The 144,179-nt window shown below is 35.9% G+C and overlaps 1 protein-coding gene across 1 annotated transcript; it reads left to right on the top strand.

Annotated features, from left to right (window-relative positions):
* Positions 1–29,947: 29,947 nt before the first annotated feature.
* On the top strand, positions 29,948–142,779 carry SAMTOR (S-adenosylmethionine sensor upstream of mTORC1). Its single transcript, XM_081038117.1, has 5 exons — positions 29,948–30,594; positions 45,978–46,119; positions 64,322–64,492; positions 124,100–124,214; positions 139,588–142,779. Exons 1-5 carry the CDS (start codon positions 30,435–30,437, stop codon positions 140,215–140,217), a joined length of 1,218 nt encoding a protein of 405 aa, XP_080894243.1. The 5' UTR covers positions 29,948–30,434; the 3' UTR covers positions 140,218–142,779.
* Positions 142,780–144,179: the final 1,400 nt, after the last annotated feature.

Below are 144,179 nucleotides of genomic sequence, written 5' to 3'. Positions count from 1 at the left end.
ATCCTATCAGACAAGAAAAAGAAATACAAGGCATCCAAACTGGAAAGGAAGAAGTAAAACTGTCATTATTTGTAGATGACATGATACTATAGCTAGATAACCCAAAAGATTCCACAAAAAAACTATTAGAACTCATAAATAAATTCAGTAATATAGCACAAAATTAATATTCAGAAATCATTTGTATTTTTACACACCAATAATGAACTGTCAGAAAGAAAAGAAAAATTAAGAAAACAATCCCATTTACAATTACATCAAAAAATTACCTAGGGGTAAATTTAACCAAGAAGGTAAAACACCTCTACTCAGAAAACTATAAGACACTGAAGAAAGAAATTGAAGAAGATACAAATAAATGGAAGCATATACTGTTCTCATGGATATGCAGAATTAACATGGTAAAATGTCCGTGGTATCCAAAGCAATCTAGAGATTCAACACATCCTTATCAAAATACCAATAGCATTATTCACAGAACTAGAAGAAATAATCTTAAAATTTATATAGAACCACAAAACACCCTGGATTGCCAAAGCAATCTTGAGAAAGAAGAGCAAAATTGAAGGTATCACACTACCTGATATCAAATTATACTACAAAGCTATAGTAATCAAAACAGCATGGTACTGGCACAGAAATAGACACATAGGTCAATGGAAGAAATAGAGAGCCCAGAAAACACCCATGCCTATATGGTTATTTAATCTATGCCAAAGAAGGCAGGAACACACTGTGGGGTAAATGCAGTCTCTTCAATAAATGGTGTTGTGAAAACTGGGCAGACACATTAAAAAAAATGAAAGTGTGCCACTTTCTTCCTCCATATATTATACAAGAATAAACTCAAAATGGGTTAAAGACTTAAGTGTAAGACCTGAAATGATAAAACTTCTAGAAAAAAATCATAGGCAGTAAATTCTCAGACATTGTTCTTAATGATATTTTTTTCTGATCTATCTCCTTGGGCAAGGGGAACAAAAGAAAAAATGAACAATGGAACTACATCAAACTAAAACAGTTTTCCACAGCAAAGGAAATGAAAGGACAGCCTGTTGAATGGGAGAAGATATTCACCAACGATACACCTGATAAGAGGTTAATATCCAAAATTTATAAAGAACTCATACAACTCAATACCAAACAACACCTTTTAAAAAGTGGGCATAGGATGTGAACAGATATTTCTCCAAAGAGGACATATACATGACCAACAGACATATAAAACAATGTTCAATGCCACTAATCATCAGAGCAATGCAAATCAAAACCACAATGAAATATCACCTCTCACTTATCAGAATGTCTATCATCAATAAATTAAGAATCAACAATGTTTGCGAGGATGTGGATAGAAAGGGATCTTCACACAACATGAAGTTGCAAATTGGTGCAGCCACTATGGAAAACGGCTGAAAGCTTCCTCAAAAAATTTGAAAATAGGAATTCCACTTTTGAGTATTTACCTGAAGAAATCTAAAACACTAATTCAAAAAGATATATGAACCCCTATATTCATTGTAATACTCTTTACAATAGCCACGATACGGAAGCAACCCAAGTTCCCATCATGAGATGATTGGATAAAGATGATGTGGTACATATATACACTGTTATATTACTCTGTCATAAAAAAGAATGAAAATTTACTATTTGCAACAACATGGATGGACCTAGAGAGTACTATGCTAAGTAAAATAAGTCAGACTGAGAAAAACAAATATATGATCTCACTTATGTGTGAAATCTATATAACCAAATAAACAAACTAAAGGCAAACACTCATAGATGAAGAGACCAAATTGATGGTTGCCAGAGGGGAGGAGATTTGGGGAGCTGGGTGAAAAAGGTGAAGGGATTAAGAAATACAAATGGGTAGTTACAAAATAATCATGGAGATGTAAAGTACAGCATAGATAATACAGTCAATAATGTTGCAACAACTACCATGTTTCCCTGGACAATCAGCTCTAATGTATCTTTTGGAACAAAAATTAATGTAAGATCCAGTCTTATTTTACTGTAAAACCAGGTCTATAATAGAATATAATAGTATAGTATAGTATAGTATAGTATAGTATAGTATAGTATAGTATAGTATAGTATAGAATAGTATAGTATAGTATAGTATAATATAATATAAATATAATACCACGTCTTATATTAATTGTTGCTCGAAAAGATGCACTGGAGCTGGTTGTCTGGCTAGGTCTCATTTTCAGGGAAATACAGTATGTGTAGTGCCAGGTGGCTATTGGACTAATCAGGGGATCACTGCATAAATCTTATGGCTGTCTCACCCATATGCTGTGCACATGAACTAATATATAATAATATTGAATGTCAACTGTAACTGGAAAAAAAATGAAAATAAAAAGGGTTTAAAAATTAAAGAAAATATTCACAGCATGTTAGGCCATGGTAGAGTCTTTGAATTTCATTCTAAGTGCAATATAATTCTATTAAGTGTTTTTAAGCAGTGAAATGGCATGATGCAATTTATATATTTTAAAATTACTCCTTTTTTCCAAATGTAAAATAGATTAGAGCATGGACAAATGTGGAAGTTTGGAGATTAGTTAGGAAGCTTGGGCAGAAGTTCAGGTGAGAGATGATAGAGACAATAAATGAGAGAAGTTACAGTGGAGATGGAGAATAGTGAGCAACTCTAAATATATCTGGAAAGCAACGTGATGACTTGGTGAGGTATTGAATATGAGTGAGAGGGAAGAATTAATAATGACCTCCAGGTTTCTGACTTACAAGAATGGGAGTATTGAAGAAATGTCTACTTAGATGTGGGAGAATTGGTCAACTCCAATATTTAAAGTTTGGATAGAAAAGGAACCTGGGAGAATGACAAGGAGTAACCACAGAGCAAGGGGAAAACAAGAGCATGAGCAATACCAGAATGTAAGAATCTCTCTAAAGGAGTAGAGTATTTCAAGAAGAAAGAGGTGATCAAATATATTCAATGGTGCTAAGTGGCTAAGATAAGGTCAGAAAAGGATATGGCAAAATGAAGGTTGTTGGTGATATTGATTAAAGCACTTTCAGTGCAATTGTTGGAATAAAATTCAGATTAGAGAGGACTGAAGAGGAACGAGAATGGAAGCAATTGAGGAAGCAGAAGTAGACAACATTTTCAAAAAGTTTAATTTTGAAGGAAACTAAGAAAATGGAATGAAGGTGGAGAAAATTATTAGATCAAAATGAGATACCAGAGCATATTTGTATTAGGTTGATGCAAAAGTAATTGCGGTTTTTGCAATTATTAACCTTTTAAACCGCAATTACTTTTGCACCAACATAATACATCAATGGGAATACTCTAGTATAGACAGGGATTGATGGGTCAGGAAAAGGAGTATAAATAAAGAAGTCTGAGGAAGGAGGATGGTAATTGAGCGTGTCCTAAGAGAGTTCTGGCCAATGGAGACTAAAATGGGGGAGGGGAGAGAGTATAGTAGAGGATTGCAGTGTAATAAAAGCTAAACAAAGTTATAAATAAAGACAGAAAGATCAATGAATACTTGAGTATCTAAAAAGGAAGCATACTTGGAAAAGGAAGAGTATAATCCTATGGAAACATAAGGTTGAGGGAATGTTGTGTTGTCTTCTGAGCAGGATGTAACAGAGAGTACAGGCAGTGAAGAGATGACACTTGAAGCTTGGACATTTATATAATTTATGAAATGATCCCCCTGATTAGTCTAGTACCCACCTGGAACTATACATAGTTACTGCAACATTATTGAGTATATTCTCTATGCTGACCTTTATATCCCTGTGACTATTTTGTAACTACCAATTTGTATTTGTCTTTCATCTTTTCAACCCACCTCTCCAACCTTCCCTCCACTCTGGCAACCATAAGTTTGTTCTCTGCATCTATGAGTCTGTTTCTGTTTAGTTTCTTAATTCATTTTGTTCTTTGGATTCCACATATAAGTGAGATCATATGATATTTGTCTTTCTCACTTTGACTTATTTCATTTAGCATAATACCTTTTAGGTCCACCCATGTTGTCAAAAATGATAAGATTTCTTTTTTTTTAAGACTGAGTAATATTTTATTTCATAGGCTTTTATTATCCAATTGTCGATTGATGGGCACATGGGTAGCTTCCATATTTTGGCTATTGTAAATAGTGCTGCAATGAACATAGGGGTGCATGTATCCTTTTGAATAAGTGTTTTGGATTTCTTTAGAAAAATACCCAGAAGTGGAATGCTGGGTCATAAAGTAGCTCTATTTTCAATTCCTTGAGGAACCATTGTGCCTGGACCAATTTACAATTCCACTAACAGTGAATGAGGGTTCTCTTTTTCCCTGCCTCACCAACACTTGTTATTTGTTGATTTATTGATAACAGCCATGCTGACAGAAGTGAGGTGGTATCTCATTGTGGTATTAATTTACATTACTCTGATGATTAGTGATGTCAAACTTCTATTTGTCTATTAGCCATCTGTATGTCCTCCTAGAAGATGTGTCTATTTAGGTCTTCTGCATATATTTTTAACTAAATTATTATTAGTAGTATTATTGTGATTGAGCTGTATGAGTTCTTTATAAATTTTGGATATTAACTTCTTAATGAACACATCATTGGTGTATATCTTCTGCCATTCAGTAGGTTGTCTTTTTGTTTTGTTGATGGTTTCCTTTGCTGTACAAAAACATTTAAGTTTGAAGTAATCCCATTTTTAATTTTTCTTTTGATTCCCTTACCCAAGGAGATATATCGTGTATATAGATATAGATATAAATATATAGATTAGATATAGATAGATATAGTATAGATATAGATATAGATATAGATTAGATGATATAGATATAGATATATAGATATAGATATAGATATAGATATAGATATAGATATATGACATAGATATAGGTATAGATCTAAGAGCAATGTCAGAATGTTTACTGCCCATGTGTTCTTCTAGGAGTTCTATGATTTTGGGTCTTATATTTAAGTCATTAATCCATTTTGAATTTATTTTTACATATGGTGCAAGCAGGTGATCCAGTTGCATTTTTTGCATATATCTCTCCAGTTTTCCCAACACCATTTATTGAGTACACTGTATTTACCCCATTGTAAATTCTTGCCTCCATTGTCATAGATTAAAACATAGATTAAAAATGGGTTTATTTCTAGGTACTTAATTCTGTTACATTAATCCATGTGTCTGTTTTTATGTCAGTACCATGCTGTTTTGTTTACTATAGCCTTGTAAGATAGTTTATATCAGGTAGTGTTATACTTCAGGCTTTGTTTTTCTTTCTCAAGATTGCTTTGGTTATTCAAAGTCTTTTGTGGTTTCATATAAATTTTAGAATTATGTGTTCCAGTTCTGTGCAAAATGCCATTGGAATTTTGATAGGGATTGAATTAATCTATAGATTAATGCACATTTTAACAATGTTAATTCTTCTTATCAATGAGCACGGTGTATGTTTCCATATATATGTGTCTTCTTCAATTTCTTTTTTCAATGTTTTATAATTTTCTGAGTACAGCTCTTTTACCTTCTAGGTTAAACTTCTGAAGTATTTTACTTATTTATTATTTCTTTATTTATTTTTGATGCAATTGTAAATGGGATTGTTTTCTTAATTTCTCTTTTTGATAGTTTGTTATTGGTGTATAAAAATACAACCAATTTCTGAATATTAATTTTGTATCCAGGTAATTTACTGAATTCATTTATCAGTTCTAATAGTTTCTTGGCGAAATCTGTGGGGTTCTCTGTATGTAGTACTATGTCATCTTCAAATAATGACAGTTTTACTTCCTCTTTACCAATTTGGATGACTTTTATTTATTTTACTTGTCTGATTGCTGTGGCTAGGACTTCCAAAACTATGTTGCATAAAAGTGGTGAATATGAACATCCTTGCCTTTTTTCTGACCCTAAAAAGAATGCTTTTAGCGTTTCCCAATTGAGAATGATGTTAGCTGTGGGTTTGTCACATGTGACTTTTATTATGATAAGGTATGTTCCCTCTATTCCCACTTTACTAAGAGTTTTTATCATAAGTGGAAGCTAGATTTTGTCAACATGATCATGAATTTCATTTTTCATTTTGTTTATGTGGTGTAACACATTAATTGATTTGCAGGTATTGAACCAACCTTGCATCCCAGAAATAAATCCTACTTGATCATGGTGTATGATTTTTTAATATATTGCTAAATTTAGTTCGCTAATATTCTGTTGAGGATTTTTGCATCTATGTTCATCAAGAATATTGGTCTATAATTTTCTTTTTTTGTAATGTCTTTGTCTGGTTTGGGAATCAAGGTCATGGTGGCTTCATAGAATTCATTGATCCTTCTCTCCTCTTAAAAATTTGGAATAATTTGAGAAGAATAAGTATTAATTCTTCTTTGAATGTTTGATAAAATTCATCTGTGAAGCCATCTGGTCCAGGACTTTTCCTTGTTGGGAGTTTTTTTTATTATTACTAATTTGATTTCATTAGTAGCAATTGGTCAGTTCAGATTTTCTGTTTCTTCTTGATTCAGTTTTTGAAAATTGCATGTTTCTAGGAATTTCCATTTCTTCCAAATTATCCAATTTGTTAGTGTAAATTGTTTGTAGTATTTTCCTCATATTCTTTTGTATTTTTGAAATGTCAGTTTTTATTTCTTCTATTTTATTTCTAATGTTATTCATTTGAACCCTCTCTCTTTTTCACTTGGTAAGTCTGCTTAAAAGTTTACCAATTTTGTTTATCTTTTCAAAGAACCAGCTCTTGATTTTGTATTTTTTTACACTATATTTTGTTTACTTTCATTCTGATTTTTATCACTTCCTTTTTTCTACTTTGTGCTTTTTTTCTAGTTTCTGTACATGTTTAGTAGGATTACTTGCTTTTTGTTTGTTTGTTTCTTGAAGTTAGCCTGTATTGCTATGAATTTCCCTCTTAGGACTGTTTTTGTTGTGTCTCATAGATTTTGGGGTCATTGTGTTTTCATTTTTATTTTTCTCGAGGTCTCTTTTGAGTTCTTCCTTAATCTCATTGTTGACCCATTTATTATTTAGTAGCATGTTATCGAGCTTTCATACGTTTGTGTGTATTTCAGTTTACATCTTGTAAATAATTTGTAGTTTCATACCATTGTGGTCATAGAAGATGCTTGGTATGATTTCAATTTTCAAACTTTATTGAGATTTTTTCCTGTGTCCTAACATTCCATACGTATTTGAAAATAATGTATGGTCAGCTACTCTGGGATGAAATGCTCTAAAAATATCAGTTAATTCCATTTGGTCTACTGTATAATTTAAGACTGTTGTTTACTTGTTGACTTTCTGTCTGGATATATCCATTGGTGTCAATAACAAATTAAAATCTTCTACGATGACTGTTACCGTCAGGTCTCCTTTTATGTTAAGCAAAATTTGCCTTATATATTTAGGTGTTCCTGTGTTGGGTGCATAAATTTTAAAAGTGTTATATATTCTTGTTGGATCAATCCCTTTGTTATTATGTGATATCCTTATTTGTCTATCAGAGACTTTGTTTTAAAGTCTATTGTGTCTGATATAAGTATGATGACCCCAGATTTTTCTTTTTATTTCCATTTGTATGAACTATTTTTTCCATCCCTTTACTTTCAGTGTGTGTGTATATTGTGCTCTGAACTGAGTTTCTTGTAGACAGAATATGTATAGGTCTTGTAATCTTATTCATTCAGCTGTCCATGTCTTTTGTCATTAAATTTAGTGAGGTGATATTGGTAAATAAAATTATTAGGTTTTAAGTGTACAATTTGATAAATACATCACCAATATATTGCACTGTGTGTTCACCATCCAAAGTCAAATCTTCTGTCACCATATATTTGAGCCCCTCTACCATCTTCAACATTTCCCCTCCCACTTTACACTCTTGTAACAACTAAACTGATGTCTGTGTCTGAGTTCTTGGTTGTTTGTTTGACTTATTGTTTTTCATTCTTTTTTTTAATTTATTGGGGTGACAATTGTTAATGAAATTACATAATTTCAGGTGTACAATTCTGTATTACATCATCTATAAATCCCATTGTGTGTTCACCACCCAGAGTCACTTCTCCTTCCATCACCATATATTTGATCCCCCTTACCCTCATCTCCCTCCTCCCACCCCCTTACCCTCTGGCAACCACTAAACTATTGTCTGTGTCTATGAGTTTTTGTTTCTCATTTGTTTGTCTTGTTCTTTTGTTGTTTTTGGTTTATATACCACATATCAGTGAAATCATCAGTGAAACCACATATCTGCTATTTCTGTCTGACTTATTTCGCTTAGCATTATACTCTCAAGATCCATCCATGTTGTCACAAATGGTCCTATATCATCTTTCCTTAATGCCGAATAGTATTCCATTGTGTATATATACCACAACTTCTTTATCCATTCATCTGTTGAAGGACATTTTGGTTGTTTCCATGTCTTGGCCACCATAAACAAAGCTGCAATGAACATTGGAGCACACGTGTCTTTATGTATAAATGATTTCAAATTCTTTGGGTAGATACCCAGGAGAGGGATTGCTGGGTCATATGGTAATTCTATTTGTAATTTTTTGAGGAACCTCCACACTGCCTTCCATAGCGGCTGCACCAGTCTGCATTCCCAACAACAGTGTATGAGGGTTCCTTTTTCTCCACAGCCTCTCCAACACTTGTTACATTTGTCTTGATGATAGCCATGCTGACTGGGGTGAAGTGATATCTCATTGTGGTTTTTATTTGCATTTCTCTGATGATTAGTGATGTTGAGCATTTTTTCATATGTCTATTTGCCATTTGTAAGTCCTCTTTGGAGAAATGTCTCTTCAGGTCCTCTGCCCATTTTTCAATTGGGTTGTTTGTTTTTTTGTTGTTGAGTTTCATGAGTTCCTTGTATATTTTGGATATTAGACCCTTTATAGGAGGAACTGTTTGCGAAAATCTTCGCCCATTCAGTCGGTTGCCCCTTTATTTTGTCAATGGTTTCTTTTGCTGTGCAGAAACTTTTAAGTTTCATATAGTCCCATTTGTTTATTTTAGCTTTTACTTCCATTGCCTTTGGAGTGTTTGACTTATTTTTTGTTGCTTTCAGTTTTATATTCCACACATGAGTGAAATCATATGGTTCTTGATTTTTTCTGCCTGTCTTATTTTTGCTTAGCATGATAATCTCAAGATCCATCCATGTTGTTGCAAATGTCAGTATTTCATCTTTTCTCATGGCTGAATAATATTCCATTGTACTATTATGTAATATCCTTTTTTGTCTCTGTTAGATCCTTGTTCCTATTTGATTTGTTGCCTCTTTATTTTGTTGATGATTTCCTTTGCTGTGCAAAAGCTTCTTAGTTTATTTAGTCCCATTCATTTCTTTATGCTCTTAATTCCCTTGCCTTTAAGGTCAAATTCATAAAGTACTCTGTAAGGCCAAGTTCCTTAAGTTTAGTATATATATTTTTTGTCTATGCTGTTTATTCTTTTAGGTCTTATACTTAAGTCTTTGATAAATTTTGAGTTAAATTTGGTATGGTGACAAACAGCAGTCTAGTTTCTTTCTTTTGTGAATGGCTTTCCAATTTAACCAGCACCATTTATTGAACAACCTTTCTCCGTTATATGCTTTTGGCTCCTTTGTTGAAAATTATTTGCCCAAATACGTGGGTTTATTTTTGTGTTCTCATTTCTGTTGTATGAGTCTATGTGTCTGTTTTTCTTCCAATATATCGCTGTTTTAATTATTGTCACTTTTAGTATAATTTGAAGTCAGGCAATGTGATACCTCTGGCCTTGTTTTTTCCTTTCTCAGGTTTGCTTTGGCACTTTAAGGTCTTTTGTAATGCCATACACATCTGATTATATTTGTTCTATTTCTTTAAAAAAATACCACTGGGAGAGAGCTGGTCAAAATCGTGGAGTAGATATTCTGTTCTTACCTGCTCTCATAACCACATCAAAATTACAACTAAACTACAGAACAACCATCATTGAGAATTCTCGTAAGTCTAGCTGAACCATGTCAAGATGGTTCAGAAGAAACCATCTCAAGAATGGTAGGAGGGGCAGAGACATGGTTGGCTTATCCCACACCTGTGTGTGATTCATTAAAAATAGGAAGGGATACCTCAGCTTCAGAGATCCCCCCCCCCCAGAGGAGTGAGGGATCCCAGCCCCACATCAGGCTTCCCAGACCAGGGTTTTAGTTCTGGGGAGAGAAATCTAAATAACTTCTGGCTGTGTAAAACAGTGGAGATTGTGGCAGAGTGAGACAAGTGTGGCCCATGCACAAACTTACCTGCTGATGGACTCACTTGCTCTAAGCTGCAGCACTGGGGCAGCAGCTGGAAAGTCATCAGGGACATATGTGGCGGAATTGAGTTGTATGGCTTCAGGAAGAGGGTTGGAGAGACAGCTTTCTCCCAGACATGTTTGCTGGTGGAGGCCATTGTTTCCTTGTTGAGCCCTCCCCACTCTAGGCATTCAGAAAAAGGTGGCTGCCCACTCTAGGCATTCAGAAAAAGGTGGCTGGGGGATGAGTCTCCATTAACCTGGCTAACACCGTTCATTTGCCCTGATATACTGAGTTTTCACACACACACCCCAACTTTCAAGCCTACCCATGCCACTTCCCATTGCTTTTCCATATAAATGGGCTTCCTCGCTCATGCTGTGGTTTTTCCTAAAATCTCTCAAAGGTTCGCAAAGGCCAAAAAAAGTAGCATCTGGCTTCCACATGTCCCAGAACTTAGAAGCACTAAACCCAACATTAATGACAGTTGGCCTTGGTACACAGGTGGTTTTTTGAGGTACCTTAAAGCCCAGCACAAATAGCAGTCATCTGTGGATTTCTTTGTGGCTCGTGCCAGGTGGCCCCAGGCAGGGCACAGGCTGTGACTAAACTTGGTCTGCAATGCAGCCCCACCCAGGAGGCCTAGGGGCTGGCATGCCTAGTGGCCAGCTTCAGATTCCACTAGAGCATCACCTCATTGCCTCTGGGAACAACACACACAAAGGGTGCACTGGGAAGGCGGTAGAGCCCTGCTAAAGCAAAACCTGTCCTGTAGGGTCAGCCTCTGCACAACATCTCCTCCACTGTAATCATGGCCAGTCCTCACAACCACTCAGGCAGAGAATCAATCCCTTGCACAGTGTGTGAACAGCAACCAAGGCTCAACTGCAATAAGAGGGCACACAAAACCCATACAAGGGGCAAACCTGGAGCACCCAACTCAGGAGAAGACTGTGCCACTGAGCTCCACAGCACACCTACGACATAAGTCAAGCTCTACCTAATACATATAAACAAACACATGGAGGCAGCCAAAATGGGGAGACAAAGAAACATGTCCCAAATAAAAGAACAGAACAAAGCTCCAGAAAAAGAACTAAACAAAATGGAGACAAGCAATTTACCAGACACAGGGTTCAAACACGGGTTATAAGAATGCTCAATGAACTCAGGAAGAACTTCAACAAAGAGATAGGAAACATAAAAATGAAGATAGAAAACAAATAAGAACCATTCAGAAACAAAATATACAATAACTGAAATGAAGAATATATTAGATGAAATCAACAGTAGATTTGATAAAGCATGAGATCAAATCAGCAATTTAGAAGTTAAGGTAGCAGAATACACCAAAACAGAACAGCAAAAAGAATCCAAAAACCTAAGAACAGTTTCAGAGGCCTTTGGAACAACATCAAGCATACCAACATTTACATCACAGGGGTACAAGAAGGAGAGAGAGCAAGGAATTGAGAAACTATTTAAAGAAATAATGACAGAAAACTTCCATAACCTGGTAAATGAAATAGACATAGAAAACTAGGAAGTGCAGAGAGTCCTAAACATGAAGAACTCCAAGTGGCACACACTGAGATATATCATGATTAAAATGTCAAAGGTTAAAGATGAAGAAAGACTTTCAAAAGCAGCAAGAAAAAAGAAGTTTGTTACCTACAATGGAGATCTCATAATACTATGATATGATTATCAACAGAAACTTTGCAAGCCAGAAGGCATTACAAACATATTCAAAGTGATGAAAAGCAATGACCTACAACCAACCAAGATTACTCTACCCAACAAAGTTGTCATTGAGAATCAAAGGGCAGATAGTTTCCCAGACAGAAAGAATCTAAAAGAGTTCATCAAAACCAAAGGAGAATTTCAAGGACTGTTGAAGGGATTTCTTTAAGACAATAAAATAATCAAAAGTATGAATAATAAAATGGCAATAAGTACATATCTATCAAAAATTACTTTCAATATAAATGGAGTAGATGCTCCAATCAAAAGTCATAGGATAGCTGAATGGATAAGAAAACCAAGACCCTAACATATGCTGCCTATGAGAGACTCACTTCAGATTGAAAGACATATAAGCATAAAGCAAAGGGATGGAAAAAAGATAATTCATGAAAATGGAAAAAAAAAAAAACAACCTGAGAGATCAATACTTATACCAGACAAAATAGACTTTAAAACACAGGCTATACCAGGAGACAAAAAAGGACCCAATAATCCCACTTCAGTATATTTATCTGAAGAAACCCAAAACACTGCTTTGAGGAGATGTGCCTCCATGTTTATTGGAGCATTGTTTACAATGGCCAAGATGTGGAGGCAGCCTGGGGTGTCTGTGAATGGGTGAGTGAATAAAGAGTAGGTGGTAAATATATACAATGGAATATTGCTCATCCAGGGAAGGAAATTGATTTTTTGCCATCTGTGGTGGCATGGACGGACATGGAAGGTATTGTCCTGAGTGGTATATGACAGTCAGACAGAGAATGACAGATACAATGTGATTTCTCTTATATGTGGAATCTAAAGAACAAAGTAAATAAACAAACAAACTCATAGTTACATAAAACATTTTGATGGTTCACATTGGAGGGGGATTGGGGAGGTGGATGAAAAAGGGGAAGGGATTAAGAATGACAAATTGGTTGTTACAAAGTTGTCATGAGGATATAGGGTATTGCATAAGGAATATAGTCCATAGTATGGTATTAACTATGTATGGTGTCAGATGGGTACTAGATTTATTGGGGTGATAGGAGGGGGGTTGAGGGGTAGGGTGAAAAAGTGAAGGCATTAAGAACCACAAATTGGTAGTTACAAAACAGTCATGGGGATGTAAAGTAAAGAATAGGGAATATAGTCAATAATATGGTAATAACTCTGTATAGGGTCAGGTGAGTACTAGACTAGTCAGGGAATCACTACTTAAATTCTATAAATGTCTGACCAATATTCTGTGCACCAGAAATTAATATAAAATAATATCGAATGTCAAAAAAATTCCACTTGGGGAGGGGAAAAAAATGGCGGCGTGAGGTGAGCCTCTGTAACGCTCCCCTGCAATTTACAACGAATCGGACAACAATAAGTCCACAAAGGACTCCTTGCACAGTGTGTGGACAAAACCCCAAAAAACAGTTTCCAGGCTCTCGGCCTCACATAGAAAGGTGCTGGCTCGGGTAGTAAATGGCCATCAACTGTGATCAGATGCCAGCAGCTGTGGCTAGTTGGCCGTCAGCTGTAACCCGTAAGCCATTGACCACTAATACAACAGCTGTGGCTATGCTAGCAGAGAGGGAATGGGGGCTAGCAAGAAGATGGTGGCTGGCAAGCGCGGACTGCTGTTAGGCAGATTATGTAGATCCTGCTTCCTGTGTCTCCAGCCCAGCCGCCAGCGAGAATATATTGGTTTGACTCCCCTATCTATGGCTCCGTGGGTGTTCCTTTTTGGCCTTACCGTGTCCTGCGTTCTTGGGCGGGGAGTGGGAGCTGAGACCCTGCACGACAAATGGCGCAGCGAGCAGGGTACCCTGCGCGACACTTGGCGTAGTCGGCAGGATACGGTGCTGGCCAAAGCTTTCCGAAGGGCAGTGGAGCAGTTTGTGCGTATGAAAGCTCAGTCTGAGGAAGACCAGGAGGAGCAGCTGCCGGAGAGCTCGATTCCCGTGGAGGGGTGGAAAGATGTGGATGATTCCCCAACCAGCAGAGGCCGGAGAAAGCGGAGAAAGCGAAGGTTGTTGCCGCCCTGTGGGCTGGGAACTGCTTGCTGAGGCAGCCCGGATGCAGGACTTTTAGTCCCAGGAGGAAATGCTTGTTGAGTCCTCTTTGGGAGATGAGGGTGAGGTCAAGGTCATCCATCACCCCCAGGACAGCCCTGGCGAATGACTATGGACTATGGGGAATTGCCTTCTATCCCTAATTTAATGGACGCTTGACTGTTTGGGAACATACCATCATGTAGTGGGACTGGTTGATGTTTGCTTTTGTGTCTTGACTGGCCGCCATTGATAATATGTAAGCACCTTGATGTGAGCCGCTGTTGTTCCAGCACGGTACCCCGAGAGGCACAGAGAGAGAGTGGCAGTGCCCTGAGAGCCCTGGCTGTGTCCAGGAAGTCTGGCTGTGTCCAGAGAGAGTGGCAGTGCCCTGAGGCCCTGGCTGTGTCCAGGAAGTCTGGCTGTGCCCAGAGAGGAGAGTGGCAGTGCCCTGAGAGCCCTGGCTGTGTCCAGGCAGTCTGGCTGTGTCCAGAGAGAATGGCAGTGCCCTGAGAGCCCTGGCTGTGTCCTGGCAGTCTGGCTGTGCCCAGAGAGAGTGGCAGTGCCCTGAGAGCCCTGGCTGTGTCCAGGAAGTCTGGCTGTGTCCAGAGAGAGTGGCAATGCCCTGAGAGGCCCTGGCTGAGTCCAGGAAGTCTGGCTGTGTCCAGAGAGAGTGGCAGTGCCCTGAGAAACTCTGGCTGTGCCCGGGGAGACAGGTCGTACCCTAAGAAGCCCAGGAAGTCTGGCTGTGCCCAGAAGTACTGGGGTGGTGCCCTGAGAAATCCTGGCTGTGCCCGGGGAGACTGGTGGTACCCTAAGAAGCCCAGGAAGTCTGGCTGTGCCCAGAAGTACTGGGGTGGTGCCCTGAGAAACCCTGGCTGTGCCCGGGGAGACTGGTGGTACCTTAAGAAGCCCAGGAAGTCTGGCTGTGCCCAGAAGTACTGGTGGTGCCCTGAGAAACCCTGGCTGTGCCCAGAGAGCCTGGCTGTGTCCAGGATATTGCATTCACCTCCAGGCTCCTTGCACAGGACCCCTCGCAGAAGACGCTTGTCGCGTAGATTGTGAGGCGAGACCCTGTAGGGGTGGAGTGTGTGGACAAAACCCCAAAAAACAGTTTCCAGGCTCTCGGCCTCACATAGAAAGGTGCTGGCTCGGGTAGTAAATGGCCATCAACTGTGATCAGATGCCAGCAGCTGTGGCTAGTTGGCCGTCAGCTGTAACCCGTAAGCCATTGACCACTAATACAACAGCTGTGGCTATGCTAGCAGAGAGGGAATGGGGGCTAGCAAGAAGATGGTGGCTGGCAAGCGCGGACTGCTGTTAGGCAGATTATGTAGATCCTGCTTCCTGTGTCTCCAGCCCAGCCGCCAGCGAGAATATATTGGTTTGACTCCCCTATCTATGGCTCCGTGGGTGTTCCTTTTTGGCCTTACCGTGTCCTGCGTTCTTGGGCGGGGAGTGGGAGCTGAGACCCTGCACGACAAATGGCGCAGTGAGCAGGGTACCCCGCGTGACACACAGCAGACAGGCAAGACAAAGAGGCCCACTACTGAATTCACCTCCAGGTGGGTGAATCGCGCGAGCGGGGGAGGAGGGAGAGGAGAAGTGCGGAGACGGAGCCGCGCGGGCGCAGGACAAAGACCTAGCTCAGTGCTCGGAGCCCGCTGCTCCCAGATCTTCCGCAGCTGTGGGAGAGGGAAGGACTCGGACTGCTAGGGCTCCGCTTACGGCCCACAGGGCTAAGGGGGCAGCATATAGCACGGCTGAACCTAACGCTCCCGGCAGCAAAGACTGAGGGAAGAGGGCTGAAATCGGTAGTTTAAGCCCTCACTGCCGAGCAGAGAACGGAAGCCCTAGGCACGGAGACTAGCCGCCCCCTCCCTACCCTCCCAGAGCTCGCCCCGCCCCCACCTGTCCGGTGCTAGAAACGGAACAGTAGCAGTGTCGGATCAAAGGACAGAATATTTGCTGCTCTGAGAACTGTGGACCGCAGACACAGATTCACAGCTCAACTAGTTCCGGCAAAGGAGAGGGAGCTGTGAAAGCAGGACTGGCTGTGGTGGTGGTCGCCGCCATTGCTCTGAACCACCTTCTCACAACTCACCCCGCCCCTGGCCCCACCTACCTGGGTGGATCCCTGCAGGAGTAAACAGAACTGCTAAAACATACAGGCTCTGAATCTGGTGCAGAAAGAGCTTTGGAACTTCAAAAGCTCTTCGCATACCTATCAACCTGTTGCAGAAGCCACTCCTGTAGATGTCTAGGAAGAGAAATAGTAAATCAGTGATTGCCATGAATAACCAAGGCAACAAGATAGCTCAGAAAAAAAGTGGAAAGTCTCCAGAAAATGAACTTAGAGATATGGACATTTGTGATTTAAATGACAGAGAATTCAAGATTGCAATTCTGAAAAAACTGAACGAGATGCAAGAAAACACAGAAAGGCAGTTTAATGAACTCAGAAACACAATCACAGAACACCATGAGATTTTTTACAAAAGAGATTGAAATCTTGAAAAAGAACCAAATAGAATTTCTGGAGATTAGGAACTCAATAGAAGAAATTAACAATAAAATATCCAGCTTAGGTAGTAGAGTTGACCAGATGGAGGAAAGAATCAGTGACATCGAAGATAGGAAGCTGGAATTTACACAGGGCGAAGAAGAAAGAGACTTGAGACTTAAAAGAAATAAAAGAACTCTACAAGAACTTTCTGACTCAATCAGAGAGCAATATAAGAATAATAGGCATACCAGAAGGAGAAGAAAGAGGGAAGGGAGCAGAGAATATATTCAAACAAATCGTCGATGAGAACTTCCCAAACTTGTGGACAGAACTGGATCCTCGAATCCAAGAAGCAAATAGAACACCTAATTACCTCAATCCCAACAGGCCTTCACCAAGGCACATTGTATTGAAGCTGTCTAAAATCAATGACAAAGAAAGAATCCTCAAGGCAGCCAGGGAAAAGAAGACGGTAACTTACAAAGGAAAGCCCATTATTATCATCAGATTTTTCAGCAGAAACTCTACAAGCTAGGAGGGAATGGAACCAAATATTTAAACTATTGAAAGAGAGAAATTATGAGCCAAGAATAATATATCCAGCAAAGATATCCTTTAGATATGAAGGAGAAATAAAGACCTTTCCAGACATCCAGAAGCTGAGGGAATTTTCTAATACACGACCTGCACTACAAGAAATACTAAAGGAGGCTATTAGACCACCATCAACAGGGACAACTTGTGGCAACCGAAACATAAAACGGGGGAGCGTAAAGGCCTGAACTGGAATATGGGAATAGAGAAAGTAAGCGTACTGAAGAAACTGGAATACTCTAAATATCAAACTTTCTTTTACATAAACTCAAGGGTAACCACTCAAAAAAAATCCAGAACTGAAATATATACTCTAATAAAAGAAGAAACAGAGGAAAACATCATAGAATACCACCACACAGAAATAATAGACAACAACAAAAAGGCAAACAAACAATGGAGACACAGCCTTACCAGAAAACTAAAGACAGAATGACAGGAAATCCTCACATATAATAATCACCCTAAATGTAAATGGACTGAACTCACCAATAAAGAGACACAGAGTAGCAGATTGGATCAAAAAACTAAACCCAACCATATGCTGTCTCCAAGAGACACATCTCAGCTACAAGGACAAGCATAGACTCAAAGTGAAAGGGTGGAAATTGACACTCCAAGCAAATGGTACCCAGAGAAAATCAGGTGTAGCCATAATAATATCAGATGAAACAGACTTCAGGGTGAAAAAGATAACGAGAGACAAAGATGGACATTTCATAATGGTAAAGGTGACTATACAACAAGAAGACATAACAGTCATCAATATTTATGCCCCCAATCAGGGAGCACCGAAATATACCAAGCAACTACTAACAGAACTAAAGGGAGAAATTGACCAAAACACAATTATACTAGGGGACTTAAATACATCATTGACAGCTATGGATAGATCATACAAACAGAAGATAAATAAAGAAATAGCAGCCCTAAATGACACATTAGATGAATTGGACATAATTGACGTATATAGAGCACTTCATCCTAAAACATCAGACTATACAGTCTTTTCTAGTGTACATGGAACATTCTCAAGGATAGACCATATATTGGGACACAAAATCAGCCTCAGCAAATTTAAGAAGATGAAATCATACCAAGCATATTCTCTGATCACAAAGCTTTGAAATTGGATATCAACTGCAAAAAGAAAGCAGAAAAAAACACAAATACATGGAGATTAAACAACATACTTTTAAAGAACGACTGGGTCAAACAAGAAATTAGAGGAGAGCTCAAAAGATACATAGAAACAAATGACAATGAAAATACATCCTACCAAAATATTTGGGATGCCGCGAAAGCAGTTGTAAGAGAAAAATTTATATCATTACAGGCCTATCTCAAGAAACAAGAAAAATCCCAAATAAATAACCTCATGTTACACCTTAAAAAACTAGAAAAAGAAGAACAAGCGAAACCCAAGGTCAGCAGAAGAAAGGAAATAACAAAAATCAGAGCAGAACTAAATGAAATAGAGAACAAAAAGACAATAGAAAAAATTAATGTGACCAAAAGCTGGTTCTTTGAAAAGATTAACAAAATCGACAAACCCTTAGCTAGACTCACTAAGACAAAAAGAGGGAAGACACTAATAAGCAAAATCAGAAATGAGAAAGGGGAAGTTATCACGGATGCCACAGAAATACAAAGGATCATCCAAGAATACGATGAAAGACTATATGCCACCAAATTCAATAACTTAGAAGAAATGGACAAGTGCTTAGAAACATATAGCCTTCCTAGGCTGAACCATAAGAACTTAAAAATCCAAACAACCGATTACCAGTAAGGAAATTGCATCACTCATCCAAAACCTTCTGAAAAGCAATAATCCGGGACCAGATGGCTTCACTAGTGAATTCTACCAAACCTTCACATAGGATCTAATGCAAATCCTGCTCAAACTCTTCCAAAAAATTGAAGAAGAGACAGTACTCCCTAACTCATTTTATGAGGCCAACATTACTGTGATACCAAAACCTGGTAAGGACAACACAAAAAAAGAAAACAACCAACCAATATCTCTGATGAATACAGATGCAAAAATCCGAAACAAAATTCTAGCAAATCGAATGCAACAATGCATTAAAAAGATCATTCATCACGACTAAATGGGGTTGATCCTAGGGGCACAAGGATGGTTCAACATTCGCAAATCCATCAATGTGATACATCACATAAACAAAATAAAGAACAAAAATCATATATCAATTGATTCAGAAGAGGCATTTGACAAGATACAGCATCCATTTATGATTAAAACACTTAATAAAATAGGTATAGAAGGAAAATACCTTAACATAATAAAGGCCATATATGACAAATCCTCAGCTAATCTTATAATTAACGGTGAAGAACTGAAGCCCTTTGCTCTACATTCAGGAACATGACAGGGCTGTCCCCTATCACCTCTGCTTTTCAACATAGTATTGGAAGTCCTTGCCCAGAGCAATCAGGCAAGAGAAAGAAATAAAAGGCATCCAAATTGGGAATGAAGAAGTTAAATTATGACTCTTTGCAGATGACATGATGCTGTACATAAAAAACCCTAAAGACTCCACCAAAAAGTTATTAGAAACAATCAACGAATACAGTAATGTGGCTGGCTGAAAAATTAATGTAAAGAAGTCCATTGCATTCCTATATACTAACGAAATCTCAGAAAAAGGAATTAAAAAGAACAATTCCTTTTGCAATTGAAGCAAAAAGTATAAAATAGCTAAGAATAAACTTAACCAAGGATGTGAAAGACCTATATGCTGAAAACTACAAAACATTTTTAAAAGAAATTGAAGAAGACACAAAGAAATGGAAAGACATTCCGTGCTCATGGATTGGAAGAATCAACATTGTTAAAATGGCCATATGACCCAAAGCAATATACAGATTTAATGCAATCCCCATCAAAATCCCAATGGCATTCTTTAAAGAAATAGAACAAAAAATCATCATATTTGTTTGGAACCACAAAAGACCCCGAATAGCCAAAGCAATCTTAAGAAAAAAGAACAATACTGGAGGTACCACACTCCCTGAGTTTAGCTTGTACTACAGGGCTACAATAATCAAAACAGCCTGGTATTGGCAGGAAAAACAGACACGTAGACCAATGGAATAGAACTGAGAACCCAGAAATAAACCCCTATAAATGTGGACAGATAATTTTTGACAAAAAAGCAGAAAACATACAATGGAGAAAAGACAGCCTCTTCAATAAATGGTGCTGGAAGAATTGGATAGCCACGTGCAAAAAAAACTGGACTGCTATCTGTTACCATGTACCAAAGTTAATTCAAAATGGATCAAAGACTTAAGCATAAGACCTGAAACAATAAACTGCATAGAAGAAAACATAGGTACTAAACTTATGGACCTTGGGTTCAATGAGCATTTTATGAATTTGACTCCAATGGAAGCAAAAGCTAAAATAAATGAATGGGACTATATAAAACTTAAAAGCTTCTGCACAGCAAAAGAAACCATCGACAAAATAAAGAGGCAACCAACTGAATGGGAGAAGATTTTTGCAAACAGTGCCTCTGATAGAGGGCTAATATCCAAAGTATACAAGGAACTCATGAAACTCAACAACAAAAAAACAAACAACCCAATTGAAAAATGGACAGAGGACCTGAAGAAACATTTCTCCAAAGGGGACATACAAATGGCAAATAGACATATGAAAAAATGCTTAACATCACTAAGCATCAGAGAAATGCAAATAAAAACCCCAATGAGATATCACCTCACCCCAGTTAGAATGGCTATCATCAACAAGACATATAGTAACAAGTGTTGGAGAACCTGTGGAGAAAAAGGAACCCTCATACACTGTTGGTGGGAATGCAGATGGTGCAGCCGCTGTGGAAGGCAGTGTGGAGTTTCCTCAAAAAATTACAAATAGAATTACCATATGACCCAGCAATCCCTCTCCTGGGCATCTACCTCAGAAATCTGAAAACATTTATCCATAAAAACCCGTGTGTTCCACTGTTCATTGCAGCTTTATTTACAGTGGCCAAGACATGGAAATGACCAAAATGTCCTTCGATAGATGAATGGATAAAGAAGTTGTGGTATATATACACAATGGAATACTGTTCGGCAGTAAGAAAAGGTGAAATAGGACCATGTGTGACAACATGGATGGATCTTGAGAGTATAATGCTAAGTGAAATAAGTCAGACAGAAAAAGCAGAGAACCATATGATTTTACTGATATGTGGTATATAAAGCAAAAACAATAAAAGAACAAGACAAACAAATGAAAAACAAAAACTTATAGACACAGACAATAGTTTAGTGGTTGCCAGAGGATAAGCGGGGAGGGGGATGGTAGATCAGGGTAAAGGGGATCAAATATATGGTGGTGGAAGGAGAACTGATTGTGGGTGGTGAACACACAATGGGATTTATAGATGATGTAATACAGAATTGTACACCTGAAATCTATGTAATTTTACTAACAAATGTCACCCCAGTAAATTAAAAAAAAATCATGATTACATCAACAGATGCAGAAAAATCTTTTGACAGGATACAACATCCGTTTATGATTTAAACACTTAATAAAATGGGTGAAGAGGAAAATAACATAATAAAGGCCATAATATGACAAACCCTCAGCTAATATCATCATTAATGGTGAAAACTGAATCGTCTTGCTCTATGTTCAGGAACACAACAGGGCTGTCCCCTATCAGCACTGCTATTCAACATAGTGTTGGAATTCCTTGCCAGAGCAATCACGCAAGAGAAAGAAATTAAAGGCATCCAAATTGGGAATGAAGAAGTTAAATTGTCACTTTTTGCAGATGACGTGATTTTTTACTTAGAAAACCCCGAAGACTGCACCAAAAAGCTATTAGAAACAATAAATGAATACAGGAAAGTTGCTGGCTACAAAAACAATGTACAAAAATCCATTGCATTCCTATATACTAACCATGAGCCTTCAGGGGGAAAAAAATGAAAAAAAAATCCTTTTGTAATTGCAACAAAAAGAATAAAATACCTAAGAATAAACTTAACATAGGATGTGAAATGCCTATACAATGAAAACTATGAGATATTTTTAAATGAAGTTGAAGAAAACAGAGAAAAGGAAAGGTATTACCTGTTCTTAGATTGAAAGAATCGACACAGTTAAAATGGTCATATTACCCGAAGCAATATACAGATTTAATGCAACCCCCATCAAAATCCCTTATTTTTTAAGTAAATAGAACAAAAAAATCATGAGATTTGTATGGAATCACAAAAGGCCCCAAATAGCCAAAGCACTCCTAAAAAAACAAAAGATTAAGGCTGGAGTTACAAGCCGAAGTACTCACTGACTTCAGCTTGTACTACAAAGCAACAATTATCAAAACAACCGGGTATTGAAAGAAAAACAGACACACAGACCAATGGAATAGAATTGAAAATCCAGAAATAAATCCACATCAATATGGACAGATAATTTTTGACAAAGGAGTCAGAAACATACTACAAAGAAAAGAAAACCTCTTTTAAAAATGGTGCTGGGAAAATTGGAAAGCCACATGCAAAAGAATGAGACTAGAATGCTAAATGTCATCATATACCAAAATTAACTCAAAATGGACCAAAGACCTAAATATAAGACCTGAAAGAATAAACTGCATAGAATCAAGCATAGGTACTAATCTTATAGACCATGGGTTCAAAGAGTTTTGTGAATTTGATCTCAAAGGCAAGGGAAGTAAAAGCTAAAATAAATGAATGGGACTATATCTAACTAAAAAGTTTCCGCACAGCAAAAGAAATCACTGACAAAGAGGCAACCAAAAAAATGGGAGAAGATATTTACAAGCAATACCTCCAGTTTACAAAATATATAAGGAACTCATACAACGCAACAACAAAAGCACAAACAATCCAATTACAAAATGGGCAGAGGACATGAACAGAAACTTCTGCCAAGAAGACATAAGAGCGTACAAACCGCCAACAGATATATGAGGAAATGCGCAGCTTCACTAGCTATTAGGGAAATGCAAATCAAAACCACAATGAAATATCACCACACACCTGTTAGAATGGCTGGAGAGGCTGTGGAGAAAAAGAAACCCTCATAAGCTGTTGGTGAAAATTTAAATTGGTGCAGCCACTATGGAAGGCAGTGTGGAGGTTCCTCAAAAAATTAAGAATAGAATTACCATATGTCCCAGCAATTTCTCTCCTTCATAAATACCCCAAAAATCTGAAAATATTTATCTGCAAAGATATATGTACCCAATGTTCATTGCAGCTTTATTTACAGTGGCCAAGACATGGAAACAACCAAAGTGTCCTTCGATAGATGAATGGATAAAGATGATGTGGTATACACACAATGGAATACTACTGTACCATAAGATGAAATAGTGCCATTTGTGACAATGTGGATGGAGCTTGAGATTATCATGCTAAGTGAAATAAGTCAGAAAGAAAAAGTCGAGAACCATATGCTTTCAGTGATATGTGGGATATAAAACTGAAGACAATAAAGAAAAACAAACAAAAACTCATAGACGCAGATAATAGTTTAGAGGTTAACAGAGGGTAAGGGTGAAGGAGGGTAGGAGATGAGAGTAAAGGGGGTCAAATATATGGTGATAGAAGGCGAACTGACTTTTGGGTGGTGAGCATACAATGTGATATATAGATGATGTATTATAGAATTGTACCCATGTAATTTTACTCACCATTGTCACCCCAATAAATTTAATTTTAAAAAAGAAACAATACCTATTACATTTATTTGCTTTTGTGTTTTTTTTCAAGTTTTCAAAGCAACTTCAGCCCATGATTTTCTTTTATTCAAAAACAACTTTGTGCCGTAGGAATGGCAAGTCATCTTCATTTGGAAGCTGAGGAAATTGAGGAACCCAGTAGATAACAGATCACCAAAAGCACAGTGAAAACTAGTGAAATTATTTCCAGGTCACTTAATTTTCTTCGAAAATGTCTCTTCACTAGACACCTCTGTGAGAAAATTAGAACTCGCCCTAAGTATTCAAATAGATAAGGCATTTGTTAAAGGACATTAGGTAGCCCTCAATCTCCAGCAGGACCAGAGAGACAGACTTGCAGACTACCAACCAAATCAACATCTAAGTTAGACCCAGCAACTACTCTGCTAGGTCAGACTCCATTGCCTCTGTTTCTTGGCTTACAGGGCAAACATTGGATACTAAAACATAGAACCTCTCTCACTATGATCCTAAAAGACCCACACCAGCACAATCGCCCTCAACAGACCAAAAGATTCTCTGTTGCTTCTGCTTCATTGTTTTGTTTTTTACCAAATAGACAGTTCACTCAAGAGAACATGAATAGCACAGTCTAGGTCACTTGTTTGAGTCTGCGTTCATAATGGAGTAAATCCCCTCCCCCCCAAAAAATGGTGTTAAAAAGCCACTGAGTAACTTCAACATAGCAGGTACATCTCACAAAGCATTCTTAAAATCAACATGCGTTTTCCTTCCATCACTGTGTATTTGAAGTGACTCTGGGTGGTGAACACACAATATAATATATAGATGATGTATTATAGAAACGTACATGTAAATCTATATAATTTTACTAACCAATGTCACACCAATAAATTTAATTAATAAATAAATTTTTAAAAGGTAAAAAAAAGCATTAGTCAATATTCTCCAATTAAAAAAAAATACCAGTTTTTCAGATAGGTCCTTGTGTAGATTGAAAATCACGGCTAAATAATAACACAGTAAAAAAATGGAAGATAAAACTGTTATTCATACTATTTATTAAAACAAATTTGAAAACTGAAAAAAAAAGAAAGAAGTCAGTGTGAGTCACAGTACTACAGTAGTTTGGGGTAAAAGGGATCTTTTAAATTGCCAGTGTTTACCAAAGTTTAGATCATGACTAATCAGAAGCCCATAAAAATCAATATAGTGTGCTCCATAGCTTTAAAAACTTAAATAGAATTGAAAATGGCACCATGTGTTGCACTCAGTACGTATTGTCTGGTGAAACTTTTGTCCTAATTATGTATGTGTGTCTATATTTATATATCTACATGTATCTTATGGATATATGTCTTAAGACTTGATGGAAAATGTATTTCCTAATGTGAGTCATAGTTAAAAAAGAAAAGAAATGAAAAACAGTAGTCAAATCAAACTTCTTCATTGTACATTTAACGGAGAAAAAAATAAGGCTCAGAGAAATCAAACACCTTGCTCTGGTTATTAATACAAAGCTAGAATCAGGATGCAGAAAATCTTTCCATCTATTATGAGAACCTCGTCTATTTATTACCTAGAAGAATACTTCCCATTTTCTACGTAGATCTCTTTCTACATTAGCCTTATCGTGATAATTCAATGTATTTCACGACTTAATATATTACAAAAATATTGTAAATTTTATAGTTGCATTTGGATTAAGTGATAATTAGTTGTCACTTGCTGTATTTCATACTAGCCTTAATACCATATTGCATATTAGCTCTGGAAAGACAACTAATCTGTGTTATTTTAAAGATTTTTAAATTGACAGATATGTTAAGAATTATAGAGAAGACTAGTAACTATACACACATTTTTAAAGAAAATAATTGTATTTTCAATAAATAAAAGGAATTTGAAAGTTGTAATCAGCCATGCTGAACGAAAATATCTCTCTTGGTAGTTTTCCACTATGTTTGTTTCTATCAAAACATTAAACATATTGCCCAAAGAAAGTTTTGTAATTTGAAATAAAGTATGAAAACAAAAGCTGTTTGACAGTTTCTTATAATATGCCCAATTAATGATACATGCACATTTAAAAAATTGGAATTACTAGAAAAAAATACTTAAACTTCATGGATATTTTTATATTCATGGGTAAGAATTTTACAAATAATAAAAATTTCAAAATAATATAGTTTACTTTTCCAGATTTCATTTTAGCTGAATTTCTAAAAATTCTATTTCTAAATAGCTATGAGGCAAAGATTTGGCCAGCTTGGAATATACCTCTATCTTCAATAATGAAAAGTTTTATCAAGTCTTTTTCCACTTTTGGTGTACACCATTACATGTTTTATAAACATAAGTTTAATATTAACACTTCTGTAACAGAACATTAAAACCTAATTGTTTTTAAGAATTTGATGATAAAGAGGGTCAAAGAGGAGTAAATCATACCAAAATTCAGTGAAGAATAAAAATAAATGATCAATGCTTTAGATAATTAAAAGAACACCAATTTCTACTGTGTAGTATTCTCCTTCCTACAGGAATACTCAATAAATGTAGTAATGAAAAGTACACTTTGCAAAATGCATCCAGAATCGTTCTATTGTCTAACTCAGTGCCAATACCTACATTTTGATATGGATTTTAAAAATTTAGTTTTCATCACAAATTAATATTTTTGAACTCTCATTGAGAACAGAATGCACTTTATTTTTACATGTGGACTCATCATCATCTATGGAAATTTATTTTCTTAATAAAGAACGTAATTGCAAACAAAGAGGACAAGGTGTTTTTCTTGCCAAAAACCTTTTTCCCTATACTGAATGGTACTTTGATATAGGAACATTACTATGACACACCAAAAGTGCATGGGAAGGGAGCAAAAGTCAGTCAGATAAGGCAAAGAATGAGGATTAAAAAAATTATTTATCAGGTGTTTAGTGCAGTCATTAGAAATGCCTCTTCCTCCCAGACTGGGTTGTCCTGCTCATTGAATAGTTTTATTCCAACATTCCTTTTCCCAATAGCCATTTAAAATAATAATGAAATAATTTTTTTAAAAAATAAGATATTTACAGTAAATGAAATCGTGTTGTCATACTGGAGGTCAGGGGAAGGTACTGATGTTTTCCTTGGCATAGGATATGCTCATTAATATGACACATTAATATGACATTAATATGACATAAATCTTCTTCCTGCAATAAATTCCTCTTACTAGTAATTAAGACAATTATTTTACTTAAATGGATAATCCCATTGCCATTTCTCTGCTACCTTAACAGATAGAAGAATTTTGCCAATGTTACTAATCATACTGAAGGAAGCTTATAAATACAAAACTCCTTTTTATGCTGTAGTCTATGGCCAGTTGCCATAGTCCTCCAAAGAAAACTCAGTCTTGGTGTTTCTCAGGACCCATGTTGGCCCTTGCCCTGTTTTAATGTATGCAAATTTAGAATGAATTCCAGCTGAGCAATTTTTATTTCTGGAGTTCTTCTCAAGAAACTGTTAAACCAAAGAAAATTTAAAATATCGAGCTCTTCAATTTGCTTGAAAAATGACAACTAGGTAGTCTTAAATAAGTTATTTTTACTTGCTCTTATAGTATTAATATTTAATGTTAAATATTATGTCAACCAGAATATCCAGTTAAGAAATAGCAGAAAATCCCACATTTCTTAAAAATGGAGTACTTTAAAAAAATCTCATTAATAATTTTGTAAATTGTAATACCCATATTTGGTAAGGGTGCAGTGAAATTGATATTCACAAGTACTGCTGGAGGTGACATAAATTGCTACCATGTTTGACCCTTTGATTCAGAAATTTGTCTTTTAGGAATTTAATTTATTGAAATGCATAATTAAAAAATGGACAAACAATTGTGTATAAGGGTGTTCATCACAGCATTATTTGGAATATAGAAAACTGGAAACAACGTAAGTATATGAGAGCTAGAAAGTGGCTATTGAGATGATATGCTATTTATATAATAGATTGTCATACAGCCATCAAGAAATATCCCATTTGAAATATTGTATTTATAAGCAAAGAAAAAAAATGCTGACAGTTGTTATCTCTCAGTGGTTAGTTTCCAGGTAACTTTTACTTCCCCTCCTCAACCCCCCCCAGCTTTATTGAGACATAAATGACATGTAACATTGTGTAAGTTTAAGATGTAAAACATGTTGATTTGATCCTTTTATAAATTGCAAAGTGATTACCACCATAGTATTAGTTATCGATCATAATAGTTAACTTTTTGTGTGTGTGGTGAGATTTAAGGTCTAGTCTCTTAGCACTTTGACTCTTTTTACTCCTTTCTGTATTTTCCAATTTTCCTTCAGTTACATCTTTATTTTTAAAAAGGATATTAAAATGCATTTGCTAGTAGTAGCATGGAAGAAAGTTTTCTTAAAAGTTTGGTACAAATGAAATTTAGTGCTCTCTTTACTATGATTGTAACTTACAAATATTTGCACCTCTTTTTGCTTCCCATATATATTAAAATATGGACACAGTCAAAAGAGGTATTTCTTTTTAAACTCCCCTTTTTCAACCCAAATGAAATTTCAAGTAAGACCATTGTCATGCGGAGTGTCTGGCGGGGTCCCATCTGGGGTCTCTAGTCCCGCTCCCCACATAACGCAGGAAAAGGCGAGGCCAAAAAGGAACACCCACGGAGCCACAGGTAGAGCAGTCATATCACTATAGTCTAGCTGGTGGCTGGGTTGGAGACACAGGAAGCAGGAACCACAGGATCCGCAACCCACCGTCCCTCTCTCTGCCAAACAATCTCATTTGCTAACTGCAATTCCCCTCTCTGCAATCCGCAATCCACACTCCACCACACCATGCCACTCCAGGACACCACACCACCACACTACATCACCACTTGGCTAGCTTAGCTACAGCAGTTATATCAGTGGCTAATGGCTAACCAGTAATAGCTGATGGCCAACTAGTCACAGCTGACCATATACCACCCGAGCCAGCACCTTTCTATGTGAGGCCCAGAGCCTGGAAACTGCTCTCTGGGCTCTGTCCCCACAACCACTATATCCTTAATTTATTAAGCACTTTCGTATAATTTCTCTTCATAATTATACTTAGTTCTCTTGAAGTTTATCTGTGTTTGATCTGCCTCTTGACTGTGCTTTAGGGACACATCTTCCATCTTTTAAATTCCACCAATCTTCTCCCTTCACCTCCTCCTTCCCATTCCTCCATGTTCTGGAGAGTGTGTATACTGCTTTTTCCTTCAGGGTCTTTATTATTCAGAAGGTGGCATATAAAATAGTTACAAAATGCAAGCTTTATTCATATTTATAAAGTCATTGATCAGAAAGTTATTGCAACAATTTACAATGTCAAGTAAGCAATAACTGCAGTGCAAAGGTATGCTACAACCTAACACAGTTCGTTAAGGGCTCTCAGCCAATGAATCTCTGATACTGCAGCAGTCTCAGTACTATTTCAGAAGCTAACTGCAGTCTGCTTCTCTTTGAAGAGCAGTGTTCCATCATTCTGCTACGTAAGTCAGCAACCATATTCCCCAGGAACTTCCCGAGAAAAGTGAGTACTGTGGGAGGAACAGGTTGCCAAACCCACTTAGGCACACTCCGCCAAATTAAAAGTCGGGAGGTCACCCAAGCTAATGCGAATTAGAGCAGGACAGGATTCCTGTAATATCCGACCCACCACAAAAGCTCTTGAGGGCATCTGTTGTGGGGGCTCCATCTCTCCTTCCCTCTCTGCCACCATCTCCTATTGTTCTTCTTGGCCCTCTCCCCTACTGTCTGTGTCTTTCCTCGGCACTGGCACTATAGACATTAGCCATTGCCGGCCTGTTTGTTAAATCAGTACATGGAAACCAGACTTCTCCATGCTCCAAAGAAAGCATCCCTCAAAGTGTAAAATTCCACTGTTGCCAAGTCATCTCAAAAGCGTTTCCCATTGCTACTCAGCTAAAGGAAACCAACAAATGACAAGGTGCAGCGGAGGCTCAGGTAGAGGATCCTGCCCTCATCACGCCATAATGTAACTGGCAGGCGGTGGAAAGGATGAAAGACGTGAGAAAGCTGGCCGTCAGAGGTCCAACCTAAGGGAACTTAGACGCGCAAGCGCGTGGCGCCGAGCCCGTCTCCTGAGGCCGCCTCACGGCGCCTGCGCACAGCATCTGGGGCGGAGCGGGGAAGGGGCAGGAGCAGTGGGGTTAGCGCGCCCACCGCCGCAGCTCCCTCCGCGTGCAAGCCCCGCCCCCTCCAGCTGCTCGCCTTCCCAAACAACCGGGCGCAAACCCCAACCGGCGCTCTCCGACTATTGGCTCTCGGCCTTTTCCGTTTCCGCCCAGCCCTCGGTAGTCCACCAAGCAGCTTGTGCGCTCGGGTGAGCTCCCCCTCAGGCCGGCGCTCGGCTCTTCTACCTCCTCCCGCTGCTGCCTCCGCTGCTGCCTCCTTCCCTACTCCCTTCGTCAGGCGGGCGTCTGCGGGGGTCCGAGGGGCGGCGGCGGCGGCGGCAGCAGCAGCGATATGGAGCTTGAGACCGGCGGCCGAAGCGCTGCTCGCGGACACGGCGCTGGATCCCCGAGCATCCCGCCGCCCCGGGAGCAGGAGCGGAAGCTGGAGCAGGAGAAGCTGTCTGGGGTGGTGAAGAGCGTCCACCGGCGGCTCCGCAAGAAGTACCGGGAAGGTAAACAGCGAGCTGAGCGGGGGGAGGGGAGGCAGCATCGCCCCCAGCGCCTTGTCACCTCTCCACTCCCGCCGAGGGGCCACCATTACAACCTGGAAGAGCTGCACGTCAGCCCCTGCCGGTGACGCTCTCCCAGGCCCGACGCCCCCTGCTCGGGCGCGTCCTCCGGCGGCGCCAGGCGCGCTCCTCCCGCCCCCTTTTCGAGGGCCCTTCAGGAGAGTTCCAGGCCTGTGGAGGAACTTGAGTCCCCAGCCCCAGTGCCGAGATTATTGTCACACACACAAACACGAACACCCTCATAGAGATTGTGGAGGTCGCTCGTTGCGAGAGACGTGAAGGTAAAACACGACGGCAGGTAAATCCATCTGAGAAAGAAGGACTGAGAGAAGCCCGCGTTGCCCCCTCACTCGCTGGCGCGTGACCAGCCTGTTTGATTTGCTGCCGGGTCAGACCGCCTTCCTAGAACCTCATTCCCACGGGGTTAGCCAGGCGGTGCCCAAGCTTCCCCGCACTGGCGTTCAGGGCGGCGGAGTCCGCAGGCCTTGTGGCTGACCGGCGTCCCCGCGCCCACGGGGGAAGGGTCTCCATCCTCACCACACTTACGGTGCTCGATCTTACTGTTTGTTTAGGCGGAGGAGGAAGAGATCTGGAGCAGGTTCTCAAAATAGCTGTTAGCTTTTGAATAGCATCCTAAGGACACACATTCCCCAGAGAAGCCGGCTGTCGCTGGGAACCCTGCTGTGGAAGCTCTTAAGCAAAGGAGAAAGCCTTATAGCTTTTGCTCGGCCTAAGGAGTGTTTATAGTTGGGGTCTACAATTATCCTTGGCACTTTTAAATATAGGCTATTTTACAGAGCTATTTTATAATACACTGAATGAAAATTCCATTTTTTCATATGCTCAGGAGAAATTTCTTCTAAAGACCAAAATGAGGGATAACTCTACTTGGTCTGGATTTAGCTTAATTGCAAACTGAAAAGTGGGCAGTCTTTTAGTGTTAGTTTTATACTTACTAATCAAGTTACTTTTGATTTACACTTTTCAGTTACTCAAGATTAAAACTGTCTTTGTTCCTTTGAACATAGTTGATGTTTCATTTTTCAAACTTTAAATTCAGTTTTCTTCCCTCGGAAACTCACGCCTAGCTCTTTAAATAGCTGTTTAAATAGTCTTCTCAAAGATGGCCTGTAGTTATTGTTTAGTACGTAGCAATAGAAGAAGACTTATCAGACATAGTTAAGATATTGAAATTTGTTTCTTAAAAGAATGCTTTAAACCACAGCCCACAATTTATTCAATAGAATGAGTAGTTACCATAGCGACCATTGCATCATTCTTGATAGTCAGAGAATGCACTTACATAATGGTATTCCCTATAGATTTTCACTATATGTTGAGAGAAATGAAGAAGTAAATGGACACTTTAATTTATCATGCTGTATTGTACAAATTTAAGCAAGTACATCTTTTTAAAGAAAAAAATGAGGCATATAATTCAGTTACTATTTTTATCTTTCTAAATAATTTTATTATTTACTCATAAATTAATAGATTCCACTTAAATTAACACACTACTAATGTATCATCATGTCTTCAAGTGCTGTTTATACTTGCTTAGTTCCCACATGTTGAAACTTGTCTTTAAGCCTGAATATTAACCAAAGAAACACTTGTTTATAAGGAGAACTGGTAGCTGGAAGTTACCAGAGCTAGAATAGATATACGTCGTTCATAAGTGAATGATCTAGTGTGCTTCTAGGCAGGTAAAGTCCTGGCAGTCTGTAAACATTTGAATGAAACTGTTCTTCAGGCATTTTAGTGCCCTGAATTCCACCAATGATCTAGAATTCTCTAGGCTTTATTCCAGCTATATACAAAGCCCAGTCAGTGAACTAACAAAAGTAAAAGATCCTAATGAGCATGCCTTCCTACCTTTTTTTCTCACATGTAGGTCAAATCTTAGTTGTGATTTGACAAATATCAGTGAAAAAGCCATCTGTGAAAAAGACTGATTATGTACATAATAATTCCAAAGGAATAATTTTTAGTGTTCTCCTTTGAGATCTTAGTATTATTGTAATGCTGATGGTTGGTCCCTAGTCTGCAAACATTTTTACACGTCATTTGCAAGTCAGTTGCAGTCATAAAATAATATAAATGGTGCTTAGGTGCTGGGTCTATTTAATCAGTAATATATCTGAATTCTAATACCAATAACTGGAAACTATACTCCTTTTATAACAATATTCCTATAAGAATATGCAGTGAAAATTCCAGCTTAGAATCTTGGAATGTTAGACTAGAAGGAACCTTAGCATTTATCAGTGATTCTCAAGCATGGCTGATTAGTAGACTCCTCTTGGGTGCCTTTTAGAAAATTTCTGCATTCCATTTCAGATGTATATTTTCAACATCTGTATTATTGGGCACTGGAAATTTGTCAGCCAGATTTTGGAGTGGTGTCCTAAACTAGTTCCTTCCTTTTACACACGAGTGAGTTGAATCCCCAGAATACTAAAATAACTTGCTTGAAGTTTGAATAGTTCATCATTAGCGCTGTACATATTTTATAGGAATAATAGTTTTTTTCTTCCTAATTCCAAGCCATTAGGTGACTCCAGATGCTGGAATGGGAGGGAAAATGAGAAATAGGAAGTAGCTCTAGAACTTGTGTTAGGTAAGAGGATATAAACGGATAGGAATGATCAGCTGCGCTGAGGATGTGTGAGCTGTGGGTTTTTGGGGGAGAGATTTGGGAAGGAAATAAGTTGGGGTAGAATGAAGAAAGGCAAAACATTCACTGGATAGTAAGGACAGGAGTAAGAACTGGATCATGAGTGTATGGTTTGATAATACAGTTTTTTCTTATCTCTGGTAGTGACATTGAAAATGAAGCAGGGGGAGAAGGTGAGGGATTAGAAAGTGCAAATTAGTAGTCACAATATAGTCATGAGGATATGAAATACAGTATGGGGAATATAATCAATGATGTAAAGAGTATGTAGGGTGCCAGATGGACACTGGACTTAGGGGGATCATTTTGTAGTCTGTGTAGATGCCTGACCAATGCACTATACACCTGAAGCTAAAGTTGTATAATATTGAATGTGAACTGTAATTAAATATACCAGGGGGTGCCAAAAAATGTATACAAATGGACACTTTGGTCAACGTTGCTCAAGCAGTAGATCGCCATAATCAGAAGTGTCTGGACGCTGATGGTAACGACTTTGAGTGCCTCTTGTAACTGCAGAAGTCAAATGTGACTTTTATTCATCTTTTGTTATCGGTATGTATTACAATTTTAATACAATTTGCCTTTCTTAAAATGTGTATACATTTTTTTGGCACCCTCTGTATATGTATACAGATATTTAATTATATATATTTAGTTATACATATATGTCTATAGTCACAGGATGTGGAATACAGCATAGGGAAGATAGTCAATGGTATTGTAATAGCTATATAAGATGTCAGAAGGGTAGTAGACTGCAGGGGGTCGGGGGAGGTGTTATCACTTTGTGAGGGGTGTAAATGTCTAACTATTACATTGCTTTGTACACCTGAAACTAATAAAAAAAATGAAGCAGGACTAAAAATGAAAATAAGATTTTTCTGCTGTGGTAGAGAAAGATTTCTCTCCACCCCTACCAATCCATTTATCCAACTGATAATTTGTTGATGAGTAGTCTTGTGGTGTGGGGTAGTGGATAGACTAGTGGTAAAGACTAGCAAGTACGTTTAATGCACTCTTGTTTTACCACTTTCCCATTCTCTACTCCATTTCACTGCCTGTCCTGTGTTACCACTTAGAGATCCTTTGCCAGTTTGTATAGGGTAAAGTGAGAATTGGAGGTAAAGGTCAGTGTTCAAGGTAGTGCTGATACCTGAAGCAGTTACCAAGAGGAAATGTCTAGCAGTGGTGATGACAAGTGATGTTTCTAGTGTCAGCCATTTATAGATAAGGGACAGTCATTTATTTATGTATTTTTATTAAATGCTCGTTTTTTTAACTTTATTGGGGTGACATTGGTTAGTAAAATTATGTAGGTTTCAAGTGTTCCATTCTATAATATAATATCTACATATTGCATTGTGTATTCACCACCCAGGGTCATTTCTTCTTTCATCACCATGTTTTTGACCCCTTTTATCCTCTTCTACCAATCTCCTCTCCCCATATCCTTTGGTAACCACTAAACTGATGTCTGTGTCTGTAAGTTTTTGTTTCTTTGGCTTACTCGATGAGGCACAGTCTTTTAGATTACATTTATGTGAATGGAAATATGCTTGCAGATATAGGTGTTTTCTGTCTTTGCTATACAGAATTTTAAAAATATAATCTTCATGTAAGCCAAAAAATATTTTAAATATATCATATGAGTTGTAGACAGGTTTTAAATAAGAAACAGTTTTGCTCTCCGTATCTAATTGAGAGCTGAGGTAGAGCCATGTGTATTTTCAATTGTCTTTGTATGATTTTTTTCCGTAATCCTAGTCACATAATCCCATTACTATAATGATTGTTATTATGTTTGTCATCTTTTTCCAAATTTAAATCATGTAAAAATTCCAAGAACATATAAAGGCTGTGGTTTTTAGGAATAAAAGTATGATCTCCTTTCAATTTAGTTTTGATTTTTTAACCTGTCTGGTGAATGTCGTTGCTTTAGCAAATTTCATCAGTTTATTCAGTCTCTGAATTTATTTTATGTATCAAAACTGATTAAAACATTTCATCACATAAACCCATGCAGTTTATAAGTTAATCAGAGAGAAACAAAAATATACATTATTAACCTGTTAACAGTGGTATTCTCAAGATCATGGATTATGGGTGATCTTTATTTTTACTTTCTAGATAAAAACAAGTCACATTATTTATAGCAATGATAGTATAAAAGTAGTAAACATAAACAACACAGATTACTGATACTGAACCAGAAAATGAGAATACAGGATGGCTTGGCTCTGTAGGCTAAATCCAGAAAAAATTGTGTTACAAAGATTAACAATTGTGAGCAGCATTTTAAGACTGAACAACTAAATAGCCAAGTTTAGATGTTTAATTCTTGTTGATTATTCATCTTCTTCTTCAGTTTGAGATAAATGGTGAATTTGAAAAGTTTAGGATAAGCTGAAAAATACATTTGTAATTGATTATTCTTTAGCAAACACCTAAAATAAGACAATTGTTGGGGGAAGGGATAAACCTTTGAATTAGAGATAATTTTAATTAAACTGAAACCAAAAGGTCTAAAAATAAAGGAATGAATGTAATGTTAGTGTTTTTCCTAAAACAAAGTTTTGAAATTGTTTTTAAAATTAGGATAACAGACTGTTTATAATTGAAAATTCCTTAATTCTTTTTCCTTCAGTGGCCTTCAACACTACTTTAAAATACTGACCAAGTCCATGATCCCAAGACTTTGAACAGGTTCTTTTTGTTCTACTTTTTTTTCAAGTGAGATTTTACTCTTACTTCTTTATGTGTTTTTCCCAGTCACACTCATTCTGATCTAGAATCAAAAAGTGCTGCTTTTTGTGCTGGAATCTTTGCTCAGTCAGCAAAATCAGGAAGGTAAAGACTGTCCACAGAAAGGTTTGTTAACTTTGTCCTAGGAGAGTTTGAACTGCCATTCTAGCAGGGTAAAAAAATGAAAAGGATTTAATAATCAGTAACACTAAAAGATAAAGGGAATCGTAACTGATAAGCAGTCAAGTCAGTGAGGGCACACATTATAATAATAGCTATTTGATTTTGTTATTTTTAGTCATCTTTATAGTAAAGTATCTTTTTAGGTTTTTTTTTAACATTTCAAAAGATACAATAAAAATCAAAAGTATTGGTATAGATCCTTTGATTGTTTTGCGGAAAAAGTAACAACAAATGTAGTGGATCTTAGCCTTAATTCCACATTAGAATCATCTCTAGAACTTTGTGGAACACAGACGTTGCTTTTACATAAAAGCTTCATAGATTATACGATGGACAAAGGGGTTGAAGAACACTGAACTATATATTAGAGAAGGAATCTCAAAGAAAGGAGATCAGCTAGGAGACTGATATTAACTTGATGTAGAATTACTAGCATAAATAATAGTAATGATCATGAAAATGGAGAAAGATAAAGACTTTTTGAAGGTCAGAATGAGCTGTTTTATTGAAAGTAAAGTGTAAGAATCAGATAATGCCAAGATTTCTTGTCTGGGGAAGTATAAGTAGCCATTACCATCCAGTTTGGAAAGGTGTGTGTTGAGATGGCTACAGGGAGAAGAGAGGAGATGACCAAATTGGCTTATTCTAGGGATAGTAGTAATGATTTAGTTTGGAACCTGGGAAGTGTAGGATTGGAAGCTTTCTCTGTGGAAGTTGAACCTTTGAGAGCAGATGAACTGACCAATGGAGTGATAATAATGTATCACAAAGGACAAGTTCTTGGAAGACACCAATAGTATCCAATTTTACATTAGTAAGTGCTCCTCTTTCTACCTTCTGCTCCCATAGCACAGTCGTGCTTGCCTTGTATTTATCACTTAACCAGTTCATTTGTCTGTCTTTCCCACTAAAGTTTAGTTCCTTGAGTAGGACTCTGCCTTTCATCTTTGTATCCCTAGTACCTAATACCATGCCTCCTAGATTTAGGACACACACACACAAAGAAAGAAGCAAATATAGATATTTCCAGATAGTTGAGTCTCATCTTTCAATATTCCTAACTTTTAAATTTTAACTTTTGGATATATTTTTTTTTGTAATGAATATATGGTCATATCTTCTTAAATTGAGTATATTAGATTTATAGCCCTTTAAAAATAACCCAGATTATCATTGTGAACATCATTCTATTTGCTATAAATAAAACTGTAAATAATGGAGAATATAGATACTGTAAAGTACTTCGTCCTTAACATATATTAGATAAATATTTGTTGAATCAACTTGTTTTACTGTATGCTGTGAAGTCTATTTCTCCTCTCCTTATCTGCCACTCCCTCTTTCCTTACCTATTTGTTCCCAAGTACCAGTGTCAAAGATTTTTAAAAACAATAAAATTTTGTCAATGAAAAATGAGAACTGATAAGGATATTGCAATGTTGCAATGGTGTAATGTGTGTCTTTGTGTGTGCTGGTATTAGAAGATGGTAGTAATATTTTGTTTGTATATTTACTTATATACTCTAACTTCACAGATAAAAATTTTGCAACCCCAATATCAATCTCCTAAACTTTGGAGGTGAAATTTGTATAATACTAGTTGGAAAATCCAAACACATGCGATCCACTGATCTAAACTGTACTAATTTATTGTGCTGTAAGTGTAGATGTACTGATGCCCGTTGGCAAGGGTTATTTCAAAATAGATGGCTGCTTCCCAGCTTTTAGAGGGGCATCTGCTCATCGCTTATTCCCATTTATACAGAAATCCCTCTACTGTATAGAAATTCCTGTTCCTATTTATACAGAAATTAAGTCCCAGAAGCTTGTTCATAAATCCTTTGTTTGCACTAAACAAGCTATCTGTGTGGTCGTACACATATTGGTAAAGTTGTTTCACAAGGGAATAGCAGATGTTGATGCCATTGATTGACTTTTAGAAATTCTATTTCTTGTACAGAATGTATTCAGTTTTACATTGTGGATTAACTATTTTTTTTAATCATAAATATGTTTATAATAACAGAGTGCTCCAAACACAGAAGACACATCGTGGGCCAAATTGTGTTTATACTAAGTTTTATCCATGGAAATTTGACTCTTCCTGTTTCCCCCCGTCTCACTGTTCTGTACATTATTTCACCAGGCATTTGAGTTTACAACCTTGCCATAGACCTGAGATTTTGAGTCATGGAAGCACAGTGGATTCTTCTGGGGAGTACTGAAATAAATCACCAGTTGCCACTCCAGACCAATTAAATGAAACTTCTGGATGATTCCAGTGTGCAGCCCGAGTTGAAATTACTGCCAGAAATCTAACAAATAATACAGTTGCAGCGATTAAATAACTGCATTTGACTGACAAAGACTACTTGCTTGTCGCTAGTAGAATCAGTAGACTTCATGCAAGTGCAAAGCTTTGTTCAGATCCATGAAAGTTCATTAATTAAAAACTCATAAAAAAAAAAAAAACTCATAAAGACAGGTAAGGTGGTCTAGTAGTTAGAAACATGGACTTTGACACTTGACAGTCAGGTTAGATGTGTACTCTTGAGAAGGTGACTTAATCTCTCTGTATCTCAATTTCCTTATCTGTAAAGTAAAATATCTGCCTTAATGGGTTAGTATTACAATTAAATGAATTAATATTTGTAAAGTACTTAAAATAGCATCTGGCACATAGGAAGCATTAAGTTTGTTAAATACATAATTAAAAATAATAGAGGTGTATCTATAGTTGTACTGTCTGGACTGTAACGTTTAAGTACTATAACATCGAAGTTTGAGTGGTTCCTAGAATTTCTACCTAGACTATAGCCTCTTCAGTACTAGAATGGCTGTAACTTTTTTTTGCCTGCTTTTGCTTCTTACATTTCTAAGTTTTTATATAAAAGGTCTGACCTTTTTAGTACATTATAGTATGGGGTTTTTTGCCCTCAGAGAAATGACTAGTCATAGCTTGTTGTAAGATACAGGTTGTCACGTGATTTCTTTGTTTGAGTCTCAGGAGCTGCTTCAACACCAAACACCTTGGATGTTTTATCCCACCTTGAGGTGTGCCACTGTATTAGGTGCTCAAGAATGCTGAGAAGGCTAGCCTGTGTATGGTTTAACTATGTTTATGAGACAGCCTAGTCCTGAACACTTTGTTTTAATGTCTTGAAATAGCTGCTGAACTTGTTTCCACTTGGTAATGAGTTTCTCTGTTTAACTCCTGACCTTTAAAGATTCTTTGAACTTGAATTTCGTAATGTGGTCATCTATAGATAATGTATCTTATAGTCCGTATTTGATAATATACCTGAGTAAAATTCAGATAAATTGTTCTGAATTTCTAAAAGCTCAAGACTTGTTTGTGATACTCAAGGTAAATTTTGGTTTTTGAGTTTTTTTAAGAGAATTTGATGACTCAGATTTAATGAAATACAGTTAGTTTTTATTTTGTAACTTTTACTGGCATTTGTTTAAATTAAATTTATTGAGGTATAATTTATGTACAGTAAACTGCACCCATTTAAAGTGTATAATTCAATGAGTTTTATAGATGTATACTCCTTTGAAACTATTACCAAAATCAAGATATAGAACATTTCTACTGCCCCCCCAAATTTCCTCATGCTCGTTTGCAATCAATTCTCTCTCTCTATTCCTCATCCCACCAGTCTCTTGTTACTATAGGTTTGTCTTCATTTTTTAGAGTTTTATGTACATGGAATTATGTGATATCTTCTCTTTATGCGTTGTATGCCATTTAAGAACCACAATAATGCAATGTTAATCTTTGGTGTCATGACTCACAACTCTAAACCACCAAGAATAATGACATGCTATTATCTTAAATTGGCCTCACATTTAAACTTACTAAATTTCTTATTTTCTGTGCTTTATATCTTTCTAAAATGAAAAATAGGATAGAATTATTGAGAAAATTAGTGTTTCTAATATACTTGAAACATCAGATGGTCCTGGCATGTGAAAACATGAACTTTGGCACCCCCTATTTATTTTTCCACGTATAAATAACTCCTTATTTATTTTGTGTTACCAATAATTTTATCTTAAGTATATAGATTTTCCAAAAAGACCTGTGTGCTATTATTAAAGAACTTAATGGAGTGACTGCATTTCCAGCTACAAGTTTTTCTTTTACAGTAACATGAAGTGAAAACAAATTATAAATCATCTTAAAATAGTGAAGACTCTCTAGGAAGTTGACTTTGAACCTACTGCTTTTCTAAACATTGTGACTCTTATTTTGAGAACACAATTTTGAAGTGTTCAAATTTTACTGCATTTTTATCACTGTTATCTGTTGACAGTTATCAACTGTAGTTTGAATTTAACTCTAGTAACTGATATGATTTGTTTGTAATTTTGGTGTTTCCTGTATTTTTTGACCATGGTGAAAATACACTTTCTTCCCCATAAAGGGCTCCATGATTAACTGATACAGTTTATACAAGTTACAAATAAAAGTAGTCTTTGCCTTTCAGTTTATACTTTCTAATGGGAAAATACCGGGGCTTTAACAGACAGTATATGTGAGTAAGTGACAGAGTACTATAAGCATGGCAGATGCACACATATGGGGAAGTTGTAAGATGATCATGTGGGAGGCAGATAAACAAACCCTCTTGAGGAATATGTGAATTCAGTTATGTTTTGAAGGAAAGAAAATTGCTCTACCAGGTGACAGGAGAGAAGTTAATTCATAAAGGAAAAAATATCACCTCTAAAAAGTTTAGGGATTCCATTGGTTCACTTGAGTTTAGCCTTATAATACAGCTTTCCTTGAGGTTATTAAGAGCAAAGATGAATAACTCCTTATTTCATTGTACTTGGTTATTACAAAGACAGTTGTTATCAAAGTAATAACATATTAAACTATTCACAAAATTATTAGAAATGGAAATCTGTCTTGAATTAATGAATGTGCTATTAATGTCTTCCTAGTTATTGTTTTTTCATAGAAAGTAGCTCATATTTATTGTTTGTGAAGGTAAATTTAGAAATAATTATATTGTTATTATATCTTGATATTAGAGACACCCTTTAGAATAATTTGGTTCATTGATTTCATATTGAACTTTTGGCAACTTTAAATTGGCATCACTTGTGTTTTAAATTATTAATTAGGTTTTTTAATTAATGTCATAACAAATTCAAATATAAAGAGTATCTAATCAATAGAAGTCATGTTAAAGTAGACTTTGTTCTAGAATTTTATAAGACAATCAGATGACTTTATCTTTTAGACAAGGTAGAGCTTTAAGCTGATCTTAAAACTGTATTTGAACAAATGATGACTGATTTCTCTGAATTTATTATTTTAGTTTGGCCGTAAAATGTTTATTAACTATTTTCAAGTTAGGCTACAGGACACATATTTTAACTTTCCTTTCTAAAAATAATTTTGGAATTCTCTCTATTTGGGCAAAGTGAAATGTACACATGTACTCATACTCATTGGAGATTTTTCTCTTTCCTCACTTCTCCCTCTCTTTCTCTTTTCTTTAGTTTAAGATACATTTGTATTTTTACAGGATGCCTATAGAAAGTGAGTAAGAAAATAAATTATTAATCAGAATGATATTGAATCATCACAAATGCCAATATGTTAAAATCATCATGACGCTAATTTTTAATGATTGAGTGCTCTGATTGGTTGAAATTGAATACTTAAGCATTTCTTATTCTGTTGACTAGATCTTTGATGCAGATCTCAAGAAGTTCTTAGTTCTTAATTTGCCTTTTGATAATTAAAAGCATTATTCTTTCAAATAAGACAATCCTTTAAAACTTGGTTGATTTAATAGCTAAATGATAATAATCATCCTTAGAGTCAATTTTTAACATATGCGTGTGTGTACATGAGGTCTGCCAATTAAGTTATCGAACTTGTTGCGACAATGTTGCTAAGCTTTTTTTGCTATCAGAGGGTTTATTCATTATGAATTTGTACCAACTGTACAATTAACCAAGTTTATTTGAAAGTGCTGAAAAGGCTGCATGAAAAACTTAGACAACCTGAACTTTTCGCCAACAATTTATGGCTCTTGCTTCACAACAATGCACCAGCTCACACAGCACTGTCTGTGAGGGAGTTTTTAGCCAGTAAACAAATAACTGTATTGGAACACCCTCCCTACTCACCTGATCTGGCCCCCAATGACTTCTTTCTTTACCCAAACATAAAGGAAATATTGAAATGAAGACATTTGGATGACAGTCAGGACATCAAGGGTAATATAGCGACAGCTCTGATGGCCATTCCAGAAAAGGAATTCCAAAATTGCTCTGAAGGGTAGACTAAGCACTGGCGTCAGGGCATAGCTTCCCAAGGGGAGTACTTCAAAGGTGACCATAGTGATATGAGGTTTGTAGCACTTTTTCTAGGATAAGTTCGTGAACTTAATTGTCTGACGTCGCATGCAGTTTGACCAAGTTAGCCGAAGGGTTTTGAACATATGTACTAGACACTATTTAACATTTTTTGACTTTTAGAGCCCAAATCATAAATTATTTTGAAAATGCTTTGTTTAAAGGATAAATAGCATTTATTTCGAACACTGTGAAACGAATAACAGACTGTTGCGAAAAAAAAACAACTGAATTTTCCCATTCGATTTTTGTTTAATATAACTTTATTACTTTAAAAATACTTTAATAAAGTTTTCAAGGGTATTCTGGAAAATGGAATTTTCTCATAACTGAATGCTATATTTTTTGTTCAACTTTGATACCACAGACATTTGACATAGTGTATACCTAGTAGTCAGATTTGATACATTTTTGTCGAATAAATACGTGATTTAAAAGTTCTGGATCTAGGGGCTGCCCCGGTGGCTCAGGCTATTAGAGCTCCTCCATGCTCCTAACTCCAAAGGCTGCCGGTTCAATTCCCACAGGGGCCAGTGGTCTCTCAACCACAAGGTTGTGGTTCAAATCCTCGAGTCCCGCAAGGGACGGTGGGCAGCGCCCCCTGCAACTAAGATTGAACATGGCACCTTGAGCTGAACTGCCGCTGAGCTCCGGGATGGCTCAGTTGGTTGGAGTGCGTCCTCTTAACCACAAGGTTGCCGGTTTGACTCTCACAAGGGATGGTGGGCTGTGCCCCCTGCAACTAGAAACGGCAACTGGACCTGGAGCTGAGCTGCACCCTCCACAAATAAGACTGAAAGGACAACAACTTGAAGCTGAACGGCACCCTCCACAACTAAGATTGAAAGGACAACAGCTTGACTTGGAAAAAAAGGCTTGGAAGTACACACTGTTCACCAATAAAGTCCTGTTCCCCTTCCCCAATAAAATCTTTAAAAAAAAAGTTCTGGATCTAGAGTGCCTTACATGGAACATAGGGAACATAGCAGGTTCATAGCTCTATTATAGCATCTGCCACATTTTATTACATCTTCTTCCCTTCTGTTGATGCAGATACTTGCTCATTATTATTTTCTGTAGTGTTTGACAGAATATTTTTTCAGGAAATTTGTTGAAAGAATGAAAAGTATATACAATTGCATTGTTTAGTCTCAATCATATTATTTAAAGGTGCTACACTAACTAATCACACATCAATTTTAGTATCAGCATAATTGGAGAGAGTCTGGAGACCCTTAAATGTTAGTGAAAACATTAAATTGAAGTTGTCTGCCATCATTTTGAGTTGAATAGGCTTACAGACAAAATTGGAATCCTTCCTCAAAACTTCATTGGAAAAGATAGTAAGCCTTAAAACTCCGTAAGAAATTGGCAGTATTTAAAGAGAACTTTGTTAAGTGTGAAAAACTAGAGGTCTTCTAAAAAGCTGAAGGGCACCTGGTTTCTGTATATATAGTTGTTGCAACTAATAGCTAGTAGAATAATCCTAAAGTAAACTGCGTTTCACATTATACAATGACATAGTGATGGACGCCTGTGGTGGCCCACGTAACATACTCTTGGTCCTCAGCTGTGGTTGACAGACGCTGGGAGCCCAGAGCCACCCAACCCTGACAGAGTTCCACCTTAAATATATGCTGCTTTCTTTTCCTGCTTTCTGCCTTTCTCCAACACTATTGGAGCCCACTGAGGATATCTCCTTACTCAGTGCCTAAGTACAGACTGGAAGTACAGGTTGTTAACAACTCTTGGTTAATGGGGGATGCTAACTGATGAATGATTCAGCCTCCCATCCTACAGGTAAAAAATTATGTTGCCTGCAGCAGCAACCTCAATAATGCACCCTTGTATTAGCCTTTTGTCCTTCCTTGGTTTGTTTTCCCACTCCCTCGTTGTTGCCTAGAATTCTCTTCCACATAAACTGCTTGCACCCAGGTCCATGTCTTAAGTTCTACCTTCTGTAGAATCTAAACTAAGGAGTCTTACTGAAAGGAAATACATTAAACATAGCTTTTTCCAACCATTTTGGATCATAGAACTTTTGTTTGAATGACTCCTGTTACCAGGATATGTAGTAAATTTATGTATTTATAATATGTACGTTATATAGGGCAGTGAAACAAGTTCAAACAAAGGGCCTTTTAGAGTTGAAGACACCTATCAACAAAAGATACTATACTAAAATGATACTATACCTCAATGAACCATTTGGTATCAAATTGGATGAGTAAAGTCAGGAATAGTGTTATAAACCATCATAGGTTTATTAAAGTATCGTTAATCAAAATATTTGCTTCAAAGGCTTTACTTCTTGCAGTTCTATTTAGAGACTGATAGATAACTGCATCTGAAAGATGTTGCTAAAACTAAGGAGTTTTTCTTGGAGAATTTAGAAAAAATTTGTTTGCCTGCTTGTTTTTAGAGAGCGCCTGTCACTGCACAAATATTAGTGATTAATGAAAATTTTGTTGTATAAGAACATAACCCCCCCAAAAGAGAAAACTTTTTGTCCCTTTTGGGTTTAAAATCAGGCCAAGACTGAGACTGACACGTACTCACCAATGTGTGTGAAGACTTGTTTGTGCCCTTATTGTTCTTTCTTGATTTGGTCAGAAGGCTGTTAGTTTGGTTTTCAACTCAGTACTTATTGGACTGTGTGCTTAAAATAACCAGCAGTTTTCAAAATTTGAATAGATACGTGTTGTTATAGTTAAACTATTATAATTCAATTTTTGTTAAAAAAAAAAAACTCTTAAATACTAGAATCAGTCTCACCTGAGGAAAGAATTTGAGTATAATTATCAACTCCAAATTTGGTTATTTATGTTTATTCTGTCACCAAAAATTTGCCAGCATTTGAATATGAGGCAAGACAACTAAATCTTGTCTAAAGGCATTGACTGAAGCCACCTTGATGATTTTTGTTTGCTCTTTAACCCTTACAATTATGTTAAGGGCATTCATTTGGCCATAGCTCTTTTTATTAGAACTCACATTGATGTTTCAGATTTCATAAGTACGTGTGATGAGTGATTTATTGTCCAGCCAGACTTGTTTCCTACCAGCATGTTTTTGGTTTGCAAGCTGACAAGTTGTGTATGTTTACTTACATTTATTAGTTTTATTCAGTTTCAAAAATCCATGTGTTTAAAGGGTAAAATTTATTTGATTATCAGGTCATTATGGCTAAAATGATGCATCTATTTGCATGTGGGAGCTTTTAAAATTATGATTTTGCTTATACTCATCTTTAAATAATTTTAGATTATGCTGAAACTTTCAAGGCTCTAACATATTTTTAAGGAAAGTTAACTTAATTCATTTTTTTTCTTGTTTTTAGTGGGAGATTTTGATAAGATCTGGCGAGAACATTGTGAGGATGAGGAAACACTTTGTGAATATGCTGTTGCAATGAAAAATTTGGCAGATAATCATTGGGCAAAAACTTGTGAGGGCGAAGGTCGTATTGAATGGTGTTGTAGGTGAGTATTTTTGTAAACTAACATTTTTGGTTTTTAATGTATTGTTGACAGAAATTTATGCAATACTGTGTATAATTTATCAATATAGAAGTGCTTTAACACAGATGATATCTTTTAAACAACTTCTGCCCCTCGTGTTTCACTTTCCCTAGGTTTATTTCATCTTTTTTTAATCAAAATGTTTTTCTTTGACATAACTTTAAATTTTCTGTTTCAAATTTTTAAAAGTAAAGCCTTAAACATTACTACAATAAAATGTGAGTGTTAACATGACTCATCATTAATAAGTTACAGTATAGACATTTCTTCAGGTAAATATTCATATTTGGATTCAAGCAAAAGTGAACACTTTTCTACCATTTAAAATTTGAAAACAACTTAAAAGTTTTAAAAACCTAAATTTTGATAGGTGATTCAGGGTATTCTAGCACTATATTAACTTTGGATAAGGTTTATTTTCTCATAGTATAGATTGTAATATTAAAAACATCAGAAAATGATATACTGCTGACCAATTCTCTCAAAAGTGGTAAAATTATAAGAATGAATGTATATCGACTGAATTTTAAAATGAATTCCCAGAAGACAAAGCATTATTTTTCTGCATGGACAATAAATTTATGATAACCTTAGGTTTATACTTCACTTCAGTTATTATTTATTCAAAATGTCTATGTTAATCTCATTTAAAAATTATGTAATAGTGCCTATTTCATTCATAAAACAAATCGTCCAGAGAAAAATATATATATTTAACTTACCTTTTTTATTTACTTGTTAATAAATATTTTTTAATGATGTCTACTTTGTGCTAGCACAACATAGACACTGGGAGTACAATTAACGAAGCCGACAAAATCCTTGCTCTCATGGAGCTTATATGCTAGTGGGAGGTAGAAGCAAGAAACACTATGTAAATTAAATATCTACTAGGTTCAGAACTGGTAAGTGCCATGAGGAAAATAAAGTAAGGGAAATAAAATAGTTTTAAGTATGGTAGACAGAGAAGGCCTCATTGAAATGGTCTGTGTAAAAGACCAGAAGGAAGGGAGAAAGCAAGCCTTAACACCTCCAAGGACCTGGAGGCAGCAGCATGCTGGTTCATTTCAGAAACAGCAAGGAAGCCACCTGTGTGGCTAGAGCAGAAGGAGAGGGGGAGAGGGGTAGAAAATAAGATAATGAACAGCTAGATTTTATAGGGTCTTGTGGACCCCTTGTAAAGACAATTGGCTTTTATTCTGCGTGAGATGAGAAGTCATGGGATGCTTTTAATTTAAGTAAAGGAGTGACAGGATTTTATTACCTTTTAAAATGTGTCAAGAATTCGTTAAGAATTAATTGTGTTAAGATAGACTATAGGAAGGGCAAGTGTGTAAGTAAAAGGAAACCAGTTAGGAGGCAATAATCAAGGCACAAGAGTTATAGTGAAACAGGTTTTCTTGGAAAGTGAGGAAGGGAATGGACATGACAGTGTAGGATCAGAGCTCAAACGAGTATGACTTGAGAAGGACAGAGAGATGATAGTGGACACACAGTGGTGATTATGATGATACGTGAGAAGGGACTTGAATATGAGGTGGGTGGGGAACACTGAAAAGGTGGTATGATCAATGGATTGTAGAATCAAAGAATTGTGGAGTTGGGGAACTATAGGAAGTGGCCAGAATAATAGGAAATGGGATGTTAGAATTAAAATGTTTGGGTTTTTTTATTATTCAGTTCTAGAGAGAAAATGCTTGTAAATGTGACAGAATATGCATTTTTCCCCTCAAGCTAAGAAATATAAAATGAGGTGTACTGCTGAATGGAATATTTTCCTTGTAGCACAAAGTAATAATGTAATCCAATCAGGGAATCAGCACTATCACTATTTAAGACCATCATTCTTGGCTTTTAGCAGCGCTGCTTTTAAATTAGTATTCCAGTACATAAAGCAAATTATCAGACATTATTTCTTTAATGAACTTAGATGTTCTTCTAGGAGTATTTGCTTGTATCTTCCACTTGAATAATGAATCTGCCTCACATTTCACTCTTCTTTCTTTTTCCTTAGATATATATTTTTATCATTATTGTATCTACGTGTGTTCTGGGGAAAAAAAGAGGTCATTTTTAGGTCAAACTGCTGAAGAAGAACAGTAGCAAAATATGGTAAAAAGATTTTACTATGGGAAGTAATCCCAAGAGGAGCTTTACTTAAAAGTAGGTTGGGGAAAAGGGCTTCAAAACAGTATTGAATTTTGAAACTTGACTTACCTGTAATTCTAACTTGGGTTATATGTAATTCCTTACTCTGTTGTCAATTCTATGAGAGCATTGTCACTTTGAAAGCTAAAATGGGCTTTAAAAACGGGTTGACAAAATTTGTTTCCAGTTAGCTATACTTATAACTTATAGGTATTTGGCATGTGAGATAAGCCTTAGTGACATTACCCAGCTAAGATTTTGTTGACTGGTTAGCTTGAAGAGTTTTACATAAGATTTCTTTCAAAAAATAATAAAATTTAATTTGTAATTATGAAGTGTTAAAAACTGGAAACAAAACACAATATAAAGGTGTAGTTTTACATTTCATAAAAGAATTGGTCTTTTCTAACTCTACAAGGAGAAACATACAAACACTATTTTTTGATCCATTTGAAAGTAAATAGCAGATAGCATTTCAGCCTAACACATCTAAGAATAAGAACATTCTACATAACCACGATACCATTATCACATAGTTCATAAATTCAGATTTTTCTTATTGTCCCCAAAAGGTACTTTATAATTTGTTTTTCTAAATCCAGTCAGGGTTCATGCATTGCATTTGATGATTACATTTTTTCAGGTTTGTGTTTTTGTTCTCCATTAACATTGAGTTTTTAGAGTAATGTCAGTTGATTTGAAAAATAGCCCACATTGTGTATTTTCTGATTGTCGGTTCAAGGTTTTGAACAGCCTTGTTCAAATATTCTGTATATCCACACTAATTGTTCTTTTTGGCTTTTCGTTCTGTCAGTTACTGAGAGAGGTTTTCAAGATAAAGTTTTTCTCAATTTTTCTGTAATAATTGTTTGGCTCTTCTTTAGAAATTTCATTTTTCCATTAAAGCTGTCCATGTTTTCATCTGTTCAGTTAATCTTTTTCTCCATTAAAAAATTGTAAGTTATTGCAATGCAAAGTCCTTGTCTGCTGATTCCAGCATATGGTTTATCTCTGGGTCTGTTTCTTTTGGCTACTTTTTGCTTTGGTTATGGATCATCTTTTTATGCTTCATTTCTGTTAATTTTCTTTTAAAGATTTTTATTAAAAATATAGCTACCACATATTAATTTCAGGTATACACTGTAGTTATTCAACATTTATATACCTAAAGAAGCGATCACTGTGATAAGTACAGCAACCATTGCATCATTCTATCACAATATTACTGACCACATTCCTATGCTGTACATTATATCCCCGTGACTTAATTTTTTTCCACCTCAAAATTTGTGCCTCTTATATTTTTTCACCTATTATCCCCACTTTTAAAATTTTTGAATTATTGTTGAGTATTTTATATTCATTTCAGGTGTACAGCATAGTGGTTAGACATTTATATAATTTTAAGAAGTGATCCCCCTGACTAGTCTAGTACCACTTGGTACTATACATAGTTATTACCATATTATTAACTGTATTCCCTGTGCTTTACTTTACATCCCCTGGACTATTTTGTAACCACCAGTGTGTACTTCTTAATGCCTTCACCTTTTTCACCCTGTCCCCCAACACCGTCCCATCTATCACCCCAACAAATCCAGTACCCATCTGATACCATGCATAGTTATTACAATATTATTGACTATATTCCTTATGCTATACCATCCCCATGATTACTTTCTAACAACCAATTTGTACTTCTTTTTCACGCACCACCCCTAACCCCCCTCTAATCTGCAACCATCCAAATGTCCTCTGTATCTGAGTTTGTTTCTATTTTGTTTGTTTATTTTGTTCTTTAGATTCTGCATATAAGCAAAATCACACTGCATCTGTCTTTCTCTGTCTGACATAATTCCACAATACTCTCAAGGTCCATCCATGCCACCGCAGATGGCAAGAACCCTTCCCTGGCCGAGCAATATTCCATTGTATATATGTACCACCTCCTCTTTATCCATCAATCCATCAACAGACACCCAGGCTGCCTCCACATCTTGGCCATTGTAACCAATACTGTAAAGAACACATGGATGCACACGTCCCCTCGAAGTAGCATTTTGAGTTTCTCAGGATAATTACCCAGAGGTGGGATTACTGGGTTCTTCTTTGTCTCTTGTTATAACCTTTGTTTTAAAGTCTATTTTGTCTGATGTAAGTATTGCTACCCCAGATTTTTCTTTTTCATTTCTATTTTCCTAAAATATCCTTTTCCATCCCTTTGCTTTCAGTCTTGTGTGTTTTTATATCTAAAGTGAGTCTCTTATAGGCAGCATATGTGAGGGATTTGTTTTCTTACCATTCAGCCACCATGTCTTTTGATTGGAGCATTTAATCCATTTACATTTAAAGTAATTGTTGATAGATATGTAGTTATTATCATTTTGTTATTCATAGATTTTTTTTTTAGTGTCTTAAAGAAGTCCATCTGACATTCTTTATAATACGGGTGATGAATTCCTTTAGCTTTTACTTGTCTGGGAAGCTCTTATCTGTCCTTTGATTGTAAATGATTGCCTTGCTGAATAGAGTAATCTTGGTTGTAGGTCTTTGCTTTTCATCACTTCGAATGTTTTGTGTCAGTGCCTGCTGGCCCGCAAAGCTTTTATTGAGAAGTCAGCTGACAATCTTATGGGAGCTCCCTTGTAAATAACTAATTGCCTTTCTCTTGCTGCTTTTAGGATTCTCTCTTTGTCTTTAACCTTTGCCGTTTTAACTATGATGTGTCTTGGTGTGGGCCTGTTTGGGTTCATCTTGTTTGGGACTCTGTGCTTCCTGGGCTTTTTTGTTTATTTCCTCCACCAGGTTATGAAAGTTTTCAGTCTTTATGTCATCAAATAGGTTCTCAACCCTCGCTTTCTTTTTCTTCTGGTACCCCTATGATGTGAATGTTGGTATACTTGATGTTGTCCCAGAGGTCTCTTAAACTGTCCTCGTTTTTTTAAATTATTTTTTCTTGTCTCTGTTCTGATTGGGTGTTTTCTGCTACCTCATCTTCTAAATCACTGATTTGATCTTCTGCCTCATCAAGTCTACTGGTGATTCCTTCTAGTGCATTCTTCATTTTAGTTATTGAATTCTTCATTTCTGACTGGTTCTTTTTTGTGGTTTCTATGTTCTTTTTTTATGCTTACTATTTCTTTGTTGAAGTTTTCACTAAGTTCCTTGAACGTGCTGGTAGCCATTGTTTTGAATTCTGTATCTTGTAGGTTGCTTGCCTCCATTTTGTTTAGTTCTTTTTCTGGAATTCTCTCCCGTTATTTCATTTGCTGTATATTTCTTTGTTTCCCCATTTTGGCTGCCTCTGTGTGTTTGTTTCTATGTATTAGGTAGATCTATGACTCCCAGTCTTGGCCGGATGTCCTTTTGTAGTGTGTGCCCTATGGGGCCCAGTAGCATGGTAACCCTGGTCACCTGCTCCAGGATGCCCCAAGAGTGTCCCTTGTGTGGGTTATGTGTGCCCGCCTGTTATAATTGAGATTTGATTGCTATTGGCACATCAGTGGGTGGGATTGACCCCTTAGGCTGATAGGCTATGGGGTTTGGCCACCTCCACAGTTCATGGGCTCGGTGTACCACACGGAGATGGATTCCCCCCAGTGGACTGGTGCCTACTGAGACCATGAGACCATACATTGGGTGTGGAGATAATTGGGTGGTGCTTTGTTGTGGTCTAATGCCAACCTAAAAGTATGTTGGTTCTGGGGCCTCTTAGGAGGGTCTCTGGTCCAGGCCCAGGTCCAGGCCCAGGTCACGCACTGCCGGCTGTGACCAGCTGTGGAGTATGTGGTAGAGCTACAAAGTGATCTGCATTGGTGACTGCCTGTGCTAAACCTGGAGGCGCATGGGAGTGGCCACACTATGAACCAAGGATGGCTGCCACCAGTACTGGGTAGCTCTGTAGAAAGCCAGGACACCCTGAGGTCTGCTGGCAGTTGCTGGCTCTCATAAGGTTCAGCCGCCAATAGCGCCTCATGCAGTATGCCAGTTGGGTGAAGCGGGGTCTCGGAGTCACCAGAGTAGGACGAGTTATGTTCATCAGGTTAATGAGATTCTTGTTTGGTGTCAGTGCTGAGCCTGGAGCTACTCAACAAAAGTCTCAGAGCACTCTGAGGCCAGTTTCCACCCTCCTGGGGCCTGTACACCCCTGAGAGTTGTCCAAGAAAGAGTGCAATGCAAGTGGGGTTGACTGCTGACCAAGAAAGTGCCTGTGGCGTTAGGTGATTTGGGTGGGACGAGGTCTTAGGAAGTCACCGGCGTGGAGCATGCAGAGCTCACCAGACCAATCAAATTCAGATTTGGCAATGGGTGTTGGGGAGGGTGCAACACAGGAAAGATGGCACCCAACTGCTGGCTGCACAGGTACAGGACCCCACACTGGGAAAATGGCGACTGTCCTGCTAGTCCTTGCCTGGAAGCCACACAACTCATTATCTTCCCATATGTCCCTCATACCCCGCAAGTCACTGACCCTCTGCTAGAGCCCAGGGTGAGTGCCTGCGAGTGAGCAAGTTTGTGCTCAGGGACTTCAAGAGGACGTCTGGGTTTCCTGCAGCCTTCTTCCCAGATGGTCGGAATCGCCACTGTTTTTCAGCCAGATGTCATGAGGGCTCCTCTTCCTGGTGCCAGTACTCTGGGTTGGTGAGATTGGTGTGGGGCTGGGGTTTCTCACTCTTCCAGGGGGAACATCTGTGGCCAAGATATACTTTCCGATTCTCAGCCGCAACATGGAGGTTTGAGGCTTTATATCCTTAGGTATAAAACTTATTTCTGCTAGTTTTCAGATCGTTCTCCAGATTGATTGTTGTATAATTTAGTTGTAATTTTAATGTGTTTACAGGAGGAGGCAAGCACAGCATTTATCTACTCTGACCTCTTGGATCTCTAGCTCTGTCCGTTAATTTTTAAAACTATATATACTGGCGTTGTATTTAGAAGAGACTGGTGTAAATTTTTCCCTAGAGAGGGCATGCTTTTTTCTCTGACAAGCAGCTTGGATGAGAGTCTGAACATTTGATCCCATCAGGAATTAAGTTGTGGTGAAGGTGGTTTCAGTTCATCTCTGTGATGAAATACTTTGAGGGTGAGTGCTATTCTATGTATATTACAAGGGCCATCCTCTAGTAGGACTCTTTAACGTAAGCCTAAGGAAGAGTGCAAAGAATACTCTCTGCTTTTTAGTCCCCCCTCCAACTCTAGTGCTGTCCCCTTCCCTTTACATACTTGGAAATGTGCACTGAATGCAGGAGAATGGGGAGAACAGCATACATTTGTTTTTCTTAAAGACTCCAGTCTGTCATACCATTCTAAGCAGCCATTAAAAGCTCTGCTGGATTCTGTTTAATAAAACAGACTTTCTGTACCATGGAAGCTTGATCCTCTGCCACCCATGAACCTTTTCAACAAATGCACACGTTCCTGTGATCCTTCTCATCTGGTAGGACTCATGTCTCTGATTAGTTCTTTTAGAATTCCATGCAGCCTCAACTCTGTTGATTGCTTTTTAATATATTGTGTTTTAGATTGTAGAGTTTCTTTTCTACTTACACTATAACCAGGGGTCTATTGTGATTGTCTGTATCTTAATCCAAAACTAGCTTTGTGTCCTGTGTTTTGGATTTACCTTATTGTTATGGTGCCATTTAACTACTACTTCAAACTCACTTAATTTCTTGTGTACTGAAAGTTGGGTCTAAAGTGTTGTTGATTCAGGTCATATATGTTTTGCCAAAATACCTGTTAGGTGAAACTTCATATTGCATCACATTAGCAGGTTCTTGTCAGGTTATTCCACCACTAGAAATGCTAAATTTTGCCATTTGGTTAAGGTAGTATCTACTACCAGATCCTTCTGTTGTAAACTTACATTTTCCCTTTGCAATTAGCAAGTAACTGTAGAGTGATATGTTGGCTTATGGATCACTCCGTCTCCCAGCAATCTTCAACCAAGAGATTTACTTCTGTTTATTAAATAAATTATTTCATTTGGCGTTGCAAAATGATTTTTTAAATCATATCATTCTTTGCGTTTATTAGTTGTCATTCATCTGTAAATGAATTTTCTATATGAACAGAGAATGATTTCATGTTCTCCAGAAAGCCTGGGTAAAAATAAACATACATAAGTAAATCTTTTATCAGTTTTCACAAGGAGTTGGTATAATAGTCAATTCCAGTTTTGACAAGTATTTTTTTGTTTTTTTTGTTTTATTTTTTGGAATATCACTGTAGCCTCCTGGATTGTTATTTATTCACTTTTCCATCAATCTTTGGTTTTGGGGTTGTTTTTTTCTGCTTAAATTATCCCATACTTAGCCAGTGCGAACCCCTATGTTCTGACATCACCTTTGAGCACTTTCTTACTATAGATTAGTCTTTACTTTCTCTGCCCAAGACCTAGGATTTAAACTCTCCTCAAGGAGTCCTAGTTTCTTTTAGTGTGTATTGGCATTTAGAAATCAGGATGTAGGCACTAGATATGCTGCTGGGGTGGCCTTCCTTCTAGAATTTTTCAGTGAAGACAGAAAAGAATTATATGTAGTCTTAAACTCATAACTGATATTTTCTGTTCCAATGTAATGTTATAGGATTTTTGCCTAACTTCTTTGTTTTATATTCATATATCTTCTGTTACACTGATGGACTTAGTTCTGAATAACAGTAACACATTTATTACTTTGTCCGACAGTTCGCGTAAAATGGTTTCAAAATTTCAATATCAGTTTTACTTCTAACAATGAACTGATTGAATGAAATTTCAAAGAATTAAGATTTTTTTGCAGTTCTTTTGTCTATAGACTATATTCCACTAACAATCATAATACTGTGTTTAAAAGTTACTTGAAACAGTTCTTTTGTGTATAGTTATGTTACCAATTTACTGTACACTTGGTTTCACTTTGCTTTCAGTTATATGGGATTTTTTCCTCCAAATTTTCTTTAGGGGACTATAAAACATTTACATGGTTCAAAACTCAAAACTTTATAAAAAGGTATACTCAGAAAAAGCTCCCTTCCGTTTTTTTGTTTTTTTTTTTTTCTCCTACCAGTGTTTCTTTTGCCAGAAATAAGCAAATTCACGTACACATGTACATACACACACATACTCACCCTTTCTTATCTATACAAGTGGTACATGTTATGTACTCTATTTTGTATCTTTCTTTTTTACCTAATACTATGTCATGAGATTACTCTGTTTGGTATTGCATTAGTCAGGGTTCTCCAGAGAATTGTCTCACTTGTTTATGGAGACTCACAAGTCTCGAGATCTGCAGGGTGAGTTGACATGCTGGAGACCACTGTTTCTAAGGTGGAGTAGTTCCAGTTCTAAAATTGGCAGGATTGAGACTCAGGAAGTGGCAATGTTTCAGTTTGACTCTAAAGGCAGGAAAAAATCCAGTGGCCCAGTTCAAAGGCAGTCAGGCAGGAGGAATCTCTCATACTCCAGGAAAGGTCTGAGTTTTGTTCTATGTGGACCTTCAACTGATGGAATGAGGCCCACTCACATTACGGACAACAATCTGCTTTACCCAGTCTACCAATTTAAACGTTATCCTCATCCAGAAACATCCTCACAAAAACGCCCAGAATGACCAGATATCTAGGCATCCCATGGTTCAGTCAAGTTGACATGCAAATTAACCATCACAAGTATACAGTTATGTTCCTCATTTTGATAAGTCATTTACAAGCTCTTCCTGTTACAGATAGTGCTATAATGAATAACCTTATGAATATTCATTTGGTATTTTTGGCATTTTATCTTTGTAGATTCCTAGATGTGGAATTGCAGGGTAAAAGGGTAAATGCATATGGGATTTTGTTAAATATTGCAAATCACTCTCCATAGATGTTACATCATTTGCAACTCCATGAGAAAAAATGACGATACCTGTTTCTCCACAACCTCACCAACAGAGTATGTCACTCACCTGTTGAATTTTTGCCAATCTGATAGATGGGAATTGGTATCTCTGTGTGGTTTTAATTTACATTTCTCATGTGAATTATGTGTTTGTATGTTTGACACTTTTTTTTAATATTGGTTTGGTTGATTGTTTTTTTTTATATTGGATTGGTTTTCTTGATTGTTTTAGAGCTCTTTATATCATCTACAGATATGTGCCCTTATATCTTTGCCATAGCTGTGCCTTATTCATTTAGCGATAATTCATTTAGCGATAATAGGTGTCCCTGTTAAATAAGTTACTGACTTTTTGGCTGATACATGTATATAGTTTTACTATTAGTAAGTATTCACCAATTCCTTTTTTATTGAGCATTTTTATTAAGAATAAGTGTTGAATTTTGTTGAATGTCCTTTTAAGCATCTGTGCAAATGAATGAGTTTCATCCTTAGATTTATGAATTAGTGGATTTTCTTATATTGAATCATCCTGCATTCCTGAAATATGTACTGCTTGGTTATGTTTGATTCTGTTTGCTAAAATTTTGTTTCATATTTTTACATTGATATTTGTAAGTGATTATTGGCCTATAGTTTTTGTAGAAATTATCAAATTGAATTATTGTTGTTTTTGCTCCCTAAAATGACTTTAGAAAATTTCCCTTTGTTTCTACAGTCTGGAATATTTAAATCATTTTGGGGTTGTCTCATTTGTATTCATCGGAGTTTACTTTATAGAGTTTATTGAGTGGTGACATGGACAGGTCAAGAACACTGAAAGAATTGATTGCTTACATTCTGAGGGAAGACGCAGGTGTGCCGTGCCGCCCAAGGCCATAGGCAAGCACCAAATTTGGTGAGGAAACAGAAGCAGGAGTGAGGGGAAAGAAAAGACCAGAGACTTGTTGGGGTTTCTGGGGGACAGGCAGAGCTGGGCAGAGTAGGCAGTTTAGGATTGGCTAATTGGAATAATTCTGGTGCGCTTTGGGGCATAGGAGCTGTCTGGGTTGATCCAGCGCAGGGGAAATAATGGCTTGGTGTGGAAGAGTAAAATAAAGGCAGAGTTGGCTTGCATATGAGAGGCATGCCCCCAAGGAAGTCGTGCATTATCTTTAGGGATAAGCTGGCCTTGGGAGGGGCAGTTTATCCCCAGTGTGTAAGGCCTTTCAAGATATCAAAATATCAGAAGATATAAAAAATAAAAAACATGGTTAATGCAAGGATTATCTGGTTTTTGAAGGCGTGGTATAATTCTTCATTGGATTACTCCTGCTTTTTGGTGAAGTAATAATAACTCTTTGATAACTATCTGTATTTCATCCATCAATTTTAGATTTTGTTTAAACGTTCCATTTCCGTCAATAACCAAGAGTCAAGTTTAATAAATTTTCCTATATTCCTATGTTTAATATATATTCTTAGAAAAATAATCTGTTTCATCTGAGTGTTCAGCTTCATTTGCATAAAGTTATGCAAGTTAAAGAACCAGTTTGTGTGTTTATTTGATGGTCTTGTATTTTTCTAACTCACTAATATCTTCCTTTCTTTTGGTTTACTTTTTTCCTCCTAATCTTTTGAGGTGGATATTTCATTTATTTTTATTTTTTTATTTGTATTGATATAATATTAAAGGATTTACATTTTCCTAAGGTCACTATTTTAGTTACATTCCTTAGATTCTGACTTGTGGTGTTTTTATTATTATTATTATTATTATTTTAGAAATCCTGTGATTTCTAAAAATCACAGGAGTTATTTGACTCCAGATTTATTTAATTTAAAAAATTAGCAGGTGAAATGGATTTTTTGTCTATTTTGTTGTAGTTATGGTTTTATTGCATTGTGATTGGGTGATATTGGCTGTTATTTTTCCTATGGCTCTTACTGTGGTTTTCTTCATGAATTAATACATGTATATGGTAATTTTTTTTGAATATTCCATATGCACTTGATAAGAAGCTATATTCTCTATTTGAGAGGAAAGTTTGGTGGTTAATGATAAGATAAACCTTATTATGCACCTTACTGCTCATTCACTTGATTGAGAGTGGTGTGTTAAAGTTCCTTGTTAGTTGTATAGATTTCTCCACATATCTCACAGAGTTTCTGCTTTGTGAACATGGTTACTATGATAAATGACCCATAAGTATTTATAACTGTTACATCTTCATTGGGAATTGTGGCCTTCATCATTATAAAAGATCCTTTTCTAAAAATTCATTTAATGCTTTTTGTTTACTACTAGCCTCTTCAACATTTCCTAATCATCTCATGAAGTTCATCTTCCAGTAGGTTCTTTAAAAACAGCTTGCATACCAAAAGCTGTTTTTCTATGGTTTTGTTAAAAGATGCCCAGCTTGGCTAGATATAAAATCCTTGACTCACACTTTCTTTCCTTCAATTTATGAAAAAAATCTCTCTCAATTTGGATTTTTATGGTTGTTTCTTTGTGATTAAATTCAAGGTAAGCGTATTAGCAAGGATATTATATAGGTGATAGTAATTTCAGTGCATTACATCAGGAGGCACATATCTAATCTGAGCTGGGTCTTTTTCCACTTTCAGTTAGACTTTACTTTTTAGAGCACTTTTGTGTCACAGAAAAATTGAAGAGAAAGTGCAGATGGTTCCTGCATACACCCTGCCCTCATTCATGCAAAGTATCCCCCACTGTCAGCATCCACCCAGCCGGGACATGGTTACAATCGATGAACCCACATTGACCCGCCATTATCATCCGAAGTCCATGGTTAGGAGTCACTCTTGGCGTTATATATTCTGTGACTTTGGACAAGAGTATAATGACAAGTATCCACTATGATAGTGTCATACTGCCTTAAAAATCCTCTGGGTTCCACCTGGTCATCCTTTCTTCCCCCATACCTGGCAACCACAGACTTTTTTTTTTACTGTCTCCATAGTTCTGCCTTTTCTAGAATGTCATATAGTCAGAGTCACAGTATATATAGCCTTTTCAGATTGACATTGTTCATCTAATATGCATTTAAGGTTCCTCCATGTCTTTTCATGGACTGATAGCTCAGTTCTTTTTAGTGGTGAAAAGTATTCCGTTGTCCGGATGAACCACATCTTATTTGTCCATCAACTACTGAAGGACATCTTCGTTGCTTCCAAGTTTTGGCAATTATGAATAAAACTGCTATAAACATTCATATGCAGGTTTTTGTGTTGAAGTAAGTTTTCAACTTTTTGGGGCAAATACCAGGGAACGTGATTGCTGGATTGTACGGTAAGAATATGTTTAGTTTTGGAAACTGCCAAACTGTCTTCCCAAGTGACTATGCCATTTTGTATTCACACCAATGAATGAGTTCTTTCTGCTTCACATCTTCACCAAATTTGGTGTTTTAGTGTTCTGGAATCTGGGCATTTTAATAGTGTGTAGAAGTAGCTTATTGGTGTTTTAATTTGCATTTCCTTAATGACGTATCATGTGGAGCATCTTTTCATGTGCTTTCTTGCCATCTATATATCATTTTTGGTGAGGTGTCTGTTCAGGTCTTTTGCCTGTTTTTTAATCAGGTTGTTGTTTTTTTATTGTTGAGTTTTAAGAGTTCTTTGTATATTTTGGATAACAGTCCTTTATCATCAGCTTTGTCTTTTGCATATGTTTTCTCCCAGTCTATGGCTTGTCTTCTCATTCTCTTTGACATTGTTTTTTTGCAGAGCAGAAGTTTTCAATTTTAATGAAATCTGGGTTCTCAATTCTTTTTTCATGAACCATGCCTTTGCTGTGTTGTATCTTAAAAGTCATCACCAAATCCAAGGTCATCTAGATTTTCTCCTAGGAAATTTATAACTATCTAGGACTTACATAGTTTTGTGTTTTACATTTAGGTCTGGAATCCATTTTGAATTAATTTTTGTGAAGGGTGAAACGTCTGTGTCTAGATTCATTTTTTTTGGCATGTGAATGTCCAGTTGTTCCAGCACTATTTGTTGGAAAAATTATTTTTACTTCAGTTGAATATTTACTTCAGTTGAATATATTAATGGGGATCTTTTGGAGGTTCTGTGTTCTATTCCATTGATCTGTTTGTCTATTTCTCTAACACCAGGCTGTCTTGATTATTATGTAGCTTTATAAGTAAGTCATGAAGTCAGTGTCAGTCTTCCAACTTTGTTCTTCTTCAATATTGTGTTGGCTATTTCTGGGTTCTTTGCTCTCCATATGAATTTCAGAATCATTTTGTTGATATCCACAAAATAATTGGCTGTGATTTTGATTGGGAAGAACTGACATTGTGACAATATTGAGTCTTCCATTCCATATTCATGGAATATGTCTCCGTTTATTTAGTCCTTCTTTATTCTGTTTTTTTATTTCAAATTTGAAGTGTTCTTTCACTTTGTTCTGCAATTTCTTAATTATATAACTATAATTGAAGTGTTATGTTCCAGTTTTCTTCTCTTTTGTGTCTTTGTTTTCTGTATTTTTGAGAATTTTCATCTGCTACAAGTTTTGACGGTCTTTCTCTTCCCTTTTAATAGAAACTTGTATGGTTGCTGGATTAATTAGCATTTCCTTTATATATTTTGTCTGTTATGTTAGAGTATCTCTAGATATTGTAGGTAGGGGTTTGTGTGGCTTACTTTGTTTCTTAATTCCAAAGAACCTTGCTTGATTGCTACAAATACAGAATGGAGTTTCCTTAATAAATAATGTACTCCTTGGTCTTACTTAATGATTTTTAAAATATGTATAGATTATAACACTTCAGTAGGCTTCTTATCCTTGTTTATTCTTTCCCTTTATTACCATGTCTTCAGAGATACTATTTTTTTTTCAATGTGCCTCTTTTCTCCAGCAGAAATAAAACCTTCCTTTTGACCTTCCCATAGCTAATGCTCTGATTCACTGTTTAATCTCTTAAAATTTCCCCACTCAGAATTGGACCCTCTTTTGGTGGTGAACCTTAGCTGATGTTACGTGGGTTTTGCCACCTCTAAGACCCCCCATCAGACCTTCCTCTCCTTTAGAGTTCTCAGCTAAAGAGTCTACTTTGGGTGGCTCAAAAGCCAACGCAGTTTGCCTCAGATTTTTACTTCCCCAATTATGTGTAAAAGAAGTGCTATTGTCTGTGTCCTCATTATGCCCTAGGTGTGAACTATATGTGCTTTGTATTTGCTCTGCTTAGTGATTTGTATATTTTCTAGAAGATGTGTAGGGAGATTAGAATTTAGATGGTTGTTATTATCCTATGAGAACCTGGAATTCTAGTCCTTTAAGTATTTTGCTGTCAAGTTTCTAAGTAACTGTGAGATTGAACCATATAAAATTACAATTTTTTGTGGCTCAAGAACTGTTGAATATCAGCGGCTATATACGGTTTTTACCTAATAGAAAGGTAAGCAAGTTCTTTACTTTTGTGTTTTACACTTAGTGAAATGTTAAATGATAGAGGAATTATTTTTAGTATTAATTTCAAGGAGATAAAGACTACATTTTTAAATCAGCTTTACTGAGGTTTAATTTATATACAATAAAATGCACCCATTCTAGTGTACAGTTAGTAGGTATTGACAATTATTTACACTTATGTAACTACTGCCGCTATCAAGATGTAGAACATTTCCATAACTCTAATAAGTTCCATTCTACACCTTTGTTGTCAGACACCCGCCCTCCCCCCCCACACACACACACATTCACACACTCACACACTCCAGGTTCCACTAACCCACTTTCTGTCATTAGATTATATTTCTAAAGGCCACATTTCTAAATTAGCCTGTGGTTATTGCATGGTCTGAAGTTTGCTTCCCTCTCCAGTGTTACCTGGCTACCAGTTCACTCTATATATGTGTGTGCTGGCCTCAGAGCCTTTTCACTGGTCAGTCCATCCATCCATCCATTTTCTGCCGGCACTTTAAATTTCACATACCTTGAACTGATCTCTGCAGGATCTATTGCCGGAGACTCACGGGGATGTCCAAGAGAGGACTCACCCCCCAACAGTGATGATGGGGTTCTTATTTCCGTGCAAGAAAGTATTCAAGGGTGAGACAGATGCAGAAAAGTGAAAGTGATTTATTGAATATAAAAGTACACACTTGAGAGAAAGATGTGGGTGAACTGAGAGAACAATCACGGTCAGGGGTACTTATCCCTCCTGGGCAGGAATTGGTGTTGTACAGTTGACATGGTTCATTCATCTCCTCCCCTGGACGGGACCCTCCGTTTCCCACCTTTTCTTCCTTATTTGGCTCCTTATTTGGGAAACTGTAATGGCATCAGATGCATAATGGGCCTCGTAATAACTGCGATGCAAGTGACATCATAATGAGATTATAGCTAAAGGTCACGTCCTGGTCTTAGGAAGCAGCCTTGCTGGATGAAACACATTCTTGTTTTTCTCCAGCTGCAGGTACTGGATACAGTCACCTGTTACTTGTGTAACCAGTGAGGCACCTCATGTTGTACCCTGGAGGGGGCTGTCAGTTTCCTAGGCTACATGTCCGGCCTCACATCCATGCTGCTTTCCTCTTCCTTGCCTTTGTTCATGCTATTCTCTCTGCTAGGAAAGCATTTCTCTCCTTAACGAACATTCTTCCTTAACTGATTTATTCCTATTCATTTTTCTAAAATCAGCTTATATTACTGTATTACATGTTTGAATATGGTATTTATCAATTGTCTTTATCAATTGTATTTTCTTTATTGTTATGTAAATTGTGTCCTTCACTAGTCTGAGCTCATTGAAGGCAGCTATGCATTCTTCAATTTGTTTTCCTATCACTTATGTGCCTGGCACATGATAGGTACTTAATAAATATTTGATTAATGATGAGTTTCAACTCCTGTAAACAGAGTTAAAATTAAATCTCCATAGGATAAGTTATGTAAATCTTAAATAATTAGATACTTAACAAAAATTGAAGTTGAACTAATAGTATCCTATAAGTGTGAGGAGAAAGGGGCATTATTCCCTTAGACCATAGTTCTACTTGCAGAAATCAGTTTTAAATTAATTCCTCAATTCTTACTTTTCTTGCCATGTGTTTTTGAAACTTCACCAAGGAGTGTCTATGAAGCAAAAGTCTACCTTTGTTCAAAGTATGAGCGAGACGTAATAATGTGATTTATTTTAAAAATCTAAAAAGAGGGCCAGCCGGATTGCTCAGTTGGTTAGAGCCCGAGCTCTTAACTAGGTTGCTGGTTTGATTCCCACGTGGGCCAGTGAACTGCGCTCTCCACAACCAGATTGAAAACAATGGGCTTGAGCTTGGCACTGAGCCGCAGGTGGGCGACCGGTTGGCTCAGTGGTTAGAATGTGGTACTCATAACACCAGGGTCGCTGGTTCCATTCCCACATGGGCCAGTGAGAAACAATGGCTTGAGCTTGGAACTGAGCCGCAGGTGGGCGACCAGTTTGCTCAGTGGTTGGAGCACAGTGCTCATGACACCAAGGTCACTGGTTCGATTCCCACATGGGCCAATGAGCTGCGCCCTGCACAAGTAGATCGAAATCAAGGGCTTGACTTGGATCTAAGCTGTGCCCGCACAACTAGATTAAAAAAAACCAAAAAAACAACAAAAAAGACATCTTCCTTTACTTAAAGTAGATTTGATAAATATATCAGTTAATTGTTTAAGTGTATATCCTCCTGTCACATTGTAACATCAAGGGCCAGAACTACGTCATACTAGTCTTTTTTTTTTCATTGTTTTCATAAACCAGAAAGGATCTAAACAACAGCTGTCGGAATGTCTATCTAATACTAGCAAAGCTGGCTCAGAATTAACTGTGATGACTGTTCTTTTTGGATGCTGTCACTGAATAGCAGAGTTACCTATACTTTTCTGGAGGAACTTATGTTTCAGTTAAGAATAAAGTTCAGCAAAATATACAGGCACATCTGTACTCTGAAAAAACATACTTTTATTTATTAAACATAATCTGTGATCGTGCTTTGTCGTATGGTAATTTTAAACGTGTGGAAGTGCTACAAGGTTCTCAAACTTACCTCTATATGACATTTTCAAAATAGGAATCCATTTTGATTAATAAAGGCTAATTTATTTCCATTTTATTTTCTATTCATGCCTAGTGTTTTAAGATGCAATTTTATTTTGCCTTGTAGTGTATGCAGAGAATATTTCCAAAATGGTGGGAAGAGAAAAGCACTTGAAAAAGATGAAAAAAGAGCTATACTCGCCACTAAGACCACTCCAGCCTTAACTACGCATGAGTCTTCTAAACTTGAAGGTCATTTAACCAACCTCAGCTTTACAAACCCTGAAATTATAACTGAGTAAGTATACTTTTTGTACTTAAGTTACTAATGTTATCCTGGATAACTGTGTTAATAATATAAAATAGTGTGATGGTTTATACCAAATAGTGGGCAGCAGTACGCGTGCTCCTCTCTCTGGTAACATGTTAGGCTGAGAAGTACAGATTTGTAACACTAGCATAGAATTTTAAGGGACATCTGGAAAACTATTGGTTCTATAACATAGATTTTCTTCACTAAAAATGAGGAAGAATAGTTTATTAAATGTTATAATAATCATTTTTATGGTAATACAGAGTCAAAATAGGAAAATTCAATTAAACTATCTTTAAAGTGACTAATGAAAGATCACAAATAGAACCAGTTGCCATTACTTTATTCTTGATATGAAAATCTGCTTGCTGGTAATCAGTGTATCCATATAGACATACATTTTATTTAATAAGTACATGAATATTTTTCTAGTTTTATTGAGGTAAAATTCACATATAGCATTAGGTAAGTTTCAGGTGTATGACATAATGATTTGATATATGTATATATTGTGAAATGATTATCACAGTAAGTTTAGTTAACATCCATCACCTCACATCATTACAAATTTCTTTCCCTATATGAGAACTTTTAAGGTCCACTGTCTTAGTAACTTTCAAATAAGTAATACAGTATTGTTGATTATAACCATTGTATTATATATTACATCCTTAGAACTCATTTATCTTATAACTGAAAGTTTGTACCTTTCACTGCCTTCCTTCCACACTCCCTACTCTTTGCCTCTGGCAACCATGAGTTTGATTTCTGTTTCTTCGAGTTTGATTTTTTTTCGATTCCACACAGAAGTGAGATCATAACAATATTTGTCTTTCTCTGACTTATTTCACTTAGCATCATACCCTCTAGCTCCATCCATGTTACAAATGTAGGATTTCCTTCTTTTTAATGGCTAAATAGTATTCCATTGTGGATGAGTATATGAGTATGATAATCCAATTATTAGCAATATTACAATTATTTATACACCCTAGTCCCAGAATAGACTTGTGCTGTCAAGTTATATTTTATTAATCTCTTGAAAATGCTACACTTGAGTAATTCTAGAAAGATTCTTGATAGATACTAAAAGCTAGGCATGAAAAATAAAATAAAATTAACCTCTTAAAACATTTCCAAACCTATAGCTATCAACCTGTAGATATCCAAACGTGTAGATAGCATTACCTTTGGTCATTTTGATTTTATATTATGTTGAAAATACTATCTAGTTATAAGCAATTTCATTGAAAAATTAACATACTTTTGATTAGTTCAGTGGGAAAAGATAACACATCTTTATTTTTATTTAAAGTTTACTACAAAGCTTACAAAAGCATAATGACTTACTAAGCATTCTATATATAATTCAGGCATATTTGTAAAATGTAGACAGAGTAAGAAATTAGAGTTACTGTGCTATCACTGTCAAAAACAGGTACATATGGAAAATGTCAACCCTAGAATTTCTGTATGATTCTTTTTATAGTCTCTCTTTCATTGTTGAAATTACTTTATTTGTTGAGTCATTATCATATTTTCTTTAATTCTTTAAATTGGTTTCTTTTCAATCTTTGAATGTTTATATAATAGCTGATTTGAAGTCTTTGGGAAATCCAACATTTGAGCTCACTCAGAGTTTCTGTTTGATGCTTTTTTTCTTAAGTATGGATCACACTTTCCTGTTTTTCTTTGCATGTCTCATAATGTTTTGTTGAAAACTGTTCAATATATTTTTGATAATATATTGTAGAAAATCTTGTTTTAGATTCTTCCCCCAAGGAGGTTAGTGGTGGTGGTTTTTTAGTAATTTGCCTGGACTTATCTGTGTGATATATCTCCCTATACTTTGTACATTATTGTTATTTTCATTTTTAGGCTGATTTTCTAGGGTTTGCACCTGTGTCTACATAGCTTAGTGGTCAGTGATAGGTTAGAGGTTGTGCCTAGACACTTCTGGAGACGGTAAGGCTTCTGCCCTTTGCCAGTGGTTGTGTGTTGATTTGGGAGTGCATTTAAAATAAAATTCAGGCAGTTTTCAAGTTTGTCCCACCTTTTACTTTTCACTAGGCCTTCCTGGGTCTCCCATGCATGTTCATTTAGCCTCCCTGTCAGCCAAAGCTATGTAGGGAGCTTATCTAACCCCTCTGTGCTTCTCTCATTTCCAGGATATTTCTGTTAAATTTCTGGCTAGTCCTTCAGTTTACAGCTCAGCTCTAGGAAAACTTTAGCCTGAGGCCAACATAGCAGCTGCTGACTTTCCCTGTTGTTTTCTAACAAGTTTGCTACTTTTACAATGCTCTCTTTGGGTTTTTCACACTTTGCTCCAAATGTGTTAGCCCCTTCCAGCAGTGAGGCTGTTTTTCACAGCCAGCCCTGTCCTTGAAGTCCATCCCTAACAACCTTCAGGGGGTGGTGGTGATGAGGCCAGTTCAGGCAAGGATACCACAGACGGGTCTCCCCCCTGCCCCCACTGTCGTTGGTTTTCGTAAAGACACACTTCTCAACTTAATTGCCTTTGTTTGAACCCTGAGATGGTTGTTTTTGAGAATTGTGTTCAGTTTTATAGTTGTTTCCTGAGTAGATTTGCTAACCTCTGCCCTGCCATTTCTGCCATAGTCAAGAAATTATCTGGTTTTGTTTTCAAGAAGAAAAATTAGTTTGGTTTAAAGTAGTTAAAGGAAAATATCCAAATATAATTGTTATAGGTCAGGATTTACATAGTATTAAACATTGAAATGACTTAGCCTGGGATGATTAGGCTTGGGTTTTCTTCATTCTAAAAGCTTTGTACTCCTTCATATAGCATCAGGCCCCAACTTGTGTGTAGACTTATGCCTCCTGCTCTGCCAAATATTCTTATAGCTTTTATTCTAGTCATATGAAACTATTTAAATTCCCCTAGTGATACATGCTTATTCTCTCATTCTGGCAGTTGCAAATGCAACATATCCTTTTTCTGATAAACTATTGCTATGTTATATTAAGCTATATTTGAAGCATCTTTTCTTCCAGAATTTAACCTGAACTTCTTGAAAGAATTGATACCAATATTAAACCTTTCTATACCTTTATTATAATACGTATATTAAAATCACTCTTGTATATTTTCCTGACCACAAATGAAATAAGATCACATTATGAAAAATTTGCATGTAGAGAAGATTACAAATGTAAAAGAAAAAAATTCTTATTCAGTCCTGGTTACATTTAGAAACATTTCTTTCCAGTGTTTTTAATAGGCATTGTTTTTACATAGTAGAGACCATGTAGTACAAAGAATTTTGTAAACTGCTCTTCCATGCTATTAAAGCATTATATTTCATAATAAAAATCTGCCACTGCATACAGTGTCTAAATATAAAGTGATCCTGAATACAGAATAATACTCAGTTTTCCCAAAGAGAAACCCCTCCCTCCCTCCCTCTGTTTTAGAGAGGTAGATGAATTAGTCAAGTGTCAAATATTTGCTCTGTTTATTTATAGATATTATAATATGGGAAGATATATAGCCCTTACTATCCAAATCTGTTTGACTTCTGACTTTGGATAGCAAGTTTAGATAATAAGGGTTATCTTTATCCTCAGTCTTATCTCAAAATATCAGGGCATTTTGATTTCTGGGTTCAGATAGCAAGGGCTCACAGAGCAAAAATACCTTTTCTTTGTTTTTTCTTTTTACTTACATTTCATGAAAACCAAATTCAAAGCCAAATGTTTGTTACCACTAGAGTCATTTTTTTTGTCATATATATCTCTTTAATTGAGATGTTACACTTTGCAAATCTGTATATAATGTGATTGCTGAAAATTTTATCCCAAGCACCAATTACCACTCACTCCTCCTAAAGTTAAAATAGCTGTGTCCCAACCCTCCTACATCTTGTGTATATGTATACTTGTAATTGACACAAAATAAGTACTTAATTTGCTGCCTTTTAAAAATTATTTGCATTTTTTCAAAATATTCACCAAATAGACCGCATTCTGGGCCATAAAACACACCTTAAGAAATTTAAAAAGATAAATCATCATAGAAAGTATTCTCTCAGACCACAGTAGAATTAAAGTAGAAATCAGTAATAGAATGGGAGCTGGAAAATCCCAAAATATTTATGGATTAAACAACATTCTTGTAATTAATACATGGGTCAAACAAGAAGTCTCAAGAGAAATTTAAAACTATTTTATACTAATTGAAAATAGAAATGCATCTTATCAAAATTTATAGAATGTGGTAAAAGCAGTGCTTAGAGGGAAATGTATTGCATTGAATGCAAATACAGTAATTCCCTTTTACCTGTGCCTTCAGTTACCTATGGTCAACAGCAGTTCAAATATATTAAATGGAAAGTTCCCAGAAATAAACAATTCATAAGTTTTAAATTGCATTCTGTTCTGAGTAGCATGATGAGATCTTACTCCATCCTGCCCAGGAAGTGAATCATCCTTTTTCTAGCATCTCCACCTACACTGTATACACTACCTGCCTATCAATTACTTATTAGCTGTCTCGGTTATAAGGTCAGCTGTCGTAGTGTTAAAGTGCTTGTGTTCAAGTCTCTCTTATTTTACTTGATAATGGTCCCAAAGTGAAGACTAATAATGCTGGCAGTTTAAATATGCCAAAGAGAAGCCGTAAAGTGCTTCCTTTAGGTGAAAAGGTATGTGTATATAGGAGAAAACACTATATATAAATAAATAAGTAAATATATATTTATTCATAGTACTGAACCCTATTATTTATATGTATATAAATAAGTATATAAATAATAGGGTTCAGTACTATGCACAATTTCAGGCCTCCACTGGGTGTCTTGGAACATATCTTCTATGGATAAAGGGGGACTACTGCATTAGAAAAGAAAGATGTAAAATTGGTAATATAGGCTTCTACCTTAGGAAACTAGAAAAACAAGAGCAAGTTAGCTCCAAAATAAGCAGAGGAAAAGAAATAATCAAAATTAGAGCACAAATCAATGAAATTGAAGACAGGAAAAAATAGAGAATATCAGTGAAACTAAAAGCTTGTTCTTTGAAGAGCAAAAAAAAAAAAAAAAAAAAAAGAAATGATATACCCATGGCTAACTAAGGAAAAAAAGAGGAGAAACAGAAATTACTAATATCAGAAATAAAAGAGAGGTCATTACTACTGATCCAATGGATAGAAGTACTATGCCCACAAACTTGATCACTTTGTTTTAAATCACTTCAGGCTAATGTTAGTTTTTCCTCAATAGTACTTTATTGTTCAGAGTAACTGAGAGGGCTCAGTAATGTAGAGACCTTGGTAAGGACTCAAATATAATGTATTCTTTTTGAAGGATAACATGGTGGAAAGAATCTAGCTTTATATACATTATTCTTTTGTTGGACATTTAATTTGTTTCCTTTCTAACAGTTGTTTCATCTCAGCATTAAACATCTTCGTGGTTGAATTTTTATGTCTCTGGGATGGATTTCCAAAATGGAATTTCAGGGTTAAAGAGTTTAAATGACTTAAGGCAGTTGTACATGTTACTGAATGACTTCCCAGAAATATAATGCTAATTCCATTACCTCTAGCAGTGTAAGTGCCCATTTTGCCATAACTTAACCGGCATTGAGTTTTCTCATTTTTTTCATTCTTTATTAACGTGATCAAATACAACGGCATCGCATTGTATTAATATGCATTTCTAACAGGTATAGAAAAATGAAACAATGAAAAGGAAAATGTTAAAATAAAGAAAAATCATATGAAATCAGGAAAATACAATCTAGTCTGTGAAGTTCCAGTACTTGTCATCTTGTCATCGCTGAAACATGGCACACATGCTATCATTATATTTTCCCAAATCCGTGATAAATAGATGATTGGTCATCGGATCTTTCCTACAGAGCCTGGACTTGACCTCAAAATCCTTTTCACATAACACTTTAAGAAGCCGTTACCAATTAATCAGTCAGACAGTATGAGAGAAGAAATTCATCTGCTATTTATGTCTATTACCACAATTTTGACTAAGTTTCTTAGCAGGTAAGCCATGGTTGTGAATAGGATCGTTTTATCTTCCTTCTTTGAGACTTGTCTGTTTATGTCATTTGCTCAGTTAAGTATTGGGATCTTATCTGTTTATCAATTTGTATAAACTTTCGTATTCAGGATGTTGCTATTTATAGTCATTGGAGTAGGGCCTCAACACATTCTTCATGGGTGGAAGATAATGAAAGACTAATGAAGACTAATGAAAGATGGAAGGAAATGAAAGGAAGGACATGTTTAGGACAGTACAATCATGGTTTTATAATCATCTACTTGAGGATTAGTTAAAAAGGAAGAAGGATAAGATGGTGGCACTGAGGAAAGAAAAGACTATTAGACGGTCATTGCCAATCAAAGAGCCTTACTGTAGGGCTTATGTCGGAGCCTGCCGACGAGTCGAAAGGTCTCTGGAAGGGGGAGCGGGAATGAAAAAAGAGGCACACACATATTAAGATGCTGCAGGTCTCCAGTGGTGCAGGAGCGATGGTTTAATTTTCTTCACCAATTTATATCCTTTGGGTACATGCAGTTTAACATTCACTGGCTTATGTTATCTTACAGAGAGTACATTTTTAACTTCAAAGAAACTACAGAGTCACTACAAAACTCCCCAAAGTAACTAACATATGAAAGAGACTACCATTTGTCCTGATAGCCACCAGTTATCTGTGTCTGGGAAACCGGCCACTCCCGCCTCATTCCTTAGTAACTTGCACACATTCAAGGTTAGTGCCTTAGAAGCTGAAACAAGTTAACTATACACTAGCCAGCTCACAAGGTTTCTGAGAAACAAGAAATCATGGCTCCCCACAGGCTTACATCCACTGTACCTCAGAATGGAATTTACTGGATATATTCTTAAAAGGTTTGGGATAGGGAGCGAGGATATATGCATGATAATAGATAATGTCTAATAAAGAGGACCTAATTTGATATTATTTTATTCCCATCTTTCTACTCTCCTCACTTTTTCAATCTTCAGCTTTGTTGTCTGTATCTGTGAATCTCTGTTTTGTTTATTCATTTATTTTGTGTGTTGTTGTTTTTTTAGATTCCATGTATAAATGATCATACAATATTTGTCTTCCCTGTCCAACCCATTTCACCCAGAATAATACCCTCTTGCTCCATCCATGTTGTCACAAGTGGCAAGATTTCATTCTTGTTGCTGAATAATATTCTATTGTATATACATATGTAGGGAAGATGTTGAGGAAAATTTGCCTTCATTGGCTGATGTGAGCTTTTGTCTGTTAGTTTTTGTTCCTTTGTTTCCCCCACGAGAGACTGCATGTGGGGTTCCCTCACGTGAGAGACTGCACATGAGGTATTGATTAGCTTTTGATTCATTTTTGTTCCTCTCTTTCCCCTCATGAGAGACTGCATGTGTGGTTCCCTCACATGAGAGACTGCACTTGAGGTATTGGTTTTCTTAGGGTTAAGAAAATTTTTCTCCCTCGTCTCATTCCCAGCATGAGAGATACGGGAGGATGTTGCTTTCTGTCTGTTTTGCCCACATCAGCAAATGAGGTGGAGAAGTAACTAAGTTATATATCAGAAAGATGTGACAGGCGTGTTGCCAGGCTTAGGAAGGCCTTGGGCCGATGGTCCCAGGCAAGAACAGCAGGTGTTGTCTGTCCCTGTGAACTGGCCCTTCAGCCGGATAAGTAATATTTTTATCACAGTAACTGCCGAACCCTCCCGGAACTGGCCATTTTCCCTGAGGAGGAGGCAGGAACAAGGAGCTTAGCTGTAGTGTACATCTGAAAAAATACATAAGACATACTTCAGCTGGCAGTAAAAAAAAATTTTCGTCATTTGTCATTGGTGATTCTTCATCATTCTAACATTTTGGAAACTTCCAGCAACATGCAGCTTACAACACCAGGAGACACCCTGACTTCCCAGTTAGCATTTTGAAAACTTGTGTACCGCTTGAAGCATCGGGAGACCCCCTAACTTCCAGCAACAGCAACAGCAACAGCAACGGCAACCACAGCAGCATTCTTGGGAACTAGCAAGCAGCAGTGGGAGACTGCCTCACCTTTTTGCTGCAGACCTGGCAAGGTTTTGTTTCCAGACCTTTCCACTGTTGTTTTTCCTACGGTTTGGTGAGCTTTTGACATTTACTGTAATAGTTGCTGTCCTATAGAGTTTACCACTGCTTTTGGCTTCTCCTTGTTGATATTATTTGTGTATTTAGCCAAGTGGTTTTGATCAATAGGAAACTATGTTGAGATCTCTTAAACTTACATGTATGTATACTCCTTTGACATGACATTGTTATCAATGTACCATGTTTCCCTGAAAATATGACCTAGCCAGACCATCAGCTCTAATGTGTCTTTTGGAGCAGAAATTAATAATAAGACCTGGTCTTATTTTACTATAATATAAGACTGGCTCTAATTAACATAATATAGTATAGTATAATATAATGTAATATAATATAATTAATATAATATAATACCGGATCTTATATTAATTTTTGCTCCAAAAGATGCAGTAGAGCCGATGGTCCGGCTAGGTCTTATTTTCTGGGAAACACTGTGTATAGTTTAGCCTTAACCACCTTTACTTTCTGTCGGTAGCACATTCTTTTAAGTGCCTTTGTGTTTTGCTATTGCATATTGCTAAATAAATTGATTAGATATTGCTAAATAAATCAATTAATCCCTCTCTAGTGTGTCCCTCCCCTTTCTTTTCCCCATTCGTCATTATAACATACCTCATCTTCTTTCTGTATTTATCTATTAGTGGATATCTAGGTTGCTTTCATGTCTTGGCTATTGCTAGTAATGCTGCAGTGAACATAGGGGTACCTCTACCTTTTCAAATTGGTGTTTTTGTTTTTTTCAGATAAATACCCAAAAGTGAAATTGTTGAATCATATGGCAGCTCTATTTTTAATTTTTTGAGGACCTCCATACTGTTTTCCATAGTGGCTACACTAATTTACAATCCCACCAACAGTGCACAAGAGTTCCCTTTGCTCCACATCCTTACCACCACTTGTTATTGTTGATTTATTGATGATAGCCATTCTGATAGGTATGAGATGATATCTCATTGTGGTTTTAATTTGCATTTCCCTGATGATTAGTGATATTGAGCATCTTTTCATATTTCTCTTGCCCATCTGTATGTTCTTTTGGGAGAAATGTCTATTTAGATCCTCTACCCATTTTTTAATTGGATTCTTTGATTTTTTTGGTTTTAATTTGTATGAATTCTTTATATATTTTGGATATTAACCCCTTATTTAATATTAGTATAATTTGTGAATATCTTCTCCCATTCAGTATGTTGTATTTTTATTTTGTTGATGTTTTTTCTTCATGTTGCAAAAGCTTTTTAGTTTGATGTAGACCTATTTGTTTATTTTTTCTTGTTTCCCTTGGTCAAAGAGACATATCCAAAAAGGTTTTTCTAAGAGTGATATCAGAGAGTTTACTGCCTATGTTTTCTTCTAGGAGTTTTATAATTTCAGATCTAACATACAAGTTTTTACTACATTTTGACTTCTTCTTGTATATGGTGTGAGAAAGTGATGGTCCATTTTCTTTCTTTTTTTTTCTTTTTTGCATGTATCTGTCCAGTTTTGCCAACACCACTTATTGAAGAGACTGTCTTGACCCCATTGTATATCCTTGCCTCCTTTGTTGTAGATTAAGTGACCACTTAAGTGATTTGTTTCTGGGTTGTCTGTACTGGTCCATTGATCTAAATAGCTGTTTCCATGCCATTACCATCCTGTTGATTATTGTAGCTTTATAATATAGTTTGAAATCAGAGAGCATGATACCTCACTTTTTTCTTTCTCAAGATTGCTTTGGCAGCTCTGGGTGTTTCATGGTGCCACATAAATTTTAGAATTGCTTCTAATTCTGAGAGAAGAATGACATTAGTATGTTAATAGGGATTATATTATATCCATATATTACTTTAGGTAATAAAGACATTTTAACAATATTAACCCTTCTAATCCAGAAGAAGTTATATCCTTCCATTTATTTGTATGTTGTTCATGTTCTTCAGTGTGTTATAGTTTTCAGAGTACAGGGCTTTCACCTGTTTGGTTAAATTTATTCCTAGATATTTTATACTTTTTGATGCAATTGTAAAGGGGATTGTTTTCTTAATTTCTTGTTCTGATCCTTCATTATGGGTGTATAGACACACAACAGATTTCTGTATGTTGATTCTGTATCCTGCATCTTTACTGAAGTTATTTTTTAGTTCTAATGGTTTTTTGATGGAGTCTTTAGTGTTTTCTACAGTGTCACATTACCTGTAAATAATGAAAATTTTACTTCTTCTTTTCCAATTTGGATGCCTTTTATTTCTTGTGTGATTGCTGTGGCAATGACTTCCAGTATTGAATAGGAATGGTGATTGTCTTGTTCCTGATCTTAGAGGAAAGGCTTTCAGCTTTTCACCATTGAGTATGATATTAGCTGTGGGTTTGTCATATATGGCCTTTATGATGTTGAGATGTATTCTTTCTATACCCACTTTGTTGAGAGTTTCTACCATAAAAAGATTTTGGATTTTGTCAAATGCCTTTTCTGTATCTGTGGTTTTATCCTTTATTTTGTTAATGTGATGTATCATTGATTGATTTACAGATGTGGAACCATCCTTGCATCACTGGAATAAATCTCACTTGGTCAAGTTGTATAATCCTTTTAATGTATTATTGATTTCAGTTTGCTAATGTTTCCTTGAGAATTTTTGTATCTATGTTCATCCAGGATATTGTCCTGTAATTTTCTTCTTTTGTTATATCCTTATCTGGTTTTGATATCAGGATAATAATGGCTTCATAAAATGAGTTTGGATATGTTCCAACCTCTTCAGTTTTTTTAAGTAGTTTAAATGTTTGGAAGAATTCACCTGTGAAGCCATGTGATCCTAAACTTTTATTTGTTGGGAGTTTTTTTATTACTGCTTCAATTTTATTGCTAATTGGTCTGATTAGATTTTGTATTCCTGGTTCAGTCTTGACAGGTTATATAGTTCTAGAAATTTAACCATTTCTTTTAGATTGTTTAATGTTTTGGCATATAGTTATTCATAGTATTTAATGATTCTTTGTATTGCTATGGTGTCAGTTGTAACATTGCTTTCATTTATGATTTTAATTATTTGGGCTCTTGTTTTTCTTGTTTAGTTTGGTGAAGGTTTTATCTATTTTACTTATCTTTTCAAAGAACCAGCTCTTTTATCGATCTTTTCTATTGTTATTTTCTACTTTATTTTTTCTGTAGTCTTAACTATTTCCTTCCTTCTATTTACTTTGGGGTTTTTTTGTTCTTATTATAGGGATAGTTACGTTGTTTATTTGGGATTTTTCTTGTTTGTGAAGTAGGACTGTATAGCTGTGAACTTCCCTTTTAGAACTAACTGCTTTTGTTGCAGCCCATTAATTTTGAAATGTTTTGTTTCACTTTCATTTTTTTGTTTCAAAATAGTTTCTGATTTCCTCTTTGATTCATTCATTGTTTAGTAGCACAGTTGTTTAGTCTTAATATATTTTAGTTTTAGTAGCACGTTGTTTAGTCTTCATGTATTTTAGTTTTAGTGGCACACTGTTTAGTCTTCATGTATTTTTCCCAGCTTTCCTCCTTGTAGTTGATTTCAAATTTCATGCCATTGAGGTCAGAAAAGATGCTTGATATCATTTCGATCTTTTTAAAAAAATGTTATTGGTAATGACAGTGGGCTTTGTACATTATGATTTTAGTTTAATATGTCTGTCTACTATGTTCTTCAGAATAACTACATTGGCATTAAACAAAGATTTTAAAAACTTCTTAAACCTGAAATGGATTATTTCATTAAAATACAATTTATCAGATGTAATTTTAAAAGTTTTATAATGAAATTGATTATTTACTTTATTTTGCAGAACTCACATTTTCTACTGCACTCATTTCCCACATTCTTTCTTTGAAAAAAATTTTTAGTGAACTTTATTATGTTTTGTATTTTTAGTTAATTATTGGAGTAACATAGGTTAATAACATTATATAAGATTTATGGGTGCAATTTTATAATACAACATCTGTATTTTCCATTGTTGCCTACCACCCAAATCTCCTTCCATCACCATATATTTGACCTCCTCTATGCTCTTCCTCCTATTCCACTTTTTCCCTCTGTAACTACCATTCTTTTTTTTTCTATTTTTTAAAAATTTATTTATTTGGGGTGACAATTGTTAATGAAATTACATAATTTCAGGTGTACAATTCTGTATTACATCAACTATAAATCCCATGTGTGTTCACCACCCAGAATCAGTTCTCCTTCCATCACCATATATTTGATCCCCCTTACCCTCATCTCCCTCCCCCCACCCCCCTTACCCTATGGTAACCACTAAACTATTGTCTGTGTCTATGAGTTTTTGTTTCTCATTTGTTTGTCTTGTTTTTGGTTTATATGCCACATATCAGTGAAATCATAGGGTTCTCTGCTTTTTCTGTCTGACTTATTTTGCTTAGCATTATACTCTCAAGATCCATCCATGTTGTCACAAATGTTCCTATATCATCTTTCCTTAACGCCGAATAGTATTCCATTGTGTATATATACCACAACTTCTTTATCCATTCATCTATCGAAGGACATTTTGGTTGTTTCCATGTCTTGGTCACCGTAAACAAAGCTGTAGTGAACATTGGAGTACACGTGTCTCTATAGAGAAATGCTTTCAAATTTTTGGGGTAGATACCTAGGAGAGCGATTGCTGGGTCATATGGTAATTCTATTCGTAATTTCTTGAGGAACCGCCACACTGCCTTCCATAATGGCTGCACCAGTCTGCAGTCCCACCAACAGTGTATGAGGGTTCCTTTTTCTCCACAGCCTCTCCAACACTTGTTGCTATTTGTCTTGTTGATGATAGCCATTCTCACTGGGGTGAGGTGATATCTCATTGTGGTTTTTATTTGCATTTCTCTGATGATTAGTGATGTTGAGCATTTTTTCATATGTCTATTTGCCATTTGTAAGTCCTCTTTGGAGAAATGTCTCTTCAGGTCCTCTGCCCATTTTTCAATTGGGTTGTGTAACTACCATTCTCTTATTTCTATATATGAGTTTGTTTGCTTGTTTTGTTTGTTCATTTGTTGTTTTTTGTTTTATAGCCCACATATGAGAGAAATCATATGATTCTTGTCCTTTTCCAGCTTACCTTTTTCACTTAATATGATACTCTCTAGATCTATCCATGTTGTCACAAATGGTAGTATTTCATCTTTTATATGGCTAAATAGTATTCCATTGTATATATGTACCACATCTTCTTTATCCAGTCACCCATCAAAGGACATTTAGGTTGTTTCCATGTCTTTGCTACCATAAATAATGCTGCAGTAAACATAGGGGTATACATGTATCTTTGGGAATAAATGTTTTCAAATGTGGGGGGTAGGTACCCAGAAGAGGGGTTGCAAGGTCATATGGAATTTCTAGTCTTAATATTTTGAGGAACCTCCATACTATTCCACAGTAGCTGTAGCAGTTTACATTCCCATCAGCAGTGTACAAGGGTTCCTTTTTCTCCACATCCTCTCCAAAGTTTATTATTTCTTGCCTGATTAATAACAGCAGTTCTAACAGATAACAGGTTTCTAACAGATTTCGTTGTAATTTTGACTTGCATTTCTTTTATAATTAGTGAATTTGAGGATGTTTTCATATATTTGTTTGCCACCTGTATGTCTTTATTATTATAGTGTCTCTTCCGGCCCTCTACCCATTTTTTAATTGGACTGTTTTTGTTATTGTTGAGTTATATGCATTCTTTATATATTTTGGACATTAGCCCCATATTGTAGGTATCATATGCAAATATCTTTCCCCATTTGGTTGCTTGTCTTTTTGAATTGTTGATGGTTTCTTCAGGTGTGCAGAAGCTTTTTCGTTTGATGTAGCCCCATTCATTTATTTTTGCTTTCATTTACCTTGTCTATGGGGTCAAGTTCTCAAAAAGCCCTCTGAAACTAAGGTCCGTAGTTTAGTACACATCATTGCTCATATAATTTTTATTGTTTTATTATTCAACTGTTTAATCCATTTTAAGTTAATTTTTATTTATGGTGTTGGAAGTATAGGTTCATTTTTCTGCACATGATTTTCCAGTTTTCCGTGCACCATTTGTTGAAGAGGCTTTCCTTTCTCCATTTTTTGTTTTTTGACTCTTGTGGAAAATTAGTTGTCCGTATGTGTCTGGGTTTATTTCTGGGCTCACAGTTCTTTTCCATTGGTCTGTGAGTCTGTTTTTCCTCCAATACCATATTGCTTGGATTATTGTAGCTTTGTAGTGCAAGAAGTGTCATATCTCCAACTTTGTTCTTTTTTTCTTGGGATTGATTTGGCTATTCGTGGTCTTTTGTGGTTCCATACAAATTTGAGGATTTTTTTGTTCTATTTCTGTGAAAAATGCCACTGGGATTTTAATGGAGATTGAACTGAATCTGTAGTATATTACTTTGAATAATATTGCCGTTTTAACTTTGTTGAATCTTCCAATCCGTGAATGTGGAATGTCTTTCTATGTCTTTGTGTCTTCTTCAACTTTTTTCAACAATGTGTTGTATTTTTTTATGTATAGGTCCTTCACATCCTTGTTAAGTTCATTCCTCGGTATTTTACCCTTTTTGTTACAATTGTAAATAGGATTTTTTTCTTCCTTTGTCTATTTCATTGTTAGTATGTAGGAATGCAACTGATAGTTATACTTTGATTTTGTATCCTCCAACTCTACTGTATTTGTTTATTGTTTCTAATAGCCTTTTTGTGGAGTCTAGATTTTTCTGTATATATAATGATGTAACCTGTTAATAGTGACAGTTTTACTTCTTCATTTCCAATTTTGAGGCCTTTTATTTCTTTTTTTATTTACATTTCCTTGACTTTTAATAATTTTGTTCCTTATGTTTCTTCTTCAACAAGATGCCTATTCATATATTTTGCCATTTTTTTTTTCAATTGAGTTGTTTTGCTTTTCTTACTGATTTGTGGTTGTTTTTTAAATATGCTTGATACCATTCTTTTTTTGGTTGTGGAGATTGTAAACATCCCTGTCCCCCAGTAATTGCTTTTTTGTTTCTTTTAATGTAAAAAAAAAAAGGTTCTTTAATACACTATTAATGCAGTATTATTTTTAAATTAAAGTATATTGGGGTGACAGTGGTTAATAAAGTTACATAGGTTTCAGGTGTACAATTCTGTAATACATCATCTATATATCACATTGTGTGTTCACCACCCAGAGTCAGTTCTCCTTCCATCACCGTATATTTGATCCCGTTTACCCTCATCTACCACCCCCTCCTCTCTTACCCTCTGGTAACCACTAAACTATTGTCTGTGTCTGTGAGTTTTTGGTTTTTTTGTTTGTGTTATTCCTTTACTGTTTTCAGTTTTATATGCCACGTCAGTGAAATCATATCGTTCTCGACTTTTTCTGTCTAACTTATTTTGCTTAACGTAATCATCTCAAGATCCATCCATGTTGTTGGAAATGGCACTATTTCATCTTTTCTTATGGCAGAATAGTGTTCCATTGTGTATATATACCACATCTTTATCCAATCATCTATCGAAGGAAACTTTGATTCTTTCCATGTCTTGGCCACCGTAAATAAAGCTGCAGTGAACATCAAAGTACATGTATCTTTATGATAAATGTTTTCAGATTTTTTTGGGAAATACCCAGAAGAGGGATTGCTGGGTCATATGGTAATTCTATTCTTAGTTTTTTGAGGAACCTCCACACTGTCTTCTGCAGTGGCTGCACCAATCTGCATTTCCACCAACAGTGTATAAGGGTTCCTTTATCTCCACTGCCTCTCCAACACTTGTTACTATTTGTCTTGTTGATGATAGTCATTCTTACTAGGGTGAGGTGATATCTCATTGTGGTTTTTATTTGTGTTTCTTTGATGATTAGTGATGTTGAACATTTCTCGTATGTCTACTGGCCATCTGTATGTCCTCGTTGGAGAAATGTCTCTTCAGGTCCTCTGCCCATTTTTTAATTGGATTGTTTGTATTTTTGTTGTTGAGTTGTATGAGTTCCTTGTATATTTTGGATATTAGCCCCTTATCGGAGGCATTGCTTGCAAATATCTTCTCCCCTTTGGTTTGTTACTTCTTTATTTTGTCAATGGTTTCTTTTGCCCTGCAGAATCTTTTTAGTTTGATGTAGTTCCATTCATTTATTTTAGCTTTTACTTGACTTGCCTTTGAGGTCAAATTCATAAAATCCTATATGAACCCACGGTCCATAAGTTTTGTACTTGTTTTCTTCTATGCACTTTTTTGTTTCAGATGTTATGTTTAAGTCTTTGATCCGTTTTGAGTTAATTTTGTACATGGTGACAGATAGCAGTCCAGTTTCATTCTTTTGTACGTGGCTTTCCAATTCTCCCAATACCATTTATTAAAGAAGCTGTCTTTTCTCCATTGTATGTTTTTAGTTCTTGTCAGAAATTATCTGTCCATATTTATGTAGGTTTACTTCTGGGTTTTCAATTCTATTCCATTGGTCTGTGTGTCTGTTTTTCTGCCAATAACATACTGGTTTGATTATTGTTGCTCTGTAGTACCAGCTGAAGTCAGGGAATGTGATACCTCCAGCATTACTCTTTTTTTCTTAGGATTGTGTTGGGGGTCTTCTGTGATTCAAGGCAAATCTGATGATTTTTATGTTGCATTTCTTTTAAAAATGCCATTGGGATTTTGATGGGGATTGTATTGAACCTGTATATTGCTTTGGGTAATATGACCATTTTAACTATGTTGATTCTTTCAATCCATGAACACGAATGTCTTTCCATTTATTTGTATTTTCTTCACTTTCTTTTAAAAACGTCTTAAGTTTTCAGTGTATAGGTCTTTCACAATCTTTGCTAAGTTTATTCCTAAGTATTCTTTTTGTTGCAATTGCAAAAGAAATTTTTTTCTTCATTTTTTTCCCTGAGATTTCTTTGTTAGTATATAGTAATACAGTGGGTTTTTGTATGTTGATTTTGTAGCCTGAAACTTTACTGTATTCATTTATGGTTTCTAATAGCTTTTTTGTGGATTCTTTAGGGTTTCCTATATATAACATAATGTCATCTGCAAAAAGTGACAGTGTACCTTCTTCATTCCCAATTCGGATGCCTTTTATTTCTTTTTCTTGCCTCATTGCTCTGGCAAGGAATTCCAATACGTTCTTGAGTAATGATGTTGAGAGTGAGCATTTGTGGGGACAGAGCCAGGAGTGCAGTTTCCAGGCTCTGGGCCTCACTTGAAAAGGAGCTGGCTCAGGTAGTAAATGGCCATCAACTGTGATTGGATGGCCATCAGCTGTGGCTAGTTGACTGTCAGTGAGCCATTGGCCACTAATATAACTGCTGTGGCTACGCTAGTAGAAAATGTGGGCTAACAAGAAGACGGTGGCAGAGCTTGCAAGAGCGGATTGCAGAGAGGCGGATGCTGCCAGTGAGAATATAGTGGTATGACTCTCCTACTTACGGCTCCTTTTTGGCATCACCATATCCTGTGTTCTTATGCGGGGAGTGGGACCAGAGACTCCGTATGCCACCCTGCATGACACATGGCGCAGCGAGCAGTGTACGGTGCCAGCCAAAGCTCTCCGAAGGGCAATGGAGCAGTTTGTGCGTATGAAAGCTCAGTCTGAGGAAGACCAGGAGGAGCAGTTGCCGGAGACCTGGACCTCCATGGAAGGGTGGGAAGACGTGGACGTTTCCCCAACCAGCAGAGGCCAGAGAAAGCGAAGGTCGTTGCGGCCCTGTGGACTGGAAAGTGCTTGCTGAGGCAGCACAGATGCAGGACCTGTAGTCCCAGGAGGAAACGCTTGCTGAGTCCTCCATGGGAACTGAGGGTGAAGTCAAGGTCGTCCCTCACCCCCAGGACAGCCCTGGTGAATGACTATGGACTGTGGGGAATTGCCTTCTATCCCTAATTTAATGGACCGCTTGACTGGGAACATGCCACCAGGTAGTGAAACTGACGGATGTTTGCTTTTGTGTCTTGACTGGCCGTCATAAGAATAGATAAGCACCTAACCACCTTAGCAAGCATTAGAAGATGCAGTTGTGTTCCTGATGAACCTGGTATCTGTGGTCCAAGGTCTTCAGTGTTACCCTCTAGCCTCCCTCAGCCATTTACTCCCGTATCCTAGTCCTTGATATTTTTAAAAACTGATAATCCTTTCATAATCTCTTAATTCCATGTGTTATACTTTAAGTAAGTATATGTTTGGTTTGATGATTATAATGGTTAAAATTTTTTAAAATGGATGAAATGATAAATCTGGCATTTGCTTTGAAATACTTCTGGTGTGTGGTGGGGGTAGGGATTGGATAGGGTTATACTTAGGCGAAACAAGTTACTTACAAATTTATTGATACTGTATGGGGATTCACTATACTGTTGCTACTTAACATAGTGTTGAAATTTTTCATAATGTGGAAATGCATCTAAAAGCCCTGTTTAAAAAAAAAAAAAAAAAAAAGAATATGTGAGCACCGTGACTGAGTCACTGTTCTTCCAGCACGGTACCCTGAGAGGCCCACAGAGAGTGGCAGTGCCCTGAGAGCCCTGGCTGAGTCCAGGAAGTCTGGCTGAGCCCAGAGAGAGTGGCAGTGCCCTGGCTGTGCCTGGGGAGACTGGTGGTATCCTAAGAAGCCCAGGAAGTCTGGCTGTGCCCAGAAGTACTGGTGGTGTCCTGAGAAACCCTGGCTGTGCCCGGGGAGACTGGTGGTACCCTAAGAAGCCCAGGAAGTCTGGCTGTGCCCAGAAGTACTGGTGGTGTCCTGAGAAACCCTGGCTGTGCCCGGGGAGACTGGTGGTACCCTAAGAAGCCCAGGAAGTCTGGCTGTGCCCAGAAGTACTGGTGGTGTCCTGAGAAACCCTGGCTGTGCCCAGAGAGCCTGGCTGTGTCCAGGATATTGCGTTCACCTCCAGGCTCCTCACACAGGGCCCTTCATGGAAGATGCTTGTCGTGTAGATTGTGAAGCGAGACCCTGTAGGGGTGGAGTGTGGGGACAGAGCCAGGAGTGCAATTTCCAGACTCTTGGCCTCATGTGGAAAGGTGCTCACTCAGGTGGTAAATGGCCATCAACTGTGATTGGATGGCCATCAGCTGTAACCAGTGAGCCATTGGCCACTAATATAGCTGCCATGGCTATGCTAGCAGAAAGATGGGAGCTAGCAAGAAGATAATGGCTGAGCTAATAACCGCGGATTGCAGTTAGCATGGCGGATTGCACAGAGGCGGATGTCACCAGTCCAAATATGGTAGTGTGACTCCCCTATCTATGGCTCTGTGAGTGTTCCTGTTTGGCCTCACCATGTCCTGCGTTCTTGTCGGGGAGCGGGAGCTGAGACCCCGCCTGAGTCCCTGCAGGACAGCATTCTTGTCTTATTCCTGATGAAACACTTTGTTTTCATCATTGAGTATGATATTACCATGTTTCCCTGAAAATCAGACCTAACCGGAAAATAAGCCCTAGTATGATTTTTCAGGATGACGTCCCCTGAACATAAGACCTAATGTGTATTTTAGAGCAAAAATTAATATAACATCGGTGTTATTTTCACGGAAACATGGTACCTGAGGGTTTTTCATACATTCCCTTTCTTATGCTGAGGTCTTTTCTTCTGTACCCATTTAATTGAGGGCTTAAGTGATAAATGGATGTTGCTTCTTGTCAGATGCTTTTTCTGCATCATTTGATATGACCGTATTTTTTTAATTTTTATTTTCTTAATGTGGTGTACCACATTGATCTATTTGTTGAACCATCCTTGTGTCCCTGGGTTGAACCCCAACTGATCGTGCTGTATTGTCCTTTTAATTATTGTTACATTTGATTTGCTAATACTTTGTTTAGAAGTTTTGCATCTATCTTCATCCTAGATATTGGCCTAATTAATTTTCTTTTTTGTGTTGTCTGCCTGGTTTTCTTATCAGGGTAATGTTGGCTTCTTAAAATGAATTAGGAAATATTCCCTATTTTTCAATTTTTTGGAAGTTTGAAAAGGATAGGTAGACTTCACTAGTGATGTCATCCTTTCTTGGATTTTTGTTTTTTGGAACGTTTTTGATTACTGTATTGATTTCCTTATTACTGATCAGTCTAGTTAGGTTCTCCAGTTTTTCATAGTTCAGTCTAGACAGGTTATATATTTCTAAGAACTTGTCCCTTTTATTTAGGTTATCAAATTTTGTGGTATATAGTCTTCTGTAGTATTCTTGTATAGTCCTTTGTATTTCTGTTATATCTGTTTAATTTCTCTTTCATTTCTGATTTAATCATTTGAATCCCTTTTTTGTTTTGTGAGTCTAGCCAGAGGTTTGTCAATTTTATTTATATTTTTGAAGCACCAGCTCTTTGTTTCATTAACTTTTTCTTGTCTTTTCTCTATTTTATTTATTTTCACTCTCATTTTTATTTCTTTGTACTGACTTTGGGCTTCATTTTTTCTTTTTCTAGTTTTTAAGGTGTAGTGTTAAATTGTTTGAGATTTTTCTTGCTTCTTGAGGTAGGCCTGTAATGTTATAAACTTCCTCTTAGCATTGCTTTTGCTGCATTTCTAAAATTTTGGTATGTCACGTTGTCATTTTCATTTGTCTCTATCTTTTGAGTTCTTTTTTAAAAAATTTATTCTCTGATCCACTTGTTATGAAGTATGTTGTTTAATTTCCTAATATTTGTGATTTTCCAGCTTTCTTCTTGTAGTTCATTTCCAGTTTCATACTGTTGTGGTCAAAAACTATCCTTGGGGGACTGGCCCGGTGGCTCAGGCGGTTAGAGCTCCATGCTCCTAACACCGAAGGCTGCCGGTTCTATTCCCATATGGGCCAGTGGGCTCTCAACCACAAGGTTGCCAGTTCAATTCCTCGAGTCCCACAAGGGATGGTGGGCAGCGCCCCCTGCAACTAAAACTGAACACGGCACCTTGAGCTGAGCTGCCGCTGAGCTCCCGGATGGCTCAGTTGATTGGAGCACATCCTCTCAACCATAAGGTTGCCAGTTCGACTCCCGCAAGGGATGGTGGGCTGCGCCCCCTGCAACTAGCAACGGCAGTTGGACCTGGAGCTGAGCTGCGCCCTCCACAAATAAGACTGAAAGGACAACAACTTGAAGCTGAACCGGCACCCTCCACAACTAAGATTGAAAGGACAATAACTTGACTTGGAAATAAAAACAAAATTTCTGGAAGTACATACACACTGTTCCCCAATAAAGTCCTGGTCCCCTTAAAGTCCTGTTCCCTTTCCCCAATAAAATCTTTAAAAAAAAAAAAAGGTATCCTTGGTATGATTTCAGTCTTTTTAAATTTATTATGACTAGTTTTCTACCCAAACATATGGTCAATGCTTGAGAAAGTTCCATGTGCACTTGAGAAGAATGTATATTCTGTTGTTTTGGGATGGACAGTTCTATAATTACCACTTACGTCCATTTAGTCTAATATCACTTACGGCCAAGGTTTGCGTTACGTTTGGATTGTTTATCTATTGTTGTCAATGGGTAAACTGTTATGTTTACCCACTGCTGTCATGTTCCCTATTATAATTGTATTTTTGTGTCTGGCTCCCATTAGCTGTTAAGAATTGCTTTGTATACTTTGGTGCTTCCAGATTGGGTGCATATCAATTGATAAATGTTATGTCTTCTTGATGAATTCTCTCCTTTATCATTATAAAATGTCTATCTTTGTCTCTTACTACAGTTTCTGTCTTGAACTCTATTTTGACTGATATAAATACGGGAACATCCACTTTTCACTGAATGCCATTTCCTGCATTATCATCTTCCACCCTTTAGTTTGAGCCTGTTTGTCTTTGTAGTGGAGGTAGGTCTCCTGAAGGCAACATATAGTTGAGTCTTGTTTTTTTAATCCATCCCACTTTCAATAGGTGAGCAGTCCATTTACATTGAGGGTGGTTATTGACATATGAGGAGTTACTACAGCCATTTTATCTTTTGTTTTTCGGGTTTTGTGAGTCTCAATTGTTTCTTTTCCCTTGTGTCCATCTTCTGTTTTAATTTGGTTCTTTTTTAAGTTTTTTCCCTCTGTTTTGTCTTTTTTTTTGTTACGTGTCTCACTTCTAGATTTTTGTTTTGTTGTTACCATGAGGTTCATTTAAATAAATGTTTCATACAGTAGTGTGTTTTCTTCTGATTTTATCATATCTCCATTCACTTGTAAAAGTTCTGTCCTTTTCCACCTCCTCTTTTATGTTTTTGTTCTCACAAATTGTCTCTTTTTGTTCTTGTGGTTGATTCCAAATTGTGGAAATTATAATTTCTTCAAATATTTTTCCCCTTTAACCTTTGTGTTAAAATTTAATGTTTAATACCTTATTCTGAATTATGGTTTCTGTTTCCTGCTTCTGTCTTTCATGTCTTTGAGTTTGGTTTCTGGAGTCTTTTCATTTTCTTTCTGAGCTACCTTGTTACCTTTGTTATTCATGGTACTTGATGGGTTCTTTCTCTACCTGGGCATTTGAGATGGTGAACTCTTCTTTTTTTAGGTACTGTTTTGTTTCTAACAATTCAGCAAGTTTATAAGTAGAGGTCTTTTTTTTGTTGTTTTCTAGTAGATGATGCTACAATGCAAGTTTTTGTTTCCCTGCACTCCTGGGACTTCTGGCGTCTCATTTGGGTTGTGTTGTCTTAGCATGGAAAATGCCCTGTATTTCATGAGCAGGTAGGCATCCCCTCTGTTACCAGGTTGCCTCAATCTCAGGATGCCATTCTCTTGGTGGGATGTGGTGGGCAATGTGAGTTCCCAGCAATGCCTCCTTTAAATCAGAGATTGCCAGCTGCACGTACTTCCCAAGGTGTCTCCTCTGCCTCCACGGAGTTCTACTGCAATGGGTTGGTGGAAGGGTGGAGTGGGGAATGGAGGACGGGAGGAATATGAGCCTGCAAAACTGAGCCTGCAAGCTTTGCCTTCTTGCTAGTGCTGGTAGCTGCTAATTCACTGCTGTCTTACTGTTTCATCTCCATCCGGGTTTAGGCGCAAGTGGGACTGGTTACTGAGGCAGGAATGTTGCTGCTTCCTCTCCCACCCTCTGGGCTGCAACCTTAAACCCCCACTGCTACGGTGTCAGCTAGAGCTGGGCAGGTGCCGGGAGCTGAGGGGAGTCAGATTTGCATGTCTTCAACTTTGCCTTTCTCCTGCTAATGGTGGCTGCCAGCCCATGGCTGCCAGACTATTGTGCTGCATCCATCTTTGTCACCAGGTTTAGCCTCATAGGGCATCAGCCACTCGGATCCAAATGTTTCTACTGCCCCTCTCGCCTTCCGGGCTGCTGTGTGAGGCCTGCAGCCCATCTTCTTTCCCGCTACTGTGTCAGCTGGGCCCCTGTCCACCCTTCCCTGCTATCCTGCCTCCCTTGCTCCTTCTCATGTGCCCACTTTCCGCTGTCTTCATGCATGAATCTCTCAGACGATGTCGAAAAGGGTATTCTTTATTGAATGATAGTTGTTTCACTGGTCATAACTTAAGGGGAAAAAACAAGGGGTTTTCTCACTCCACCATGATGCTGACGTCAGTGATTTCAGTCTTCTTGAATTTATTTAGGCTTTTTTAGTGGCCTGATATGTGATCTATCCTGGAGAGTGTTCCATGTGCACTTGAAAAAACGTGCATTCTACAGTTTTTGAATGAAATGTTCTAAACGTGTTTATTATGTCCGTCTTGTCTAATGTGACATTTCGGGTCATTATTTCATTACTAATGTTCTGTCTTGATTATCCATTGATGTGAGTGAGGTGTTGAAATCCCCTACTCTTAATTGTATTATGGTGGATTTCTGCTATTATTCCCATTGACAATTGCTTTTTATACTTATGCTCCTATGTTGGGTGCATAGGTATTTATATTCTTTTCTTGGATTGACCCCTTTGTCACTATATAATGCCCTTTTAAAGTCTATTTTGTCTGATATGAGTATTGCTACTTCAGATTTCGTTTTTCTATTTGCCTGGAATATCTTTTCCATCCCATTGTTTTCAGTCTGTATGTGTCTTTCCATTTAAATTGAGCCTTTTGTATGCAGTATATAGGTGGGCCACTTTATTTAATCCATTCACCCACCCTGTGTCTTTTTATTGGAGCATTTAATGAATTTACATTTAAAGGAATTATAAGTATGTACTTACTGGCATTTTGTTCATTGGTTTTTGGTTATTTTTATAGTTGTCCTTTGTTTCTTTCTTCTCTTGATCTCTTCCCTTGTGGTTTGCTGGCTTTCTTTAGTGTTTTGTTTATGTTCCTTTCTTTTTGTTCTTTGTGGGGGGGGGGGTTGTAGATTTTTGGGTTTTGGTTACCATGAGGTTTATGTGCATCATTCTTTATCCGTAGTAATCTATTTTAAGCTGGAAGCTGTTTCAGTTTGAATATATTCTATAAGGACTACATTTTTTTCTCCCCTCTATGCTTTATGTCATTGATGTCATATTTTAGATATTTTTGCTTTGTGTATCTCGTAACTACTTATTGTAGTTTGGGTTGAGTTTGATACTGTTTTTCTTTTAACTTTCATGGTAGCTTTTTAACTGTCTGATTTTCATATTTGTGGAATATTTGGCTTTGCCTGTGAGATTTATCCCTTTTTCATATTTTCTTCTGGTTATGGCCTTTCCTTTTCTACTTAAAGAAGACCATTTAACATTTCTTGTAAAGCTGCTTAATGATGATGAACTCCTTTAGTATTTGCTTGTCTGGTAAACCCCTTATCTCTCCTTCAATTCTGAATTTAACTTTGGTGGGTAAATTATTCTAGGTCGTAGGTTCCTTTCTTTTTTCCTACCATTCCCTTTTGGCCTGTAAAGTTGCAAATGAGAAATCAGCTGATAGCCTTATAGGGTTTCCTTTGTATGTAACTTGTTTTCCTCTTGCTTCCCTCAAGATTGTCTATCCTTAACTTTTGCCATTTTAACTACAGTATGTATTAGTGTGGGTCTCTTTGGGTTCATCTTGTTTTGGACTCTCCATGCTTCCTAGACCTGGATATCTGTTTTTTTTCCCGGGTTAGGAAATTTTTCAGCCATTATTTCTTTAAATAAAGTTTCAGTTACTTTCTCTCTTCTCGTTCTGGGATCCCTATAATGTGAATGTTTGAGTGCTTGATGTTATCTTAGAGTTCCCTTAAACTATCCTGGGTTTTGTTGTTGTTTTTATGATTCCTTCTGCTGTTCTGATTGGTTGATTTCCACTAATCTTGTTTTCCAGGTCACGGGTCCATTCTTTCATGTTAGCTAATCTGCTTTTGATTCCTTGTAATGTGTTTTTCGTTTTAGTTATTATATTCTTCAGGTCTGCTTGGTTCTTTATTATACTTTCTAACTCTTTTTTGAAGTTCTCCCTAAGTTCTGCTGTCAAGTTTGATGAACATCCTTATGACTGTTTTCTTTTAATTCATTATCAGGCAAATTACTTACCTCCATTTCTTTAGTTTTTTGGGGCTTTTTTTCCTGGAGATCTTTCTTGTTCCTTCCTTTGAGAAATGTTCTTCTCTTTTCATTTTGTTTGACTTTCTGTGTTTATTTACATGAGTTAGACAAAATAGCTATCTCTTCCAGTCTTGGAAAAGAGGCCTTGTATAGAAGTGGGCTCTCTGTAGACTGTGCACTAGCTGGTTTGGGCAGGCCAGTAGGAGCCGAGCTATTGCCTCAGGCATTCAGTGCATTGGTCTACTTAGCCAGAGCAGCTCCAGGTGGGGAGGCAGGTGTGTGCAGTAATGCACTGTTGATCCTATCTGCTTACTCCCTTTGTTCCACCAAAGTAGTGTAGGCAATGTGTCCGAGAACATACTACAGTGACCTTGCAGGCAGTCTAAAGCACCTGGATAGAGCCTCTGCCCACCCTATGGAGATGGAGGGAGACAACCAATGGTGCTCACCAGCCCCTGGAACCCTGAAGAATTCCTAGAGTCCCCAGAAGATCCCACAGCTCTGCTCTTCTCTATGCAGTCTCTCTCTTGTTTGTTGTACCAAAAGTGGTCCTGTGTACAAACGACCTCTGTGAAGGCTCTGTGTGCCTTGTAGTTTGGGGAAAAGGCTTGGAGCACAACAGGTGCTTATGGCACCTGGGGCACTAGCCTGTAGGGCCCCCGAGCAGCTCTTGGCAAGGAGGCCAGGTGGGTATGATGAAACCCTGTTGTTTCTGCTTGTTCCCTTTGTTCAGAGGCAAAAGTTTCCAGGACATGTAGCTGTGAATGCACTGCAGTGATGGTGCATGTGGGCCAGAGCACCCAAGTAGAGCACCTGCCCACTTACTATAGTAGAAGGGAACATTAACCACGGCGCTCACAGGCTCCTTGGGCCTGGAAAGTTTCCACAACTCCTAGAGGTCTCCCTGGCTTCCCAGTTTCTTTGTCTTGTTTGTTGTCAGAAGCTGTTCATTCAGCATTCAGTTATCTCACTGGAGTAAATGCTACCTGTATACATGTAGTTTTGATTTTGCTCATTGGAAGAGTGAGTTCAGCATCTTATGCCACTGCCATCTTGGACTTTGCTAATTAGACATATTAATGCCAGTTTTGACAATTTTGTTTATAACAATTAAATAGTGATTTTCAATGCCATTTTTAATGTTCTCTATCTTTTTAAAAATTTTAATTAGCAGTTGATTTCTATTCAGTTTTAGCATTCTTTGTATTTTCTCAGGCTTTTCAATATTGATGCTTATCCTAATAAGTAAAGATGTTACAGGGGTAAAGGAGGAAGTTAAATGTCTTTTGAACATAATTCATTATATATAATAATGGTGTTCAATAGAGTTTTGCTTTTAGTTTGAAATGCACTCTATAATAATCAAAGTATATATACAAATATAAATTTGAACATGAAAGTAAAATTCTTCATTTATTTTACTGAAGTGTTAATAGGATGAAATTATGATTACAAATATCAGATCTGTAGTTTCAGTAATATTATCAAGCTATTAAGTCCAATTTAAAGCCATGTATATTATAATTTCTTAAAGCTATCTCTGTAGAAACAATGCATATTACTAATTACAAAGTGTAAAGATTTCTGCCATAGGGTTTTTGGGTTAAAATAATACACACACACATATATGTATATATGTATGTATATGTATATATGCATACATATGATTATGAATAAGCTAAATGCAAATAATCCATTCTTATCAGTTACTCCTTTCTAAAAAGTTAGAAAGGTTGTTCCTTTCCCAGTTTTAGCATCAGCTCAGAGAATAACCTTGGGGACATACCTAACGTTCCTGAGCCTTCTTTTCTTTAAATAATAAGCAAGTAAATAATAATAATATTAATAATACTGTGTAGTCTTCTAGGTATTAAAAAAATGGGAAGAACTATGTATAAAACTCCACCGTTCTGAGCTTTCAGATAGTGACCCAAGTACTAGATGTTGAGAATGAAAGTAGTGATGATTATATAGATTCAAAACATCATTTGGATAACAGCTCAGTCGGCAAATGGTCATGAGAAGAATCCAGGTTCTATAATCTGACAAAGGAAAATGATGACTATAAAATATTTTCTACTGAAAGAAATTTTGTCTAGAGGGATTCTTAAAGTAATTGTGCTTTTTTAATAAGATTTAAAGCATTCCAAAAAAATTATTTTTGTTAACCTCAGTATATAAGATTCTTAATGTAGTTCTGTTGAACTGTGTCCTCAACTACTAAAGATGTGCTATCTAAAACAAGTTGTTTATTATTTCAATAACTGGAATTGAATCTAATTGATCCAATTAAAAGTGTAAAGCTAATTAGACTTATGTACATACTTAGAGAAAGATAATTTAGGAAATGGAGTCTTCAGTGTCTTAACTAACAAATTACTATTTTCTAATGAATTACCTAAAAGCTAAAAGTCTTCCTGAAACAAATATCAGTTAAGTTATTCGTTGTATGGGGGTGGCAGAGGCACGTGATATTACCTATTTTATGAGTCTTAATTGTAATTTAGTAGTCATCAACAATAAATTTCTTCCAAAATCTTCTGTTACTGCAATGTTATCTTTAAAAAAAATCAGTCTTCATCTTAATTCATGTGCATTTACTTGTCCTTTTTACTTGTACAGTCCATATACTTGTACTTTCTTAATAGCAATACATTTGCTTTCTCTGTCTGTCTCTTAAATCCTGGTCCTCAGCTCTCCACTCTTCATACTCAGCACATCCTCCCATGGCAGCTTAATTTACTCCCATAGCTTTGGTACCACATTTATAATGATAATTCCAAATCCTTATCTCTAGTTCAGACCTATGACCTGACCTTCATGTATCCAGTTTTCTCCCAGACATCTCTATTTCCTCTTGTGCCTGAGACATCCTGTGTCATGAGTGAGCTAATAGTCTCTCCTATCCTACTTCTGAACCACCCAAATCTGTTCCTCTTCTGGGTGTTCCCTATTTCATTAACTGCATGTATACGCTGAAGCCAGAAACTTGAACACTTATTCTTGGCTCCTCACCCTCTCTCACTTCCCACATCTAGTTAATCACCAAATCCTACCTGAGTTCTCGGTATAGCTTCAGTCTGTCTATTTCTCTCTGTCCTTATCTCTCACCAGGACTGTTACAGTCTCCTGTTTCCAGTCTTAAACTCCCATCCATTCTTCAAGTTCAACCTGAGAATTTTTTCTACAACGCAAACATGATAATGCCAGTTCTCTTACTTAAAACTTTTCACTGCTTTCCCTTTGCCCTTGATATGTCCAAGCTCTTTAACATAACATTAAAAAATCATTTATGATTGGCGTTTGCCTCCCTTATTTCTCAGTACATTTTCTTTTTAACTCTAGTACTCAATAATATCTCTCTTCCTTTTATCTGGGTACAATTCCAGCTCATACCTGCCTGGTGTTTCTCCTTCAGCATAGAGCATTCTCTCACAACACATCATTCATGTCCCTTCACCTGGATAATTTCCTTTTTATCCTTACATAGGAACATTCAACTTTCTCAGGAAAAACTTCCTTTACTCCTAGACTTGGTATCATCAACAAGGCTACATACTCCTCCAACACAACAGCTCTCAAAGTGTGGTCCATGGATCTTTAGAAGTCTGAGGCCCTTTTGGGGAAGTCTTCAAATTCAAAGTTTTTCTGCGTTAAAACGAACATATTATTTGCTTTTTTTTTTTTCTTTTTTACTAGTACTAATGGTTCAAAAGTAGTGGTGGGTAAAATTGCCGACACCTTAATACAAATCAAGGCAGTGGAACCAAACTATATTAAGAATCTTTGTATTCTTCACCATGCACTTATAATGAAAAAATGAAGACCAGTTTTACTTACGATTGTCATTGATGAAGCACTAAAAATTAATAAATTTTATTAAACTGAAATTTTCAGTAATCGTCTTTTTAATATGTCGTGTGACGAAATGGGAAGTACACAAAAAGTACTTCTGCTGCATACTAAACCGTGATGGCATGATTATCCATCCATTTTCTGTTTAGCCAGACCTCAGATATTTGCAAAAAATGTAAAACAGTGCCACTAAATTTTTGTTTGGAAAATGTAGTTCATTTGTAAAACATGTTAATTTATGTTAGCATATAATGATTTTATTATTGCTGTTGTTTGTGAATACATTTACATTTTTTTCTCAGCTATAATTTCTGATATAGTAAATATCAATAGATACAACCCACATAAACAAAAATTCTTTGGAGTCTTCAGTAATTTTTCAGAGGGCAAAAGGATTCTGAGACCCAAAATTTTGAAAGCCCCCGCTCCAAAACCCTTGTTCTGTTTATGATTTATCTTTTCTTTTAGACCACATTGTAAACTCTGTGAAGATAAGGTCCACATCTGCCTTGTGAGTGACTCAGCTCCTAACATAGTGCCAACACATACTAGGTACCCAATAAATACTTGTTAAATTAATGAATTGAACAGCATTTGTTGATGATTATTATCTTGCATACTGTTGGAAATGTGAGTCTGTAGCTAAGAAACAAGTTCAAAAATCAGAAAAAAGATATAAAAGTCTCATCTGCATTTGGGGGTTAATTTAATTTGATTGGTGGAACTACATGATGTCAACCAGATATACAGAATATTACCAAAATCCGTCTGAAGAAAGATGGCAGAGTAGAAAAGGAAAAGGAAAGAGAGAAACCTTAATTATGGAACTTTAGGGAATGCTTACGTATAACAGGAATGAAAAGGAAGCCACAGTGAACATAAGAGTTCAGAAGGATAATCATTAATAAGATACAGATTAAGAGGGTGTTCTTTGGAGGTTTATAGAGTAATGATACTCTTAAAAGAAGTGTCATAGCAAGTGGAAACATAAGATAGGATAATGTCTTTAGGGAAATTCATATCAGTAGTTCTACCCAAGTGACTATAATACACATTTTATTTTGTACATGTAAATGTGTAGAGAAAATTTTTTATCTTGAATCACCTAAATAAGAATTTAACTGAATTTATTTTTAATGCTAATAAAAACACAACAGCGTTAACAAAATTAGGGGATGGAAAGAAAGTAGCAATTGGCTGAAGCCAAGGAATAGATGTATGTATACGAGGTCTGACAATTAACTTCACAAACTTGTTGCTAACCTTTTTTTTCATATCAGAGGGATTATTCGTTATGAATTTGTACCAACTGGACAAACCGTTAACCAAGTTTGCTATTTGGAAGTGCTGAAAAGGCTGCATGAAAAACTTAAGACAACCTGAACTTTTCATCAGCAGTTTATGGCTCTTGCCTCCCGACAATGCACCAGCTCCCACGGCACTGTCTGTGACGGAGTTTTTAGCCAGGAAACAAATAATTGTATTGCAACACCCTCCCCACTCACCCGATCTGGCCCCCAATGACTTCTTTCTTTGCCCGAAGATAAAGGAACTATTGAAAGGAAGACATTTGGATGACATTCAGGACACCAAAAGTAATATGATGACAGCTCTGATGGCCATTCCAGAAAAAGAGTTCCAAAGTTGCTTTGAAGGGTGGACTAGGCACTGGCGTCGGTGCATAGTTTCCCGAGGGGAGTACTTCAAAGTTGACCATAGTGATATTCAGCAATGAGGTATGTAGTGCTTTTTCTAGGATGAGTTCGTGAACTTAATTGTCAGACCTCCTATGTGGTCTGAAGTCGAGTGGGTTGAAGAGTAAATTGTATTGTTAGTGCTGCAGCTTTAATCATCACCTCCTTCTTATCCCCAGGGATCACTTAATAGAAATCGCCTATTTAGTACTTGTCTAAAAGAAATATTTTACTTGGTGGCTCTACTCTTATTCCTCCTCATTTGTAGATAAGTTTTTCTGGTCCATAATTTTTTTCTTTAATTTTTTTTTTAAAAGATCACAATGCTCAGAGACTGGATTTTCCATTAATTAGTTAACACCATCTTGTCTAGTTAATTAGGATAGCTTGGTTTCTTGGTATTGAACCTCAGAAAACATTTACTGATTTTACATGCAGCGTTGGAGAGTGATGGTACTTGTTTCCTTTGCCATTTTTTTCTTAAATCACTTGCATTTTGATAAAGATACTTCATTCGTTGTCACAGCATTTTGATCTGAGAGTGTCAGAATATTGCTGTGGTAACTTGTCATGGTTAATGATAGTTCTATGCAGATTTTTACTGTTTATGCTTTACATACATATAATACCAATTCTCAGAGATTTCAGATAAAGTACATATCCTGCTAGAGTATGTTGAATATAGTTGGATAGTTCTAACCAAGGCAATGAAGAATCATACTTAGTCATTAAGAGGAAAAGTTCGTTAAGACAAATTTAACTGGTGGAATGCTTAACCATCTATTTGTACTATAATTTTTATTTTATTACACTGCCTATAAATAGGGTGATCATACAGTGCTAGTTTATGCTTGTTAGAGCACTTCCTTTTATTTTCAGAAGTGTCCCAGTTTGGACTATAAAATATATGATGACCCTATTTATAAAACACAAAACCCATTCACAATATAACAATAACTCAGAAATATACAGTAAGACAAGTAAGACAGATCTAGAGAGTAGACAAAAGAGATATAAGTAAATGGACATCATAACCTATCAGATGACTTCACTTATCTCACGTAATAAAAATTGGGTAATTTTTTTTTCATGGCTTGGAAGAGCAAGCAAAGAGAAAAGGTAGAGATTATTGGAATTGAAAACAGACATTCAGTCTGAAAATCTATAATTGTAAGGCAGAAGAAACTGGTGACCAGTAGGATGAAGTACCAAGTAGCCCCAGCAAGCGGAACACATAGGCGGGTGTGTTCCCAGTCATTCAGAAAAATGTTTGTTGAGTGCTGCTACATTTCTACCTCTCTTGCTAGGTAACATGGAAAATAGGAAACAAAAGGTAAGATTTTGAAAAAACATAGCATAATACTAATGGAGATAAATGTATGTAAAAGTACTAGGTGGCTTGGTGTACATTTAATTCTTCAACTTTGTATTTCTGTATTTGTTACTCTTGGTTGCTTATCGTTTAAGGTGTGCCTAGAGCAAGTCCCTTTTTTTCCATGTTTCATTTTTAAATATTAACAATATTCAGTAGTTAAGCTAGTTGACTTATTTGCATCTCAATTTAATTTAAATGCAGTTCTTTTTTTGCTGAGTATAGGAAAAAAATCTTGTGCTTTTCAGAATCATTATTTTTTATGACTTATCCATCCAGGAATATTATTTTTTTAAAGTTTTGATACTTACAAATCATATTACAGTAGCAAGGAAAAAGATGTGAAACAGATAAATTTCACTTAGACTACAGAGCACTAAGGGGCATTGGATCTGTGACACTATTACCTCTTTGTATGCAGGTACTTCTTTTTCATACATAAAGAATTTCTGGAAAGTATTTAAAAAGAGTATGAAAGTTGGACAGTTATAAGTTAACTTTCATTCCCATTCGCTTAAAAAATAAAATTCTTACTTATACCTCATGCTTTAAACAATTATTGAAAGTATATTTCCACTATGTTACATGTTTTATAATTATAAAAGTGAGTATTTTAGTATTAGTATTTAAATTAGTATTTAATCTTAGTTTGTCAGTTACATGTCTAGTGAGTATGAAATAGTTTGAAAATTCACTGCTCTAAGGAGACTGAATGAATTTTTATCTTTGTCTCAATTGCACTAAGACTGATAACTAAGCTCCTTACCACTGGCATTATTTTAATTTGCCAGTTATTTGTATGAAATAATGGATAGTGCAGTAAATGGTGTTAATTGACAATGGTGTGTGTAGAGAAAAACGTGAACCCCAGTTTTTAGGTACCATCATCTTGTGTTACTTAACAGTTCTCCTTTGCTTACAAAGTATAGTTGTAATATTGTGTGAAAGCATGGTTAAGTGGGAAAAAAACAAGTAAGACAAGTGTAGATAAATTTGAAGACTGCTGTTAATTACGGATAACAAAGGAAATACAAAACTCATCTATGATCTAGTACTTAAACCTGGCCAGGATCTGTAGTTTGAGACCTATAGTGAAGAATAGAGTTAGAGTCTTTTGACTTTCTAAACCTTCTACCATGAAGCTCATGGGAAAGCTCTTATTTAAAGATATAAAACAGGAGCTGAAATTCTATCAATAAACCGGCTTCTTCTTAGGTTTCAACCCACCCCGTCCTGACTTCTTTTGTTTCATCAGGCAGCAGCCATTATAGCCACAAGTGGCTAGCCACTGGAGCTCGCTCCCTTCCTCCTTTGGCTCTCTCCCATTCTCCATCTGCATTGGGCCCAGGGAGACGATTTACCTGTGCAAGTGCTAAAGTCAGAGCGGGCTTTAGATTAATCACAGCATTGCACGCAATTCTGAAATGTTTCCCTGCACCAAATTTAATAATCTATTAGTATTGTTTATTCTTATACTGATAATAGCCAATTCATTGTATTGGGTAACTATATGGAGGAGTGTATACATACTTCAATTCTCAAGTCATATATTATTTATGATTTTCTGTGGTGGTAGTCCTCTGTGGTAGTACTGTGTCTTTATTGTGTCTATTTCCCATTCTACCTTCATTCTGATGTACTAGATATAGAAAGACGTGAAAATAATCATAAGGCATTTTACTTATGTAGCAGTCACCTAAATTTTATTCCTGCTGTGTGAATTTAAGGACAGTAATTGTCTTATTTGTCACTGTATCATCGACACTTGTGGACTATCTGGCATATAGTAAGTACTTAGTATATTTGAATAAATGAAAGAAAAAATATGGAAACATATGAATAATCTAGAAAGTTTGAAGGTAATTGTTTTACTTCTGGAGAATATTTCAAAATTAAGAGAGTGGACTTAAAAATTTGACCAGAGATGAACTATGAACCTCAGGTGGAAGCTTTCTTTGAAATATGTAAGTTGTTGAGAACTTCAGGCATCTGGGTTCTTTCATGCCTCAGTTTTCCAAAGCAGTGGTTTTTAGACTTCCGAGCAGTAGTATTACTTTACGTAGCCAGCAGTTATACATATCAGGGCTTTTTACCCTGATTAATATAAAACAGTATATTCGGTTTCAGCTGACTTACTCAGCCACTTTGAATAAAGATGAGATCAGTTCAAGTAACTGCCGTGGAACTAGGGCCTTCATAACAAAAATGAAGAGGAGGAAAACAAGGGAGGGGAGTTTTTGTTTGTTTTAGAAAAATTTTGTAAGAGTTTATTTGAGCCAAGGGAAGGGAGAATTTTTTTAAAGGATAACAGATTAGAAACCTTAAATAAGAAGACAGAAAAGTGTCCCGACCTGCAGGATCGACAACGGAAGACCTGGGGGAGAAAAAGGGGCTCGGGGGAACAGGGGGAGAAAAAGGGGCTCGGGGGAACAGGGGTACGCGAGAAACGGAGACAAGACAGGAGTCTGATCAAGTCTCCGTTTATTGAAGGTAACAGCTTGTATATATACGTTTAAGCACAGCAAGGAAACGCCCATCTCCCAATATGGGGACCGACCAATCAGAGGGTGCTTCATCAGGTCGGCATAGCGGGTGGGGTACAGGGGGCTGCGTCATTTCGGGGAAATGGTGGGCTGGCTGAGAATTCGAAACTTAAACAACAGAATAGAAATTTAAGCTTGGCCCAGGAGCAGCCAGGTGCAAACATGTCCGGGCATGTCCAGGCATGTCCGGGCAGGCCAGCCCCGGACAGAAAAGTGTAATAGCACAGAACTGGGAAGCTATAAATGTGAGCATAGAGCAGGCATGTATTTCAAAATGGCATTGTCTTCCTCACTCAGGCAGACTACCTTTAGGGAATATTTATCTGCTTCCAGAACCAGTAAGAGGAAAAGGCTATTTCTCCCAAGCTCTCTCTACTCTATTGGATTAACTCTAGATTGAAAACATATTTTCAAAGGTAGAAACAGTTTCGAATGTTTGACAAAATTCACAGTATTCTAAGTAGTCCACTCTGTTATAAAATCTCAAGAGAACCTGTGGCTAAAGGCCAGGTTTTCTTTAGGCCTTAATAGTGGTTGACAACTTAAGAAAGGTTAAAGAAAAGTGTGTTTACTTAGTAACTGGCTCAGGGGCATTATGACCTTCCTAACCACCATAGTTTTCCAAAGCATTGTACTAGTGTGTAAAGCTCCATGTGGACAGATGTTGGAACTGTATTATTCTCTGCTGTAATTCCAGTACCTAATATTGTAACTTTGCTTATAAAGGAACCCAGTAAATCAGTGAGTGAATGAATTCTCTGTTAGAAGGGAGCGTAGAATTAATTTTAACCAAAATCTCCAATAGTGCCAATCTTGTGATTAAGTTAACTCTGACTTTAGAATATAGAAATGACTTAATTGAGGTTAGAAACAGGGAACATTAGTAGTACTCTGTTTCGTTTGTTTCCTCTTTATTCTAGAGTATCGTTTCAGGCCTGTGTACTACTGAGTAAGGTGATCTTCGCCCAAAGTATTTAAGTAGGATGGAGCTATTAACACAACAAATTGTGGGTAATTCCAAGGAGAAAAACAAAAGATTAAAATGTTAGACAGTGAACAGGATTTTGAAAGGGGATGGAGGGGACTTTATATCTTCAGGAAACATTGATAATCTAATATCTCTTCTATTTGGCTTTTTACACTGATTAATATAAAACAGTGTATTCAGTTTCAGCTGACTTACTCAGCCACTTTGAATAAAGATTAGATCAGTTCAAATAATTGCTGTGGAACTAGGGCCTTCATAACAAAAATGAAGAGGAGGAAAAGAAGGGGAGGGAGTTTTTTTGGTTTTTTGTTCTTTGTTTTTTTAGAAAAATTTTATAAGAGTTTATTTGAGACAAGGGAAGGGAGAATTTTTTAAAGGATAACAGATTAGAAACCTTAAATAAGAAGACAGAAAACTGTTAGATACATAATAACAAAATGTGACCCGCTATTAGAGAAAAACAACAAATAATTCCGGAAACAGACATATTTAGAGCATTTAGGGGCAGAGCACTCCCTATATATCTAAAAAAATTATTAATAGTCATGATGAATATTCCTATTGTCAAGAAAAAGTAATGTTCATTAAGTCATTTTTAAGAAGACAGTTAAGTCAATACTCTTAAAAGATTTCCATTACATATAAAACATTCTCACTCAAATACTAGATCCCTACTCTTAAAGATCATGCCCTACCACAAAATTGAGTTGTTAAAAAACACACGAATGGTAGGTTGCAGTAAGTTGTTTATGTCATAAATAATAACAGACGAGATAGTTGAAATAAACAGTATTTTAAAATATCTTAATTATGATAGCATCCCTGTGTTGTTAATTGCTATCTCAAGAACATAATCTCTTTAGGACAAGGTCATGAGTGAATACAAGTTTGCATTTCAATTAACTTGTTTTACAATTTTGAATCTTTCCAACTTCTTGCCAAAAAGTATTTTTTGCCAAAACGTTTAGCAAAAAAGTGTTTTTACTAGGAATAGAAGTGTCAAAGATGTTTTGATTTTTGTTTTTTTAAAATATAATTTTCTGGTATTTTCATTTTTAGATTATCTTTAATCTTTAGTTTCTTTGCCAGGAATCTTGATAAGGTAACTCTTTCATGAGGCTTAGTTTATTTAAAACCAATAATTCAGTCTGTTCACTTACCTAGAAGCAAGAAACGCAGTATTTTGTTGTATGCTGCTAGAGAACAGAAGTCGGGATATGCTGCTATCATCCCTCTGTGTTCTGGAACTAACTTCTATCCCTCAGATAATGCCACATCTCAGTGGGAAGCTTGACCACCAGACATAGGAACTCAGCGGGCGGGTGAGGGGGGTTGTATTAGTCACAGTTCTCCTGAGGATCAGAACCAATATGGTGTGTGTATAAAGACCAACAGACAGAGCAGGAGATACGTTTTAAGGAATTCGCTCCCCAGATTGTGGGGGCTGGCAAGTCCAAAATCTGCAGGCACTCCAGTAAACCTAGAGACCCAGGGAAGAATGATGTTGCAGCTTGAGACTGAAGGCTGTCTGGAGGCAGAAATCCTTCTCAGGTGGCCTGTCTTTCTGTTAAGGCCTTCAACTGATTACATGAGGCCACCCACTTTATAGAGAGTAATCTGCTTTACTCAGAGTATATGAGGTAAATGTTAATCTCATCTAAAACAATACCTTCACAGTGACATATTTGGCCTAGGGTTTAACCAAATATCTGGGTACTGTGGCCTAGTCAAATTAACACATAAAATTAATAACCATCACAGGTGACAATGTCAATTCATGTACCAGTAAAGCTTAATTTCTTGTTATAGTGGTGAAAATCACAGATAAATAGAAATTCTGATATTGGCTTCCTGTACTGACAGATGATTTTATATATTCCTCACTTTTAAGAACACTGTAGTGCCCTTTAAGTATTAAAACTTTAAAAATGCCCTTTACCTGTTAAAACTCAAAGAAAATACTTATGAATGTTTCGTTAAGTATATGAGCTTTCAGAAGTAAATCACTGATATATCATTAGATTTAAATTCATGATGATTAACAGCTCATCAAAAATGTCTTTGCAGTAACTGGAAAAAAGTATTTTTAAACAAATAATAGAAGTAGCATACTTAGGATATGTAAACATTTAGGGGAACTTTTCTTTAGAACTTTTAAAGATCATTCTAAGCATTCAGTGTTTTTACCATTTTAAAATGACTTTTATCTTCCATTTGCATGTGTATTTTCACATTGCTGTTTTCAAAGTGTATATGCTATCGTATTTTCACTGGCAGAGTAAACATGTCTTCTGTGGTCTTTGCATTTATTTGTAATAGTTGTATAATAATTCATCAAGTTAATATTTGATATCTCCTGTCATGTTGTCCTTAAGATAAAATTTAGAGTGACATTGCAAGTTAAAGGGTAAGAATATTTCAGTGCTCTTGCTAAATATTTCCATTTTGTTTTAAAATGGAAAACAAAAATAAAAGGTTGCCACAAATAGTATTCCTATTGTGCACCATAAAATGTCACTACATCCAAGGAAGCATCATTCACATGTTATGCATATAGACATTTAAACGAAAATGGGCAGTCTTTCTCATGCCTTTCTCTAACCATAAAAGCAAATATTCTGAATAAACTTCTAAAGTTATTAGTGGATGAAAAAAGTAAAGCGTTTTTTTCCAAGTATGTTGTGATAGGCAGAATTCTGAAGATACCCACTTACCCCAGGCTCCCAAAATTTTCATCCCTTGTTTATTCAAATACTAATCTAGGTACTGCTGTGAAGGGACTTTGCAGATATAATAAAGCTGCTAATGAGTTGACCTTAAAATAGGAATATTTTCTGGGTGTCCTAATCTAATCACACGAACTCTTAAAAGCAGAGAACTTTCTCAAAATGCAAGAGAAGAGAAGGGGAAAGAGGATGTCAGGGAGATTTCAGGCATAGATTTCATCATGCTTTTGTTGGCTTTGAAAATGGAGTAGTTGGTGAGTTATGGATTATAGGTGACCTCTAGAAGCTGAGCGATAGCAAGAAACAGGGATCTCAGTCCCACATGGAACTGGATTCTGCCAACAACTGGAATGAGCCTAGAAGTGGATTCTCCTCCCACCTGATAGCACCCCCAAATAACAGCCTCGGGTTGCTAACCCTTGATGTCAGCCCTATTAGACCCTAAGCAGAGTATCAGCCAAGCCTGCATGGACTTCTAACCTACAAAATTAGGTGGTGGTTTAAAGTTTGTGGTAGTTTGCTACAAAGCAGTAGAAAACTAATACGTAGGGTTAACTTGTTTTCAAAATGAAGAGCTGCATTCATAGTATATATTTCCATAGTGTATTTATTTTATGCATGGACAACTGTTAGGTTGTAACCAAACTGCCACTTTTTTCTATACCGTGTTTCCCCAAAAATAAGATCTAGCCGGACCATCAACTCTAATGCGTCTTTTGGAGCAAAAATTAATATAAGACCCAGTATTATATTATACCCGGTCTTACATTAAAATAAGACCCGGTATTATGTTATGTTATATTATGTTATGTTATATTATATTATTTTGTTTTCTTTTATATTATTTTATATTATATCATTATATCATATCATACCCGGTCTTATATTAATTTTTGCTCCAAAAGACACACTAGAGCTGATAGTCCGGCTAGGCCTTATTTTGGGGGAAACACGGTATTACAAGCCTAATTGTTAAAAGCTCAGACTGCTGAGTCAGACAAATTTTAATTGCATCTGAAATTACTTGCCAGCTACATGACCTTGGGAGTGTTAACGTACCCAAGCCTCATTCTCTGCATCTATAAATGAGAACACTATGGAAGAACACCTTCTTCCATGAATTTTACATTGCTGGTGTAATGGCCATTGTTACATGATTACAATGATCACCACATGGCAACACAGTAAGAAAGGAATCTGGGTGTTCCTGTGAAGCCCTGGGTGAGATCTTTTCACTTAATTCTTTATACCCCTCTCTGATCTCTGTATATGGAGTTTCTGGGTCATCCTTTCAGTTTTTTCAAATGTTTTGCTTAGAAATTAGATATCTATGTCTTTCTCGTAAAGCTTCTATTCCCCTATCTCTGACCTCAAAGTTTCTCAGAGAAGTTCTGTAAAATAATACATAATTGAAAAGGGAGTTTGTCAGCAAAATAAATTGGGGAAAACATTGAATGAAAAAAATTACATTGGGTTTCTTAATTATAGAGCTAATACTACATGCCTGTAGCTCTTCAAAAAGAACATGTTTCCCACATTTATTGACCCATTGACAAAGGAGCATCTTGGAAGACTTCATGGACTTCACTTTGGGAAAAACTTTCTCTTCACATATAAATCATTAACTCCAAGAGACAACACCTGTCTTCTCTTTTCCTTGTTAGAAAGCTTGACATTGTCTACTTAGTGCAGATTAGCCTATAAATAGCCTTTATTCACCACACTTAATCTCCTTCCAGTACATTTTTGCTTCTTGACTACCAAAATAAGGAGAAGCTGTTGTCTTACACATTGACATCAAAATCAGAATTTCAGGAATTTGTGATACATATAGAAATGAAATGGATTGTATGAAAAGTGCTAAGAATGGGTTGGTAAATAAATTATAAAAAGCCAAGTCTTCAATTGGAGTCAGACATTTTCTATTTTAACTTTTTTTGCTGTTCCTTGAAGAAATGATTAAGACAAGAGGACAGGTTGAACTAATGATTTTTATGTGATCCAAGGTATCTAGTAATCTTTCTCATTTATTTGTCATCTATCAGCCTTAAAAGTTGGCTTTAGAAAACTTTCTCATGTATATATGACTGTCATGAATTCAGGGAGTGACAGTGCTATTTGCATATTGACTCTCAAAACTGCATTTTCTTCTTTTTTTCCCTCAAAAAGATGAGATGGAAGTCTGTTTTCCCCCTTCCCTTATTTCAAATCATCAGAGATAATAAATAGGCCTAAATCATTAATTTCAACCATTTTAACCTTTTCTTCAGGGGAAACCAATTTATGGTCTGGTAAAAAGATATAGAAGTTGTGGCCTCACAGGATCTCCCAATCTGCCTTTGTTGGCCTTTGAATAAACTCCAGAAGATGCCTACCTCTATAGAGAACACTTTGAAAACCACTGTTGTAAACTACATACTTGGGTAAATATTGCCAGGTTTTCTTTTGCAATAGGCAAAAAATTTTACTTAGAGTTTATAGCTCCCTTAATATGTCTTGAGAAGTTTAAGATGCTGTTTTTGACACTGGCATAATGCCAGACAAAATTATGTAGGAAATAAAATCCTGTAGTTCCTTATTAAACTATTTAAGCAGCAGGGTGGGAATTGCGGGGGGAGAGACTAAAGAAGTACGATTTTAAAACTGTTTTGGAAAAGAGAACAAGGACAATATTGAGTAAAAAGAACAACTTTCTATTTAAATTTCCAATGCTATTTGAACAGCCTGTACATTTTTACATATAACAAGGTTTTTTTCTTAATACTTTCGTATTGTGTAAAGAAAAACTGTCAAATGGAGTTAGAAAGAAGACTATGAATTCTTAAGTCTTAAAGATATTTTGAAATACCACAATTTAAAAATTCTCTGCATGAATTTGTCTAAAAAAAAACAAAATTAAAATTTACTGACAAAAGTAAATGAATGTTTCAAAGGGGCACTAAAATGTGGAGGAAGCATAACAAATGAACCTTTTAGCCAAATTTTAGCCTCTTGACCAACATGTTATACAGATTTTCCTTATTAGAACAAACTAATTTTCCAAATATTTGCCTTACCAACATTAGTAAATTCAACCATTCCTTTTGTTGTCTCTCTTGTAACGTATAATGACAGACTTTTTTTATTGCACAATCTTTTGGAATCATATTTTGAATGTCAAAAAAATTTCCTTCAAATATAGGGCTTACATACAGCCCAGTGCACATTTAGAGAAAAGTGTTCAAATGCCCCCAAGAGGTCTCCAGAAAACACAAACATATTCTAAAACACAAAATTTATTAAAACTGTTCAGTGACGTTTTAGTGTCTACACCACATTCCTTTTGAACATTCTTAGTAGTGGTAAATTGTCTGTTGTGTTTGAAATCCATGTTAATTTTTGGAGAGATGTGTCAATACAAAATGATACGACTGTGATAAGCCGTAGATTGTTGTGGAAAGAAGGATGAAGCATGAAAAGTAAAACCTGAGAATGGCTATGTCGTGCGGGGGACCCTGCTCGCTGCGCCATTTGGGTCTCTGCTCCTGCTCCCCACATAAGAACGCAGGACACGGTGAGGCCAAAAAGGAACACCCACGGAGCCATAAGTAGGGGAGTCATATCACTGTATTCTCGCGGGTGGCATCCGCCTCTCTGCAATCCGCTCTTGCTAGCCCCCATATTTTTCTGCTAGCGTAGCCACAGCAGTTATATTAGTGGCCAATGGCTTACAGGTTACAGCTGACGGCCAACTAGCCACAGCTACTGGCCATCTGATCACAGTTGATGGCCATTTACTACCCAAGCCAGCACCTTTCTATGTGAGGCCGAGAGCCTGGAAACTGCTTTCTGGGGCTTTGTCCCCACAGGCTGTATGAGGGTTATTAAGTGTCTTGGAGGAGAATTATATTGCAAATCCTAACAAAGAATGCTAAACATTAACTCAAAGATGGGCTCACAAGTATTAATATACTGAGTTCGTATCCTGTCTATGTGAATACCAAGTATTATTCTAAACTGAATTAAGAAATAATTATACTTTAGTAGTATAGTATAGTCCAGGGATGCAGGACTGTTTCTATTAGAGTCGTTGGAGATGAAAAATTTTGGAAGGCAGCTGAAGCAACTTTCTGGAAAGATGGAGGGAGACTGAAGAGTGTCTGCCTGGTGGTAACCTTTCTATACCCATGAAGACCAGCTTTGCTACTCAAATTGTCGTTAGTGAGATATCTTTTCATATTTAAAATAAATTTGCTTTTTACTTAAGCTAGTTCAGATGGTTTTCTTTTGTTTGCAACTAAACTATACCAGACAAAGACAATGATTCTGTAAACCCTTGTCTTCGTCGTCACTACCTATACATGGAAACTCAGATGACTCAAGGGGAGTTAGTGAACCACTCCAAACTGTATCCAGTTGTGATTTGTATGTCATATGCATTGCTTTCTAGGGGAAAAGAGCAATAGAGTTCATCAGATTCTCAAAGAAGTCTGTTCACTATCATTGGATCTGACAGTCCCATGATTATGCCAGTTTTTATCCTATGTGTAGCACATTCAAAAAGGTACCCCCTTTGAACTTTGCTGCTATTATATATAAATCTGACAAAATAGATTTTCATGAAATTTGGCTCTTGATAAAATTCACTAGGTAATAATATTTTTCTCTAGTAAGTCCTAATTTTTGTTCATTTGATTATTTCCAGCTGGAAGTTGATATAAACAGGTTTGGATTGGGTAAGAGATTGGTATTTTATTCTGTCAAGAACTGATCTCAAATTTTAGAATTAGAATGGCCTGTGGAGCTCATCTAGTCCAACTCTATTTTACAGATGAGGAAACAAGAAAGGATAAGTAACATTTCTAAGGTCACTTGGTAGTAAAGCACAAGTAAAGATAGAGTTCTGTTGATTATCTGTCTCCAGAGCCTTTTTTTACTACATCAAACTTTTGATAATTATAATATTATTTCTTGAATCCTATCCCCATCTATGATATATATTCAACTCATTTAATCTTTATATAACACTATGAGGAAGATGCTACTATAGTTCCCATTTTAGTAACTTTTCTGTTTCTTTGGGGGAAATTATATTGTGACTGTTTTATTAAAACATATAAGTCAGTTTGAAAAATATTTCCATATACATATATGTGCTTATTCATGATAGTGGATATGGATTTCAGGTCTTGGATAAATACATGGAAAGAGCCAGTTCAGATCATATTTTCTTCTGATTACAGAAGTGATTACAGGCTTATTTTTTTGGCTTTTAAAATTCAAAGTGAGTCTTAAAAAGTGTCAAGAGCAGAAAGAACAAAAGAGTGTCACTGTGCACTTAAAAAAATTACAATAGAGTGAAAGTAGTGACAACATTACAAAAGCCACTTTATGAGTTTCAGAGATACTATGGGAAGTCCATACCTACTTGGAAATACATACTTTTATACTTTTTCTGCTTATAATTGAATTGACAGTAACCCACCTCAACAGCTGTCCCCTTTATTCTCCACTGTCTGCTCCCCATTTTCTTCTGGGAGAAGCCTGCTTGCTTGTCCTGTAGGTTTCAGCTGCAGTTTCTCTTTTCTTCTACTGGTGTTCTGCTGAAATATTTTATACACTCCTCTACTAGGTAATCATTGCATGGTTTTCATGATATATATTTGCATGTGTGTCTTCTTCACTGGACTTAATTCCTTGGATGTCAGGACTCTTACTCTACCTAATATCTCAAGTTCCTAAACAGAGGCAGACAGGTAAAATTGGTATTAAATGTATGTCAAATTATAGATATGTATACATTTAAAGCTATTTTTTGAATGATACTAAAGGCACTGGATTTTTTTGGTATAAGATTTGAAGATTAAGATTAAACAGTTTTAACTATATTATTTATGACTATAGCTACTTAATATAAGCTTTTTGAAATTGCCTTCCAAAATCTATCTTATTTCTGATTTTAGGCCTTGAGCTTTCAGGTCAGTTGATAGCCCCTATATTTTCATATTAAAACTTAGAACATACGATCTGACAAAGATTTTGGTGTGGGTTTTTTTTTGTATTCAGTAAGGGAAAGGGACTCTGAAATATGGTTTAGATGCCAAGATACTGGAAATTCCAGATCCTTCAACTTCAGTGAGAAAGAGTAGTTCACTTGGGACCATACAGAAAAAAAGAAAAGAAAATCAAGATTCTATTATATTGTTTAAGTACTTTTTTATTAAATGATTTATTCTTATATTGCTTATGCCAGTTTTTTGAATTTGAGATACCTAACCACCACATTAGCCATCATTTAAATTGCAGATAAAATAGACTTTTCTCCCAAGTAAATTTATACACTATTAGAATTTACATAAATAGTAGTAATGTTCGTTTTTTAATTTTGAAGTAGTGTACTTCAAATACAGAAATGTTGGTGTCAGGATTTAGTCACAAGGATGGATCTTGAGATTATTCTGCTAAGTGAAATAAGACATACAGAAAAAATTGAGAACCATATGATTTCACTGATTTGTAGTATATAAAACTGAAAACAACAAAAGAACAAGACAAACAAATGAAGAAACAAAAACTCATAGACACAGATAATAGTTTGGTGGTTACCAGAGGGTAAAGGGGGAGAGGGGTGGTAGATGAGGGTAAACGGGATCCAATATATGGTGATGGAAGGAGAACTGACTCTGGGTGCTGAACACACAATGGGATTTATAGATTATGTGATACAGAATTGTACACCTGAAATCTATATAACTTTGCTAACAATTGTCATCCCAATAAACTTTAATTAAAAACAAAAAGATTTATCAACAAAAATCATCTTGATGTGAAAGTAGTTCTTATAACATTGATTTATGTTGAATTATGTGATGACAAATCCCCTAAGAATTTATTAAGGGTTAATCAGAGAGAGACCAGGGTAGCTCTACATAGTATTAAAATAAAAGAATTATTTATTTTTCTTACAGAAAAATTTGAAGTAGTGATTAAAATGAGAAAATTGAGTAATTCAGTATCGTTTTATCCATATCTGTATTTGGTGTTTTTACAATTTTGTTTGCCGAAAATTTCTAGAATGCACTTATTCCATAAAGGATATAAATGCCTTATAAAAACATAGTTTTTAAAATATGAAAATATGTTATGAATGAGGAAAATAAAATACATGAAGAATAATATAGAACCAGTGAGAAAGGTAAAGGGATTAGGAAGTACAAATTGGTAGTCACAAAATAGTCACGGGGATGTGCAATAAATATGGGGAATATAGTCAGTAATGTTAAAAACTATGTATAGTGCCAGATGGGTACTAGACTTACTGGGGAGATCACTTCAACAATTATATAAATGCCTAACCACTATGCTGTACACCAGAAGCTAATATAAAATAATATTGAATGTCAACGATAAATATATACATATATATTCACGGGATGTAAAGTACAGCATAGGGAATATAGTCAATGGTATTGTAATAGCTATGTACGGTGTCAGATGTGTAGTAGGCTTGTTGGAGTTACCACTTTATGTGGTGTAAATGTCTAATCATTATGTTTTACACACCTGAAAATAATTTAAAAATAATAATAATACAGAACCAGAGGTCAATACAGACAATAACTACTGAGAATTCTTGTATACTTGTTAGAAGTGAGCCACAAATTTAGCTCATAATTACCATGGGTTCCCTAGAAATGAAGTGCTTTATTTCTTCAGAATAATTTTCTGTTCACTTGACAGCTTTTATCTAAGTGAAATGAACCTGTCCAAATTTAGTTCGTCTGACACTTATCCCTTTGGGAGGTCCATAAATAAAATTCAGAGAGTCCATGGACTTGAATGAGAAAATAAATAATCTTTATTTTTATTCAGTTCTAATTAAAAATTAGCATTTCCTTCTTTTAGGAAGGTAGGTAGCAAAAGCCAGTATCTGTGACTTTATCACTAATGAAAATCACAGATATTTCGATATCGTATTGTAGTTACTATATATGTCAAAATATTTATTCTTATCACTACTTTGAAATTATCTCAGTTATTAGATCCACTGATCCTTATTATTTAATGTGTTACTAAAGAAACACATGTACTGTATCATAACATTTTCAAAATAATATTTTTATAATTTCAGTATACGATTTCAGTATATTCCTTTGTAATTCAGTTTATTCATTTAAAAGCATTATTTTGAAAAAAGATCTGTATACTTCACTAGACTTCTAATGGGGTTCATGGTCTAAAAATATTTAAGAATCTCTGACTTAGAGAAAGAAACTACACCTGGTTGTATGATGGTAAGATTCTTCCTTCCAAACTCACATTTATTCAATATTTTCATTATGTAAATATTCATTGGAATTCAACATTATGTTAAGTAGTAAGTCATAATTATCTCTTATAGAGAAGTGAATATATGTTTGAAAACATTTAAGAACAATAAGGATGTATTTCTAGGTAGTTCCTCTTGTGTTTTACAGCTAGCACTACTATGGAGTTTTTAATTTTTTAATTAATGAAGAATTGATTCTGAAGTTAAGTTCCCACGTTATTATTATTGTACATATTAGTGTATAAGTAAAGTTTGTCGGTTAAGATCACTTCAGGTTGGTTCTCTGGCCTTTTTTGATGAAGAAACTTCCAAGTCATTTAATAGATTATTCAGAACCTATTTTCGCGCTTAGCACACTTATGTATTCATATAATGCAGTACTTTCATGAATCAGTGAAAAATAATGAAACGATACTTCTGTTTATTTAATAAGTATTGGCTCTGTTGTCACAAACTGATTATATGCCAACAACTTAGACTAAGTTAACTCTATATATTCTGCTTTAAAAGTTAAATTAGAATATGATTAGGAGGATAGTCTAATCTCTCAAACTTGAAAACAGTTTTTTTTAATGTTGGATAAATAGAAACATCAAAGAACTGATAAGTCCAAAATGCAAATGCTGGCAGAAATTCAGAAAGCTCCTTTTGCCTTTAGAGCATTTGTCCAGACCGGCAAACTTAAACTTTGATTTTTATACTTCACTGATAGAGTTGAAGCTCCAAAGAGTTACCTTGTCAGTTAAAGAGTGAACCAGAGTAAATCTACCCAATTCACCCAGAGCATGACAGATCTGGACAAGTTGAAATTATAGGACATCCCAAGCACAGACTAGTAGTCTAAATTCACATCATCAGTTTGGCCCATAAAACTTAAAACCCGAATTTATTTAGTTGAAAGTGGTCCTACACTGGTGGATTCCAGGTTGCCTGAAAGAAGCATAAATCTATGCTTCTGCTTAAAACATCTTCATAAATCATTTTCCAAGAAAAATAAACAGCTTGCAGTAAAAACTAATTACTAAAAATGTATGGAAAAAAGTTAACATGATCTAAAGCCAGCATACAGCAAAAACAGATCTAGAAAGACCTCAAGTACTAGAATTGAGTCATGGTCTATAAAATAGACCATGCTTGAAATTTCTGCAGGGACTAGAAACTAGGGACTTATTAGCTATTTGGAAGGCCAAAATTTTAAAAAATCAAACTTCTAGAAATGAAATAATTAAGTAACTCAGTGTATGGCATGAATTAAAGAGGAAATTATTGAACTGAGACAGATTAAATAAAATTATCCAGAATGCCACATACATACAAGAAAATACTATATATACAAAAAATAAAATTGAGTTTAAATGTTGAAGACATGGAAGATAAAATGAGGTCTAACTTCTTATTGGAGTTTCAAAAGGAAAGGAAAGAATGAGAGAGCAAACCCTTACTAAAAGACATTCTAAAGATATATCAGGCAGAAGAGAAAATCTGAGGTGAAAGAAGGAATGAAAAATGAAAAAAATGATGACTGTTGGTAAATCTAGACAAACATTCACAAAACAGAATATACAAAAAGACTAATGTAAGTTGTGTGGTTAACAGAATTTTAAGTGTTCTCAAGCCTTTGTATGCTCTGAGAGAAAGCTTAAGTTTATTCAATAGTTAAGTGTATATTTTTCTAAAAGACTAGAGACTAAAATTTTCAAATCAGTAAAATGAAAACTCATGAATTACTAAATTTAAAAGGAAAAATCTAAAACTGACTCTTAACCTTGGCTATACAATACATTCACTTGGAGAATTATTGAAAATCCTAATGCCCAGGCTCCATCCTACACCAATGAAATCAGAATCTCTGAGTGATTTTAAAGCTCACAAGGTGATTCTAAAGAAGGTATGGAAGGGGAGAGTAGAAGCAGAACAGGTAGAGCAGATAGTGCAAAGTAAGATACTAGATATAAATTAAAATATGTCACTAAATCACACTAAAAGTAAATGATCTAAATACTCTAGTTAAAAGATTGTCACACTGGATTTAAAAATCCACTTTATGCTACTTATGAGAGACATATCCAAAATATAAGACTTTAGAATATTTCTAGAAGTAAAGGAAATTTTTCATAATGATAAAAGGTGTGATTTAATAGGAAAATATAATAGTGTTTAATTTGTATGTGCCTAATAGTAGTCCTTCAATATATATAAAGCAAACACTGACAGACAAATCGACAGTTGTTTTGGGGAGAATGGTTTTATGTTTCAAATACTATAGTTAGATAAATTTCAAAACTCTAAGAGAAATTTTAAGAGTAGTACAACCCATACCCTTATATTCATAATATTAATACCTAAGATTCATTAATAGTTAACATTCTGCTATTTTTTTCTTATCTTGATGTGTGTATATGTAAATATATGCATATATGCATGCACATTTTTCTTTTTTGTTTCTTTTCTGTACCATTTGAGTTACTTCAACATTAGATACTTTAGCATGTATCACCAAAGATTGAGGACATTTGCCTACATGGCCACAATCTATCAAGACACTCAGAAAATTTAATATTGATAGGGTTACATAATACACAGTTCTTATGCAGATTTTCCAGATTGCCACAATAATGTCCTTTACAACTGTCTGTTAGTTGTTTGATCCAAGATCCAATCAAAGATCACATATTGTATTTAGTTGAATATCTCTTAGGCTTCATTAATCCAGAAAATTCCCTGTGATTAAATTCGTGTTAAACATTTTTGATAGGCACGTAGGTGATATCATGTTCTCAGTATATGACTAAGAGGGCACATGTCAATTTGTTCCATTATGGGTGATAATTAAATTTGATTATTTGATTAAAGTGGCTGCCATATTTCTCCATCGTAAAGGCACCTTTAATCTGTAATCTGTGGGGTTATATGAAAACTAAGTGAATTTCCTGTTCCTTGAGTTTTCACCTGTGGCTTTAGTATCCATTAATGGTCTTGCCTGAATTGGGGGAAGGGAGGTTGTTTGTTTGTTTTGTCTCATTTACTATAGTCTTTGGAATTTTTTTTTAATTATTTCTACCTTGCTTAAAAATTCTTCCATGAAGAACTTTCCCATTTTTCTCTCTCCCTTTAAGTACCTATAGACTCATAGATTTTTTAAAAATTCAATTTGTTATAAATCATTCCTATCATTATTCCAAAAACATTCCAGATTAGTCCAGTGGAAACTCCTGTAAGCTACCTCCTTTGACCTTTTGATAAGCTTCCATTAGTTTTGTAGCATTACCCTACTTTTCTTGTAGAAAGGTCTGACAATTAAGTTCGCAAACTTGTTTTAACGATGTTGCTAACTGTTTTTGACATCAGAGGGATTATTCATTACCAATTTGTACCAACTGGACAAATAGTTAACCAAGTTTACTATTTGGAAGTGCTGAAAAGCCTGCATGAAAAAGTTAAGACTACCTTAACTTTTCATCAACAATTCATGGCTCTTGTATCAGGACAATGCACCAGCTCCCACGGCACTGTCTGTGAGGGAGTTTTTAGCCAGTAAACACATAACTGTATTGGAACACCCTCCCTACTCACCTGATCTGGCCCCCCAGTGACTTCTTTCTTTACCCGAAGATAAAGGAAATATTGAAAGGAAGACATTTGGATTTCATTCAGGACATCAAGGGTAATACGAGGACAACTCTGATGGCCATTCCAGAAAAAGAGTTCCAAAATTGCTTTGAAGGGTGGACTAGGTGCTGGTGTTGGTGCATAGCTTCCCAAGGGGAGTACTTTGAAGGTGACCATAGTGATATTCAGCAATGAGGTATGTAGTACTTTTTCGAGGATGAATTCGCGAACTTAGTTGTCCGACCTCGTACAACAAGATTATCCAGGCACATCTTGTACTTTCTCTGCTTCAACCATGGAATAAGCCAAATTCTGGCATTACTTATGCTCACTGCTACTGGAGTGTCATTGCTAGTACACCCTTTCATATGAAACCTGTAATTCCAGTCCATCGCTAAAGGGTTCTTTTACTCCTTTCTCCCATTCTGAATTTGTATCTCCCAGCAACTTTAGTTTATTTCCCCATTTACTCAGCACTTCAATACAAGCAAAATAAATTCTAAACAGCGGCACCATAACCTCAACAACATATTATTAAACAAAGTTCAGGATTTCTTTGCAGTTCTCTTTTTGTCCTTAAAATATCACCCATTTAGATTATTATAGTCAGCACACTATGTTTAGAAGTTACCAGTTTTTTTTCCTTCTCTTAATATACTCGTATAGCTAGGTTCATTAGTTTTTCTTATTGTTTTGTGGGTATTTTTTTCCCCATGTCTGTGATTTAATTTTATTTTTTGAATATGTAAAGTTAACTTTCAGAAGTCAAAAATATAACGAATGGTGCACTCAGACGTCCCATTGCTTCCTTAAAACATCCACCTTATTTGCAAGTCCTCTGAGGTTGTATTAACTCTGTATTTATCCTTCTTGAGTTTCTTTTCGCAAAAATGAAAAATGCCATTTTAAATCAATTTATAGAGATCTTCCTTTTATTCTTTAAAAACAAATTGGAATATTTTTAATGCACCCCAAAATTTGAGAGAGCAAGCATTCAAAAAGTAAGACTATTTGAATAACATGATTAACAAACTTGGCCTAATGGTCATATATAGAATAGTGTACCCAAAAACTACCAAATGATATTCATTTCAACCATATGTGCAACATTTATAAAAAATGTTTTATAAAAATCTATGAATTTTTAAACTTATATTACATTTTTTATTTGTTACATTAAATTTATAAAAAATTAGAAGGCAGATGTCAACAGATTAAAATCGTTGAAATTAAGCAGAGTATATTCTTTAATGACAATGCTATTAAACTAAAAATTGATAGCAAAGACAATCAGGTGATTCCCAAAGGTTTAGAAATTAGTAAGTAATCTTCTAAAAAAAAAAAAATACAAGCTGAAGAACTTATAATGAAAATTAGAAAATATTTCACCCAAGTAATAAAACTACTTCCTTGTGAAAAAAACACTTCATCAAAAAATGTTAGTGCCTTGGCCCGCCTCATGGAACAGCAGTTTCCTGACCCCAGCCGCTGGGAGCCTCTGGCGGCCACCGCTGTGCGGCCTGCGTGGTCTTCCATGTTTTCTAGACGAAGGGCTGTGGCCGCCTCGAGGGCACCGGCTCCTGTGGGCCTCCCTCTGGGCCCTCGGCGGCGCTGCTGTCATGGCTGCTGCTCATGGAGCCCGCACAGGACCGGTGGTCCAACGTGTCGCACGGAGCGGCTTAGAAGGTAAAGGAGCAGTTCACTTTGACGTTGAAACATTAACAACCAAGGGAAAGGCAGTGGCTCTATGCTAGATGTGTGGTTGAAAATAATCTAAATCCTGATGGTTTTGCTGCAATGGGAGGGACCTTGGCTTGCTCTACCTATCACCTCATCTTTGAAAAGAACATCTATGAGAAGTTAGAAGCAATCACTGATGAGAATGGCATGCATATCTGGCGTTCAGACTAACAGACATATCCCAGTTGGGCTGCCAGATCTGTTTAACCGTCTGTGGACAGTGTGACTGTCCAAGGTACAGGATGTTACGGCCAATGCATACAAGTCATTGATATGGGCAAGAACTCCTAAGCTAGAGTAAATAGGAATATTTTCACAAAATTTTACCTGTTTTTATAATTGTTATTTCCTAATTAATTGAAAACATGGATGAATGGATTTACTATTATGACTAGCTTTACTACTTTAATTCACATTGTGTAACTACTGAATTTTGTAGGTCTGAAAGTATGTGCAGTCTTTATTTTGGTTAAATTTTAAAAAGCAATCAAATATTAGAAAATATTAGAAAGTTACTATGATAAAGTGTTACATATTTTACCTTGTTTCTTTAGCAACTGTAGCAAAATGTTTCACCTAAATCTTATGCCTACTTGTATATAAGGCAGGTTAAAAAAGGCAGTAGTATAGACCTGTTAGATGTGGGTGAAGGCAGAGATCCAGAATGGCTTTTCTAGGGCCATACAATGAATTAGAAAATCTGTAATAGAACATACATCTTGTTACTATAAATTGTATGTTCATATTTAAACTGGAGAAATTGTGAATATTTTATTTATAATAGTAATTAAATGTGAAAGTGTATGGAAAAATTAATTGCTTCACAAACTGCTTAATTTCAGACAGTTATTACCTAATATTTCAAAATTTTGATTTAGTGAAAAGTATAACAGGTAATATAACACTGTCAAAGAAGTTTGGTCTCAGTTCTGACTAAACTGGAAAAACAAACTAAAAATAATGTGTCAAAATGCTTTATAGTAAAACGTGTGGATATGGGCTAAAGCATCACTTAGAGGGAAATTTATAGTTTAAATGAATATATTATATAAAAAATAAAAGCTGAAAACTAATGAAGTAAGAATATCTCAAAAAAATAATAAACCAACAAATAAGTACCCCCTCCAAAAAAAGTGAAAAGGAAATAATAAAGATACAAAAAGAAAGAAAGAAAAATCAACAGAGATAAAAGTTGGAATTTTGTAAACACCATGTTAAAGCTTAAAATCTGTGAGGCAGATCACAAAAAGAAAAAGTTGTAAGTCAATTTCAGGATTTAAAAGGGGAATGGAACTATACATATTGAAGATGTTTAAAAGATAACAGTATAATGAATAGTACTATGTTCATAAATTTGACAGAATAACATAATCATTAAAGAACTTATATCAATGGTTTAAAATCTCAAAAATAAAACTCCAGGGGGGCGGCCCGGTGGCTCAGACGGTTAGAACTCCATGCTCCTAACTCCGAAGGCTGCTGGTTCGATTTCCACATGGGCCAGTGGGCTCTCAACCACAAGGTGGCCAGTTCAATTCTTCAAGTCCCACAAGGGATGGTGGGCTCCGCCCCTGCAACTAAGATTGAACACGGCACCTTGAGCTGAGCTGCCTCCCGGATGGCTCAGTTGTTGGTTGGAGCCCAGGCTCTCAACCACAAGGTTGCCGGTTCAACTCCTGCAAGGGATGGTGGGCTGCGCCCCCTGCAAGTAGCAATGGCAGCTGGACCTGGAGCTAAGCTGCGCCCTCCACAACCAAGACTGAAAGGACAACTTGAAGTTGAATGGCACCCTTCACAACTAAGATTGAAAGAACAACAACTTGACTTGCAAAAAAAAAGTCCTGGATAGTACACACTGTTCCCCAATAAAGTCCTGTTCCCCTTCCCCAATAAAATCTTTAAAAAAATAAAAATAAAACTCCAGGCCCAAATGACTTCACCAGCAAGTTCTAGTAAACATTCGAGAAAAAGATGAATTCTATTCTTATACAAACTCTTTGAAAATAGAATAAAGGAAATCTCCCACACACATCTTAGGAGTCTAGCATAACCTTGATATTAAAAGACTCTCTAGACAATACAGAAAGGGGGAATTATAGTGTGGTCTCTCTCGTGAATGAACACAGAAATACTAAAATATATATATAGTCAATCCTCACTCATAAATCATGTCTGCAAATTAACCTACTCATTAAAATTTATTTACAAGTCCAGTATCAGTACTCATGGCATTTCAGAGTCATTTGTGGACATGCGCAGAGTGCCAAAAAATTTGAGTCATCTTACGTACACATTCCCTGAAGTTGAACAAAACAAGCTCTGTCTTCTTATTTCGCCTTTCATGTACAGTCATGTATTGCTGTACTTCAAGATTATGTTCTGAGAACTGCGCTGTTAGGTTATTTCCTCATTGTGAAAACATCACTGAGTGTACTTATACAATCCTAGATGGGATAGCCTACTAGACACCTCAGGTATAGCCCATTGCTGCTAAGCTACAAGCTTGTACGGTATGTTACTGTACAAAACAGCATGAGATTAAATCAAGCACAAGAGGAAATGATGCAGTCAAGACACATGGTGAGCATGCATTATATAAGGCTGATGATTCATAAGGCTGGTGCCGGCCTCTACCAACGCAGACTTCATATAAGTACAAGGATTTCACTCTGTAATGATGAAAAGTATAGTAGAGTGAATCCATAAATGAGCACCAGCCACTTATTATTATTATCATGTATTGTGCACTGTGCATAGTTGCATGTGCTATACTTTATACAACTGGCAGTGCAGTTTGTTTACACCAGTATCACCACAAGCATCGAGTAATTTATTGCTACACTCTGACATCAGTAGGTAATGGGAATCTTTCAGCTCCATTATAATCTTATGGAACTACCCTCATATATATAATCCAAACTTAGACTGAAATGTCATAATCCAGATAGAGTGTGACTGTATAAGGAAATGTCCTTTTTTTCAGTCTATTTAGTGTCACAGTTTTTGCATTTTTGTGTTTTTTGTTTATGATTTTAGTTTTAAAGTGGCCCCCATGCATCCTGTTGAAGTTCTGTCTAGTGTATCTAAGCACAACAAGGCTGTATTAATAAATGCCTTACAGAGAAAATACCTGTGTTAGATAAGTTTTCTTTAGGCATAAGTTATAGTGGTTTTGGCTGTGAGTTGTGTTAATGCATTATAATATATATTAAATAAAGTGTCTTTAAACAGAAACACATATAAATCCAAGTTGTATGTTGACCCGTTGACAAAAATATTGTGCCAGAGGCCTACGCCTGTGTTTCCCTTAGGAGCTATGGTTCAGTATTTGTGGTGACTTTATATACCATAAGTACCACAAATAATAAGAATTGACTATATATGCATATATAAAATAAATATGAAAAGAATAATATATCAAAACCAGTTAGGTCCTTCCCAATAATGAATGGTTAGTTTAATACTACAAAATTAATGAGTATACTCAAGCACATAAACAGATTAAAGTCATACCTGAATAGCTGATAGAATGCATCTGATAAAATCTAACACAGATTTGTGTTAAAAAGAAATTCTTTTTAAGCACTGGCAAAGTACAAAAGAAGTTTCTTAAACTTTAACAAGGGTAGTACACAAAATCTACAACAGTCACTATATTTAATGATGAAACACTGGAACATTCCCTCTGAGACTAGCAAAATAGCAGTGCCTGCTAGTATTTCTGTTTAACATTGTATTTAAAAATCTTGGACAAAGCAGTGAGGCAAAGTAATAGATGGAAGCATGGGTGGATAGATAGGAAAGGAAGAAACGCAAATGTCATTTTTCATGGATTATATAATTATATACCTAGATGAGGATACCCAAAATAATATACAGATAAGCAATTGAGATAACAGGAACTTAGTAGAGTTGCTGGATATGAAATCAATATACAAAAGTCTGTTGCATTTCTGTTACCAAAAAAAAGGAAAAATGAAATTTTTTAACAAAGTTTATCCATGGGGAAAAACAATCATGGCATAAAAAAATGACATAAGAAATATAAATCCAACAAAACATGTGAGACTGTGTTAGAGAAAATGATAAAGCTATTGGGAGACAATGAAAAAACCTAAATAGATGGAAAACTGTACCATGTCTGTGAATTAGAAAATTCAATATTGTAAAAATGTTAATTTTTCCCAAATGATCTTTAGACTCAATGCCACTGTAAGAAAGTCATGAGATGTGTTGTATAAAGACACTACTATACAGAAATGAACACAAATTAACTATAGAAATACAGATGACTCTCACAAACTTAATGTTAAATGAAAGAAGAAAGGCACAAAAGCAAATGGGCAGTGTGTGAAACTAAACTGTTACTTAGGCATTCGGTCATAGATAGTAAGACTATAAAGGGAAATCAAGGAAACGGCTATCATTTAAATCAGGACAAGGGGACTACCGTTACAGAAAGGGGTAGGAGATGTCATCAGGGAGGGGCATGCTTCCAGAGTGCAGACAATGATTTATTTCTTGCCCTTGGTGGTAATTACTTTATATTTATTTTGTAATTGGTCTTTAAACTATAAATGTGTGTTTGGTACAAATAAATTAAGGAGCTAAACCAAAGAATTTGAAATGAACCAAGTATATTACTGAGAATGTTACTAGGTTAATTTGTGATATTGTTATTGATGATTGTATCATAATGCTGAATTAACTTGAATGATTTAGAGTACTACACCCAGACAGAAATTTTAATTTACACGATGCACTTTTTAAAAAAGACTATCAGAAATGTTTTGCTAACCAATTTACTAGTATAGAATTTAGTGTGAGGCAAATTCTGCTTTTTCATTATGTTCAAGAAGATCATTACTGAATAAACCACAAAAAGATTTAACCTATAAAATGATATTAACAGCTAACAACAATATTTACAACTTTTTGAGCACTTACCATGTACCAGATATTGGATCAAGCATTATAAATGTATTATATCGTTTAATCCTGGAAATTACTCTTAAGTGTGGATACATTGTTGTCCCCATATTACACAGGCAAAGGACAGAATCAGGTTTTGATCTTAGTCTCTCTGATGCCAGAACTCGTTTTTCACCATAGGCCCAAGTAAGGATTACAATGACAATCTAGTAGTGTATATAGTATTACATACTGTTATAGATTCTTGTTTATTCTAACTGGTTACATTTGGGGTAATCAAATTTGTATTAATTCAGCAGCGAGTGTCAGCTGTATACTAAACCTTTCTAAGGGCCATGTCTACTGGATATTTTGGTCTGTTTAGCAACTTGGAACCTGTGCCACAGAACTTTGCAGCCCACTTTTTTCATTGGAACTAGTGTATCGCGATATTTCAAGTATCAATAAACTTAATTCAACTTTACAGATGATTATTTGTTATAGGCATCACCCATTTAAATAATTTGCTTCCTGATTGGCTACGATACAGAAAATTACCTCTTGCCCCCGAGGAGCAGCTCTTTTCACTGGTTCCTTGCAAGAACTGTCATTCATCCAGAGGTCATAGTCAGAGTTATTGAGTTATTTTATATGGAAAATGAAGGCCCTCTTTGGTGAAATGCTATTTTCTCATACCCTCAAAGCCCCTTTTCAGGGAAGTTCTTAAATAAAAGTTTATTGACAAAAATATTTTAATTGGTTCATATTATTTTTATGGTACTACCCTGTTTCCCTAAAAATAAGACCTAGCCGGACCATCAGCTGTAATACGTCATTTGGAGCAAAAATTAATACAAGACCCGGTATTATATCATATCATACATCATATCATCTTATTATACTGGGTCTTATATTAACTTTTGCTCCAAAAGACACATTAGAGCTGATTGTCCGGCTGGGTCTTATTTTTGGGGAAACATGGTATACAGTGGCATGTACTATATTAGATAGGTCCTATATAGTTTATTTATAATCAAATGGTGATTGTGCTAATTTTTATAAAGTGTTAGGGCATCAACATTTGGTAACCCCTATTTATAGCATTCCTTTTCTGGAAAAAAAAAATCAACTTTATATTTTTTTGACTTAATAGTGTCTTTTCCAGGAGCTTAACCCATTGTCTGTAGTTAATACCTCCCTAATGGACCCTAAGGTGCTAGCCCAGGTGTAAAGGAGAAAAGCAGGACAGGTTCTCCTTGCCTTTTTGACTTCAAGGAACCAAGATTCTGTTTGTACCCACTCATTTCCCTACATTTCTTTTCTTTATTTTCCCAGTATCCATAATTTTTAAAAAGAAAATTAACATCAGTGAAAATTGCATATATCTGAAGTTGATTCTTATTATTGCTATATTGTCTGAACATTAGGTTTACAGACTTCAGACCAACAAAATCCACTGTTTTCCTTCATCCTTGTTGCTAGAGCCGTATTAGTTGCATTTGACCAACTTAAAATACGGTCATTTCTGATTTTGTTTACATTAATTTTTCCCTACTGTTTTTGGACATGAGGAAAGCTCTTAAATAAAAATAAAACAAAAGTTTTTCATAAATTAAAAAGTACTGTTTATGCTATTCTCTTTGGCCTTTTTAAATCATTGAGACATATTCAAGTACAAAAACATTGTTATATGAACTACATAGAGTTGATTTGTTAGTGGATTTTTTCATCTGCAATAACAGTTTTCAAAATGTGGTCTGAGGATCTGAGATTCTTCAAGGGTTTTTAAGGGGAAAAAGTTTATTTTCTCAGTAATACGAAGATATCTTCTTTACTTTGCCTTCTTTGATTTTTTTCATGAGGGTAGTTTTCTAGAAACTATATGGTATATAATGTTGGGACAGCTTGAACACTAACGCAGATATGAGAATCCATCAGTCTTCTATTCAGCCAGACATTAAAGAGACTTCAAAAAACGTAAAAGCATGCCTCACTTTTTACTCTTTCTAATCTAGATTTTTCATTAAAAATATATAATTTACATTAACATATGCAATAGGTTTATTGATTTATAAATGAATTTATAAATATCTTTTAAACTATTCAGGTTAATTTCAAATACAGTATTATTGAGAGATAATCCTCATAAATGAAAGCTTTTTAAGGCCTCCGTTATTTTTAAATGTGTTAAAGGAATCCTGAGACCAAAAAGTTAGAGAGCCTAAAATCTATATGACCTTTTTTATTCTCAAATGTTTGATTTTGTTTCCTTATAGTTTATTTTCATTTTGCCATTTATAAAACAAAATAATCTGTTTTTAGGTTACTACAAACCTCAGGAAAGATCAGATTACTTGATGTTGGCAGCTGCTTTAATCCATTTCTGAAGTTTGAAGAATTTCTCACTGTTGGCATAGACATTGTACCTGCTGTAGAGGTATGTCTGCACAGTTATGTTTTGTTTGGAGATTTTACTGTTTTACACGTAACTTTACAAAGGAAAAACACTATCGGCACATTCCTGAAATAGCAAATATATTCACTATGTGCAAGTTGATAAGAGATTATTTCTATTCAAAACTAAATATATATTGCATGAAAATTTTTGAGCATTTAGTTAACCAGTAATAACTTGAGTAGTACCATATGTGTCTTTATCGTTCTTTTTGTTCCCTTTTTGTTTTTGTTCTTTTTGTTTATCACCTTTTGTTTAAATCAAGAAACTTTAGTAGATTGCAGAGATTTGGGGGCCTTTTGTTTGGTTTGTTTTTTTAATGCATCTCTTTCTGAAATGTAGTGTTGTGATATAGAGCCATTATGGAGCAGTAGAAAGAGCAAGGGCTTTGGACTCAGCCAAAACTTTATTAAATCTCGGCGATTTGTATTTAGTACATGAAACTCCTTACCTTTACATAGAATGCTTCCTCTACTTTTAAAATTAGATATTTTTTCTTGATATAAATTTATAATGATTGCCATTTTACTTTTGTAACACCAGGCACAAAAAAAAAATTACAAATTGCATTTTTATTGTCATAAAGATAATATGTGTTAGAGTATAAATTCTTTGGGTAGGGACTTTTTTACCCCACACTGCTATATTCCCAGCACCTAGAAGCAGGCCTGGTATATTAAGTAGTTATTAAGTACTTTTTGAATAAAAGAATGTAGACTTGCTTTCAACCTAGGTTTGAATCTCTGAGCCTCAGTTTTTTCATCTGTATAATGGGGTTGGTAATGGATGATACTTCATAAGATTGTTGCAATGTTTACCTGAGAAAAAGTATTTAAAGCACCTAGCAAAGTGCCTGTTAGATAGTAAGTGCTAAAGAAATGTTTGCTGTTATTATTGAAATGTTCCTACATGGAGATTCAACTTTTATATGAATCTTTTCTTTAATTTTGATGAGCATGACTATCTAAATTAAATATGTATGAGTAACATTGAGGAACAAGAAAACACTAAAACCATTATTATTATATCTACTTCCTAAAGATGGACAAATGTTTGCCTTATGGTAAAATAGCTGTTCTTAGCTTATCATTGCAGAGAATTCCTCTGCCATCAGGAACTGTAGTTTTAAAGTGCAAGTGTTGCTCTGCTGAGACATGATAACTATTTGATCTAAATCTCAGACTTAAATATTATTCTTAAAATATTTAATTTGTTTAAAGATAAGGACTATATATAAACTTTCAACTGTAAAGTCATTAGGGAAGGCAAAACAACTGCTATAGTAATTTAGTAGTAGAATCAGATGTTCACAGTTCCAGAACCTTATAATTAAAACAAAGGGAAGAGACTTATACTTCCAGCCATGATGGAGTAACAGGGACCAGATTGATCCTCTTTTCCCCTGCCTGGAGCAACAAAAAAGTGAACAAAATATTTAAAATAATTTACAAGGCACTGGACATCAGGTAATGAAAGAAAATGATCCACAAGAGAATGTAAACTAATGAGATGAGCCCAATTGCACCAGCATATAGCCTTCAGAGAGTTTCCAGGATGTGACACAAAAAAAAATATCCTAAGCCCAGCTGATTCCCTGAGTTGTAGAGGCAGAGCTGAGAATCCTGGGAGACCAAGACAGTTGGGGTTCCTAGGACAGGGTACAAAGATATGAGAGCTGCACAGAGGGAAAACTCCAGAGGTCTGCGGAGTCCTCCTTGAGTACACAGCTGAGTGCTGGTCAATACAGGTGTGTAAGAAAACTGCATGAGACTGGAGCAAGCACCACCTGGAAGAACCAGAGGTTATAGTGCTTGGCACTCATACAGGCTGGAAATAGTACCTGTTCCCACCAGCCACACTGGAAACCTGAAGAACTCCTGTACATTTGGTAAAGTACAGAGAAGAGCCTTGCCTTACTCGTAATTAGAGAGTAATTAGTCTGACAGTGAAAACTGTTCCATTCCCACCTAACAAATCTTAAAAGCAAGACCCAAAAAAATCAAACTGTCTTAAGGTAACAACTACATCCCAGAACAAAGCTCAAGAATATTTACAGCAATGCAAAGCCATCCAGCACCCAACAAGGTAAATTCACCATGTCTAACATCCAATAATGAAGTAACCAGCCATGTAAAGAAGCACGAATATAGGACCCACAGCAAGGAGGTAAATCAGCCAACAGAAACCAACCCTGAACTGACATAGATGTTAAAATTAGAAAACAAGGACATTAAGATAAAGGCATTATGAGTATATTCCATATGTACAAGAAGTTAAGTAGATACATGGAAGATATTTTAAAATATGTAAATCTAACTTCTAGAGATGGATTACTACAATGTATGATAAGATGGAATTGATGGTACATTAAATATTGCAGAAGAAAAGTTAAATAGAAGATACGGCAATAGAAGCTACCCAAAATTAGACACAGAAAAGATTTTTTTCCAAATGGAAGAGCATCAGCAAGCAGTAAGACAATTTCAAGTGGCTAAATATAAGCATAATTTGTGTTTCCCCCCCAAAGGGGGAGGAGATTTAAAGAAATAAGTTTCCAAATTTAATAAAAGCTATAAATTTACAAATCCAAGAAGCTCAACAAACCCCAAGCATACACAGAAGAAGGAGGAGAAGAAAAGAGGAAGGAAGAGGAAGCAAGAAGGAGGAATGGAAGGAGGAAAAGCGGAAGGAAAAGAAAAGGAAGGAAAGGAGGGAGGGAGGAAGAGAATTATACCAAGGAACATGGTAACGAAACTTCCCACCCCCCCCCCAAAAAAAAAAACAGTGATGAAAGTCTTAAAAGCAGCCAGAAATGAAAAGAAAGACATGTTAATGTACTGAAATATAAAAATTTGTCACCTAAAATCCCATACCCAGTGAAAATTTCTTTCAAAAATGAAGGCAAAATAAATTTTTTTTCAGACATGCAAAAGCTGAAAGAATTCAAAATCAGCAAATTTGCATTATAAGAAATGTGACGTAAGAAGTGTTTTAGCCAGGTGGAAATACAGATCTGCAGAAAATAATGGAGACTACAGGAAGTGCTAACTTCATAGGTGTAAAACACAAAAGCTTGTTTCATTATTATTTAAACTCTTTAAAAGATAAATGACCGTTGTTATGGGTTGAATTGTGTCCCTCAAAACATGTAAGAGTCATAACCACCATTATGTGACCCTTTATTAGATATAGAGTCTTTTCAGAGGTGATCAAGTTAAAATGAGGTCATTAGGGTGGGCCCTAATTCAATATGACTGTATATCCTTATAAAAAGGAGAAATTTTGTCATATAAACACATGCACAGGAAGAATGTCATATGAAGATGAAGACAGTGGGCAATGAACAAGCCAGGAAAACCAAAGATTGCAGGCAAATAAGCAGAAGCTCAGAGAAAGGCATGGAACAGGCTGGTTGATCACTGACTTCTAGCCTCTACAACTGTGACATAATACATTCCTGTTGATTAAGGCACCCAGTCTCTGGTATTTTGTTATGGCAGCCCTAGCAAACTACTACAACCATTTAAACAGAAGTCATGTAGAGTGGGGTTTATAATGTATGTAAAATTCAAATGAATGACAACAATAGCACAAAGAATGAAAAGAGAGAAATGGAAATACACTATTTTAAGGTTCTATATATGCATGAAGTGGTGAAATATTATTTGAAGATAGACTATGATACATTAAAGATGTATACTATAAATCCTAAAGCAACCACTAAAATGACAAACAGTTATAGCTAATAAGCCAACAAAGAAGATAAAATGGAACCATAAAGAAATTCAATTAATCCCAAAAACAGCAAAAAAGGTGAACAAATAGAAAATAAAAAGCAAGATTATAGATTTAAACCTAAGTATAGTGGTACCTCGGTTTTTTTGGCCCCGAAAAATATGCCTCCAAGTGGGGGGGTCGTCTTATACGCCAGGTACACTTCAGATAGACTGCCCATAGTGCTTGCCCCGTGCCATAGTGGCCTCCCGATGCCCGCCCACTTCATTCCACATACCGTTCAGGCATCAGCAGCGCTGCTGGGTGTATGCTCGGCTGTTATGCGATTTTGCTGTTATGAGATTTTACCACACTCGCAAAATCGCACACAGCCGAGCATACACCCAGTATGATAGCGCAAAATCGCGAATCGCGATACCATACTGGGTGTATGGTCGGCTGTGTGCGATTTTGCGAGTGTGGTAAATTCGGGTTACCGTATATTTCTTTACATATGCATTGAAGATTCACGATTTTGCGCTATCATGGTGCCTGTTAGAATGTTGAAGAGCTCGCACTTGCGCACTAGTGAGGTCCCAGGAAGATGCTAATGCAAGGGTGGACCAGACTGCTATAGTGAGAGGGCGGGCAAACAGGGAGCAGGGACCAATCAAATCAGGCTTTGTATACAGCCAACAGCCAACCACAATACTGCACCATTGTACAGTACAGCATAGAAAATGTCGACCAGTCAAACCCCTATCATCCCTATCATGGCACCAGCCAAAAGAAAGAAGTATGATGCAAATTTTAAACTGAAAGTTATTTGGTGTGCGGAAGAGAGGGTAGTCTTATACGGCGAGTATATAACAAACTCTGTATTTTGAGTGGAAATGTTAGGGGGTCGTCTTATACGCCCAGTCGTCTTATACGCCGGCAAATACGGTAATCCGTTCTAGAAGACCATTTGAGTTCTGAAACGTTTGAAAACAGCCGACAGCTAGGCCTCAGGATCTTGTGCTCAGCGGAAGCTGTGTGACATGTTCAATTTCCGAGGCATGTTTGAAAAATGAAGCATTTACTTATGGGTTTATGGCATTCGTAAACTGAAAAGTTCGTCAACAGAGACGTTCAAAAACTACTGTATGTTAATCACCTTAAATAGCTATGGCCTAAATTCCCCAATTAAAAAGCACAGATTGTCAGATTGGATAAAAAAGCAACACGCAAATATGACGTCTGACAGTAAAGTTCACAAACTTGTTGCAACGATGTTCCTAACATTTTTTGATATCAGAGGGATTATTCATTGTCAATTTGTACCAACTGGACAAACAGTTAACCAAGTTTACTATTTGGAAGTGCTGAAAAGCCTGCGTGAAAAACTTAGACCACCTGAACTTTTCCCCAGCAATTCATGGCTCTTGCAACACAACAATGCACCAGCTCACACAGCACTGTCTGTGAGGGAGTTTTTAGCCTGTAAACAGATAACTGTATTGGAATACCTTCCCTACTCACCTGATCTGACACCATTGACTTCTTTTTTACCTGAAGATAAAGGAAATATTGAAGACATTTGGATGACATTCAGAACATCAAGGGTAATACGACGACAGCTCTGATGGCCATTCTACAAAGAGTTCCAAAATTGCTTTGAAGGGTGGACTAGGTACTAGCATTGTTGCATAACTTCCCAAGGGGAGTTCTTCGTAGTTGACCATAGTGACAGCAATGAGGTATGTAGCACTTTTTCTAGGATGAGTTCGCAAACTTAATTGTCAGACCTCATATAAGCTGCCTATAAGAAATTCACTTCAATTATAAACACACAAATAGATTAAAAGCAAGAGAATGCGCAAAAGAAAACTGGTGTGGCTGTATTATAATCACACAAAGTGGACGTCAGAACAAAAAATAGTAACAATAGAGATGGTCATTTCGTAATGATAAAAGGGTTAATTCATCAAGAGTGCAAATCAATCCTAAACATTAATGTACCTAATAACAGAGCTTTAAAATGTATACACCAAAAATTGATAAAATAACAAGGAGAAATAGACATTTATAAAATTGTAGTTGGAGATTTCAATACCCGTATCTCAACAATTAGATAACATCTGTCAAAAAAGAACTCACCAAGAAAATTGGACTACATTGTGAAATGAAGATTAATAAAAACATACGATATCAACCTGCCTAGGATGTCAATAAAGTAGTACCTTGGAGAAATTTTTCAGTACCGAACGCCTTTATCCAATAATAACAAAGGTCTCAAAGCAATGAGATCAACTTTCCAACTAGAAAACAAAAAGCACACTAAATCTAAAGGACGAGAAAGAAAATAATAGAGACCAGAGTGGAAATCTGATTTAAATGAAATAGAAAACTTTCAGGAAAAAAAGGGCAAATTAAGAGTCACATCAGCATTATGATGGTGTGAGAAAACCTCTCACCCTAAAGATACACTAGGTTGGACAATTATAATTCAACAAAGGATTCTTTGCTCAACACACAAACACATCTGAATGATCCCCATATTGAGACTTCAGAAGGTAGAGGAGTATGAGTGCGCAGGCAAGGCATGATGGGGGGAATGACAGAGATGGGAGCCGCAGAGACAGAGACACAGTCCTGCACTCATCTGGGCCCCAGTGGATGCACGAACATGGAGGGCTGGGTTGCAATCCCCATTGGGCAGACCAGAGGCTGAGCCCATGGATGGGGTGGAGAATCAGTGCAAAGGGTGGCAGCTCCTCGATAACAGCCACAATCAGGGAAAAAGGAACAGCTACAGAAACCTGAGTTCTCCCTTAACCCTCCTGTAGCCTACTGGTTCCAGCAGATGCAGCAGCAGTGGAGGTAGGTCGTCAAGGGGCAGGAGCAACATTCCAGCTGGAGTAGCCCGCACCGATCGTGACTGAACCCAGTGAAAAGAACAAAGCCACAGATGCGAGGCTCCCTCCTCCACTGACCCTTCCCCACCTATCTCTGTGGAACCTAGTAGATGGAACTGGGACACCTGATAGTGCAGCACAGCTGGCAGCTTCTGGTTGCAGGAAAGCAGCACCAGGAACTCAGAGGCCGTGTGCCCCATCATCTGTCACACAATACCACAGAGGTGGTGCCCAAATCCTCAGGGAATATGGAGCATTTTCCACAGCTGAGGCAGTGCTACCCAGCAGACATCCCGGAAGTCCCTGTAAGAGAAAACAAAAAAATTGCACTATAGCACCATCCACTGGAAAAACAAAAGAAGAAGCTCTACTTCTCAACCTGCTAAAGGGTTAAAGGCAACAAGTACTTTAGAAAGCAGAGAAAAAAAGTCCATCAAGTACCATGAACAACCAAGGTAACAAGGTAGTTCAGAAAGAAAATAAAAAATCTCCAGAAAATAAAGGGATGGAAGGTTGTGATTTAATGGCAGAGAATTCAAGATTGCAGTACTGAAAAAACAAAGATACACACAGAAAACTTCAAGAGATAGATGAAAACTCACAAAGGCCGTTCGTTGAGCTCAGGAATAAAATCAATGAGCAAAAAGAGTACTTTACCAAAGAGAGTGAAACTGTTTAAATGAACCAAACAGAAATTCTGGAGCTGAAGAAATAAATGACCTAAATATTCCATTGAAAGCTATGGATAGATCATCCAAAGAGATAGTCAATGAGGAAATTTCGGCCTTAAGTGACACATTAGACAAAATAGACATAATTGACATTTATAGATCCTTTCATCCCAGAATACCAGAATATACATTCTTTTTTAGTGCATATGGAACATTCTCAAGGACAGACCGTATGTTGGGGCACAAAATGCTCCTCAACAAATTTAAGAAGACTGAAATCATACCAAGCAAATGGTCCAAACACAGTGTTTGAAATTGAAAGTCAATGGCAAAAGGAGAGCTGGAAAAACGACAAATATCTGGAGATTAAACAACATGCTATAATACTAAACAACAACTGGGTCAAAGAAGAAATAAGAAATAAAAAGATACATACAGACAAATGAGGATGGCAGTATGACATATCAAAATTTTCGGGATGCAGCAAAAACAGTAATAAGAAGGAAGTTTATAGCATTACAGTCCAACCTCAAGAAACAAGGAAAATCTCAAATAAACAACCAAACAGTTCACCTTTAAGAACTATGAAAAGAACAAATGAAACTCAGAGTCACTAGAGGGAAGGAAATAATAAAAATTAGAGCAGAATTAAATGAAATAGAGAACAAAATGACAATAGAAAAATTAATAGAAAAATTAATAAAGACATGATTCTTTGAAAAGATTAATACAATTGACAAATCTCTGATTATCATCACTAAGGAAAAAAGAGGAAAGCCTCAAACAAAATCAGAAATGAAAGAGAGGTTACAATGGACATCACAGAAATACAAAGGACTATACAAGAATACTATGAAATGCTATATGCCACCAAATTCAATAACGTAGAAATATTGAACAAGTTCTTAAAAATATATAACCTTCCTAGATGGAATCATATTCTTCCTAGACGGGGAATTGGAAAATCTAGATAGACTGATATAGTAAGGAAATTGAAACAATCATCAAAAACTTCCCAAAAAGTAAAAATGTCCAGGAATTCTTCCAAACACAAAAAAGATGTAATACCTGTCCTTCTCAAACTTACAAAAATTGAAGGAGAGGAAACACTATTTAACTTATTTTATGAGGCCAAAAACACGCTGAACCAATGCCTAGCAAGGGCAACACAAAAAATTATAGGCCAAATCATTGATAATTATAGGCCAAAACATTGATGTTTATCATTGATAAACATAGATGCAAAAATCCCTAAACAAAATAATAGCAAATTGAATACAACCATACATTAAAAAGGTAATACATTGTAATCAAGTGGGGTTCATTCTAGGGACCCAAGGATGTTTCAACATATGCAAATCTACGTGATACACTACATTAACAAAATAAAATATAAAAAATCATATGATCATATTAGTAGATGCAGAAAAAGCATTTGACAATATACAACATATATTTATGATTAAAACACTTAATAGAAGATACAGAAGGAAAGTACCTCAACATAATTAAGGCCACTAATGACAAACCCTCAGCTAATATTATACTCAGTGGTGAAAAACTGAGAGCTTTTCCTCTAAGATCAAGAACAAGATGGGCCGGCCCAGTGGCGCAGGCAGTTAGAGCTCCATGCTCCTAACTCCGAAGGCTGCCGGTTCGATTCCCACATGGGCCAGTGGGCTCTCAACAACCAAAAAAAAAAGAAAAAAGAACAAGACAAAAATGCCCACTCTCAGCACTGTTATTCAACCTAGTACTAAAAGTACTAGCCAGAGCAATCAGGCAAGAGAAAGAAACAAAAGGCATTCAAATTGTAAGTGAAGAAGTAAAATTGTCACTTTTTACAGATGATATGATTCTTTATATTAAAAAAAAAAACCTAAAGATTCCACACAAAAAAACTATTAGAAACAACAAATAAATACAGTAAAGCTGCTGGATACAAAATCAATATACAAAAATCCATTGTGTTCCTATATCCTGACAATGAAATATCAGAGAAAGAACTGAAGAAAACAATCCCATTTGCAATTGCAATAAAAGGAATAAAATACCTAGGAATAAGCTTAACAAAGGAAGTGAAGAACCTATAAACTGAAAACTATAAACCATTGTTGAAAGAAACTGAAGAAGATACAAAGAAATGGAAAGGTATTCCATGACCATGGATTCAAAAAATCAAGTTAGTTCAGGCCATATTACCTAGAGCAATATACAGATTTAATGTAACCCCCATCAAAACCCCAGTGGCATTTTTCAAAGAAATAGACCAGGGGTGTCCAAACTTTTTTCAACGTTTTTCACCAACGGCCATATGCGGTAAAATACACAAACAGCTGGGTCACTCACTCGAGGTAACGTACTATTGCCTCACTTGGTTTATCTAAGTAAACAAATATATTTTTGGAATTTGCTGCTGGCCAATTAAAAATGGATTGCGGGCCACAGTTGGCCCACGGGCCGTAGTTTGGACACCCCTGAAATAGACCAAAAAAATCCTCAAGTTTGTATGGAACCACAAAATACCTCAAATAGCCAAAGCAATCATGAAGAAAAAATATAAAAAATAAAGAAAGGCAGGGGAATCAAATTACTGACTTCAAATTTTACTTCAAAACCCCAGTAATCAAAACATTATGGTATTGACAGAAAACAGACATTCAGACCAATGGAACAGAATTGACGTCCCAGAAATAAACCCAGACTTACATGGATCACTAATTTTTGACGAATGAGTCAAAAACATGGGAAAAAAGAAATGGTACTGGGAAAATTGGAAAGCCACATACTAACCAAAAAATGAAACTAGACTGCTATCTGTCTCCATATACAAAAATTAACTCTAGAAAGGATTAATGACTTATATGTAAGACCTGAAACAATAAAACCCGTAGAAGAAAACATTAGTACTAAACTTATGGACCAGAGTCTCAGAGAGGTTTTTGTGAACTTGACCCAAAGACAAGGGAAGTAAAATCAAAAATAAATGAATGGGACAAAAATAAATGAATGGGACATCAAACGAAAAAGCTTCTGCACAGCAAAAGAAACCATCAACCAACAAAAAGCAACCAACTGAATGAGAAAAGATATTTGCAAATACTTCAATAAGGGGTAAATATGCAAAAATATAAAGAACTCATACAACTAAAGAATTTTTTAAAAATCCAATAAAAATTGGGTGGAAGACCTGAACAGACACGTTTCCTGTGAAGACATACAAATAGCCAACAGATATATAAAAAGATGCTCAACTTCACTAGCTAATACAGAAATGAAAATCAAAACTACAATGAGATACCACTTCACACCTATTAGAATGGCTTATTAAAAATACAAGAATAACAACTGTTGGAGAGGATGTGGGAAAAAAAGGAACCCTGTGGAAAAAAAAAGGAATTGCACATGATGGCAATTAAATTGGTATATTCACTATGGAAAACAGTATGGAGGTTCTCAAAAAAATTAAGAATAGAGCTTCCATACAATTTAGCAATTTCTCTTCTGGGTATATTCCCCAAAAGATTGAAAACATTTATTCATATAGAAATATGTACCCCTATGTTCACTGCAGCATTACTGGGGTATTCAAGATGTGGAAACAACCTAAGGGTCCTTTGATGGATGATTGGATAAAGAAAATATGGTTCATATATACAATGGAATACTACTCAGCCTGAATAAAGGATGAAATGTTGCCATTTGTGACAACATGGATAGATCTTGAGAGTATAATGCTAAGTGAAATAAGTGTGATGGAAAAGGACAAGAACCATATGCTTTCACTCATTTTTGTGATATAAAATAAAGTAACAAGTGAACAAACAAAACAAACTCAGAGACACAGACAACAGTATGGTGATTACCTGAGGGGGAGGGTCCACAAATAGGGCCAAACTTAGAGACTACTGATTTTCAACCAAGATAGAAAGGGTCAAATATATGGTGAAAGAAGGAGACTAGATCTGTGTGGTAAGAACACAATGCAGTATACACATGATATATTACAGAATTGTGCACTTGAATCTTATATAGTGTTATTAATGAATGTTGCCCGAATAAATTTAACTGAAACATGTTTTCATTACCAAAAGGAAAATTGTTGAAAGCAAAAACTACTTTTTTGAGAATTTCAATAAAAGTGATAAACCACTAGCTTTACTGACTTGGAAATAAAGAGAACAAAGAGACATTACACATTTTTTAAAATTAGAAGTATAATAAGGAAATATTATGAACAATTTTATGCCAATAAATTCCACAACTTAAGTGAAACTTACAAATTCCTTTGAAAACACATACTAACAAGCCTACTCATGAAGAAACAGATAACCTGAATAGCCCTAAATGTATTAAAGAAATTTGAATTGGTAGTTAAAAACTTTCCTAGAAAAAAAATTCCCTGCCTGATGGCTTCACTGTTAAAATCTAACAGTTAAAGAAGAAGTAGTACCAATTATAAACAAACTCATCCCTAAGACTTCCTAACTCATTCTATGAGGCCATTATCCTGATAGGTAAACCAGACAGAAACACTACAGAACAAAAAAACTATGCACCATATCTTTCATAAATAGGGACAGAAATGTTTATATAAAGTTTTAGTATATTGTATTAAAAAAGAATAATACAACATAACTAAGTTTGGTTTATTCCAGGAGAGCAAAATTGGTTTAATGTTCAAAAAACATTTCACCAGAAAAAGATTCATCTCAATAGTTATAGATAAGCATTTAACAAAAATCAAAAGTTTCTTTCCTGATAAAAACTCTCAGAGGGAATTGAAGGCAATTTCCTCAACCTGACAAAGGGTATCTGAAAAACCTACAGCTAACATCATACTTTGTGAAACAAAAAGGTTTTAATGACAAGAACTAGAACAAAAATCAGATAAGGATATTTACTCTCACCACATCTATTCACCATTTCTCCAGAGGTCTAAACAGTATAATAAAGAAAGAAAAAGTACTAATAGGCATCCAAATTGGGAAGAAGTGAAACTGTCTTTATTCACAGATGACATTAATCGTCTGTTAGGTTATTCCCTGGAAGCTAAAGAAACTGTTAAGTAGTAAATGAGTTTAGCAAAGTTGCTAGATACAACATCAGTATACAAAAATCAATTGATTTCTATATACTAACCATTTATAATAGCATCAAAATATGCAATATTTAATATATAATCACGTTTTTATGAATGTAAATATATATCTCATATAAATCTGCCAAAAGATGTGGAAAAATCTGTATACTGAAAACTGTAAATTATTGAGAGAAATTTAAAAAGATCTAAATAAGTGGGGAGATACACCATTTTTATTGGTGGAAAACCTCAATATTGTTAACATGTCAATTTTCCCCAAATTGATCAATAGAGTCAATGCAATCTTGATCAAAATCCTATTAGGCTGTTTTGTAGAATTTGAAAAACTTATTCTAAAATTTTGTGGAAATTTGAAGGACCAACCTTTAAAAAGGACAGTGTTGGAGAGTAACACTGCCTGCTTTCAAAATTTATTTTAAAGCTACAATAATCAAAACAATGTATTATTGATGTCAAGATAATCAATGAAATATAATAGAGGGTCAACAAATAGGGCCAAACATAGGGACTACTGATTTTCAACCAAGATGGAAATGATAGTCTTTTCAACAAATGGTGATTAGAACCATTAGATAACCATGTACAAAAGGAAAACATTTCAGTTCTTATCTCACAGCATACACAAAAGTGAACTCAAAATGGATCGTAGACTGAAATGAAAAAACCTAGTTATAAAACTTCTAGAAGAAAACATCAAAGATAATCTTTGTGATATGGGATTAGGAAAAGATTTCTTAGATATGACACCATGAGTAGTCCATGAAAGAACAAACTGATAAATTGGCCTTCATCAAAATTAAAAAATCTTCTGCCCTTCAGAGACACTTTTAAGAGAATGAAAAGAAAAGCCACAGTCTGAGGAAAAGATGTTTTCAAGTATTATAGCTGATTACTTACTTGTATCCAGAATAAAGAACTCTCAAAACTCAATAATAATAATAATAATAATAATAATAATAGTTGTGTTTTTCTTTAACTTAAAGCAAATTATTTTTAAATGGGCAGAAGATTTTAACAGACAATTTAGCAAAGAAGATACCCAGATGGCAAATAAGTACATGTAAAGAAGATAAACATCACCGCTCATTAGGAAAATGCAAATTAAAGCCACAATAAACCACTACACATCTATTACAATGACTAAAATTTTTTTTTAATTTATTGGGGTGACATTTGTTAGTAAAATTACATAGATTTCAGGTGTACAATTCTGTATTACATCATCTATAAATGACATTGTGTATTCACCACCCAGAGTCAGTTCTCCTTCCATCACCATATATTTGATGCCCCCTACCCTCATCTCCCACCCCCCACCCCCACTTACAATGACTAAAATTTTAAAGGCTAGCATACCAAGTGTTGATGAGGATTTAGAGAAACTGTAACTCGCATATACTTCTTCTGGGAATGTAAAACTATGTAAGAGCTTTTGAAGGCAATTTTGGAGTTTCTTTAAAAGTTAAACATACACTTACTATACGATTTAGCCACCACTTTTCTGGATATTTACACAAATGAAAGCATGTCTATTCAAACACAAACAGGAATATTCATAGCAGCTTGAATCATGTAATACACAAAAACCAGAAATGATCAGACAAGTGTATGGATAAACAAACTGTAGTATATCCAGTAGGATACCTTAGCAATTAAAAAGGAATAAACTATCAATACTCATACATGCAAAAAAAAATAGATGAATCTCAAAATAACTGTGCTGTGTGAAAGATGCCAGGTGGAGTAAGGGTACATCATTCTGTGTACTCCATTTATATAAAAATCTAGGAAATGCCAACTAATCTATAGTGATAGAAATCACATCAGTGATTGCCTAGTGGTAAGAAAAGAGCAGGGAGGGTGTCAAGATGTGATTATAAACGGGGCACAAGGAAACTTTTGGGGGTGTTAGATGTGTTCAGTAACTTGATTGTGGCAACAATTTCACAAATGTATAAATGAAAAACATCAAAAGTGTACAGTTTAATTATGTTTGTACGTCAGTTATACTTCAATAAAGCTATCCAAAAAAAGCAAAGGGAAGAAGGAAAAACAATATTTTTCTATGTAATAGAGATTTATGTATCACTTTCCCCATTGGTAGTTCAGATGCTTATGTGACCAGATTGTCTATCCACTAACAAGAACGAGGGACTAAAGAATTAGCTCACATCTTTGTTAATTAATTAATAACTATTATTATATGATAAAGATAACAATTTTTGTCTAATTGTAAAACTGCTTTCTTATTCTGGATCATTCCCATAGAGTTTTAATATTCAACAAATTATACAATGCTATTTATTCCTTCACTGGCAGTGTTTCCCATGGTTGTTTTGTCTAAGTTAAATTTAATATGTAGTTTATTTCAAACCTGGGATTAACTTTTTATTGAGTAAATGCAATATTAAAGTTTCTTTCGGAATATTAAAGTTAATGGTTTAAAAGATGTTTTTCATGACCTTAAAAAGTTTGGATATTCTGCGATTACAAATTTATGTCTCATTATTTTCTTTGACATCTTTGGTTCATCTTTATTTCATGGTATTTCTTGTTTAAAGTTGTTTTTAGGCTGTTTTGGTAATTGTAAATGTTGAAGTGAATATAAATATGACTTAAGTTCAAAAATAAACCATTCCTGTAAACTCTTACCCAAATTAAATTTCAAATAAACCCTTATTTTTAACAACATATATGCTTAAAAATTATTTATAATTTCAAATGAACTGTTATAGAAAAATACATGTTTTAAATGACCACTAGAAATTATCTGGGTTTAATTTCTCTTTGAGATTTTTGTGACTAAGAGTTGAATAAGTCTGTGCAAATGGAGTGATTTAGAAGGGAAAGTGCCTAGTTAAAGCTTGAATGACATAGAAATGTTGTGAGGTAATTTAGTGTAAAATCTGTATAATAAGATGGAAGTAATCTTGGAATTCTTACTATGCCTGGTTTGTCCCTTCCTGCAGAGTGTGTATAAATGTGACTTCCTGAACTTACAGCTTCAGCAACCACTCCAGCTTGCACAGGACGCTGTAGATGCCTTTTTGAAGCAGCTGAAAAACCCTATTGATTCTCTTCCTGGAGAACTTTTCCATGTGGTTGTTTTCTCTCTGCTTCTTTCTTATTTTCCATCACCTTACCAGCGATGGATTTGCTGCAAGAAAGCCCATGAACTGTTAGTGTTAAATGGTTTATTGCTTATCATCACACCTGATTCCTCCCATCAGAACCGTCATGCTATGATGATGAAAAGCTGGAAGATTGCCATAGAGTCCCTGGGCTTTAAACGTTTCAAGTATTCAAAATTTTCACATATGCATCTGATGGCATTTAGAAAAATCTCCCTAAAAACCACAAGTGACTTGGTGAGTAGGAACTACCCAGGGATGTTATATATTCCTCAAGATTTCAACAGTGTAGAAGATGAGGAATACGCTAACCCTTCCTGCTACGTGCGATCAGATACAGAAGATGAACAGCTAGCATGTGGTTTCACAGAGCTCCCCGAGGCGCCATACGACTCAGATTCTGGAGAAAGTCAAGCCAGCTCCATTCCTTTCTATGAGCTGGAAGATCCCATATTACTTTTAAGTTAATATAAAAGCGAAAGACCCTTTCAGTCCAGACTCAAACTAATTGCTTACACTAATCAGAAATACTAACATGAACTCAGTACTTAAAATCTGGTTTGCATAGGAGAAATACACAGGTCTACAGAGTTTACTATTTTTTTCTGCTTCTGGATTTTAAAATTTATTCTTATATAGAAAGCTTAAAGGTTCATGTAGAGTGACCCCTGTCATAGCAGAAACCACTGTTACGTTAGCATTTAGCACTAAGATACCACAGAAAGGTACCTTTTTCTCTTTAGTGTTATTGTGAAAAATGAAACATAATTTGCTATGTATTTTTTCTTTTTTCCATCTTTTCAATGTTGACTTTAAACCACTGCATTGAGAAACTTTAAGATAAGTAGAAAGCTGTAGATTTCACTTTGATGATTCACAAGTTAAATGTGACACAGATGGATTGGTTTAGTTATTTTGTGATGCACTTACTCTTTTTTCTAACTAAATTATCTGTTACAGAAAGCCATTTTCTGTATTCAGTGTTGTCTGATGATCCAACATTTCCTAATCTTTTTGGAATTGATGATAATTTTTTTCCTTGTTCTCGCTCATTTTGCAACATCAGACATTGGGGGACAGATTTCCCCCAAAGTATATATTGTAATTTGATTAACAGTACAATAAACACCATTGCCAAAGTAAAATTTTCATCTTTCTTATTGCCTTGGTCCTTGGTGTTAAGTATATTTAATTGTGAGAGTTCATTTTTACTCTTTTTATTTAGGTTTCATTTACAAAATATTTAAGCAAGTAACAATATATACTTGATATTGACCTGAAACACCTTTGTGAAAGGGTTTGCACTTGTAAGAGAGTTTATATTTTATCTAGACCAATCTTGATAAAAAGTCCTCACCTTTCCGTTAGGGAAATGATGCACTACAAGTCTGAAATTATATAGAAAAAATTTTAAATTAACCCACTGCTGGTAGTCTCATAAAATGGTTTCGACCTTTTGGTATTCTTATTTCTATCTAAACCCTAGCTAAAAATTTTCTTTGAAAATATAAACCATTAGTTGGCTGTGGGAATTTTCCCTTTCCACATTGATAAATGCCTTTCTGTGTTTCTGGATCAGAAGCAAATTATTAAGGAGAAATATATGTCTAAACAAGACAAGATTTAGTTTAAATAGCTGAAAACACTTAGTCTTACATTGTCTTGTCAGCCAGCAATTGTCATGTAAACTATCATTTTTTAAGAGTGCCACTGTGTGGATTTTTTTCAAGTGGTTATTACATTAAAATTACCTCATACTGAGGTTTTTGCACTGAAATATCAGTTTCAGATTTCATGATTAATATACGTGTGTGTGTGTTTAAAGGAAACTTGCATTTTCGATTGTTGACCCTAAATTTCATAAACTGTACTTCTTTACTCTGGTAAACTGATGTTTTTGTGCTTATTATGAATTGCTGTAGTTAACTTTGAATGTGAAACTTAGAAATGCAAAATTTATCCTTTAAGAAATAAATGGTTGAGTGTATTCCTGATATTTCACATTCTAAATTAATGAAAGTAAAGAGATTGTAATTAACCCAGAAAGATCAGTTAATTACATGCAGTAAACATTGGTTGCTGAAATATGCCAGAAATAACTTGAAATTTTTCATTTACTTTCAATAGTATAAGATACCTTAATAACTAGGCTTGACTTTTCTTTCCAGTCAAGTCTTGACCCACAAGACTATGAGTCAAGTCCTCTAGTTCCCCCAAAAGAAGAAGGAAAAAAAAACACTGTGTTCAGGATAACACAAAACTTGTTTTGGTAGTACTTCTTTTACCGTATTGTTTGTTTTCTTTGATTTGACTAAATATTGTTAATGGCAAAGAAAACAATATACCAAATAAAAATGCTTTGAAAGTAAATGAAAACAGAGCTTTTGAGAGGCTTGTATAAGTACAACGTTGGAGTCAACCTTCGTGTCACAGCTAATATGTTGGTGCTATACATTCTTCTGACTGTTTACAGATGTTGATTCTGCTTATGCTCTGAAATGTGCATGATGTATTTTAAGTAGTACTTTACAGAAAAATCTCTTTATAAAACCTATACTCCCACTTAATATAAATTTGTTTGAATTTATAAATACCATTTGTTACTGTAAATTCAGCTTATTCAAATTATGTTGACACAGGATTTAAACTAACACATATTCCACCAAAGCCAATTCAACGTATGTGTTAAAATATAAGCAGTCATGTGGCTAGGTGCCAGATTATATGTGTAATGACGAGAAGTTAATAGAACCTTCCTTTTAATATACTGTATGGGTACTCTCGAGAATGATTTCATTTAAATATAAAGAAGTTAAGGGGCCTCCTGTCACATTCATAATAGGACTGTCCAAAACTATTTGGTGTTTCAAAAACAAATACTTCGGTTGGATTCTTCAGGATCAAGTGGTTTATATCATAGTTGCCAGGTGGTGGGAGGTGGCATACCTGAAAATGTATGTTTGTGTTTGTTGTATTTTTTCACATTTTGTGAGCAAAGCACATTTATTAAAAATTTTAAATTTTCTAATATTCATTGTCTATTACTTATAAACTGAAAGCTTTGTGGTCTTTGACCTGTCTCATTCAGTGATTTAAGAGTAGGGAAGCAATTTAGAACTTGAATGACTTAGAATTTTCTAGCTGGGTTCATCAACCCCTTAATTTCATAAATTCATTCACTGAGATCCTGAAATCTCAAGTGATTTCTCCATTGTCATGCTGTTTATCAAAGAACTATGACAACAGCCAGCAGAAATTTTAGTTCATTGTATGTCAACCATATCATACTCTACTTTCCTTGAAAATTAATTACATCAGATATAATTTAGTTAAGTATATCACTTTTTAGGGCAACTGATGGCTTTCTCATGAGGCAAGTTATTTATTCATTAAACAAGTATTTGAATTCTACCATGTGCAATATGCTGAAGAAATAGTAGGGATTGGGTTGGTCAGTCCCCTGCTTTCATGGAGCTTATGACCTAATGAAGATGACACACATTCTGCATGGAGTTAATGTCTGTATCTAGGAATGATTGCCCACTGATCCTACACCTTTTCCCCTGCTTAAGTCCCTTAATTTGTTTCCCAGAAATGGAATGGGAGGCAAAAAAGTTTGTTTACCAAATACAAACATGTTGTGGATAAAAGAGATACATTGTTCATCCCTGTAGAAAAGTGCACACTAAAAATTAATTCTCTAATTGTAAAAGGCAGGAAAAAATGGAATTGAGATTTTGCTTCATTTTCCCCACACATTTCTAAGCATAGTGCTGCAATGGTATTTCTCTTTAAGAGTCCACATACTAGGTAAACAGAATGTAGATTTAAGATTTGGTTCTATCTTGGTGTTGCAAATTGTTATATAATAGCAAAGGTGGAAAACAAATTCTTCGAAATTACTAGTCTAAAAAACATAACACAAATGTTTATTACAAACAATGTTTACATTAGAATAATTTGAATCTTCCTAAAAAAAAATGAAGTAACCACTATGATAGTTCATAATAAAAACTCATATTCATGATTCACTGAACACAAGGCTCCCTGAGATTAGTGGCGGCCTATATTATACAATACCCAAAAATAAGCATGCTACAATAGCTAACAATTTTATTTAAGGACCTCTAAATGTTATAAAAAGAGGGAAATATGCTGTTTTCTGAACATTATTTTGTCTTGTTAGAGAAATTCAAACGTCAACAGTTGGAAAGTCTTTTGTTCTAATTTATCTTAAGTTCAGGTTTGAATGTGTCTTTTACCCTAAATTTGTTTCAGAATGATCTCAGTAGTGTAATACGTATTTTTTCAAATAAGAATCATATTACATATGGCACTACTGAGTGTAACTTTTAGTCAATCTAAACAGTGTTCAACTTGTGAATTTTATTTTTAACCATAACACCTTTGCTCAATTAATAGAAAGCTAT

The sequence above is a fragment of the Rhinolophus hipposideros genome (assembly GCF_964194185.1).
Source record: "Rhinolophus hipposideros genome assembly, chromosome: 25".
Taxonomy (NCBI): Eukaryota; Metazoa; Chordata; class Mammalia; order Chiroptera; family Rhinolophidae; genus Rhinolophus; species Rhinolophus hipposideros.
This window is presented reverse-complemented; position numbering and strand designations above follow the sequence as displayed.

What these genes read in the sequence shown, in the direction of transcription:
- SAMTOR (XM_081038117.1), top strand. Translation starts at nt 30,435, where the DNA reads ATGGAGCTTGAGACCGGCGGCCGAAGCGCTGCTCGCGGACACGGCGCT. An exon ending in CGTATTGAATGGTGTTGTAG is followed by an intron (nt 46,120 to 64,321) that starts GTGAGTATTTTT and finishes TTTGCCTTGTAG; the next exon opens with TGTATGCAGAGAATATTTCC. An exon ending in AACCCTGAAATTATAACTGA is followed by an intron (nt 64,493 to 124,099) that starts GTAAGTATACTT and finishes ATCTGTTTTTAG; the next exon opens with GTTACTACAAACCTCAGGAA.